Source organism: Cucumis sativus, chromosome 7, assembly GCF_000004075.3.
Source record: "Cucumis sativus cultivar 9930 chromosome 7, Cucumber_9930_V3, whole genome shotgun sequence".
Taxonomy (NCBI): domain Eukaryota; kingdom Viridiplantae; phylum Streptophyta; class Magnoliopsida; order Cucurbitales; family Cucurbitaceae; genus Cucumis; species Cucumis sativus.
The window spans coordinates 14,843,318-14,987,496 of NC_026661.2; the positions used below are offsets into that span (position 1 = coordinate 14,843,318).

Below are 144,179 nucleotides of genomic sequence, written 5' to 3' on the forward strand. Positions count from 1 at the left end.
AATTGCAAAAATCATCGTTAAAAATTATACTCTCAAACTTATTCAAATTCTAAAATTAGATTCTCAAACTTATAGAGTGATATTAAGAGTGTTTATTGCAATTTGTTCTAGTAATAGTAGTAATTGAACTTTTCACTTTCTTTTGGCTTTCTCTTCTCCCTTTTTTTTTCCTTTTTGTTGCTTTTATATATTTTTTTTGTTTGCAACTTTAATAAATCTTTAATATATTAATTTATTTTTAATAATTCAAGAGAAGAATCATTTTTTGACCATTCTATCCTTTATCAAACTCGGTTATTTCTCTCTCTTTTTTCTTCTTTTTAACACATGGATATTCAAGAGTTTTATTTTAAAAAAGAAAAAGAAAAATCTTATGACATACAATCGTTAATAGTTTTATTGTTTATTCTTAATTCTAAATATATCTCACATTTAATTTTTGCTTTGATAGTATTTTTTTTAAAAAGTAACTCGTAAAGAAATAAAATCTATAGATAACTCTATAATAATTATATGATTGTTTCAAATTTCACAACTTCTTCCTATTGAACTTGGACTTAATATTATATCAATGATTTATTACTCTTTAATTTGGTTTTAAACTCTATACTCCTAATTTCATGATAACAAAAAAAGGTTGTTTCAAATTTTTGTAACCAATTGAATTTGGAAGGTCTTTTCTCAAAAGATATATAAGAAAATAATTGTTTATATTATTTTGATATATCTTTATTTATCTTTTCAAATTCCACAAAAAAAAATATTGAAATATCCAATTTAATCTTACCTATAAATAGTGTTATGCATTTTTAATGGATTTATTAAAAAAAGTGAAAAAGAATATAAATTTCAATCTCTTAATTTTAACTTTTACCTCTATTTTTTTTCTTTTACATTTTATTTTGAGAAACTATATTTTGAATTTTTAGACTAAAAATTAAGATTTATAATTATTTGTACTATTAGAATCTTGGCAATATAGTGATACAAAATCCCAAACATATTAGAAATATGATTTTGAAATTTTTTTAAAAATGATTAAATTAAGAACTCTTTCAATTTCTTTTAATAAATGAAAAATTTGTAGTTGAAGATACAATAAATTTCATGATAAATATATTTGATAATTTAAAACCTTCATCCTTTTACAAAATATATTCATTTCAAATATCTTTTTGATAACTTTGTTGTGTTTAGATTAAAAGAATAAAACGAATTTTCTTTCTAAAAGTCAAAAGTTTAATTCTCATTCGAAGTTGTTATACTAAAAAAACTTATAATAATACGAACGTAAATATTTTCTACCTATGTAGTCCTAAATTTTTATATTAAATATAATTAAGTTTAAAATTTTTAAATATGAACTAAACAAGTCAATTCTTTTAAAGTATTTGGACCTTAAACGTGAATATAATTACATGAATTTGTTAGAAATAAAATTAAAAATTTAAGGACTTTTTAGAAATATATATTAAAAACACCATTCTTTTTAATTATATATATGAGAAGAAGTAATGAAATTGTATATATAAGTAGAAGTAACATGTATATGCTTAAATTTAAATAAAAAAAAACTAAAAAATTAAAAGTGAAATAGGTATTTAATGAACCTTTAATCTTTTAGTACAAAAACTAAAATAGAGCGTACTAAATGTCCAGTGATCTAAGTTCTTTAAACAACAAAATTTCAAATATCAATGTCGAGTCAAAACGAGCATAGTTTAATTGACATACAAAAGTATTGTTATTGATCAACAAAATTTATAGCTCAACGTTGAATCAACAATTGAAAAATTAAAAAAAAAGTTGATGACGAATAATGTTTATGAAAATAGATTCACAACAAATACTTACATTAACCAATAATCATTTTATTTGATACTTCCATTTTTAAATAAGTAGAAATTATTTGTTTCATTTTTAAAAGTTATAAAAACACTTTCATGTTTAGATTCATAATAAATATTTACATTAACAAATAATAAATAATCATATGGCAAAATTTCATATCTGATCACGTAAATTTTAAAATCCTACTATATTTTTTAAATCTTTTCAATAATTTTGTTATTTATAATAATTCAATTTAATACCGTTTTAAATGAAACATTTTCCCATATTCTATTTTTGAAACAAGTAGTAATTAAGTTTTTGTAGAAAAGCTTCAAAATATTTAAATATTTTTATAATAGTTTGAACAACTTTTGGATAAGTAATCAAAGCACTAAGAATATTAATAAATGCTCTTAATTGGATTGAAACAACTTTACAAATTAAAAAATAACTTTTTTTCATTTTCTATATAAACAAATGTCCAAATTGTTAGAAAAGAATAGTAATTTTTATGACCAAATAAATCAAATAGGACCCAATGTCCCTCTCATATCTCAATTGGCATATACAGAAAGAGAGGAAAATGTAAATTTGTTTATTAAATCATAAGCTATGGTCCAACATTAAAAGATTATTTTTCTATTTTTAATCCATACATTAATTTGACAGAAAAGAAAATTAGATGTTATGGATATTCTCCAACCAACATTATACACTTTATTGGAGAAAGAAAGAATTTTATTTTTTTAAAAAAATATTATTCAATGATCAATAGATATGATTGGGTGGAAGAAATCTTATTGTAAATTAGTATTTTATGTGTACAACAAATGTGGATTGTGGAGTATATATTGATTACTGTTCAACTATGCTAATTTCTAATTATTTTTCATAAATTTTAAAAGTTTCATTTGAAATTTATTCTAAAATTGAGATTATTGTAAAAAAAATATTGTTTTTAATATAAGGAAGGAAAACACTGATGTGACAACTTTTGTATAAACATTAAATACATGTGGATTTATTATTAACCAACTATATAGTATGCTTTAATTGTTATTGCCATTTATTGCATCTTTTTAGAATATATGGTTAAAATCATCTACACATTATTGACTTTTTGTTTCACATGTCAATTATTATATTAGTATACGTTAATAATGATGCAAAACATAATGTGATATATGTGTTTTATATTTTACATGTTAATTTACATCATATATTAACAAATAATTACAAATTCAAATTCAATCTACCTCCATTCTTAAAAAGTTAATCAATTTTGATAGACTTAAATTTTCAACCTAAAAACATATATGTTGTAAATTATTTAGGAATAACTTTAAAATTATTCATGTTCTTGAGTGATAACTGTGTTTGTGTTATTATGATCATTATCGATGTATAATTACATTATTACTTTAGTGCATCGTTAAATAATACAAGATATATGTATATATGTATGTATTAAATAACTAGTCCTATCTCCTTCTTGTTTTGTTCACTAATTGTCAAACTTGCCGATTGTGTTCTCTCTTTCACTAATTGTTTTTCTTTTTGGCTAAACCAAATTATTGGGTCTCATTGTTATGGTTTCTTTTTGTTCTTGAACCTTTCTATATACATATAAACCACTACTAAAATGTTGAAATGGATAAAGTTGAATTTCATTGGTAACTTGTTGAAAAATGCTATTTACATTTAAGGACTAAATTTCAACAAAATTACAAATTTACAACCTTAAATTTCATAAGCATCGACTACCCTTAAAACACAGTAAAGTTCTCGTCCAAATTGCAAAAACTACTTCAAACTATTTTAAATAGTTGTAATTACAACGTCAAACTTTTAATAACAACAATTGAGCCTAACTTTTAAAAATGTTAAAATTTGACCTTCAAGTCAGCTTACAAATAATTGTAAAAGTGGGATCCACGAATTCATAAAAGTTGGACTTGAAACTTATATAATTAGTACAATTTATAGACTTGTGTAAGTTTGAGGTCCAATTTTAAAATTTGAATAAGCTTGAGAATTTAGTTTTTAATTTTTAAAATTTAAGGGTATAATTGCAACTACCACCATATTTTAGGAGGTGGTGTTTGTAATTTGCCAAAAATTGTATAATCGAACCCTATTGTTTTGTGATATCTTTGGACCATCATCCATTAACCATATCTAGTGTCTTGCTTGGGATAGTTTCTTCTTGTCCTTTTTTTAAGAGATCGGTTTATTCTTTTGTTGAACTTCTTTGTTGTCAATCAATTGATCACAAAGAAGATATATATTACTAATTTAGCTTGGAGAAAAATGCTCCAAATTTAATGATTGTGTTGATCATGGCAAACGATCGTGTTGATCATGGAATTGTTGATTATGATAAGCAATTGTGTAGTCCAATGTAAATGATTGTTAAAAACTTCAAATATAGCGATCGTGTTGACCATGTTAAACGATTATGTTGACTATAGTAAGCAATCGTTTAAATCATATCAACATGATCATGTAGTTCTTTTTAAACGATGAAAAAATGCTTCAAATTTAAACGATCATGTTGATCATTGTAAACGATCTTGTTGGTCATGGTAAACAATCGTTTAGATCATGCCAAAAATGATATTTAAACGATTTTGATACTTTTTTAATATGAAGAAGATGAAGTAGTTTCAAAGAATCTTACCGAATTTTTTTTTTCTCATTTCATCGTGTTTTCTCATGTCTTTTTTCAAATCCTACCGTGATTTTTTTCTTTTTCTTTTGTTCTACTTTTTAAGAAATAGAAAATTTTAACAACTATTTACACTTCATAAAACAAACCGACTGAAAGCAAATTTCATTATACTATTTTCCTTAAATATTTTTTCAAATGTTTTCTTTTTTTCTTTTTTCTCTTTTTTTTTTTTACAATTTCCTTATAACCTTATTGGAATGATTTTTTAAAAAGATTTTTTAAAACAATTTACCAAAAATAGCAAATATATCCATTTTGTCTTTAAAACAAAAATTCTAAGCAATATTTTGTGTGAATCAGTTCAAAAGAAAATTTCGTTGTAGAAAGGAAATGTATCAATAAGAATCCAATTTAATTAATTGTATATAGTTTCCAACAACCTAACAAAATCATTCAAACATTAATTAACTGAAAATCTCTTTCTTTAGGCCATAACCTAAAATTCATATTCTCAGATATATCTAACACACAAATTTAATTTACTTCACCAAACTATTAAAAAATATTTATAAATATAACAAAGTATCACAATTTATTTGAAAAAAAACTACAATAGGTTGTAATAGATTGTGATAGACTACTATCTCTAGACACAAACAATAGTTTATCTCGGACTATCACGATTTAGCACAGATAAACAATTCAATATTACTATATTTATTAATATTATGATTGATTTTGATTATATTTGAAACAACCTTTTATTAATTATAATCGTTAAATAACATTATTTTATATAAACTTCAAGTATACAAAAGGGGCAATTGCATAAATGTCAAATTGATTTTTTGAGTAGGAATTTTAGAGATAAAATCAAGTATATAGAAACTGCACCAACGATGTAGTATAACACTGACAAACCATAATAATCTATATGCTAATAGACTTTGCTATTTGGAACTTTTTAAAAATGTTGTTTGTATGCTAATATTTTGAATTTGATTGTTGTACTTACAACTATCCCTTGTACAAATGTCAAAATTCTTAAACCCAACCCAATTCAAATATTTGGATGAACCAAAATGTCCTTCACGGTTAAAAATGTGTGATTGTATTTTATTGCAGCTCATTGATCGTTATCAAATTGTTATTTGATTATTATATAATCGTCAATAATACCAATTTTTATGTAATCATTGTATAAATTATTTCCTAATTGTTATTTGATATTGATGGTGATGTATTGTGAAAGGTATTTAAGCCAAATTCATGGGCAAATAAGGGAAATCAATCCCTTAAAAGGCGAGAAAGCTCTTAAGAAAAATGTTTTATTCAAAATGATAATCAAAAGCCGCTTATTACAAACCCTAAATTGGATCTAAAATAAATTTAAACATTAATCTAAATTAAGAACTAATATAAATATTAGCCAAAGCACAAACTAATCAATTTCTATTATTTATCCTTTGTCATATTGTTATCTAATTGTTAATGATGATGATTGATGATGATTGTTGTTTGATATTAATTATAATACGATTGTTAATAATACTAATTGCTATCTAATTCTTGTACTATATGATAATTGTAAGACCCACATGCGTAAGTTAAAAACTAAGAGGTTAAAAATTGACTAAATGCTTAAGAAAATGTGTTTTACCTGAAGGTAAGCTATAAGAAACAAGTGTTTGAAGTTCATGGTAAGATGAAGAGTTAGGCGAGGAAACCTTCGAATGTGTTGAAACTAATGGAGAAAAAATAAGGAAACTTATGAAAAATTTCCTTAGGATATTTAATGGACCCTAAGTTAAGCATGATTAAGTTAAACCTCGCTGACGAGCTAATAAGAGCTTAAGGGCGATTAAGCTTGTTTACGGATTAATATAAATAGGAGTTATCGACCAAAGAATTAAGTATTGTCATTATGGGAAATTAATTAAAGAGAAAGTTAAGTGTTGAGGTGCTATCAAAGTGACTACGAGAGAAGAAGAAGAGAAAAGGCTTTTGAAGTCTGAGTTTCTGAGTTAGTGTGTGTTTACTTCAAAGTATTTAAATGATTTCCAGTTTTCTTATAAACTCTTTGACGATTTGAAACGATGATTTCAACATGTGTGTTTCTAAAGAGATTTCTAAGTTAACTTACACTATGTTTTAAAGCATGATTTATTATGTTTCAAAATATGTTTTATATGGATCAATGTTTATGAAAGGGTGATCAAATAATTAGTCTACTTACTAAAAATTAACTTATTAATATGTGCACATAAGGAGTAAAGACAACCATGTATAAAAAATGTGCATGGTGAGATGAGTCGGGACAATGTATATAAGATATGGGCATTGCGCTTCAGCCTGAGCAACAAGGACAAATCGATATATTCTCGAATGTTGTTGTTAGAGTAGTCTAAACACGAAGTAATAAGACCTAGCGTAGATAATGATTCAGGATATTCTTGAGGAAAAGAATGATTGTTGACTAATGTGTGTTTATACAAAATGTTAAACTTATGTGATGATTAAGGCGAAATGATGTTTACAAAAAGGTACTTCGTAAAAAGATTTTTTTTGTAAAACCTCACTAAGTCTATAGGCTTACGTTTTTAAATTTCATCATCTATAAATTAGAGTTAAGACCAAGAAAGAAGAGGGTAAGAAGCTGCTAGGCGAGAGGAGCTACCAGACATTTTACTTTTAAGTTAAAAATGTTGTACTTATGTAATATATATTAAGCATTGTAAAACGCTTAGCTAAAATTTATTTTGATTGAATTTTGTGTTCAGTTGTTACTATTGCCTAAAGTTTGAAAAAATCAAGACTAAGTATAAGGTTGGACAATTACAAAGCTTAAGGACTTTAAGATTGAGTGTCTTTGGCGTTTAACGCATTAGAGATACTCAAGTCACGCTGTGCCTCGCGTACCAAGCAAGAACGTATGTGGGGTAGTGTGTGACAATAATGGTTCTCAATGATATCGATTGTTGTTAGATTAATTTCAAAATCTAGTTGTCAATGATATTAATTGATATTTGATTATTGTTTGATTACTAATTCTAATAATTGCCAATGATATTAATTGTTGTCTTGCCACTACTATTATTTGATGATGATAATTATTAAAGACACTGAATGTTGTATGATTACTATTTGATATATTGATTATTATTTAACCCTAATAATATTAATTACGATCTAATTACTATTTAATAATGATAGATATCTCTATGATACTTATTTTCCATATAATTGGGGTTTGATTGTTAGTTGATAATAATTTCTATTTGATTGCCAACGATACCAAATGTAATATAATTATTATCAATGATACCAAATGTAATGTTGTGTAACTAGCCTATGTGAGAGTTTTGATTACGTATATAGCTTGTCCTTAGTTTGGTATCATAGATGTAGCTTGTAAGTTAATTTTTAGCAAAGCTCGTTGTTTGGTATGTTAGTTATGACTAATGGATGATTTCGAGGGAGATGCCATTCATTTTCCGTCCAAACGCACTCCCAACCTTCTCGGAATAGTGTGGATTGTCTGGAAGAGGGTGTGACATAGATCGAAAAAGTTATAAAATGCTAAGATAAGAAAGAAAAAAAAAAAGTGCAAAGTACATACCAATGATATAACTTTAAACAAATATACAGCCAAATTAAAAAATGAAAGTTGAATTTTGAAATTTTATGCAAATATTGATAGAAATATCATAAAAATACAAAACAATTTTATTTTTAATTATGTGTGTGTGTGTGAAATAACCCAAATCAAATCAACCTTTGTTTTTTTATCGTAAGAAATCAAATCATATATCCTTCAACTTTTGTCTCCAAAAGATATGCCTTTTCTGTGGTAATAAAATGATTAATTACAATGTGGGAGGAGACATTAATTATTCAAACGGCTATAATAAAAAGCTTATAATTTCATCATCTATTTGAAAATGTATAATAATCACAATTTGATTTTCATCTTACTCATTAAACAAAATAGTAATATTCATCCATTATTTAAATAAAAAACCCATCATTTTTTTCAAATGTTAAACAACCAACTATAAGATTATACTTATAAACGATCATCTATAATTTGAATCTATTTTGGAGGCCCTAAATAAAAGATATCATATGATATATTTTTAACGGTAAACCACGCTTTAAACTAATATCATACAAAATAAGCAGACTACGTTTCAATTCATAATTAATTATAGACTAGACTATATGAGTAGAAGTTAATTTTTAGATTGATTAAGATATAATGAAAACCCTACCTGAACTTAGTACATTAAAAAAAGTTAGGGTTATGCTTTCCAATATATCTAAACAATATACATTTACTTTTTTTTTTAATCTCATGTAGGTAGAGATCGCATGCTTTGCTTAACCTATTCGTTATAGATTTTAAGGAATTATACTAACATTTTTTTTTCAACAGTGGTATATTAAAAAAAAAGAATAGTTGCAAATTTAGCAATTAGACTCAAAATAATTAATTATATAGCAATATTTTAAAAAATTTACAAATATAACAAAATTTGTCAAATTCTATCAATGATATAAGTATAAAATTGATAGACTATGTTGCAAATATTGATCTATCACTGATAGACCATATGAAGTCTATCAGCGATAGTTTTGCTATATTTGTAATTTTTTAAAAAATATTGTTATATCCTTAATTATATCGAAATTGTTTCTTTTAGAAGTTTTAGATTTGTAGTAGGAGTTCGGTAGTTTAATTTCTATTAGATTTTAAACCTTAAAACTTAAATATGTCAATTAATTATAATGGATGTATTTGACTATAACTTATTTGCATGAGTTGTACACTTGTTGGAATCTATATACATGCAGTTGATATGAACTAAAAACATAGTAAACATTATTAGGAAATAAAATTTTGATTAGATTCTTTCAAATATGGCAATCTTTTTATTAGGATAAGTGTGATATATGGAAGATAAACTATTATATAGAATAGGTAAGGTTTAGAAAAACTTCAAATTTTGTTAGTACATAAATAAACTTTTATTGGAATCCTAAATAATTCCAACAACAAAACTCATAAGTACTGAATCCACAGAATTGTTAATAAAGATATTACAAAAAGAAAAAAAGAAAAGGTGTATATATAAGTACATGGATTTAATAATAAAAGCAATTGTAAACGTGTACAAAATAATTTTAAGAATAAAATTTATGAATTAACCATTATTATTTTGTTGCAAAAGATTTGAAAACATTTTTCATATATATATATATTTATTTGAAGAAATTGAAAAGATTTGGAAGCTAATTATGGAGAGAATATATCAGAATATAAAGACAAAATTTGCAAAAAATTTAATAATAAAAAATAAAAGAAACCATTCTCAACGCCAAATTACCAAATACCAATACACGGTTTCCTTCGTAATCCAAATCTTTAAATAAATTACAATTTATAACAAAGTTTTTAAGTCCGACGGCGAGTCGGTGGAGAGTGACCAAACAAAAGTTTTACAACTTGTTATACCCTCCCGCACGAGTATGCCATTCTTCTTCTTCTTCTACTTCTTCTTCTTCTCTCTCACTCGCTCATAGATCCCGGTCAACTTTCCGGCCAAATTTCCGGTTACTCCTCCGGCTCCGGCTCCGACTTCACTTCTTTTTTTAACTCTTAATCATACTCTTGGTGGAATGCTTCTCTCTGTGTCAGGATGTTGGTTTGTTCTTTACTCTTCTGCTGCTGTTAATTCTTCTGCATTTTTCTGTTTCTCTTTCGATCTCTCGTTTTCCGAAACTCTTCTTCTTTTCGGCCTGTTTCGAATCTCTTCTGATGTAATTGCAGCTTTTTTTTTTCTTTTTTCTTTCCTTGCTATTTTTTTTTTTTTTAAAAAAAACTAGATTCTCTTTTTCTATCTTTACACTTGATACTTTTTAGTTTCTGGAGTAAATTGTGGTTTTGAAGTGACTTACTGCTAATTGCGAGTCAGTGTTGTTGTTTAATCTTTGGATTATTGGGTACTGATTGCTGGGTTTTGCTTCTTTCTTTCTGTTTATGTGATTTTGCTGTTTTGCTGTCTTTTTTTAGGGGGAATTCTCGATCCAGGTGCTTTTTTATGCTATGGTTTTGAACGTGAAGTTTAATTTTGGGGTTATTTGAAACCTCGACCAGTGAGCTACCTTTCTCTGAGAACTCAGCAGCGTTAAATTAAGTGTGTAATTTGAAAGTTTCTTGGGTTATCGAGCTGTGGCGTAAGAATTGATGTGATGCTTCGTGTGAACATGCTGATTTTTCTGTCTGCATTGCTCAGTCCTTTGTCCTGTGTCGATTGAATTAATGGGTTCTTCCGCTCTTTGAATATTATTCGACTTCTCCTGCTCTCTCTTCTTATCTGTTTATGTTCACATGGTCATTGGCTTCTTCCTGCTCGGGATCTTACCTTCGAAATTTTGGGCTCTCTCTCTTCTCTCTCCCTCTCTTAGGGTTGAAGCAAACAAGAAACTTGAAGGTACAAAACTACCCTGTATATACGCTGTATTCTTTTTTCAAGGAATTAGTTGACCTTATCTTGTTGATTTAGCTAGAATCCTGTTTTTACAGTGATCAAATGAAAGAGATTCAAAGAAGAAAAGTCCGTAGTAATACGGAGAAACCTTTCCCTGGATGCTTGGGAAGAATGGTAAACCTGTTTGACTTGAGTGCAGGCGTTAGTAGGAACAAGCTTCTGACGGATAAACCACATCGTGATGGTGACTACTCCCTTTATTTTCTATTTTTTTTTTTCAAAATTGATATAATTTCTTCTTCCTTTGAAGGTTTGACTGTCTGCTGCTGGTGCGTGGTGCTAATGCAAATTTATTGGTCAAAGGATGAATTTTGTTCTTAAATCTTGGTTTTCTGTGCACACGCGTGAATGTTAAACTTGATTGCCTTTTCAAAATGATGATTGCTCTTGAACTTGGTTGCCCCATTTGTTTTTGCCAACTTTGAAACTTAACTGGTGTGAAATATGCACTGTTTATGGCTTTACGCAATTAGTTGGTTGAGAACTCATGTTATGATGTTATTAAATTATGATGTTACTAAATTGGCTGCTTTAAAAAACTAGTTCGCTCTCGGTCGCTTTTACTAATGCATCATGCATTGCAGAACTATCTTGTTCAAAAGTAGAGAAGAAAAATGAAAAGTAGAGAAGAAAAAGAAAAGGAAATTTAACCATTAGATACTGAGCGCAGACTGGTTCGAAAGTTTGAAGTTGTGGAATTCTTCTTCTTCTTTGTTCTTTTCCTTCTATACCTTTGTAATATTTAAAGCTCCTCCTTATGATGCCATTGAATTAACCAGTATGTCTTTCTGTCGTGTTTGTTAATGAGCTAATAGTTGTAGACATTGACATGCATTTTTGCAGTTTCTTTACTCCCAAGAAGCCACTCAGATGCAGCTATTATATCGAGCCCCTCCCATGATAGTCAGCTCGAGGATGGACTGGTAAATTGTTAGCAGGCTTTGTTAACTGTACAGTGATGCACATTGTTTAAAGCATGAAAATTTTTGCACTACATATCTATTTTCTACCCAATGTTATGATTTTTGTTTCCCATTTTTAGTTGAAGTTTGGTTTATGATTGGATTCCAGGAACATTCAATTGGGCAGGCAAATCGAACACCAATGAAGATGCTCATAGACCATGAAATGTCGAAAGATGCTGAGTCTAAGATTGCTCCCCCAAATGTTGTTGCGAAGTTGATGGGTCTAGATACTCTACCCGAGCAGGTTGGTTCAGCTGCTAACAAAACACCTTCAAGAGCTTCCCTGTCTACAGCTAAAGAATCTAGGTTGGCACTGGAATGCACGGAACTAGTTGATAACCGTTTGGAGAAGGGATCTTTGTGCCAAATTCATCAAAGCTCTGTAGACGTCTATGGAATGTGGCAGCAATGTTTGAAAACAGATAATGACAGAGAAAAATTGCATTATGGAAGTTTTGACAAAAATTTTGATGAAAAAAAGATGGCTCTTGTTCGTCAGAAATTCACTGAAGCTAAACGTCTAGCAACAGATGAGAAACTTAGGCAATCTAAAGAATTTCAAGATGCCTTAGAAGTTCTCAGCTCCAACAAAGAATTGTTTGTCAAATTTTTGCAAGAACCTAATTCCCTATTTTCTCAGCATAGTTTTCAACTTCGTTCACTCCCTACATCTCCTGAGAAGAAGTGTATCACAATCCTTAGGCCCTCAAAGTTAGTTGGTAGTGAAAACATTTCTGAGACAGGGATTAGATGTGAGAAACAGGTGAAGAAACCAGCTCAGGTCTCCCATTCAACTGGTTGTGACAAGTCCAGTAATGCACGTGCTTTGTCAAACCAGAAATTTGATGAATATGTTCAACCCACACGAATAGTGGTGTTGAAGCCTAACATTGGTAAGAATCATGGTGTTAAAACTGCCGTACCTCAACAACCTTGCCTGTCACCTAATAAAACCAACGGAAACTTTTTTGAGGAAGTTGAGGACGCTGTAGTGCCAGAATCAAGGGAAGCGATTGAGATATCTGAACAGTTGAGTGAAGATCAAATGGGGCATCAAAGGGATGAAACTTTGATCTCCTCTCTCTTTTCCAATGGTTATACTGGTGATGAGAGTTCACTTTACAAGTCAGAGAATGAGTATGCTGTGGGGGTTCTAAGTGATCTAGAATTAATGTCACCATCTTCCAGACATTCTTGGGACTATGTTAACAAATTTGATAGTCCTTATTCTATTTCCTCCATTAGTCGTGTTTCATATTCTCCAGAATCATCAGTTTGTCGAGAAGCCAAGAAGCGCCTCTCAGAAAGATGGTCATTGATGGCATCAAATGCCAACTCTCAAGAACCTAGGCATGTAAGGAGAAGCTCTAGTACCTTGGGTGAGATGCTCTTTTTGTCAGATCCAAAAAATTCCATCGAACCTATCGATAAGATAACCAATGAGGAAGAAGAGCGGAGGGAGTTTGCATCCTGCGTAAGTACTGATTTACAGGAAGACAATAGAAACTCTCCTAGAAGTCTCCAGAGGTCAAAGTCTGCTCCCGTGTCTCCTTTGATGTCAAGTGCCAGATTAGGTTTTGATGCTTCAAATCTTGCTACGTCAGATGTTACCCCAGAGAAAGTTAGTCCGACAAAAGCTAAATCATCATTTAAAGGAAAAATTTCTAGCTTATTTTTCTCCAGGAGTAAGAAACTGACCAAAGAAAAACGTAATGCATCTCAATGCAAAGAGGGTTTGGATACTTCTGTTCCGGAAACACTTGGTGCTTCTCTACCTCCTGGCAGGATTGGTGATGCATCTTGTGTCAACAATAGTCGATTTGAAGAATGCTCATCTTCTGCTCTGTGTGAATCGTCAGGAACATCTCCGGATTTAACTAGCAAATTGGGCACTGTCTCTCTTGAGGTAATTTATCTGTGTTTGAATTAACAGATAGCAATTTATCCGATCTTTCTTCCTGATCTTTACCTACTTAGTTACCATACCAGGACTTTATTCTAGCCATCCAGAATAGTTGCTTGAAGTATGTTATATGGCTCCTGGTACAATTAAGTGGTTATAATTCAGAGCCACTAAGGAATTCCTGAATAGTTAATATCTTTATCAATTTGACTCAATTAATTTTGTATAAATATTAGCAACCAGAACAGATATGGAAGTGGTGTTCTGTTATGCTTTGTTAGGAAAAATATGGTGTCTGAACCTTTTTATTGTTACTGTTCTAATTTTTTTATTCAAAGTTTTCAAATTGAAAGTCCAATAACTGCTGGCATCTAATTGTTCCAGCCGCTGGTAAGCAGTCAGTCCTTGTTACTCTCAGTAACATTGTAGCAGCAACCAAACAGCCTAGATTTTGCGTGGTGAATAGAGAAACCTAATATTTATCTCTGGCTGTTACTTCCGGTAGTTAGAGATTGTTTGCATAATAGTATTTCCTTATTCAGTTAACTTAGAGAACTAAATTTAAATTTTGCAGGCAGGGTTGCCTTTCTCAAGACATTTAATGCCTGGAAATACCAGTGAGAACCCAGACTATTCAAGTCCATGCTCTGTTTTAGAACCTCCATTTGATGAAGATGGCATCATGCATTCTTCGTTTGGCCATATGAAATCAAACTCCAGAGGTACTCATACTACTTAGCAATTCAGTTTCAAAGTTTGATCTCAAAATGATTGATTAGTTTAAAATTTCTCCCGTACTCCAAAGTATGAGTAACTTATACTTTGATGTGGTTGAGCATTAGTGAATTTTTTTTGTAATTTGATTGATGGTGGAAGTTCCACAGAAACATAAAAGGATAGTTCAGGTGAAAGTGCCCGACACACACACACAACTTAGGGACTAAAATTATTGTTTGACTTGACCTATAACCTATTTCTTTGGTACTCTGTCTAGAGTAAGCCTCATCCTATTTATTGATTGTCTATCCAGGCATTCATGTATCTACGAAGTCCAGCTTAATTGACAAATCACCTCCCATAGAATCAATTTCTCGAACTTTGACATGGGAAGATGCCTACTCGGATAACACAGAACCGTATTTGTTTAAACCCACGTCAGCATGTGAAGATAGAGAAGAAGAGGAACAAAAATGGCTCGGCCTTGTTCGAAGTCTTTTTTCAGCAGCTGGCCTCGATGACAGCGTGCACCACAACTCATTTTTCTCCAGATGGCATTCTCTCAAATATCCATTGGATCCATCACTGAGAAACAACTTTGCCAACCTGAGTGACAAAGAGCCAGAACAGGAGGCAAAAAGAAGGCAATCAAGATCAAACTGGAAGCTCATCTTCGACAGCGTGAATGCAGTCTTGGTTGAAATCACAGGCTTTCGGTCAGAAATGAGCACAATATCGATATCATCCAACTGGGTTCATGCAGATGCTCCCTCGCAACCTTTGGTGGACATTGTGTGGGACAGATTGAAGGATTGGTTGTCAGACGAAACACAATGTGTTGGTTGTGAGATTGGGGACAGTAACAGCCTGGTGGTGGAGAGAGTAGTTGGGAAAGAGGTTGTAGGGAAGGGATGGATTCATCAATTGCAAGAAGAATTGGATAATTTAGGGAAGGAAATAGAAGGGAAATTGCTTGAAGAACTTGTGGAAGAGACGCTACTTGATTTGACAGGTTCCTGCCCATGACCAACCTACCTTTCTTTTTTTTATTATTATTGTTATTATATATATATATTATAGTTTTCTTTCATATACAGCCTCAAATAATTTGTGCCATTTTTATTTGTGTGCATTTTATTATCCCTCTCCACCTACCCCTTTTCTGTTGTACATTTTTGGACTGCACATTTTGTTTCTATCTAATAAGATTATAAAATATATATATGCCAGCAATAGAATCATTTTCATCTGAACAAAACTTGGGTGCATCATTGTTTATCATGTAGCAGATGCTTCTAAATATATTTTGAACTTTTTGAACTTTTCGGTTATGTGGTTGGGTTAAACCGTAAAAAGATTAGTGCAGTCCAATATCTACTAAAGTATTGGTCCTTCGTTTTAGTTCTCGTTTCTCTCTCTAGTTCTTGGCCTTGGCATTAAATAGTTAGCATTAATTACTAGTTCTTTTATTCTCATTCTTGTATCAACATTTGTGTTTCTGTTGTCATTGGTTTTTGTTGTCAGCCTTTAGGACTTGATAGATGGGTTAGGTTAGAGATGCAAACAGTAAAAAACAGCATTTTCGGTGATACAAAAAACAAAAAGAGATTAGTTTAAGGCTCTAAATGACAATATCATATTATTATAAAAATTCAATACAAATACAAAAATAGAAGGATTTGTTATGGCCGTGAAGTCATTTTGGAAGATGTTACCTAATTATGGGTGTAAATTAGATAGAAGCACATGATGGTAGTTTAGTTTAAATTAGGATGTGAAGTTTGATGTTGTAGCAGCCGGCAAATCCATATGCATGCACCAATGGGAGTGTGGAGATACAAAAGAAAACAAAAAGAAGAGATGAAAAAAAAAAGAGAAGCTGGAAGCTGAAATGAAAATGGTGGCAAAGCAACGTGAAAGCCAAGGTGAGACTAATTCATTAATTCATAACCTGTAACTTCACACATGTGCTGTCTCCATTGCACTTTAATGCATACTGCCTTTTCTGTCTCACCTTATTGTACAATTCTCAATATTATAATAATGTGTATGTACTCTTTTACCAACTAATCACTATTAACTATGCCTCTTTTTTAACTATTTTGGTATTCTCATACCCATTACCATTAATTCTATACCAAAACAAGGGTACCATACATCCTTAACTTCCTTGTACTAAACATCAAGAAAGGAAAAAAAAGTTTCTATAAGTGTGATCAATAATGAAACTTTATGGATTCATGACCGTTGGGATCACTTTTTTACTCATTTGTAACCTGACTTGGTATATTCAAATTGCTAGGGATAAAGAGAGGTTAAAACAGAGAATCTAAGCTTTGATAACTATTTTTATTTTTTGGTTTTCTACATATATAGACCTAAATTATGCAACTGTCATTTGCATTCAATTTATACAAAAGATAGCTTAACAAGCGACAGATTTTTCTCAATGTTGTGTTTAGTTACGATTAGGGTCTTAGTCATGATCTTTACAAAAAGAAAAAAGCCATCAGGATCCCTATTCTTTCTTTTCTTAGTTGGACCGTTTCTTCGTCTTCCCTCTTTTTCTTCTTTTTGGCGGTGCGAGTTGCCTACAGCTAGCAATGGGAAATGGACACCATATGATGATTGGGCAATCACTAAATAGATCTAGTGCAGAACAAATTTGGACACGAGACTAATTGATGATGCAGTTTTGGACGATGGCTAGGATTCATTGACTGCGGTGAACTCTACTATGGACGACAATAGGTAGAGCGACTAGAAATGTGGTTGTGGCAGAAGGCATGGCAACAATACAGAGGTAGCCATAGACGCTTCTCAAAGAAAATGAAGATGGGGAGGGTTCTTTCACGTGCAAACCAAAGAACGACAAACACGTGCAAACCAAAGAACGACAAAGAACGATTGTGTGTGTCTATAATTAGGTACATTTTCAAATATACAAAAGAAAAAAATGAAACTATTTACAAAATATAATAAAATCTATCGAATTTTCAATTTTGTAGTCCGTTTTTTGTTTTGGTTATATGTGAAAATTGTTTAGCTATTTAATAAAGTGAAAAGGGCATGACATACCTGTATTTTTTTTATTATTTTTTTCTTTTGACCATTAGAACATTGTATATAGAGTAAACTTCTCTGCATATCCTTAAAATTAGATGAGAAATTCCTTTATGGATTTGATGATGTAAATCGGATCGAGAAAGGAAAATCCCGGATAAGGTGATTCTGAAAAGCTTCAAAGATAGACAAGATTTTGCACTACCATGGCCATCAAAGAGACTCAATTCTAGAAAGGAAAGAGTGGGAGGAGGCCGATCAAATTAAGATAGACAAGAATTTATAGTACCCTGGCCCTATTGATCTTATTCAACTGTATCAACAACTTTCTCAACGCTCACATTCTGTATGAGATATTTCCTCCGCTATGGTTTTGAGTTGTTGGAGGAGAGAGACATCTTAGTGCACAATCCCCTTCAATCAGCGCATTGTGCTATACATAGAGGTTGTTGGATTTCTTGGAGTTTCTTAGAGAGGATTCACACAATTGGATTGATACTTAATTATTTGCTTTGGTGGAGCATTGGAGACTAGAGATCCACACATTCCATAATTCCTTGTGGAAAATGTGTCATCACGTTGAGATTCGACTGGGGTTAAAGGTGGACGAGGAGCTTGTTGTAGGATCATTAACATATAACTGAAAACAAGTATGTGAAGATTTATCGGGAGTTTTACCACTTAACATGAAAGGTCAAAGGTTGTTTCTTTCATGGTTGGTCAACAGTTCATAGAATTGTCATCAGATGCTGACGTTGTGAGCGTCCATAAATTTGCTTGTGTGTACATTATGCAACTCATGGAAAAAATTTTGTTTGTTGATATGTCAAATATCTTAGTACCATGTGTGTTTTTTTCGCTATTAAGCGATTTTGACCAGGCTGGTACATACACTCTTAGGATGCTGCATGCCTTGCATCAATTGATAGAGAATTGTGTTGAGCCAATAATGCATAATCCTTAGAAATAGCTAGGTCACTATTGCAAGTATGAGTATATGACAGATTTCCTATTGTACCATTACAAGTTGCATTACAGACTCAAGTTGCTCAACCACTAAGTTTCGGACATTATTTTATTTATATATCAATTTTTAGTAAAGTTTTCATTTTTATAATTTATTATTATTATTATTTATAGATTAGATGGAGTGATGTCCTACCTACATTGGAATAACATGCAAATATGTTGTTGATGTCTCGACAAATATTTAATCGACTGATGCACACTCAGGTAGTAAAGTATTGAAAGAATGTTGTCGACTTATTTTTTATGTCCACTTATGTTTGTTTTTTTTAACAGATTAATTGGATACCATATGCACTCGATATCATGACATTTCTACCTGATCAATGTCATAATGGTGAAGAGGTATGGACTTACGTAGGTCCTGTGATATGCTTCTATATCGTCGAGTGACATTTTCCAAATCGTGTGCTGCGACAATTCGATATGCTGTAAATCTAATCATGATTATACTTTACAAACTTGTCACTACACCAAATTAAATTTAAGAGGCAAACACGATCAAGATTCTACACCAAATTGAATTTAAGAGGCAAACACGATCAAGATTAGTGTAAGATTCATGAGAAGTATATCAGTAGGAATGGTTAGTAGTTATCAGTCCAATCTCAGACGTGATCACTGGACAACCGTTAAGAATATTCTAAAATGTCTTAGAAGAATGAAAGACTACATGCTCGTGTATGGTACTAAGAATTTGATCCTTATTGGATACACTGATTCTAATTTTCAAACCGATAAAAATGCTAGAAAGTCTACATCAGGATCAATATTCACTCTAAATGGAGGAGCGGTCGTGTGGAGAGAAGCGTAAAACAAACTTGTATAGTTGACTTCACAATAGAAGTTGAATACGTAGTAGCTTTCGAAGTAGTATGGCTAAGGAAAATCTTGACAGAAAAATTGCTCCAAATATGCATCTGTCAATCACTTTATACTGTGACAATATGGGTGCAGTAGTAAATTCTAGAGAACCTAAAAGCCATTAATGGAGAAAGCATATCAAATGCAAGTACCATCTTATCAGAAAAATTGTACATTGTGGTGACGTTGTAGTGACCTAGTTACATTCAAAGAAAAACATAGTTGATCCTTTTACAAAAGCACTCACGACTAAAGTGTTCAAGGGTCACCTCTAGAGTTTAGGTCTACGATGTTTGTAAACTAGGACAAATGAGAGATTTATTGGGCATTGCTCTAGTTTTTTATATACTCACATGTTTATTGTACTCATATGTGTTATTCTTTCTCATGGTTAAATTTAACGCTTTTATACCAACAAGAGTTTTGGTCCAAGTGAGAGTTTGTTGAAATTTATGTCCTAAAATTCGTAGTTTGTAATTATATTATATTCAATAAAAGTCGTTATTTATAAATTAAATATTATAATCTTAAAAATCCAATAAACCAAAGTCTCGAAACTATTTTTGAGTAAATTTGAACTTTATGTAGAGACATAAACATGGATCAAGTTCAAATATATAGCCTAAATAATTTATAGTATATGAATAAAGGTTGGACACCTTATTAAAAGAAACTACAGATGTGATCTGCTTGGTAATTAGTATAAACGAGTTGATCCTAAATCGTTCATGTAGTGACATGAAAATGAGAGCATCCTATATAAAGTGTTTATATAAGAATGAACCATGAAATAGTCACTTTTATATTATAATGTCGTTTACTATTTAAAACTAACTATCTCGTTCATTGATGACCGAGGTAACTTAATTTTAATCCTATAAACTCTTGTTCACACGAGATTATCCATAGATTTGCATAGGTGAAAACAACTCATTAGTGTTGGTCTAGTAAGTCTTCAATTTCAGGGATAAAACGAGGTGGATAGCTGAGGACATAGGGTACAAGACGGAATTCACTTCTACATGTTTTAGGGTTTAGTAGATAGGTTGTTCCCTTAAGGACCAAATCCAAGTCTTGAACAAGGGGCCCTACCCTCTCATTGGCCCGAGAGGGATTCAATTTTTAGGTTAGATCTTAAACCAATTGTTCAATAGTGGATCGGTGGGACTTAAAGAGCATAATGTAGTTTCAGGGGTAAAACAGTATTTTGACTCAGCTGAGGTTACGAATGACCTGTGAAAGATTAACTTATTGACCATGGTTATATCAAATAGACATAAATATATCTATAGTGAAAGGAGTTCAACTACGAGACTTTAGTGGAATGACCCGTTAATTAATGAATGTTGATTAGCTCGACATAAAAGAGTTTAACGAGTTAATCTCGGATCATCGGAGCCTATGATCTATAGGTCCATTAAGTTCCCCTGCTAGCTCATATGAAATAAACTTAGAATAGTACGATGGAATGAGTAGAATTGTTTGAATTAGGCCATGAGAGAGAAACCGACAATTATATGTGATATAGTCGTCAGATTTCATATTACAGATAGAGCTTTATGTTTAAATGAGATTTAAATATAAAAAATATGTATGCAGATTCGTATTTGGAAGCTCGAAATTGATGGAAATAGTGAAAGTTGTAACAAAGTCAAAATGTTGACTTTTGACTTTGAAAAGTCAAAATTGGACTGACAATATATTCAAATGTGATATGAATCTTTAGAAAATGAATGCGAGTTCATACTCAGGAAGTTGAAATTAGTCGAGATAGGCAAAATTGTAAAAAAGTTAAAATGTAGATTTTATGGTTTGAAAAGTCAAAGTTTGACTTTGACTGAATGACAATTTTGCTCTTGTACCAAAGTTAGTGGAAAAATTCTATACAAATTTTTTAATAAAACGGATTGACCATAATATTATATATAGTAATACATATTTAATTTACATAATTAAATCATTAATAATGTTATTCCTTCATGGTAGGTTTTGTTGGAAAGAAGGTTCCAAATTTTGAATTTAAAATAATATCTTCTACCTAACATTATGCATTTTATATAATAACAAATTCATATAATTAGTGTATCTTTCCTATTTTTAAGCATTATTTTAAGAATTAAATGTTAATATATTTTTAAATTAGGATGTTTTCCATAGGTTTTATTGAATATGATTTAAAATTGATTTTTAATATTGATTTAAAACTACAAAAACTCTAAAAAAATATTATTCAAATGACAATATCCCAAAAAAACCATGAGAATAAAATGATTTTTATTTGAAATTATTTAATTGTACCAATTTTCCTTTTTTTAATCTAACTTTTATTTTGGGTACAAAAGTATTCGAATGAATTTGTTTCCAGTTTTGGATTTTTTTCATTGCAACTGTCCTCTATATTGGTTGCATTTATTGTACCCCTGTTTTAGAATTCCTTGACCTTTATGGTATATCATTTCTTATAATGGCAATGCAACGTGTAAATTTTTTTTTTATGGTAGATGGATAGAATCTTCTCGATATATTGACTACCGTGTGGTTGATGTATTTGTTCCATAGTCATCTTCATTTCAAGAATTCTTACCGTGCATTCAAGATAGAATTTTTCCATCCTTACATATTTTTGTGTGTCGCATTACTCTATATTGAGTTGGATGCAACAGTTCGAACCTTATTCGAATTAGTGAAGACATGGACGTGTATTGACTTATGTTGATTTTGTCGAAATTTTCTAACAATGATTTTGTTTTGGTTGTTGATTCTACACTTGCTTCGGTTGAAAATACACTGTGTTTCAATAAGGAAGTAAATACACAGCAGCATGCACACAATGTATCGCAGATTATTGATGTTGATTCCTTTGAGTCACCAAATGATGCAGTACCTATTAAGGGCGGAGTAAAATTTAGAATCAAGTCAATACTGAAGAAAGTGATCTATATGTTGGCAGTGAACAATAGTTTTGAATTTGTTACAGTTAGGTCCAACCACACATCATTTTACATTCGATGCAAAGATCTGTCGTGTTCATGATATTTACGTGCTTCTGTGTTAAAAAAAAGCGATATTTGGATTGTTCGTAAGTTTACAGATACTCACCAGTGTGCTGTTGACATTGTTAAAATGATCACAGGTAAGCAACATCATGAATTGTTTCTAAGTGTACGAATTCATTTTTTAAAATGAATGACAAGGCTCCATGCCGCCCTTTTAATGTTATTAATTACATGAAGATTAATCGCGGGGTAAATGTAAGTTATGATAAGGCCTGCGGAGGGCATGAGATTGCATTGAATTCCATTAGGGGTACCCAGAGGAGTCGTATGCCATGATAGTGGCATTCACGGATGCATTGATTAGGAATAACCCAAGTATAATTTATACATCAAATACTGCATATTTGCTATTATATGTTTTTACTCATTTTGAAAATACATTGTAATTCTAATATTACATTTATTGCATAATTAATAGGAACATATACGGCTGAAGAATCAGACAATGGATGTCGATTTAAGTTCTATTTCATGGCCCTTGCAGCTTCAATTGATGCATGAAATTATTGTGTGCTAGTTATTTCAGTTGATGGTGCAACGCTGAAGAACAAATATCTTGGTATGCTCATTTCTGCTTGCACTATTGATGGAAATTCTCAAATTGTGCCACTAGCTTTTGCTGTGGTTGATTCAGAGAACGACTTATCATGGACATGGTTTTTCGCAATCTTAAAGCCGTTTTTGGAGAAAATAAAGGAAATGGTAATTGTGTCGGATGCTCACAAGAGTATAGAAAATGAGTTTAATGTTGTGTATGAATTAGCTGAGTATGAATTATGTGCATTTCATCTCTATAAGAACTTGAAAAAGAACCATAAGTTGCTTCATATTGAGGAATCATTTCACAGTTGTGCTAGAACTTATACCCAGTTGATGTTTGAGTATCACATGAGAGAACTTGATAATCTTTCTCCATCAATTAGACATGAGTTGGAAGCTATCGGAAGACATTGGTGGGCTAGGGCATGTTTTAGGTGAAGGAGATACTCGGTTATTACAACAAACATTTCTGAAAGCATGAATTCTACATTGAAAGAATCTCGAGAATTACCTGTAATTGGACTTTTAGAATCAATACGTAGTTTGGTTCAAAAGTGGTTCTATGAACGTTGCACCAACTGGAATTTTCAACGTACAGAACTATCACTACATGTAGAAGATATGATTCGAGAATCCTTAAGGAAAAGTCGCTCAATGAATGTAAGTTTTCTGAGGCCTTAAAAATAGTTGCAATTATTATCTTACACTTATTTGTGAATGACATTTGATTTAACTTTTGACAGATATATCCTGTAGATCAATATGAATTTGAAGTCCACCATCGTAAGGAACAATTCACTGTCAATATTTTGTCTCATACATGCTCATGTCACTAATGGGACCTTGATTTGATCCCTTGCTCACATGCTTGTATTGCCCTTTCTACAAGGAATCTTAACTTGCACGAGTACACTCATCAGTTTTATTATGTGTCAAATCTAATAAACTAAATATATGCCTACATAACAAAATTTTAGATTTTTAGTATTTAAACCAAATTAATTAACATTTATTTATTTAATTCATGTTTAATAGAGATTCTTCCTAAAAAAATTGCTAAAAGATTTGGAGTTGTTCCTCATTCATTGGATCTCTAAAATAATGACAATCACCAATCCAATATCTTCGTATGATTTATATTTCAAATTATTTTTAAAAAATTTATTAGATAATGCATGGTTATTTTAATTTATATTTCAAATTGTACACTTATTTTGATTGATTTTTATTTTTAAAAAATAATCTATTGTGCCTCTTTTGTTAAAAGAATAAAATAATGTATTTTGCAAACAACTTTCAAATTTGGTAAATCTTAACTAAATTTGCTATTTTCTATTTTGTTGCTAGATTTATAGCTAATGACAAATATATATACAAGATTTTCAAATTTATTATATTTTAAACAACTTATTAAATAATACATAAATATATACTTTTAATAAAAAAAATAAATTTAAATTTTAATATATACTTTTAATAACAAATTGAATTTAAATTTTAGAATTTAATTATACCTCAATCACATTTTTGGAATCATTTGAATATTCTTCTTTTAGATTTTATTAGAGAAAAGAAAAGAAAGAGATCATTGAGAGAGGGGTAGCCGACAAGAGACAAACACAATGTGAGAGAAATTTTTTATTGTAAACAAGAGAGAATAGCTCAAATGAATCTCGAATTACGAAGAACTCACCGATTTGAATGGATGGACTCATTGATGCTTATATAAGTTTTGAATTCTATAGTATAATTTCATAATTTCATCTTTATTATAATATCAACAACGCTCCACTTTTCAACTTAAAATTTTATGCTATTGCTTGTTCCACACGTATAGAACCAAACTCTTGAATCGAATGTCTCTTAATTTTGCAATTACCCATTTCAAACGAATTGCATCTTTTGAACCTTGAAATAAATTTTAAATTTTGCAGACATGAGATGAAGCTTCCCATTAAAGAAAACTTTTATAGTTTTTATGTTTTTGTGGAATTTTTTTTATGTAGTATATGTTGTTTGAATTATAGTGTATTTGAGGTTTATATGAATAATTGTACTTAAAAACTTGTTTCATTTATTTATTTTTTTAATTTTTATATTTGCTATTCTAACTATTTAAAATTATTTTTGGTATTTTTCCCACTAAAACTCATAATTTACTATTTTTGTCGATATTTTTTTTCTTTTCTAATTTCTAATTGAGCCCAAAATCGACAACAACGATATCGCACAGTGAGAGGAACTCCCGGTGACGTCTCCCTCCGGTCATTATATACAATCTTGCAGCTCTCACTGACCACTAAACCATTTCAATTCCCAACTTCATTGTTTCTCATTCCAGTTTTCATGGCGGAAGCTCCTTCGCTTCTCTCTCTATGCATCGCCCTAGTCAGAGACGAGATTCTTCAAAGTAATCATCTCCATACTTCTTCTATATCTTATACTCCATTCCTACTCCCGATTCGTTTCTCTGCCCTGTTTTCTTAATTCGTTGTTCTTTTTTACTTTCAGGGGATGACGTTCCACCGGCTCTCTATGACCTTCCTCCTCACTTGTTGGATACCCTGGCATTGCGGCTGCCGCCCTTGGCTTTACGCAATTTACAATCTGGAATGTACGTTTTCCCTCCCTAATTAACTTGTTATCTCTTGCTATTTAACATGGCTGGAGGTGATCTTATCCACATGGTTTCATTTCAGTCTGCATGAGTATCGCATTAAAAATTGAACTGGAAAGTGGAAACCTTTGTTTTTATTTGTTTTTCCCCCCTTAATTTCCTTTTCAAGTTCAACAATTATGAGAGTAGAGATTTAACATTCAACCTTAAGAAAGATGTGGCTTCAGCAAAATTTTTGGTTTTCATTGGGCAAATTTCTGCCATGAGAATCTGAGGGGTCCTGGATTGTATAGGTGTTAGAATGTATTTCAAATTGAGAGCGGAATTGGAATGGGATTGAGAAACGTCAAAACGGTGGGATTGGGAAAGAGGGTTTGGGTAGCAAAGTATGAGAAGGGAATAAGTTTAGTATTATAAATCTGGTCCAAAACACTCAATCCAAACATGGATTTTGGATTACATTACAAACTAATTGTTAGTTGTTTGGCGCTGATGGGATGCCTAAATTGCTTAGGTTGGATTACATTACAAACCCATTCTCTTTTGTGTTTCCTCCCTTATTGCATCTGTCCTTGAAAATTTGTTGAGTGTCGGACTTTTTGGTTCGGTTAGTGATGTATACCAAACAAGAGAATTTTATTAATGTTTAAAATATATGAATATAGGAAGACAAGTACTCTATCTATAATTGAAAAGTAAACTATTAAATCTCTAGAAAAACTCGTCCTCAAGTTTTAAAACGAAAATGAAGGCAAAAGTAGAAAAGTAAGCTAGTTGAATGGAGGGATCTTAGAACATCCAACATCAATAATATCCCAATTTTGTGATTCCTACCAATCGATCCTAGAACCAATGTGGTAAAAAGAACTTTGTTGTCAAAGAATATGCAGATTTCTCCTAAATGAATAAAAACCCATTTTGTAAGTGTGATGAAAGTTACGATTGTGGTTGGATTTTTATTTCTTCAATAGGTTTCGATATGTACCAGGTGACGGATTGTATTAATATTGGATGGATTCAAAATCGAGTTGGGTCTAGAGATGATTTTGTGTCAAAATGTGTGGGCCATGGGCTGAGAAGACCAAAATTTTGTTTGGAATATAGTGGGTCATCTGAGTTGGGTGAAGAAAAGGAAAATTTTGATCTAGAGATTGAACCTAATTTGTGAAAGAGAAAACAACGTCAACAATTGAGGAAAAATTGAGGAATAACCCATCCAAAATTTCAAACACGAAAGAAAGCTTGATTGAAACTCTAAGCGTTGAAGTGAAAATCGTTGACAACAAAAAACGGGGAGCAACTGAATTACCTACTTCAAAGAGGAAAGATGAAGTCTCAAACACGAAAGAAAGCATGATTGAAACTCTAAGCATTGAAGTGAAAATCGTTGACAACAAAAAACAGGGAGCAACCGAATTACCTACTTCAAAGAGGAAAGATGAAGTCGGCAACGTTGTAGAGGAAACCGAACCAATCAAAATCGATGTTTTTGCACATGGAAATGAAGAAACAATTCTCTAAGGGGACGAAAATGAATTTTGGCTTACACTAGTCCAGGATGGATCACAATTTACGCAAGAATCAATGAAGGAAGAAGAAGCAGCAATACAAAGTGGATGTTTTCACGATTCTTTCACCAACTTTCCTTTTTTTGAATTAACCTTAATGTCCACAACCCTCCTAATTGGATACTTTTTATGTTGGATGTTTCGAGGTGCCTCCATTCGACTAACTTACTCTTTTATTTTTACCTTCATTTTCATTTTAAAACTCGATGACTGAGTTTTTTTTTCTTTTTGGGAGAGATAGAAATGATAGCAGTAGGAATAGGGTTTTATGGTCAAACCCTTAATTTATGGATTAGCTTCTTTGGTTTATTAGGATTAAGATTGGTTTCTTTTATTTATTATTTAGGATTAGGATTGAGCTTCTTTTATTAATTAGGATCAAGATTAGTATTAGGATTAGGATTAGTTTGGTTTCGCTATAAATGAACTTGTCTTCTTGTATTCACAACTTTTGATAATCAATAAAATTATCTCATTTGATATACATAATTTTCTTATTCAATTCATCTTCAATTGAAATTTTCTTTTCTTCTACTCCTTTCATTTTCCACAATTTCACGGCCCATTTGGATGAGTTCTTGACTTCTTGAGTGACTAAACGTGATTCTTGACGGTTTCTTGAAAAAAATTGAAGATTACACACGCCTTTCTTGATTTTTTTCCCAAATGAATCCGAATTTCATTCACTATCTTTCGAAAGTTCTCTTGATAGATGTTTTTACTTGAATATTTCTGTTTTCAAGAAAATGTTTTGACCTCCAAATTTGTGTTGGAATGATTCATGGGTGTTCTTTGATGTTGGTGATAATAATTTCTTTTACACCCTAAATCATTTTTTGAATCATCCAACTCTCAATTCTTAGATGGATTTCTTGAGTAACCGATTTGATTGGATCTTTAGGCTCTTTGTTGATAATGTCGTCTTGTTATTCTGTCCCAAACTGCACTAGAGTCTTCATCGGAATCACTAGAATCACTATAATCAAATTTCAAATGTGGGTAATGATAGGTTCTTTTGAGAAAATCGAGCACGAATGAAATTATTACGTTGGAATTCTTCTTCTGAATCACTTGAATCATAATTATAATACTGGTTTTGAGAGGAAATTTGACTTTCTTGCCTTTACCGACACTTTATTTTTTCTTCGACCTCTTCCTTGATCGATAATAGTCCATTCTTTCAAAATTTTGATGAATTTTGGCTTTCTTTTTAAATTTTTTTTTTTAAGGGTTCCCCTTGTTAGATGTGTGTTGTTCGGCAACAAGCACAACTCATGAAGCTCCCTCTTGTGATCGGCACCGTGAAGAGTTTCTCGGTCTTCCCCTAGTGGCAATCAACATTCGCTTAAACAACTGCTCTGATACCAATTTAATGTACAACAAATGAGAGAACTTTATTAATCTTTAAAAGTTGTGAATACAAGAAGACAAGTACTCTATTTATAATTGAAAAGTAAACTAATCCTAATTCTAATTAATAAAAGAAACTAATTCTAATCCTAATCCTAATTAATAAAAGAAATTAATATTAATCCTAATAAACCAAAGAAACTAATCCTGATCCTAAAACAATGTTTGGATTGCTCTTTTCAATTATGAGTCTTTTGGAGCTTGTTCATTCAAGGCTCAAAAGAAGCATTCCCAAGGTCAACAATCATTCACGTTTTCGTTCACTGATGTTAATCCGGAGCTCTTGGAAGTTTGTAGCTCTCTAGTCTAAGCTTTTGGTTGCGATACCAGGTTAGTCAATCCTCAATCTAAGCTTCATTTTTTCTCTTTCTCTGAATTCAGACCAGCTACCTCAAATGTGTCCTTTATGTGAGGTACATTAAACTCACAGCAAGAGTGTGAGCAAAATACGAGCAAAATACGAGCAAGGAGCAATATGGGAATGCTAATCCAGAGGAAGCTGGTAGTCTCAATGCTTGATGTTGAATCAGTTGTAGGTATAAGTTGCGAGGAATTAGAAGAGGTTGAAGTAGGGGAAGAGGCTGAAAATTATGAGATTTTGGGGAACTTTATCAGCGATGTCCGCTAGTTGTTTGTGGAGGAAGGTATAGAAGAAGAACAATCTCCTCTTCAGAAATTTAGAGAAGAAATCCCACAGCACCTACATGGCATCATCGAAGCTTGTGTATCATTCCTTTGAGTTCTATAAACTTTATCTCCAGCATTTAAAGTAGTCTTCGATGTAGTAGTTCATAGAAAGTCCTTTTGTGGAATACAAGGGAGCTAGGAGTTAATAAAAAAGAATCGTAGTTTGGAAGCAGATAAAGAAGATAACCCCTGTTTTGGTTTTGATTTTGGTTTTGCTACAAGTAACAAAAAGTAAAGTTTTGATCCAAAATTTTCAAATCCTTGTGGAATTCAAAGGAGACGGGGCGAACCACTTTTGATGCTTATGAACTGTTTGTAAAAAGAATTCTGGATCACAAATGAAGATTTGGCTGGAACTTATTTCTTTAGTAAAGTTCATTGATGAGCCTTGATCTTTTGGAGGTGATTTTAGTATGACAAGATGGATTCTCGTCAGACCTTCAGCAGGCAGTATGACATGAGGAAGAAGAAGATGTTTAGTTTTATAGCATAAAGTAGTTTTCTGGGAACTATTGTCTTGTGAAAACTTGAAGGTTGAAGAAGTTAGTGAGTTTCAAAATCTTATGGGGCTTTAGTCACACAGGAAAGTGTTAGACCTCCTGAAGGATAAGATCGACCAAAGATAGTGGCCATTGGCTCCTGTTGGAAAATTTGAGTTAATTCACTCCTCTAAATAAAGATTTGGAAAATCACTAAGGAAATACAAAAGTACACGTCGAATCGATAATCTAATTTGGAAAATGGCTTTTGGAATTTAGAGTTGTTAAAAAGGAAGATGTATAATCACCGTTTGTCTCCCTCAATCTGCAGTCTGCACTATATGCATTGCCGCTAGTGACTCTTCACAGTATTTGTTTTTTATTGCTCATTCACAACTTGTTTGCATTGTTGTCAGAATTGTGTTTGGAAAGAATTTAGAGAATTTTCCTTCTCAGCGTAAGACCTCGTTGGTGTCAACAAAATTTTAGCCTCCTCTTGGTGTTCCCTCGCCAAGGATTTCTAGATTGATTCAGTACGAGATATAAGCCTAATTGGTCGCCTTTTCTTTAGATGGATGTTAAGTCTGTTTAGTTATTTATTTGTATTTCTTTGTACTTCTTTTGGGTTTTCTTTTGCTTTTGGACATTACACCTTTGTTTTGGTTTTTAGCTTGGTGTTGGATATGATGAGGGTGCTATGTGTCACAAGCATGTGCTTGTCCAAGGAGTTGTTTGCCCATGGCCGCATGTCCAAACATCCTCAAACCACCTTATCTTTATGTTTAGTACTTAGTTTAGTCTATTGCTTTCCTTTTATTGTCGCTGACCTAAGGTGTGACATTTTGGCATTTTCATATGCAAGCATGTCAAAGCTAAAAATGTACAACCAAGCTTTGTTGTACTCTTTACAATCAAAGCTTTCTTTGTAATTGACAATCTTTAATGCTTTCTTTAACAATGTTTTCAATATTTTTCTTGAAACGTGAAGGGAGGCTACATCGTACCACGAGTTTGTCCGCAATTTTCGGATTTCATATGGCTGACTTGTTCACTAAGTTAGAACAAGTGCCGCACAATCGTCTGTTCTGTGTTTGAAAAGTTGCGATTGTGACACTATGAGGGTGTCAACCTAGTTGAGATGTCCAGGTGCACCTCCTGGTCCATGGTTTACATGCTCATTGAATAATTCTCTTGTACTATGAGCTTTTGTTTCGTTATTAATATATTAAGAAAGAGGCCATTTCCTTTTAAAAAAAAGTAAGGATATTCTTTTTCTTTCTCCTTTGGTTTCTGTTGGTCATTGGCCAATAAGGAACAATGGAGGTGACCTCTCTTCTTTCCTTGATTTAGGATTTTGACTTTAGGGTTAGGTAGAGGCATGTTCGTGCTTGGAGCCCTCTACCCCTTAGGAGGTCTTCTCTTTTAAGTCATTCTTCTGGATTTTATTGAATCCCTCTCCTGTTGTCGAGTCAGTCTTTGAAGTTTTATGGAAGATAAGAATCCAAAAAAAGTGCACGTGGTAAGTTTTGCTTCATCATGTGAACATGATGGGTAGGCTTTTGAGAAAGATGCCTTTGTTAATAGGGCCTTTTTGTTGTATCCTCTTCTGGAAGGTGGAGGAAAACCTAAATCACCTTCTTTGGGAGTGCTCATTTGTGAGATCTGTGTGGAATGGTTTCTTTCAGGAGTTTGATTTTTCGTTTGCTCGTTAGGGAGATGATTGTTTGACAATCACAGAGTTCCTCTCCATTTGCCTTTAAAAGAGAGGTTGTTTTTCTGGGTTTGCGGGGTTGTGCTCATTGTTGTGGGATATTTGGGGAGAGAGGAACAATAGAGTGTTTTGTGGCGTGGAGAGGGATCATAGTGAGGTCTGGTCCTTGGTGAGTTTTCCTGTTTCTCTTTGGGATTCACATTCAAAGACCTTTTTGTAGACAATATCCTACATAGATTACGTTTGGAATTGCGTTGGCTACCTTAAAAAGCTATTTGGAAAAGATCTTAACTGTTTCTATATTTGGTAAAACATATTTAAAATAAATTTGAGAGGCAATTTAAAAATCACGTTAATTTTTCGTGTACTTATAAAGCAACATCCTACTAGCTTTTAGATTATCCAAAAATCATGTAGAATTTTTAATTAATATTTGATTTTCAATTTTATACTTTAAGATTTATTTTATATATTTATCTATTTTTACCTGATTAAATCCAATTTCTATTTCTCACAAGTTAAATACATTAATTTTTTTAAAATAAGTATAGAATATGATTTTTTAAAAATAAACTATTTTCCTTAATATTTAAAATTAATCTATTATTCCATAACAAACAAATTTTATCACACTAAACAATGATTTTAAATTTGAAATTACAAAAAACAAAGTTGATAAGAAGTCTATTTTAGTTATTATATCTATAAGATGTTTTTGTATTTATTTACCAAACACTATAACCTCCTTTTTCAAGTTTATGCTGAAATTTACCAAACACTATTTTACTTCTTTTCATAGCTGTTTATTTTAAAAGCACAATTGACAACAATTATTTTAAAAGCTACAACTATCCCAAATGGAGCCCTAGTTGGAAACCGTTTCTTTGATGGATTTTTTTGTGTGCCCTTGTATAATTTTTTTATTTCTTTTTTTCTGAATGAAAGCGATTCTCTCTCTCTCTCTCTCTCTCTCTCTCTCTATCTATCTATCTATATATATATATATAAAGATCTGAAGGGAAAATTTCTGAATCTTTCACGTGGTCCAAGAAATTAGCATGTCAATAGCATGAGTTTAATAATCCTGTCACATCATAGTCAAATCATCTCCAGGACTATTTTGAACTATTTTCTAAACATTGTCACTTTTAAAACTCCACATACCAAACACACAGATTCTAAACCTTAGAGACCGAAAAGTGTAATTTTCTCAAGAAATGTGTCGTTCTTAAATGGAAATCACTGTCTTCAATACATTAGAGAAGCTCTAGATGCTGGAGCTTACCTTTGTTGGAGAAAATTCTAATTTGGCCATGGAGTTGGGATATGTGTTATTGATCTCCTGATCCTTTGAAAGATTTCTCGTGGTTTCTTCTTTAACCTCTTTTGTAACCCTTGTCCGTCTACTCCCCTTTGTTTTCTTTGTTATTGAAGGTTAATTTTCTCAAGGAGTTCAAATTCCTTTCATGGAAGGTTTTGCACAGTTCACAGGGTGTGAATTAATACTATGGATTAGATTTAGAGTCATTCTTTCATTTCTTCTTCTTGGGTCTGCAGTTGTGACTTGTGTACTCTTGGTAAGAAGGCGTTTTGGTTCTTGGGATCTGCTTTGCAGTTAATGGTTTGCTTGCCCAATTTAGGTTTTTAGTTGTGTGAGGCTTTTGGTCTTTGGCTTGTAATAGAGGAGTGTTGCCTGGTGATGAGGGAGATTTTGCTTTATTCTTCTCTAGCGAAAAGGTTTTTATGGAGGGTTGGTGACTTTTTCCCTCCCTTCCTTTGCAGTCCTTTGGAGCATATGGATGGAGAGGAGACATAATTGAATCTTTAGGGTAGATATGAGAGGAGGTTTTGTTTGTAGCTAGATTTAGTGCCTTGTAAATATTCATTAGGTATTATTATCTTGGGCTGGAACCATTCATGGGCAACAAGGTCCTTCATGTTGTTTTCCATAGCTCCTTCTCTTTGTTGGTTTGTGCTTTCTGGTCCTAGTTAGCCTTCTTGTATTTTTTTCTTTTCTTTTTTTCCTGAATGAAAGCTTGATTTTTCTATTAACAAAAAAGAACAAAAACTTCATTTATTACTTTTGTATTGGCATGATCATTAAGTGCTTGTGAGTGAATTTCCTGATTGAACTTTCAATGAATGTTTCCTATCCCATTTATTTGATGTTAGGAAGTGGAATTACATGATACTCCATCAAATTTCACCCATTTTCGAACATGCCAACTATCTTCTTGTCTGAACCTTTGTTTGAACATTTGGAATGCATTCAATGAGAATCTGAAAATACCAATGACGCATCACTTCAGTGACAACCATTTTCAAGTGTTAACTGAAGTTGTTTACCACTATTTTTTCTTTGTAGTTTTTTCTCTCCTTTTTGGCATGAAATCTAGAGAAGTTTGGCTTGTTTGTACTGTTTTTTATTGATCTTTTAGTCATTTTACTCCTTTTTGTTCCTAGTATGATTCCCTTGTACTTTGGGCATTAATCTCATTTATTATCATTGATAAAGAGGTTCATTTCTGTTTTTTTTCTTAAAAAAGTGTTTTAACTGTGCACTGAATTTTAAAAGTATTCCTCAAGCAGGCCATTTGAGCTCCAGAATGAGGATGAATATGATAACAATTGCCTTATGGATGGTCGGAAGCGCAGAAGGTTTTTCAATTTCACCATATTCTAGTTTAGCATCTTGTTTTTCTTGGTTGTGGGAAAATGAGGGATTAAATAAATATTGGGGAAGGAAGATAAGCCTTAATGGTGCGTGTATAACTTTATAGGTCCTCTAATTTTAATTTAGCATGGAAGAAGAATTTCGATTTACGATGGTCAAAGCTAACTGATACTATCCAGCCAGTTGACTGGCAGCAGATATATTGGGAGACGCACTTGCAAAGGTATACTTACCTGATAAGATGATGTGTTCGTTCTCAGACTCTTGATTCATCTTGTATTTATGATCTGTCCTTTTTGCCATGTCAATCATAAAAAACAGTTGCCTAGATGAAGCAGCAGAAATAGCCTCACTACCATCTTTTTCTAAATGTATTGGAGAAATAGAGATGTCAGGTGATAATGATGGTTTTGTTTCTGTGTTTTAACTATTGTATGGTAATTCTGTGGAACTTTCTTTTAACATCGTTTTATAATAAATGAGGAACCATACTTTTATAGAGCAGATGAAAGGATATATATTGGGAGTAAATTCAAAGCTCTTACACATCTAGCTTATTGTTAAACTTTGTTGGAAATTGGGACTTAAAATTTAGTAAGGTGAAAGGTGAAATATACCTAGTAGGTCTTTATATCTGGAGACTTTCGCCACTGGGTTGACTATCCTCTCTTTTATATGTGCCTGCAACTCATTGATTTTGTCATGATCAATGCATTTTATTCTTCGCTTTTGAAGTAAATTCGATGGCACACAACAATCTTCTTAACATTAAATTCTTGTCCTTTCTTTTGCAGATTCTATATTGAAATATATTGCCAGCAAAGAGTCTGTTCATTTCTGGCGTGCAAAGTATAGATATTTAAGCTATCATTGCCAAGAATTTGGGTGCTATGCTCTGTAAGTTGCTCATTATGGTATTTAACTTGTCTCATAAGTAAGTTGGCAGTGCATTTTGTTAATTGGGCAGACAACCGGTGGGCACTATACTTTTTTGTTTTAAGCGGACACAAACTATTTTATTAATAATAACTCAATTTACAAGAGAGTTATACAATGAGTGTAATAAAGAAGCCTAGATAGCAATAGGTGAGGGTGATTGGCACCCCCTTAGCACCAAAACAACATATCTCAATTTTCTTTTGAAACAAAGACAAAATCTTCTTTATTAATATGAACTCAAGGTACAAGAGATTTATACAAAGAGACAATAAAGAAGTAGTAATCAAGGGAGTCCTAGAGGGATCAAGAGGCGCACCCAGGCATCTCAACTAGGTTGACACCCCCATAGCGCCAAACATCATATCCTGGGTACAACCAATCAAAACGATAAAGAAAACATAATAAAAGCAGCTAACTTAGTACAAAATACAACGGAGACATAATCCAGCCTAACGCATAGAGTTGAAATAGAGAAATAAAGAAAATAAAGAAAGGGAAATGAGGCAAACACAGCAGTACAAAAGCTGAGCCTATAGACAAAAGCAAAAGCTGCTACTGTGTAAACTAGACCAAAAGAAAATATACACTATGCTCCAAAGGAGGCCTGCCAGAGAGGGGAAAACGAAGCTGTCAAAATACAAAACAAAGCCACCAAAACAGAACAGGGCCTAGGGGGCTGGTTGAGAGATAAAGACTGCCCAGTTGAGACAAAGAACTTGAGTGGAGTAATGCACAAACCGATTGTTTAGAGAGCACCAAGCTTCTGCTTTGCATTCTTTTCAAAGACACTAATTACGGAACTTCCACCGAAAGAGAAATACCTAAAACTCTTCTCCTTTCTTTACATTATCTCCCTACCCTTTCTTTTGAAGGTCAAGCTGCCAACCAAGGTATTTCCAATTGCAACAAAAGCAACCTTGCCAAAATCGGACGACTAGGGTCTCTTGTTTGCAATCATGAACCCGTTTTCTCAATGTATACAACGGAGAGGCATTCTGTCATTTCGAGTAAAGGGTCTAAGTCGTATCCCACAGATCTTTTGATGTGGTTGCATACAGTAGAGGCTTGCCGATATGAGGTTCCATACTATTAATTAGTATAGACCGAATGAGTGAGGCCTCCCCTCTCCAGAGTCATTCCAAGGCGTCACCCGGTGGAGGACGAACAGTCTCTCCAATTAAGAAGCCGAATTGGTGGCGACCTTTGAGGAACATCTTTACCGATTGGGACCAAGATAAATAATTTTGCCCATTTAATTTTTCACTTGAAAAATTCCCCGTAGATGAACCCAAAGAGCCAGTTATATAATTTGACGGTAGATTAGGGAACGGAGTTACAGGATTCTTGGAATACATCGGCAACTCAGTTGGTTTGGAATGTGTCAAAAACTCGCCTGCTTCAACATCCGATCTGTTTTGGGGTTGGTCAGTCCCGTTACCATAAGAAAACAGTTACTGTAAAGGGTCAACGGACAACGGATCCTTGCTGTACAGATTTGACAGATTTACACCAGAGGGTTGCTGTCCGGAGGGCATAGGTGGCGTGTGGGCTTGCGGCTGGCCGGAAACGTATGACCATTGGAAAGCCGACAACGCGTAAAGTGGAATCGGCTGGGCGGTGAGATGAAATGGCGTCGGAGCATGGGTCCACGCGCTGGACAGGATTGGCGCGTGAAGCAGATTCTGGTCAGCGGCCGTGCATACGTCGGCGAGGCTCCTCCCATTGGGTAGATCGGCAATTTCTGAATGTTTTGGAGCAATCTTTCCATGGCGGCGGCGTCCACGGTGACAGCGATCCCGGCGGCGGCAAGGGGTTTGGATTCGATTTGGGTTTCTCCTAGGATAGTTTCTAGAGTTTCGTTATTACCTTGCTGTGATACCATGTTGAAAGCAATTTATACCAACACGAGGCTTACGTGAAAACTCGAGAACCGGGAGAAAAACCACGATATTTTAGTTTTATTATTTGTTTGAATGAATGAATACAATAGGTACAGAGGTTGAATAAATAGAATACAATAAGGAGTAAAAAAGGAAAAGATCTAGGCAATAAATAATATCTTCCAAAAAATACTCTAAGGGCCAAGCCCACTAATTCTAACAAAAAGCATAAAAAATATAGCTCCCTTAATACTAAATCAGGACAAACTTTACCAAAACAAAAAAAGAGTTAATTTCAGTGATTGAACGATTTTGTTTTTTCTTAGCTCGTCTTTCTCCTTTATATTACAATTTATATTTTGTGTTCGGCGGAAAATTTTATTCTGTCCTTTTTTGGTACAGATGTTTGAGGCTTCAGAGTGTTCTCTGTGTTTCGGAAATTTATGTAAGTTAATGATATTTTTTAGTACAACTGTTGTCGTTGAGATTTCAATGGGATCATCATTCATGTTTTGGGTTAATCTTGTGCTTATCAGTAAAAAGTGTCTTCAATGCGCGTTATAAATGTAAAGGAAGATTAATAAATTTTCGTATGGTCCTTTTTGGTTACTTTTTCATTCTTCTTATTAAATCAAGAAATAATAATGAAAAACAAAAATGATTGCATTTAGAATAAAGTTCCGCAGGTTGATGAGTGGTTGGCCCTATATTTCCACGCAATTGGTAAACCCGACCTTGATCTTTTAGAACCAAATTGTGCCCATTTTCGAGCCCATTCTTTTCCAAATAGGTCAGTTCTTCATAGCACAATCCATCCACATTTTAAATACACTATTTTTTTCTTGATTGAGAAGAAGGGTTGGTAAGTTTTCTCTCTCCTCTCCCCTCCCCCTCCCTTCCTTACTTTCTTCCCTAACCACACTCCGGCCCCCTTTTCCTCTTTCGGCATTCTCTCCTTCTTCTTCGAGGAGTCCCATAGCACCTGTTCTTCTCGTCCATCCTTGTTAAGTGGCAGTTTGGTTTTTGGAGATAATGAAAGTAGAAAGCTGCAAAGTAGTGAACGCTCTTAGTTGTATTTGGTTTGACAAAGAATACTTCCTTATTGAAGACGTGGAAGCCCAAAAGATCTTGACGTTATCAGACACTCAACTTAGATGGCTCTTAAAGGAAAATTTAGAATTCTTGTGTGGCTTTGAGAATGGTTTTCTTGTTTGAAACGGTTTTGATGAGTTTGGAAGTACAAGACTTAAAGTTTATGTCAAAAGTAGGTTGAGTTATGAGATGTGTAGCTTGAAAGAGGAACAAGGAACAATCTTTCATCCATATTTGTTAGAAATAGTAGGCTTGAGCCTTGATGAAAGCTCATGAGTAGTTAAGATTTACTTTGCCATTTTTCAAAGACAAGTTCAAGTTATGCAGACAAAGTGAAGTATTCAAAGAAAAATTGCCACTTTGTTTATACTCCAGGAAAACAAAGCATGACTTTTACCCCCACAAATCCAAACCACTCTCTTAAAAGAAATCCTACTGTGAAGTAGTCAGAGGAAAATTTTTGGGTGCGAGAAAGTAACGATATTTTAGGGGAAGATTTCAGTAACCTATGAACATTTTTTATGAGTATTAAACTTCCTTCCCATGTTCTCTCACCTCATATCTGCCCCCTTTGTGTAGATAATCTGGAGAATATCCAGCACCTATTATTTGACTGTTTCTTTGCATCTAAATGTTGGTTTGGCCTTCTCCAAACTTTTAATATTTGTTGGGCATTCCTTCCCATATTGGTTTCGCCTTCTCCAAACTTTTATTGTTGGTTTCGCTTTCTTCAAACTTTTTGTGGGCATTTTGTCAGCTTACTTTGCGTTCCTTTTGTCATTTGATTTAATTAATTACTTTGTACCTAGTTTTCATTCGTACTTCCAGTATAGAGGATTTTGTTTAGCTCGTTGTTTTTGTTGAGTTTGATTTAGCTATTGTCTGTTTCTGTTTTAGCTCTTTTGCTCTATGTATAACTCTCTTGTACTTTGAGCGTTAAGTCTCTCTTATTATTATTATTATTAATAAAGAGGCTTGTCTCCGTTTCAAAAAATATATATTTGTTGCATTTTTTATCAAGATTTTTTTTTTAAAAAAGGAAACGAGTCTCGCTATTATTAATATTGAAGAATAGAGAGACAAAAGCTGTACATGAGGATTATAGGGGGAGGGCATTAGTAGGCGCACCCGAGCATCTCAACTAGGTTGACACCCCCTTAGCACCCTCATCATATCCATAAAAGAAAAATAAAAAACCTTTATTCTAGGCTCCTATTTTCCCACTTTCTATTTTTATTTTCTTTGCTTTGTTCATGCTTAGATATGGAATATGATGTTTTGGTGCTAAAGGGGTGTCAACCTAGTTAAGATGTCTTGGTGCATCTTCTGATCCCCCTAGGACTTTTTTCTTTATGCTTCTTTATTATTCTCAATGTATATACCTCTTGTACTTTGAAATTTTATCATTAATAAAGAAGTTCGTCTCCTTTTCAAAAAAAAGGAAAGAGACCTTATTCAGAAAAGTAAATTAAATTGGATGAAATTAGGGGATGAAAACACCAAGTTCTTCCATTGGTTTCTTGCTGCCAAAAAAAGAAATCTGATTTCCAAATTAGTAAACGACCAAGGGGTTCCAACTCCCTCACATGTGGAGATTGAAGGTTTAATTTTTTACTTCTATTGGTTATTATACACAAAAGCTCCACAAGCTAGCCACTTTCCTTCACCTCTAAACTGGACAATAGTTTCCAATGACCAGAATAAAAGACTCACCTCAGAATTTTCAGTAGAAGAAATAAAATCAACACTGAAAATGTTGGGAAGAAGTAAAGCGCTGGGCCTGGATGAATCCATGGCAGAATTCTTAATCAAATTTTGGGATAAATTATAGAGCGATTTCCATTCCCTTTTTAAGGAATTCTACACTAATGGGAAGCTCAATGCTTGTGTAATGGAAAACTTTATTTGTTTAATCAAGAAAAAAGTGGATGCTTCCGAGGTGAAAGATTTCAGGCCAATAAGTCTCACTACTTTGACTTAAAAGCTGGTGGCAAAAGTATTGGCTGAAAGACTTAAGAAGATCATGCCAAGCATTGTTGATCCTCCTCAAAGTGCCTTTTTTAGAAGGAAGGAAAATCCTTGACCCCATTGTCGACTAGTTGAGATGTACGGGAGCATCCACTGATCCCTAGTTTTTTAATTGCTCATTGTATAACCATCTTGTACTTTGAGCTCTGCCTCATTTTTATAATAAAGAGATTCGTTTCCTTTCAAAAACATAAAAAATAAAAAACTTTTCTTTGTTTTTTTTTCTTGTTTTGCTTGGGTTCTAGAAGGTCTTGTTCTTTGTATGTTCTCTCTTGTCTTGGTGTATGTCATATGTGTTCTTTTAGTCCTCTTTACTCTTGGTATATGTATCTAGTGCTTTGAGCTTTAGTCTCTTTCATTTATATTAAGAAAGGGCTCGTTTCTGTTTTAAAAAAAAATTGGTAAGCTCCTTTAGAGTGGAAGGGCCCAATTATGCACTTGATTGCTAAAACTAATCGAATTCCTTTATGTATTTGTGCTATTACCCTTAACAGCATTATAAAAAATAAAAGGGGAGCAAAGATCTCCTTCACATCCATTGATTTTTCAATACGAAAATTGTCATTGTCTGTAAGACAAGTGGGACTAACCTAGTCTCTTTAGAACTTATTTGTGAAACAATTATTTTGACCTTTTGTGTATTACCTTCGTAAGAAAAGCTACTTGTATTGCTATCTTGTCTTCTTTTCATAGCTCCTATTTCTACCATGTTGCAGCATATATTAAGGAGCTGCAGATTGCAGACGTTGCTGTTAAGGTGGATCAGATTCCCAGAGCAAGTGAGCTCAGTTCTTATTTATATTTGAATTAATAGATAATTTGCATTTGCATATAAGATGAGGATAAGAAAATGCCTAGTTGGTTGCTGAGTCCTAGTTGTTGTCCTGTGTGGTTTAACTTTTAAGGATTGAGAAGAGGTTCATGATTTATTATAGTTTAAATTACAAATTTAGTTCTTGAACCTTAAAAAGAGTCTTGATCAATACTGTATAATATATATAAATAGTTTTTTTTTAAACAACAGGAGTTCATTTTTTGATAAAAAAGGAAAAAGAAAAACAACCTAGAGGGCAAGGGAACAAGATGCCCCCGTGAGAGTGGTATAGTTACAAAAAAATATGTGAAGGCTGCTCCAATTAGAGGTCGTGAACTGTACAAGATCTGAACTTCCAATTTTCCGTCCATCCTCTATAGAAATAGATATTATAAGATTAATTTTCAAAAACTAGCGGTTGGACGAGACTTTAATTTTAATAAATTTGAATATATCAAGAGCCTATAGGACACAAAAATTGAAAGTTGAGAAATCTATTAGGTCATTTTAAAATTTAGTAATCTATTAGACACTTTTAAAAATTAATGTCACACCCTGCCCCGTGTCACGGACATATTTTTCCAAAGTGTGTTTACCTTTGGTTATATGCTTCGATTACCCCCAGTTTATCCCATCTTTACTTTGCATAACTAGTTTAGGTGTTTGCTTTCCATTCTAGGTCATAAAGCTTGGGTGTGACGTTTCGGCATTTTCATATGCAAGCCTGCCAGAAGAAAATGTTCAAAATGTACTATAGGGGAGGCATACCAGTTGAATCCCCGCCCAAGCATTAGTTGTACTCTTTGCAAGCAACCCTTTTTCCTTGCAATTGACAGTCTTTAATGCTTATTATAACGTCTATTTCAATGTATTTCTTTCTTTCCCGCGTTTTATAAATAAAATTTCCCTAAAATGCAAAGGAAAGTTAGGACATACATCGACGTTACCCACAACTCTTGGATTTTGATCGGCTGACTTGTTCGTGAGTTAGAACAAGTGCCGCACAATCGTCCGTCTCGAGGTTGAAACGCTACGATTGTGACACCCCGCACACCACCTTACTAGTCATGCGAGACACGGTATGACTTTGAGCATTCTTGACGCGTTAAATGCCAAAAATACTCAACTTGAGGTCTTTAAGCTTTCCTTAATTGTCTGGCTTCTTACACTTAAAAAATATACTTGAGGCACTCTAAACATTTAACACAATAGGAGTGACAAAACTTAAACTTTTATTACTTAAATCAAATGTTTTACAACCAGCTTACAACACTAACAAGATACCAAGCAATGCTTTAAGATTAAATTAAACGCCTAACAGCCTCTTCTTGCTTAGCAAGCTTCTCACCCTTTCGTTACTTGGCCTTAACGCCTGATACCTGGAAGGTGAAAACTTAAAACATAAGTCGAAAGACTTAGTGAGTAAGTTCAAGAAAACCTTTTTGGAATACATTTCATAAAGGGAAATTGCATCAGATGACAAAAAAAAGTAGAAAAAAACAGCCCATAGTACCTCCTTTTTGCATATTGCGAATATGACAAGTAATGATATTAGACGACTATCAAAGGGTTATCCGCTTTTAACTTTGCTTCTTTTGCGATTTAGAAAATGTAGTGACATGGGCCCTATTATTATAATTTTTTTTGTTATTTTTGCCAACGCCCCCTTTCATAAGCTCATCTATGTAATTAATTCACGTAAACATAAAATTTTATATATCACACATTAATCATAAATTGTTCCTTTCACCAAGAATTTGAATCATTCTCTACGATAAGACTTATCATCTCGCGTTTAAACTATTGAGATGTCCTTTTCATTATCAACATTCGAGAATACCCTGATTAAATTCTTATTGCTCAGACCGCCTTACCATACACATCTTTTATGCATTGGCTGGTTTCATTCCACCATATAGACCTTCTCTACATGGCTGCCTTTACTCCTTATGTGCACATAGCAGTTAGCTCTAAGATAGGAAGAAGACTAATGGTTTAAACACCATTTCACAATCATTTGTATCATATAAAACATGTTTTGAAACATAGCATAAGCTTTCGTACAAATTTCTTTAGAAACATTCATATTGAAATCATTATTCAAATCAATAGGGGCGGGATTTGACTCTTCAATGGTACCAGCACGGGCCCTTTCTCGATATGGGTAATCCTTTTGAGACTCTCAAACTTAGTGGGTCTGAAGGCAAGACCAAAGGAGTTCACCCAGGTACGACCCACAATCTCGGACAGGACACGGCCTATTCTATTGGCTTAAAAGAGTCAGGAGCGGAGCCCCCCCTAGGAGAAGGAGTCCTTTTCATAGAAAGGAATCAAATAGAACTACTCCTCTATATTAGAATAGCGAATAGTCCTTCCATAAGATAATAGGGGAGTACTTGAGTCCGAGCTTTCTCTTGAATGAATGAGATCCTCAGACCTAAGACTAATGAAAACCTTTCAATCGTATGAAATACTTTTGATGAAAAACTCACCAACTTAGAAATTCAGACTCCAAATGCTCTTTTGTTCTTCTTCTTGCGTAAACACTTCAACAACACTTCCACACTTAACTTTTCTCTTCAATTTTCCAGAGTAACACTCTTGAATTATCTAACCTTCACCTCTATTTATACTAGTCATAAAATGGCTTGATCACCTTTAAACTCTTGTCAATTTACCAGCTCCTACTTTTAGGGCTTGTTTGGCCCAAGGATTAGAGTGGGATGGAGTGGGCTATTATAGCCTACTCCACGTTTGACCGGCTGGTTAAGAAAAACCAAAGATCAGGGTTATTTGATTATCTCAATCCTCCAATTTCCACGCACGTAGTATCATAATCCTCCCTTCAATTCCTCCCAATTTCCACGTGCTGACTATCTTAATCCCCCTTCAATCCTTCCCGTCGTTCATCTCTCCCTCTCTCTCCCTTCGTTTTCTCTTCTCTGAATTGCAATTTCTTTTTTGTCCGCGTTGAATGAAATCTTCAAATTCTCCTCTCTTTTTTTCTCCATCATATTCTCTACTTCTCCTTCTCTGCTGGTTCTGTTGAGATTGAGAAAGAATGAAATTGAGAATATCAATGGTGGAATCTGAGAAACTAGGGGAATAAGGATCATTGAAGGTCTGCATTAGAAGGGAAAACCAAATCGGAAGAGGAGCAACGACACAGAGGAGAAGAAGATGATGAATCGCTATGATTGAACAGAGCAGAAGACATGGAAATAAAAAACTCTTCTCTCCTCTGTGCTTTCTTTTTTCTTTTCTTTTCTTACAATGTTGTTGCCATTCTTTTTCTGATTTAGTATATTTAGGAAATGCAACCAAAACATATATGTGTTTCTTTCTGAATAAGAGTTTGTCAAACTTAGAATTTGAAGAATTGAAAGGATTTATGGATTTGGGATTTGAAGAATATAAAATTGATTCAAATTTTGGGTTCAATAATTTCTGGGTTTCACAGATATATTTGGGCCCAAAAAAAACAGAGGAAAAAAGGAATGAAAATGGGGTTTTAGGAAGGGCATATTTATCTAAAGCTTGGGAAGCTATTGAAGAAGAAAATGAAAATATGATTTTGATGAAATGGAGAGTTCCAAGTTTAGGAGCAACTGAAATGGATATCAAACATATCTCAAATTCCAAATTTTGGGTTGTGCCTTCAACCGTGGGATAACACCATTTTTCTTTTTACATTTTACGGTAACTTTACTTTTTCCTTTTTTTCTAATTTTTTGTGAATGATGTTATAAATATATGACAAAATCTATCTTCTACAAAGTTTATAATCATGCTAATTTTAGTACAATAATGGTATGGATTATTTGGATTAGTGCAGATATCGTGTATACTTTTAACTAAAAATAATTTTTTTTGTTCTTGACGATCAAGGTATAGTTAAATGATATATAACTCAATTTGATAATTGGTGTGTATTCTTTCTTTGAAATTAATCTTCAAAATCCTACTTGTCATATTATAATAAGTAATTAATAGAATTTGAGTAGATAAAATCATCCAATTATTAAGCTTGACTTAATTGGCAAATGAGATTTATGGTGTAAATCTCTTACCTCAATTGTATTAGAAAAATACATGAAAATCTTTTAATGCTTTACAAATATTTATTAAAGAATTTTCTCTTATTCCCATTTTTACATGCAATAATGAGGTTTGAATTTACACTCATAGTAGGAATTGCTTTACATAATATGGTTAGTAATCCGTATATGATGTGGATAAGTTGAGTGTTGAAAATTTTTATGGAAATCATGATTGCTATTTAAAGGAATAGATAGGAAATGAAGGAGGAAATGCTTGGTTGATTACGATTTTCTAAGCAATTGAGGTAATATTAGAGCTTTTATTTTCAAGGGCTGAGTAATTAAGGGATGGATAATTTAGAGTATTATGCAAGTAATTTGGTATAGAATTTATGAATTTAAGGTAGGGTGTGTACCCACGATTAAACTACTCTATAATAAAAGAGCTTCTAGCCAAAGGAATAAATTAAAATTGCTGTTTTAATATATTCTTCTTTTAGTTCAACTTTAACAATTGCGGTATGTTGGTGATATATAATTAAATTTGCTTTCAACCACTAGCTTAAGCTTTTGGGTGAATTGGTGATTTAATATGGTATCAAAATAGGTGGTCAAGGGAGGTCTTGTATTCAAGCCCCTACATTGTCGTTTCCTCCCCAATTAAAATCGATTTCCACTTGTTGGGCCTTTCAAATATTTCAAGCCCTCAAGTGAGGTAAAATTGATTCCACTTGTTGGGTCTCTCAAATATTTCAAACCCACAAGTGTGGGGGAGTGTTGGTGATATATAATTAAATTTTCCTTCAACCACTAGTTTAAACTTTTGGGTGAATTGGTGGTTTAATATGGTATATGAAAGAAATCGTTCAAGAAATTGCAAGAGATTATAGTTAATTTATTAAATGAACAACATAATTAACAAGATTGAATAAAATAACTTTTAAAAATTTGTGTATTGCAAAAAAGAATAAAGAATAGTGAAAAAAAATCACTTTTGATATAACCTAGATTATAATAATCTACACCCTAAACAGAGATTATAATAACTCAGACTATAATAATATGCACCCCAAACATAGATTATAATAATCCAGACTATAATAATTTGCACCCCAAACACAGATTATAATAACTTAAACTATAATAATATGCATCCTAAACAAAGATTGTAATAACCCATAGACTATTATAACCCACAGACTATAATAACCCACTCCACACCCCAAACGCCCCCTTAGTAGTGCACGTGTAACCTTAAGGTTTAACTTAAACATGCTTAACTTAATCTTCTACACATAGCCCATTAAGTATCCTTAAGAAATTTCCCACAAGTTTCCTTACTTCTTCTCACTTAGTCTTTAGCTTAACTGCATTCTAAGGTTTCCTCGCCTAATTCCTCATCTTGCCAAGAATTTTAAACGCCTGTTTCTTTATCGCCTAGCACTAGATAAAACGTCTTCTCTTTAACAGTCAAATTTTGCCTTTTCTAAGGTACGGGTCTCACAGTTAAGGAACTAAATAGACATAAACTTGAAAGTCGACGGACGAAACTTGTAATTTAACATTCATTCTTCTATTGCTTGTACCACAAGCATTCGTGGAAGGCATATTTTCAGATTTTTTAATATGCTAGTATCATTGATTTTGCTCTCAAAGCAATACCATCAATTCTCTTTGATGTCGTAGCTCTATAGAGAAACAAGAATCTTTTGAGTCAACACTGGTAAATTTATTATTTGTAGAATATGGTATGAATGAAAGATATAAGAGGGTCTTAGCAAAACTACTCCTGGGGAAGGAAGTTTTGAATTTTTAAGCTTCATTGTGCCTCTTTCCAAATCCTTTCAGAATTATGTAATCTATAAATATATTTCTGTTAGGAACATTTTGTTTTGTTTTGTTTTGTTTGTGCATGTGTAATGTTAATTATGGATTGTTTTTTTGGTATTTAAGTTATACTGCACATAATTTTAGTTTTTGGGGTTCCTTTTTGTTTTAATCTCTTTGGTAGATTGGTAGCAAGTAATTTTTCAGATAACTTGTAGTTTTTCTAATATCAATGGAAATATGTTTATCTTGACTTGGCTTTTTATATTTGATCAGGTTAATGGATTATGCAAACTTCTAAACCAAAACAGGGAAACTTTAACTTCCCTTGAACTCATTCATTGCAAGCTATCTTCAACTTCTGTAAATTCAATTTGCGATGCTCTAATCCATAATAGAAAGACACACGGTATACTGCACTTCTCAATCAATGGATCACGCTTTGATGAAACTGAGCCTGTTGCTTTGCCCTCGGGACTGGTATCATTTTTTTCATCAGGAAGGTATCTCCACCAATTTGAATTTCACCTCTTGTCATTTCATTAATACAAATGGGAAACATATTGTGTCAAGTGTTAAACATAAAAGCAACCAGAGTGCTGGTAAGACTTCAACAGTATGATACTCTTGGTTGTCCCCTATTGCTGTATGTTTTTTACCCAATCGTTTGGGAAAGTTAAAAGAGTTCCTTGCACGGGCTTCTATGTTATTTTGAATTGCTTAATGCCCATAGATTACATCTTTTTCATTTTTTCTTAAAACTTGGCTCCAACTACTTTTGCTATTTATTTCAGGTATTTATATTCTTTCAAACTCTGTGATAACGACCTGGGTAAAAATTTTGGGAAATTTGTCTTTCACACTCTTCTTGATGCTTCATCTTGTTTATCTGTCCTTGATCTTTCGGAAAATAAAGTAAGTATGCATGTTTTTTCTTTTCAAATTTTGGTTCTTATGAGTCAGCGGATGCAATAACTTTTCAAGAACTTTGTAGATGACAGGATGGCTCTCCAATTTTAATAGAAGATCTTTGACCGGCCTTCAGGCTTCTTCTATGGTTGGAAAATCCTTGCAATCACTGCGTGTTCTCAATTTAAGGTACCAAAGATACTTCGTTGTAATGTTGGTAGGATAAGGGTGAATTGGGGTAAATTCATTTTAATATTTGTTAGAACTTGGTTAACTCCTTTTCAGTTTCATTTTTGTATTTTAGTTCCTAGTTTCTTTCCAAATCTTTAAAAGTAGATTTCCCTTATGTACTCAGTAACCTTCATTCATGATAAATACTTTTGATTAATTTTTGGAGAAAAGAAAATTCCTCTTTTATCCTATTAGAGCATACCAATTTGGTATTGGAGCTGACGTTGACTACTGTTGGTGGAAGATTGAGAAACTAATGCCGTCAACGCTCGAGCTTTTTGAGCTATACTCGTTACTAAACAAGGCATGTCTAAGGGAAACCCCAGGAAGAAAATTATCAAGCATTGTTCAAGAAGGAGGATTTCAATGCTAGGAGAATATTCAAGGGCAAAACTTCTGTCTCGGCTATGGAACACAACAAGAGAAGGTGGAAATCGATCAAGAACATGATTGTTTTTGGATGAGAACACAAAGTGAGAGGAATTCCGAAAGGGATTGGATGAAGTCTGACATCCTTGAGAAATACATCTGAACAGTTCTAAGGAGGTAAGAGAAATATATCTCAACGACATATCGCAAAAGGGCTAGAATTGTGGATTTTGAAAGAAACATTCAAGATAACTCAAGAAATTTGTTAGACACCTAGATTTAGATAGAGCTAAGGGTAGTTAGTTACATAAGGCAGTTAGATGGTTATAAATAGGAAGTTGGAGAGGGAAGAAAGACATGAAAATTTTGGTGAAGTTAATGGGCTGCAACATTCCTTGAAAGAAAGGAAGGGCAGAGGGTTAGGGTTCTTTTACTTGTTTGTTCTTTAATATTGTAATTTTTTGTTTGAGATATCAATAAAATAGAAACACTATGTCAGTGTTCTATCAAAATTTCCCAAAGATGTGAAATGGTGCACACAAAAGTCTAGAAGTTACGAAATTCATGTGAAGTAGTGTCAAGCAAACAAGATGAAAAATCCAAAAATTAAGGCAAGGAAGATGTAAGGGTGAAATTGCAGAACCAGTATGATGTTGAAGAAGTGAAATTTGTGGAAGATACACATGAAGAAGACATTATCGACAATGAAGAAAAATGCCAACAAAGACTTTCTGTGAGACAGAAACCCAAATTACAGTCTTTTACAAAGTGGAAAAAACGACAAAGGAAAAGGCGAATTAATCAACACTGTGTAATCAAGTGCATAGAAGGCGACAAGGAAGATGAAGACGAGAAGAAGAGGGGAATGTAGAACCCACCTGAAGATGACCCAACCCAGAACCTGACCTTCCCAATGAATTTACTGTTTTTTGTTGCAAGGTTTGTATGATTGTGATCCAACTGGCAACAAATCTAATCTTTTTACACATTGGATTTGACCCATGCCTGAACCATATGGTTTAACGAAACCCAAACCAAGATGAATCTTCTCAAGGTAGGCAGGGATTTCGACAATCTTCCCTCATTTTTACATCTTTACATCATTCTTCAAACATGTTCTTCCCACATTTTTTGTTCAAGAATCTGTTGAACAGATTTGTGATTGAAGAGAAGTTGTTTTCGTGATTTTTGGACTATTTTGTTTGCAGTAATGTTCTGATGATGAACAACCTTTTCCAATCATAGGAAACTGAGGCCTGATTTTTTTCAGTTTTGAACTTCGAAATTCAAAGACGAGGGCTTTAGTGAGGAATAGAATATGATGTAGTAGGATTATGGTAAATCATTTTAATCTTGGTTAAAGCTTGGTTAATTTATTTTTAGTTTCCTTTTTGTATTTTTAATTCCTAGTTTGTAGCCAAGTCTTTGTTAATAGAGAATTTCTTTCATGCATTCAATAACTTTCATTGATCATAAAGACTTTTGATCTATTGTTGGACAAATTTTATGTACATAAATCATGGTTCAATTTTGTTCTAAAATTATCATTTATACTATGTTACCTTAAGTTGAAGCTCTTTCTTGGGTCCGTTGTATGGTGGGGGAGGGAAGAGGGAGGTATTTCTGGGAAGACCTATGGGTGGGGGAAAGACCTTTGGGTTATTCCCTCGGTTGTATTATTTGTCGTCTTTGAAAAATAATTTTGTGACTGATTTTTTGGTTTGGATGGGGAGCTCTTGTTCGTTTTCCTTTGGGTTCCATCGTGCTCTTTTTGATAGGGAAAGAACAGACGTGGTGGCTCTCATTTCCCTTTTTGAGAGTCACTCTTTCCTACTTGGGAGGAAAGTGTGAGGGTTTGAGCCCTTGTCCTTTGGAGGGGTTCTCGTGTAAGTTTTTCTCCTAGTGTCTAGTTAACCCTTCCCCCGTGGGTGAGGTGGTATTCTTGTTGGTTTGGAGGATTAAGGTCCTTAGAAAGGTGAGATTCTTTGCTTGACAGGTTCTTCACAATCGTGTCAGCATGTTGGATAGGCTTTCAAGGAAGTTGTCATCGTTGATTGGTTCTTTCTGCTGTATTCTATGTCGAAAGGCGGAGGAAGACTTGGACCACATTCTTTGGCATTTTGAGTTGGCAAGCTGCGTTTGAGATGCCTTTTTTCAGACTTTAGGCATTTCATATGCTTGTCACAGAACTGTTAGAAGGATGATCAAGGAATTCCTCCTCAATCCGCTGTTCAGGGAGAAAAACGGTTTTCGGTGGCGTGCTTGTGTTTGTGACATCTTATGGGTGTTGTGAGATGAGAGGAATAGGAGGATGTTTAGGGGTTGAAAGGGGGAGTAGGGAGATTTGGGTTGTTTGATTTTGTGTTTCTTATTGGGCTTCAATTTTGAGGATCTGTTGTAATTATCCTTTAGACATGATTTTGATAGTTGGATCCCTTTCTTATAGGGGGTCCTCCACCTTTTGTGGGCTTGGTTTTTTCGCGTCCGTGTTTTCTTTCATTTTTCTCAATGAAAGTTGTTGTTTCTATAAATAATAATAATAATATTAATGAGTTGGTCCTTATTTTTGTGTGTGGATCACTAAGTTGTTCTTGCACTGATTGAAAGTTGATTCTCTATATTAAAGGGAGAGAAGGAGAGAGATGTTGTACATCTCATGACCTATTAAGATGCAGTTAAAATAATCTTGATTTCACATCTTGTTTAAAATTTGCAATTTAGTAGAGTAGTTTTCTTCTGGTGCTACTTGTGCAGATTTGAATCATTTTCTTATTTTAGGGGAAATGGGCTAAAGAAAGATGATGCAGATAACCTAAGATATGCTTTGTTTCATATACCAAATTTGGAGTTCCTGGATATGAGTGATAATCCTATTGAGGATGATGGAATCAGGTCCTTCTTACCTCTTTAGTTTTTATTTATTTATGTATTTATTTGTTTTTATTATTATTGTATGTTATTTAGCTCTCTTATAGGCGAGTTTTTTCCAACCTTGTGGATTTACAGGAATTTAATCCCCTATTTTATTGAAGCTTCTGAAAGAAACTGTCCCTTTGCTGATCTGAATTTAGAGAACTGTGAGCTTTCATGTGATGGAGTCACGCAACTCTTGAATGTGCTGTCAACTTTAAGGAAACCACTGAGGTCTCTTTCTGTTGCAGATAATAGCCTTGGAAGGTTTGTATATCTGAAAATAGCCTGAAATCATCACTATCTTATATTTTCCAATCAAATATTTGAATGGTGTGTACTCTTGTTTTGAAGCTCGGTAGCAGGAGCTTTGGGCGTTTTCATGGGGAAATCAATTCAAATACTGAATGTTGAAGGCATTGGCTTGGGTCCATGTGGGTTTCAGGATTTAGTTGAAGGGGTAACTGCGGGGTCAAATATTGTGAACATCAACATAAGGTTCAAAATTAACATTTACGAACTGCTTCATTATTCTTTTTTCAAAATGGCCCTAAAATATAAATGATTTTTATTGTAGTAAAAATCGTGGTGGAATAGAGATAGCAACATTTTTGTTGAAGCTTTTGTCTGGGGCATCAGATCTTGTTTCTGTCAATGCATCTTACAATCTAATGCCCGTTGAATCCTTAGACATCATACGTTCTGCCCTGAAAATTGCTAAAGGTACATTGTCAAGTTGTATGAAATTTAAGTTACCACCTTACCATTGAATTTTTCCTGTTAGTTTGTTATAGCCATGTATCTGGTTTGAGGTTTAAAACCATTCAAGGCTTGGGTTGGGTGATCTACCCTTTGCAGTATCCTCCTTGTCCTTGTTCTTTTCTTTCTCAGGGCTGGTGTTCCTACTAGATCATCAAATGATGAGGCTGTGTTAGATACCTAGATTAGTATACATGGGTTTACCTTGTATAAGGGTAATTAGATTAATATAGGGTAGGGGTATAAGGGTAATTGGATAATTAGGAAGTTACTAGTAGTTGTTGTGCAAGTGTGGTTACTAGGGTGGTTACATCTTGTTATAAATGGAGGGAGGGTAAGTGAGAGGGGGGATTATTCTATGTAGTGATTTAGGGCTTGGGTGAGAGTACTCAAGAGGGAGGTTCCAAGTGCCTTATACTTGGGTTTATCTTGTATTTTCATACAGTTCATTATAATAAATTAAGATCTTGTTCTTGTAGCAAGTGTTCTAACAGGCTGCATCCTACATTTTTTTTCTCGCCCATCTCCTTAAAAATTGGAATAAGCTTCTGGACTACTGCAACTTCTAGGCGCTTCCTTAAAATACTTGGGAGTTTACTCATTAATTGCTTGATTTTATTTTGGATAGAAAATCAAATAATGAAAGCTCATGAATGGCTAAGGGGACATAGAGCTAAGAAACAAACATTTAAACTAAAAGCTGCAACTGTTAGTAATCACAAAACAGCACACATACACACAAAGAAGGATGTATAATTTTTGTTTCCCTGGTAGCTCCGTGTCCCAAGAGGCCGTTTTTCTGTGGTTTGCAGGGTTGTATGCAGTGTTATGAGATTTTTGAGGGAGTGGAATGTTAGAGTGTTCAAAGGAAGGGACAGGACCCTTGTGAGGTTTGGTTCTTAGTGAAGTTTCATGTGTCCCTTGGGGGTTTCAATTTCAAAACTTCTTTTGTAGCTATTCTGTTGGTAACGTTTTACTTAGTTGGAACTCCTTCCTTTAGCAGGGGTATTTTGATGGACTCGTTTTTTATATGCTCTTGTATTCTTTCATTTTATTTTTCAATGAAAATATACCTGAAAATAAATTATATCCCAAATTTTCCAGTTTAGATGTTCTACAAATGTATTGAACTCTCAGTTTTCATGAATTCTGCTTCGGCAGTTACACATATCCAAACACAAACATTAGTGCCTTGGAAGAAGATTTTTCAATATGAACTAAATGTTTGTTGCCGCCTGAGATAACTGATGTTATTTATTGATGTAAGCTACTGAGTATAATATGATCTTTCAGAATTTATGATATGCTATTTCTTTATGTTTGCGGAGCGATATCATACTCAAGGCTTTGTCTTAAAATATAGGTAAACTTGAGCTATTGGACTTGAGGGGAAATAATTGGGATGATCAAAAGGCTCAAGATTCACTGGTTGCAGAGTTTCAGAACAGTGTCAAGAAAATTTTAATATATTCATCATCACCAAATTTAGATGGACTTTATGACGCCGATCCGTAGTTGACTTGGCTGTGGTATCATGACTATTCAAGCTAAGGAAATTATTGGGACTCAATTTACAACCCACCAACATGCATTGTCAAGTTGTCTTTGACATTGTTAGTTTTTTTGCTTTATTTATAACTATTTTTGCCTTCACTTCTAGTAGTAAAAGCAGATAGTGCATCCTTGATTATGCTCAGTTATTGGTAAATGCATTTAGCTGTAAAGAAATAATGTATGTAGAAAACATATATCATTGATTATTATTTATAGAAATAGGACCTTCTGTGTCAGGCCCTTGCCACCAATTATTGTGGCTGAATGTGCTTTGAAGATGTAATTATGTGGCTCAAGAATGATTTACAATCAATGTTATATTTTATTTTATACTTTTGCGTGTGATTATGTTTTTTTTTTTCTTTTTCTCGCTGTCATTGTGCTTCAGGTTCTCTCTTGTAGATGAATGGGAAGATGAAATTTCTGCTTTGGGGAGTGCAGTTGCAACCAAGGAAACTCCTAAACCTTTGTGGCCTTCTGTGTGCTAGATTCTCTTACATTCACTGAAATCTGGACAAAGAACTGCTAAGGTAATTATATTATTTAACTTTGTTCATTGTATGTAATATGTCCTATTGTTTTATTGTAGTGTAGAAATTCTGCATTGAACAGTTAGTAACCATTGTCTATTGAGGTGCTGCTCGAGTAACTGCATGTCCTAATTAACAACCACTGATTCTTCAAGTACTTGTATGGTAGTTGAATAATTTTTCGAAATTCTAATAAGGTTATAGACTGATCACCTCCCATCTATATTTTGTAGAATCTCCCATACTCATAGTCGTATCTACTTTGTTTGACTCTGGTTTCAGTGGCATTATGGGGTATTTAGCTTGAATGGAACGTCAAATCTTCTAACTTTTAATAATAACAATTGAACCCTTAAACTTTCAAAAGTGTTAAAATTAGACCATCAAGCTTTGACCTACAAATGATAAAAAATTTAATCTTCAAACTTACATCATTAGTAAAATAATCTCAAACTAATTATGTAAGTTCGAGAGTTGAATTTTTAATTTTGGATAAATTTAAAAGATTCATATTTAATTTTACAAGTTGAAAGGTATAATTGCAACTACCATCGTAATTAAGGGTGATTTTTGCAATTTATCCAAGTTTTTATTCTTGTGTGTTTTTTTTTATTAGATGCTCACTTGCATGTCCCTTCCTACCTTCTATCTAAAATAAATTGTTTCCAATATTGAATGTTCCATTTCAAATTTAATCATAGAATAAGAAATTGTTTTAATTGTTGGTTTTAGAACCTAATTAGCCTCTCCCTAGAACTAAACATGATTAAATTCCTGTGGGGGAATTTTTTGGTATAACCAAATTGGAACCAGAAAAGCTTCTCTTATCTTTTTTGGTAGGACAAGAAACAAAGGCTGCTGTTATTTCATTTTGTTTGGATGACAGCCACCAATCATATCAATCTCTATACTAAACTTTTTTCATTTTCTTCTGATCAAATGAAAAAGGTCATAAATGTCTCCCAACCCACTAGGGACCAACATCTCCTCAACATAGTAGTGCTGCTTATACTATACACACCTAAACCCTAAACCCTCAAGTTAATTTGTATAAATCTTGAGTAATTTTAAGAGACAATGGCCAATTTGTATATCATTTAGCACTTGAGAAACTTGTAAGATTCATAAAATTTTAATCTATTTCTTCAAAATCTCATATAATCTTTTGGTGGGATCGACACAAAAACATAAGAAAGACATTATAGTCCACGTCTAAAGAAAAAGTTTTAGGGTCTCTTTTGAGCCAATGGAATTTTTTATAATTTAATAAAAAATAATAACAACATTTCCATAGGTTGGGGGAAAATAGAAGGAAGAGAAGAGATAATTTTACAGGTATTTTACTATTAGGAACCTTTTTGTTCTTACAAACTTTGAACTAAAATTCACATTAAAAAAATTCAGTAATCAAATGTATTTATTTCTCAAAATTTGAAGGTTAAAAAGGAAGTTTTTGTTATATGTATCATGTGTGTGTGTGTATATCAAAAAAGAAACTTTATGGTGACAGTTAAGTAAATAAAAACAAAGAAATTGTAGAGAGTAGGTTAGTTCCATAAACAATCAAACAATTATCTTACGGAACATTAGACATCAATAATACACCAAAACATATTAGGAAGGGATGAATGCATAATTCAATGAATTTGAATAATTAAAAAAAAGTTTCTTTTTAATATATTGATGAAGTATTAAATTAATGTAATAAGTTAATTGGGCATAAATCATAATTGTGTTATCAGATTGAGGGATGTTGATTGGGCTAATTGGTCCAATTTCAACCTTCAAAATCCCAACAATAAGATGCTATTGCCTATATATTGTCCCATTCTAACATTATTGCAACTTCTCCAATAACTTCTCTCCACCTAATTGTGTTGTAATTCTAAACAACCTTTACCTTTTTTTTTTCCTTTTGAATTATTTTGAAAACTATTCACATTACTCACTTTACCTTTACACAAAAAGTTAAAATTTTCTTAAATCCTCTCAATCAACCTAACATAACCTAAGTAAATACACCTTTTTGTTTATATTGCTTCACTCGCTAAAATCATACCTTTGAAATGATGTTATAACTATTTGAAACGATGTGTCAGTTTAAATTTTCGTTCCAAATTATTGCCACATTGTTATAAACAATTTCAACTTTTGTATCTACATTTAATGAATTTTTACTTACCTCAAGTGTTTGTTTTTGTGAAACATTTATAATAATACCTATAAATCGAACCAACATTTCCTAGTCAAAATCCAAACAAACTCGATCTAAGTGATTTCATCAATCCCTTTTGTTGATTTACACCACAAATGAAAGGTGCAAGGAAGTAAGATTTTATTGTATACTTGGGAACATTTGGAAACAGTACTCTTTAGAAGTGAGAGATAAAAGGGGAGAAAAGAAGAAAAGAAAGCAAAAGTGAAAAGTGAAGATGAGCTTTTTTTTAATGTTAATATATATTATATTTCATATAAAAATGATTGAAGAAAATGTCCAAAAGAAGTAGTTGAGTTGTGTGTATCATTGTATTGAGTCATACTTTTATATATATATATATATATATATATTATTTGTTATGTGTTTTATATGTTTAAATAGGTAACCTTTTTCTTTGTAAGAAAACAAAATAATCACTCTCTAAAACTCCCACTTCTTTGAATGACAATTCAACCAACCTTTTCATTTGGTGCACCTTATCTTCAACTTCAACTAATCTTATTTCTTTTCTTTTCTTTCATTTTATTTATTAATTTAAACTCGAATAGCTTAACCGTTCTCGTTTTTGTTCCTTTTTAATATTATTGTCAAAATGAGTTTGAATTCACTCGTATTTACATGACTTTTATCTCTAGAGGTCAACGATTCAATTTTCTATACAAAAAATAGTTGCAATAATATAATTTTCATTTTAGAGTTAAACCTTTCATAAACATTACAAAAACTACGTTGGACAAAAATTAAGATTTAAAATAGTGTAGTCGGATTACTACTATCGTTGTATCATTTCAAGTCCCAACTTTAATCTAAAATTATAATAGATTTCCATTTCAAGAATAGTTTGTAAGTATTAAAAGTGTAGTTATTAAAATTTTAAAAATACTAGAGATATTTTTAAAATCAAAACAAAGTTTTTTTTTAAAATTTTAATTTGGAATTTAGCAAAACAAATCCATTTAAAACATCCCCTAATCACCATCATGAGTTTGGTGAGATGCTAATTCCCTTTAGAACTAAATTAAATTAGGTTTATATTTTCTCCTTTCTCCATCCACATTCATTTCATTTTCAAAAATGTTCAGATAATTAAGCATCTTCTCATTAGTTAAAAAATGACTTAGCTTTTATAATGATTTTTCCTCATTTGTCTTCTTGCTTCTTAATATAATAATATCCTACAAATCCAATCTAAATTCATTTATTTTCAATCCACATAACCCTTCTCAACTCCCAAATTATAGAAATAAAGTTTAATTACTTCAAGAAGTTATCTACTTCATAAATAGAAACACACATACCATAGAATATATAAAAGCACATACCATAGAATATATAAAAGTATAGTGTATATGTTAAAGTAAATAAGGACTAAAAATGGAATTTAATGAAAATTTGTAAAAATAAAATAAAATAAATTCTTATAGATAGCGATAATATCGAAACTATTTACGAAATATTCAAAAATTAAAAATTAAATATATTTTTTTTGTTATGTTTAAAAATATTTCTTAAAATAATTATTTTTGAAAAAAAAATCACAAGGATGGATGAGTGTGGCTGATGTCATGTAGTATCCTATATTGTTGCTTATTATTTCCCTCTATAACCAAACAAAAGCAAATAATGTAATCATCATACCATACAACTTATTTCTATATCATTTAATAGCTTTTGTATTTTTATTTTCAATTTCAAAAGTTTAAAAACAATATAGTTGCAAACACTTCCAAAGCATAAAAGAATGATATGATCAATTAATCGATATCACGTATAAATGAGAAATATCTTAAAGAGAGGGCATGAAAGTATGGTTAAGAAATGTTTAAAAGAGTTGAAAGTTACTACTTATATACTAATAAGGTGCACCATTCCATTCTTTTCGGTGGCCCAAACTAAAAACAATGTTGATCGTTATTCTTTCTTTTGTAACTTGAAATTTTGCTAAAATCTTAGATTAATACACTTAATTTTTTTTTTAAAAAAAGGGTAGTTATTTAACTTGTAGAGAAGGTTAGGGAGTAATATAGTTACGTTGGATCAATGTTTGCGAAGACATAAAGTTTCAAATTTTTGAAGAAAAAACGAATGGACGGTTAACATATACCACACTTTTGTTATGTGGTAGTTGGTTTGAAACTTAAATATATATATATATATATATATTATTGAATTCACTCAAACTTGTTAAATGTAGCTAGTTTAGATGTGGAAAGAGTTCATAATTAAGTAGCACATTTTTCCAAAAATCAATAATCCTTAAATTTGATGCAAAATGTAGAGTAGAAGGAAAGAAGAAAGAAAAGAGTATTGGGTGCATAGAAGTATTAAGCAAGAGTAGTTAAAAGTTTAAGTGGGTGTAAGTGGGGGTGTCAACATCTTAATTGGACCAATCACTATGGAGGTCCCTAATAATTACATCAAACACTCAAACAACGCCATTTCTAGTACATTTAACAAAATTCCAATTCCATGAAAACTTAATTACTTTCCTTCATTTTATCATACTGTCTCCTAAATTCATTCTTACTTATACTTTAATTTCTCATCAATATATATATATATATAAATAAAGTAACATATCTTTACACAATAAATATGAATTCATTATTCATAATCAAACAAATCTCCTTTTCTCCAATCAACAATAACTCAATTGAAAGTGAAGCTATTTTTCTTATATACACTAACTTTGGATTTAAAGATTTTTTAAGCGAGGGAGGACGTTTAGTCGATTTTGAGCATTCTTCTATAGATTCTATGAGATATTGATGATTGTTTTTGGGTATTATTTACGGGATGGGCAATGCTAACTATACTAAATTCACATCTTAATCACATACATTTGTATGTTTGTCGCCTACGCTATGCATGGTTGACTCAATCTTGCTACTAAGACCAGTTAATTGATATTCTTGATCAAAGATTATAGATTTTATTTGATTGATTGAAGGTCTTGACAGACTTCCATACATCAATGTTCTTGGTGATGATTGTCGTGGGAGTTGGTTATTGATTGGAGTTACTGGATGGAGTCATAAAAAACTTTAGGAATAGGGGTGTACATATAGTCGGGTGGGAGGAAAATTAGGGACCAACCCAAAGTATCTGAGTTGGTAAAAAGAAATGAACCCTATTGAGTGCAATATGCAAGAGTCAACACGACCCAAAAATGGAGGTTGGGTTGGGTTGGTAGGTTTTTTTTCTTCCATAATTTAGACAAAATTCCGTATTGTTTTTCAATATGCAAGATGAACAAATTGTAATTCAAGGTACAAACATACATAATCGGATTAGGACAGATAAACCTGACCCCTTACTTGCACAACAGGGTAACTCAACTCAACTTTTTTTTCCTCCAATTTTCTAACCCAATCCAACTCAACCCTCACTGATTAGGTTGGATATATATGGGTTAATTGGGTTCCTGATTTTTTTGAACACCCCTAGAAAGAAGTGAAAAGAAAAAAAAAGACAGAAACGTGAACTTAAGTAGTAAACATTTTCTAAGCGGGTGAAGTTGAATTATTTAATATTAATTTTTTAAAATTGGTGAACCGAACACTCTATGTAGAAATATATATATATATATATATATAAAAGAAGATGAGATGGATTGAATATGTATATGATTGAAATTTAAATAAAAAAGAATTAAAAGGTTGGTATTATTATATAGGAAAAATGAAGAAAGGAGTTTAGAGATAAAATAAAAAAAAGATTTAAAGAGTAAATAATTGAAAAGAAAAGAATATTTTAATAGGACAATAGTCTCGTACACCTCAATGCTTAGCTGTACCACCCGACAAATATTATGTATTTATATATCAAAAGAAAGGTTAAATTAGTCCCAACAATTTATCACTCTTCACTTCCACACCTTAATCCTCTCCTCCTCCTCCTCCTCCTCCTCCTCCCTCTCATTAGACCAATATTCCCCAACTTTTTCTCTTTTCTCTTTTTCTCTTTCTCTCCTTTTCTCAATCAGAGACATCAATGTATCAAACGCCCACTCCAGAGATTTTTGTGTAGAGCAAATGTAGGAATAGAAGAGAGATTACGACTTTGTTCTCCGGATAATGATCTAAAAGTACAAATATATCATGTGTTATGGGATTTCAAATTCTTTTGGAATTAATTTCAATACTAAGAAAAAAGAAAGAAATATTTGAAAGACAAGAGAAAACAATTGATTAGGTGAGAAGCGTTACCATTAGTGTTTTTGGAAGGAGAAAAAAAGAGAAGAAGAAGAAGAAGAAGAAGAAAGAAATCAAAGGAGAAGTAGAAGAAAAGTGGGGTGGAGGTCAGTGGTTGAAATCGTAAATCAGAAGCAAAAGAATGGTAAATAAATAAACAAAGATTAAGAAAAGTTAATTTAAACAACTTATTTAGCTACAAAGTATCATAATTTTATTATCGATTAATTTTGCTATATATAAATGAAAATGAAAATGTAAATGTAAATTTCCAGTTTTTCCATTTCAATTTGTACTTCAGTCTCTTACTACTACTACTACTCCTCCGACTATACTCACTTTCTCCTCATCAAATCTCTTTAAACTCTCCTCTCTCTCTCTCTCTCTCTCTACAAAAACCTCTCTCCCTCCCTCCCTCCCTCGTTGAATCCACTGTTCTTCATCTTCTTCTTCTCCATTTCTCTCGCTTCCTCAATCCACTTCCTGAAATTCTTCTCTCCTTCTTTCTTTTTCCCGCGATTTCATCCCCCCCCATTCGCTTTCTCTTCCCTCCTCTTCGCCGGAACTCTCCCTTCCTTCACTTTCCCCGCTTCCCACTCTCTTCTTCATGCCACTCTTCCTCTACCCTCTCTTTCCCCACCCAATTCTACTCTTTCTTCTCCAGATCTGACCCTTGCCCTGCCGGATCCGTTTCCATCAACCCCAGTTATGGAGGAAGCCTTGGAACTCGCTCGTGCCAAAGACACCAAGGAGCGCATGGCTGGTGTTGAACGCCTCTATGAACTTCTTGAAGCTTCTAGAAAGAGCTTGAATTCCGCTGAGACTACTTCCTTGGTTGACTGCTGTCTCGATCTTCTTAAGGACAACAACTTTAGGGTTTCCCAGGGTGCTCTCCAGGCTTTGGCTTCTGCTGCTGTCCTCTCTGGTGACCATCTCAAGCTGCATTTCAATGCTCTTGTCCCTGCTGCTGTTGAGCGATTGGGTGATGCTAAGCAGCCTGTCAGAGAAGCTGCTAGGAGGCTCTTGCTCACTCTCATGGAGGTATTGGATGAGAATTACTCCTTCCAATGGAACTGAATCCCAATCTTTGCTTCGAATTTGGAGATGCCTCAATTTCATTCAAATATTATCACTTGGATTCGATCGCGTATCTTTCTCCTAGTTTTTTTCTACCCTATTTATAACTACCTAGATATTTTCGTGTATTAAAATGATATTTAACCGGGTCGTGATAGTGATTTAGTAGGAGCGATAATAGATATTGTCTTTGTTTGATGGGTATCGGCTTCTTATATTTTCTCGCCCTTTAACTTCTATGGCAGACCTATATTTGTTGATGGTTAGAACTAACAAATTACGTATTATGTTGGCTACAAATGCATTAACCAATATCGCTGCGATTGGTTTCGATTGGAGGCTATGCCTTATGAACTTTATGATATTATGGTTTTGGAACAAGGCTTTGAAGTTCGAATAACCTGCGTCAATCCCTTCCTTTCCTTACTGTTCAGAACTAGGTTGCAAATATGGTCAATGACCGTGGTATACTAAGTCTGACGTACCTTCCTTATATTCTTCTTTTATTCAATATATTGGATATTATTTATTTTAAAGTTTTTCGTGTTTACTCTTGTCTTCTTCATATGATCGTACTGAAAGGAAAATAATTCACATGACAAACGTAATACCTGTTGCTACCTGCAGATTTCTTCGCCTACAATCATTGTTGAAAGAGCTGGCTCTTATGCATGGTCACATAAGAGTTGGAGAATTCGAGAAGAGTTCGCAAGAACTGTTACATCATCCATTGGTTTATTTGCATCAACTGAGCTAACACTTCAGCGGGCCGTGCTACCTTCGGTATAAAATTGATTTTCCTAATTTAAAGAAAAAATTATAGACACCTTTGCATCTGGATTCACTTGTTCCCATCTTAGTAAGTGAACTACAAGTTTTTCTCTACAGATTTTGCAGATGTTGAATGATCCAAATCCTGGAGTTAGGGAAGCAGCTATAGTCTGTATTGAGGTTAGCAACATCGATCCTATTGCAACAATGGGTATTCTGTTATATATGCTAACAGCTTCACAACATTCGCTCATTATTATATTTCATCTTTATTATTTTAGTTTTTCATGCAAGATGACTAGAACCCATTGTTGAAATACTCTGGTTCAAGCTTATGACAATATCTTGGATAATCTCAGCTGCAATATGCTGTTGTTGAATTTAGCGATTTGACTTCAAATTTATTTTCTTCAGGAGATGTATACACAGGCTGGGCCACAGTTGCGTGATGAGCTTCAGCGCCACCACCTTCCTACTTATATGGTAAGCTTTTATTTATTTGTTTTTATTTTTTAGCATTATCTCTTCTTTCCATTTGTCTCCTTTTGTTATATGCTTTTAGTCATTTTTTCTTAATTTCTTTTATGATTTGGAAGTGCAGGAAGCTGAAAGTTTTATTCTATTTCAGTTAAAGTAGCAGAGTAATTTATAGAAATGTACGTCACTATAATATTTTTTTACATAATCTATCTATAGGTGAAAGATATTAATGCCCGTCTAGAAAAAATTACACCTCAAGTTCGGTCCTCGGAAGGACTTACAGGGAGTTTTGCAGTTGGGGACATGAAGCCTGTAAATATCAGCTCCAAGAAAAATAGTCCAAAGGCTAAAAGTTCAAACCGAGAGGTTTCTCTTTTTGGAGGTCAGTTTTCAGTTTATATTTGAATTGTATTTATTTTTATATTTTGAGAATTATCTCTTCTTCCCAACTAGGTAGTACTGTGTAGCCTGTCTGTGTCTCTGTGGCCAGCATTGTTTCAAATGGTTTCTATTTGTTATATAGTTCCCTTAGCACGCTCATTTGCTCCTGTGTGCTGTATTTCTTGCTGTTATTAATTATTATTATTGTTAGTAAAAACAATTATTTAATAATTGATGAATAAAAAAATATAATTGAGGGAAAGAGGTCACCAATGGGAAAAGGTTGATTACAAAAGTAACTTTCACCATGTTGAAGGAATCAAGAGATCATAATATAAAATTCAGGGTCTGCATTTATAGTTATGCCAAAATGGAGCTAAAAAGAACCAAGGGCTTTCTTCGTATCATGGTGTTGGGTGTTGCTCTTTAGTGGTTTTTGTATTTGCGAGTTAGGTCTTGGTATCTTGATTGGAGTCTTTTTTGTTTTTATTTTAAATTTTGTTTTGTTTAGCCAGTTGGTTGGCTTCTCTAGTTTGTGATATTTCTTTTCATGCCAGTTGGATTTTCTTCTTTATATTCTTTGTTTTCTCTTTAGTTTGGATCTGACGATATTGGATTTGCAACTTTGTTTTCTTAATTTTTCTTTTTGAAACGGAAAAAAGCCTCTACAATGATATAATAAATGAGCCTAATGCTCAAAGTATAAAGTAAAGAACCAAGGAAACAAAAAGATCCTCGTACCAACGAAATGGTTATTTGTATAGGCCATATTAGTAAATAACTAGTAAGTTTTTAGGGCCTTTGGTTATACATAAATAGAGGGAGTTGGTTGGGAGCAAGGTGTGAAGATTTTAGTAGAATATTTAGTGCGGGAATTTTTGGAGAGAATAGCCCTCTTGCAAGGCTATGGTATATTGTAACTTCCTTTTATTTTATTTTTTTTGAAACGGAGACAAACTTCTTTATTTATAAAGGAAAATGAGACTAATGCTCAACGTACAAGAGAAATATATTGTAACTTCCTTTGATATTGCAATATATATATTTATCTTTTAAGTGTTCTGTTTTGTTCTTGAGAGTTCTTGTTAGGTGCTAACCTAACACCAGAACTTGGATTATGTTATCTTTTAATTATCCTTTCTTAGGAGGTTACTGCCGTCATGTGCAGGAGAAAGTGATGTAACAGAAAAACAGATAGATCCTGTAAAAGTGTATTCGGAGAAGGAGCTCATTAGAGAAATTGAGAAGATAGCTTCTATCCTTGTTCCAGATAAAGATTGGTCTATTCGCATAGCAGCCATGCAGAGAGTTGAGGGACTTGTTTCTGGAGGTTTTTATACTACTCTTTCCTTGTGCTATGCAATCACATGTTGATGGATATGATATCTTGAATGAATTGAATTTGTTAAGATAACTGTGATTTCGCAAGTTACAAATCTTCTTTTCCAATGAAGTTGCAGTTTCTCTTCATTTATGAAATTACTTAAGGATGTTATATGTTGATTAACACAGTAGCCACAATTGTGTGTAATTTGATAGGTTGGAAAAATTGTTAAGGTTTGTAAATATTCTTTTGAAGGACATTTCCATTATTAACTACAATTTCTTGATTCACACTTGTCTTTGATGTTGGGGCTATATCCCAGTGTTTCATCAATGAAATTCTCAACAATCAACATCTTCAATTGATAATACAATGTTCATGTTTTAGTGAGCTCTAAACAATTCTTTGATACATTAAACATTGACTGTCAAGAGTCTTTAGAGGTTTAGAGAAGGATCCTTCTGAGATTTGGTCCTTGGTGAGATTCCATTTTTTTCTTTGGGCTTTAGTATCAAAGTTTTTTTTTTTTTTTTTTAATAATTATTCCCTTGGCAATATATTGCTAAGTTGAAAGCCTTTCTTGTAATTGACTTATTTTTTATGGTGGACTTTTGTTTACCTTTTTTCATTTCATTATCAATGAAAATTGCTTTTTTCATAAGAAAAAAACGTTGACACTGGCAAGAAATCTCTCTAACATCAGATTAAAGACCAAATATCATAAAATAAGATCAATAATTGATTCTTCTCTTTTTTGAACCACTCTTCCAGCATAATTGGGGAAGTTTGTTAATAAAATTAAGAGAATATGATAATGCAATATAGGATTTCTATTTCATCTGCAATTTCAAAATCTCTCTGAATTTTCATCAATATCAATATCATCTTTTTTTTTTCTCTTGTCTAATTTGAGTAAAATTTTCTTATCAAGATATGCATTACGACTTATTTTTTCATCCTTGGGATTGTCATATTGAGCGATTGGTTATTGGTTGATAGTTTTTATTAAAAAAGTTTATTGGTCAATAGAAAATTTTAAATTTAAATAAATGGCGCAAAAATAAAAAAAACATTGATATTGATAAAAACATTGTGACAAGTTTTTTCTTTTTCTAGAAGAAAAGGAAAATTTAGTTCGAGTTGATTTTCTTTTAGTCTAATTCTAAGAAAGAGCCCTAGTTAGAATTAGTAATGATAATTTTATGTCAGTATAGTTATTGCAAAAACCTTTCAGCATACTATTGGAAAACGAATGAAAATTTTGTAGTGGTATTCCTCCTGAGTCTAATTGGGGGCTTTGAAGTTTACCTAGTGATTAGTGGAGACCTTGAGGTTCGATACATTAATAATATTGTCACAATCTTTCTACTGTTGCTGTTATGTGAGCTTATTTGTGGGCTGACTATCACTGCATTGGTGTTGTGAAATGATCTTTATTTTATGTTTTCTAATTTCTTTCGATAGGTGCTGCTGACTATCCAAGTTTTAAAGGGTTGTTGAAACAACTGGTTGGACCTCTCAGTGGACAATTATCTGATAGAAGGTCTAGCATAGTGAAACAGGTGTGATTGCACTTACTTTTTTGTTCTGAACTATTGATTTTAACACATTACTTTTTTGTTCTGAACTATTGATTTTTAACACACTTTTGTTTTTTATTGGTTTTGTTCTATTGTGAACCGGATTTCAATTTGTGTGCCAATGCCTCTAGATATTTCTTGTGTAAGATTTGTGTTATCCTCCATTGTCATTTAAGGTTACACTAACGTTTAGTGTATCCAAAGTTATAATACTTTCTCTTTCTTGTATGCTTTGATAGTCATATGGAAACTATTTATTTTATTTTAATATATATATCTTGTTTAGCCTGTTGAATAGGAAATACTATTTGGTTTCTTCCCTCTTGTACTTTTGTATATAGTGATATGCTTGTTTCCTTTAAAAAAGGTTGGCCTTTTCTTCTCTCAGTTCTACTTTGTATTTCAGGCTTGCCATTTGTTATGCTTTTTGTCCAAGGAACTTTTAGGAGATTTTGAAGCCTGCGCCGAAATGTTTATTCCTGTAAGTGAAAGATGCTGTAAAAATGTTGTTATCATGCTGGGAATCCTAATTTGTTCTTGTTGTCTGGTTTGTTTCTGTTCAGGTTCTTTTCAAGCTGGTGGTCATCACTGTACTTGTAATTGCAGAGTCTGCAGATAATTGCATAAAAACGGTATTTTTATTGCTTTATAAATTAGTTCTCTTATACCCTTTATACCCCTTTTATTCCTTTGTCTTGTTAGGAATTTAGTTGCTTTGGCTCTTTTCTCTGGGCTGTGGTTTTTCTAATTGTTTTTTATTTTTTCATTTATTTTTCTCAATGAACTGGTTCCTTACAAGAAAATAAAGAATTATTCTGTCTCTAAAGACAAAATTTCACTTGATTAGCAATTCCCCTCCCAATGGACTTGGAGGGTTGGTAATAAAATCGTTGAGGTGCTACTATTTCATGTGGACTTGTGTGCACGTAATACTGGGAGAGAAGGAAAACAGAAAAATAAAGTTGTTTATAGATCAGCTGTACACAATAATGTACTTTCCAAGTAACCCAATTTCACTGAAAAGAGAAGGTTGGGTTCCTAAAGATAGCATCCATTATGATTCTTGTATATCATCACTGGTATGACCCAAAGGTGGACTACGCTGGTTGGGATATTGACTCGTTCCCATCTTATCTTGGTCTTTCTCTTGAGCATGCTTGTGTATGAGGAGTTTCTTCTCATAAAGTGGTAGGTTAACGCTCATTCAATTGATGTTAATCCTTCTATCTTGAGAGATTCTTGGTTTTCCTGATGTGGAGGATGAAAATTCCCAAGGTCATCTTTGGCTGGTAGGTTCTCCATTGTAGGGTGAATACCTTGAGAGGTGTCGAGGAGTCCATGGTAGGGATTTTTTCCCTCTCTTGTGAAGTTTGCTTTGTTTAAAACAAAGATGATTGAGGAGTTCTTTACCACCCATTCTCTTTTTAGGGAGAAAGGAAAGCTTCCTTGGCTAGTGGGGTGTGTGCGATTTATGGGTATTTTGAGTGAAAGGAAAAATAGAATTTTTAGAGGGAAGTAGGTTTTAACTTTTTGATGTTTGGTTTCTTGCTAGATTCCATGTTTCCTTGTGTGCTTCGGTTACAAAGTCTTTTTTGTAATTATTCTTTTAGTTCTATTTTGGTTGATTGGAGATCTTTCTTATAGTTTGTCTCCATTCTTTCATGTAGGCTTTCTTTTTTGTATGCCTTTGTATTTTTTTATCTTTTTCTTTTCTCAATAAGGATTTAGTTTTGATAAGAAAAAAAATATTGAAAGAGGCTCTTATCTTAGAGGAAGAGTTTTTTCTCATATAGGAGTGGACTTACTATTATCTAGTCAGTCTTGAGTGGTGTCTTGACTTAGTTCCTGTCCATGTTTAAAATCCCCTGTACGGTTGCCAAGATCAATCAGAAGTTGATGATGGGTCTTCTCTGGCAGTTGATGAGTAGAATTTTCACCAATCGTTATCCAAGAGTTAATATGCGAAAGTTTCCTTCAAGAAGAATCACTAACTTTACTGCTAACAGACACAAAGTACAAGCTCCCACCCTTTCCAGAGGGTGGTTCTCTTCCAACAGTCCGGTAATACAATACCAAAAGTAAGTATAATCACAAAATACATTTAATCACTTAGATAGGCTACTAACCCTAAGTAGGTGAATTTTCACTTTTGCCTCTCCTAACATAAGTGTGCATGAGTGGAGGCCTAATGGAACACTATGAATTAATTCTAAGTTGAAGGATTTCCAATTCTCTACGCTCTTACTCATTTATACTACATTGTGAGATATTGTGAGTAGGATATGTCATTTGGTTGTCACCAATTGAATTGCAGTTCTCATTCCTTTTTTGAGAAGTGATGTGTTCGATACTAGTATGATGCCATTATCAGGAAAAAAACAACCAGTATGATCTAATGATCTACAGGTTGTATAATTGAGGAAGAATTAGTAAATTATCACGGGCCACTCTTTACATGGGTATGTTCCTGTCTTTCTTGGAACCCTAAGGCTAAAATAGTTTTATTTTCTTTTTCATTTAGATGCTGCGTAACTGTAAAGTTTCACGTGTGCTTCCTCGCATAGCTGATAGTGCAAAAAGTGATCGAAATGCTGTACTACGTGCACGGTGAGGATTTCTTTACTTTCCAGAAACTCATACGGTGGCTTTGTTTTTCTGATTACTATTATGACTTTCTTGTACAATAGATGTTGTGAATACTCACTTCTCATTCTTGAGCATTGGGCTGATGCACCTGAGATACAGCGATCTGCTGATTTGTATGAGGATCTAATCAGGTGTTGTGTTGCTGATGCAATGAGTGAGGTACTAATTAAAAATAATTTAAGTTTAATTACCTCGTATGAAGGGTTTCTTTTTGCCTTATAAATTTATTTCAGTTGAAATGATGGTAAATTTTTGTTTAGTTTTCCCTTTTTCCTAAAAAAGATTACAATAGCTTCTGATTGTCTGAATATCTTAATTACGTGAATTGGTATGGCATTCTTATCCTTAGAGATCCATCTTTGCTATTTTCCTTCAATTTTTTTGTTTTATTTATAATTTTATAGCTTTAGAAACTTTAACTGCCGTAACATGATTACATATCTGAAGTTATGTGTAATATGACATTCCATTTCATCTCTCTTATCACTACCTCACATGTATATTTACTTGAAAGGTTCGAGCCACTGCACGAGTATTATATAGGATGTTCGCGAAAACTTGGCCAGAGCGTTCCAAACGTTTATTTTCCTCCTTTGACCTTGTGATTCAAAGAGTACGGCTTACCTTCATTTGAAAAAGGTTTCAATATCAATTCCATTATCAAATGCTCTATTGTCTAAATTCCGAACTTTCTTCCAGTTAATTAATGAAGAGGATGGGGGTATACATAGGCGACATGCATCTCCATCTGTTCGTGATAGAGGTACAATGATGTCAGTCAACTCTCAAACATCTACTGGTTCAAGCTTACCTGGATATGGAACTTCTGCTATTGTTGCAATGGATAGAAGTTCGAGTTTATCATCTGGGACATCACTCTCTACTGGACTTCTGTCTCAGTCAAAGACTTCTGTTGATGGTTCTGAACGTAGTTTGGAGAGCGTATTGCACTCAAGCAAACAGAAGGTCAATGCAATTGAAAGCATGCTCAGAGGCTTGGATTTATCTGAGAAACATAACGGAAATCTTCGATCATCTAGTTTGGATCTAGGTACCCAATGACATTTACTGTTAATTAGCTTTTCTTAACCACGCTTGAGCTCTTGGGTTTATTCCTGCTGTTATCTGTTTTGAAATAAGTAGCTAAGTTTGATGTGTGTGAGCGGCTAAATTTTCCTCTTACTTCCCCTAGTGCAGGAGTTGACCCTCCATCATCTCGTGATCCACCCTTTCCTCAAGCTTTACCCGCATCTAATCATTTCAGTAACTCTTCTACAGCTGATCTAACTGCATCAAATACGAATAAAGTAAGGAGCCGCCAAGGTGGATTGGGTTTATCTGATATCATCACTCAAATTCAAGCTTCCAAAGGTTCTGGTAAATTGTCACATCGCAGCAATGTAGTTAATGAACCTTTATCTACTTTTTCGTCTTACCCAGCAAAGCGGGTTGTTGACCGACACCAGGAAAGGGGTTTTGTCGAAGAGAATAGTGATATTAGAGAAGTTAAGCGGTATATTACCCCACAAACTGAGAAGCATTACTTGGATGTATCTTACAGGGATGGGAATTACAAGGATTCTCATAATAGTTACATTCCCAATTTCCAGAGACCACTATTGAGAAAGAATGCAGCTGGGCGAATGTCTGCAACTAGGCGTAGGAGTTTTGATGATAGCCAGCTACCACTTGGGGAAATGTCAAGTTACGTTGACAGTCCAGCTTCTCTTAGTGATGCTCTTAGCGAGGGTCTTAATCCATCTTCTGACTGGTGCACTAGGGTTGGCACCTTTAATTATCTTCAGTCTCTGCTGCAGCAGGGTCCAAAAGGAATACAAGAAGTGCTTCAAAATTTTGAGAAGGTAATGAAGTTGTTTTTCCAGCACTTGGACGATCCACACCATAAAGTAGCACAGGCAGCACTTTCAACACTGGCTGATATAATTCCAACCTGCCGAAAGCCATTTGAGAGCTATATGGAGAGGATCTTGCCCCATGTTTTCTCTCGGTTGATTGATCCAAAGGAGTTAGTAAGGCAACCCTGTTCGACGACTTTGGAAATTGTTAGTAAAACTTATAGTACGGATTCTCTCTTACCTGCTCTACTCCGTTCTTTGGATGAACAGCGATCCCCAAAGGCAAAGCTGGCTGTTATTGAGTTTGCTATCAATTCTTTTAATAAGCATGTAGTGAATTCTGATGGCTTTAGTAATAATGGCATCCTGAAGTTATGGCTTGCAAAATTGACACCGTTGGTTTATGATAAAAACACCAAGTTGAAGGAAGCAGCTATTACATGCATTATATCTGTTTATTCACACTTTGAACCAGCAGCTGTTTTGAATTATATTCTTAGCCTATCAGTTGAAGAACAAAATTCCTTGAGACGAGCACTTAAACAATATACACCTCGCATTGAGGTGGACTTGATGAACTTCTTACAGAACAAGAAAGAACGTCAACGACCGAAGTCCTTGTATGACCCATCTGATGTAGTTGGAACATCTTCTGAGGAAGGTTATGTTAGCATGTCCAAAAAGAGTCAATTCTTTGGTAGATATTCAGCTGGTTCTCTTGATGACGAGAGTGGTAGGAAGTGGAATATGAACCAGGAATCAACCCTAGTGACAAGGAGCATTGGTCAAGCTACTTCTGATGAACTTCGCGAGAATTTGTACCACAATTTTGATTCTGGTTCCAGCAATGATGTTATTAATATGAAAACCAAAGATGTGCATTATTTGGAAAATTCCACACAACAGAACCTGGGCTCACGGACAAGTCTGGTGGATAATGTTGATAATAGTGTTAATATTGATGATTTGTCTTCCCTGCATTTGGTTAACGGTGAGAATGATGATGACCACTTAGGAATTACTGAAAACATTGCATACAACGACGAGGCTGCGCTAGAACTCGAATCTCATCAACACAAAACTGTAACTGTCAACACCATGGTAGACACAGGCCCTAGCATTCCTCAAATTCTTCACCTGGTGAGTACTCTACGAATGGATTGTTCCTTCAAATTATTTTTGTATCTATTACTTCTTTTATTCCATTTTAGCTTTAAGAATTTTATATCTTTGTATTAGATGGTACGTAAGATGATTGGAGTGATGCTAAATGATATATGTTGTCTTCTTTCTGCAGATCAGTACTGGCAATAGTGAAAGCCCTTCTGCAAGCAAATGCAGTGCGCTTCAACAGTTGATTGAAACTTCCATAAGTAGTGATCCATCCATTTGGACCAAGGTATGATCCAACTATAGATCTATTGATAGTTCATATTTTCACTTCAAGAACTTAACAATTGGTGCCCTTTAATTTATTTATTATTATCATTTTTGGGATGGGGAATTGGAATCAGCTTTTAGATGGGGAATGTACCTTAGCTTCATGATCATCGAGGGTTCCCTCTGAACTGTGTTGTAGAATTCAGTGTTTAGGCCCAACTAGGGGGCCTCACTTAAGAAGTGAGGTGCGAAGACCCTGTGAAGTCCTTACAGTCAACATTCTTTTTCATGCTCTGTATTGGTGTAAGCATGCTTTATCCTTTCATTGAGTGTAGCTTAAGCAGTCTTTTAAGTATTATCCAATTGGAGAAGTTTTTTATAACTTCATTTGGATGAGAATCTTCATTTGAAGTAATTTTTAAAATGGAAGCGATCAATAACAGATTCTAAAAACCAACTATTTCTTCTTCCTTTAGAAAACGTCCAAGGAAAAGCTCCATGATGATGTTGAATCCCAAAATGATGAAACCAATCTCTCTTGATTTGAAGGAAGTGCAAATAACCTAGGGACACATACTTGGGGCATTGTTTATCCGAACTCTGAAGGATGAGCCAGATTTATTTATTTTTTAATTATTTTTTAAGAAACAAATTTCATTGATGTATGAAATTTACAAAAGGGCACCAAATCAAAGGAGTTACAAAAGACTTATCCAAGTAGTTGAAAGAGATGAAAGATCGTAAGAACTATATGAAGATTTACATTTGACCAAGACATAGTTAGGATTTAGCTAAAAATAAATCCTGACCATGCCCCCAAGTAAAAAACACCAATGCTTTCAACATCTATCTTGCTCACCTGTGGACTTCTAAGACTTAATTATGCCAGTTAATACTTTTCTCCAGAAGGGAGTTTTGGTTCCTGAATGAACACCCCCAACCCCTTTGAAAAATGGTTGCCAAGTTTCTATGCTTCCAAGTTCCAATTCCGAGTTCCCCTTTATTTTTAACCATGTGGTTTATGCTGATTCCTTCCCTTCCCAGATAGAAGCCCTCAATAGACATTCCGATTCCTGACTAACCATGTACATTTTGCAAGACACCTCAACCACCAGTATATTTTTTTGGACCTTGAAAGAATAGACTTGATTGTGTTTCTTTCCACATTGTCCAACTTGTACTCTTGAAGAATAACCACAAAAGGTTGCTAGAAAATGACTTATATGTAGACTTGAAATAGACCTGATGTAACTGATGCCAAGGCCTTCTTCCAAGTGATACCATTCTGTTAGCTTCTCTGTTCTGTTTCTCAAGAAATGCACGTGTTTGATTATCAAGTTTTGTTTGCTTAACATTTTATTATCTAGTTGATCATGCCATTTTCAAGTTTTAGTTGTTTTGCCTAGGTCCATTTTTATTTCGTAGTTTGTTTTCCCATTTGCAGTACTTCAATCAAATTTTGACAGTGACACTGGAAGTGTTGGATAATTCTGATTTCTCTGTACGTGAGCTAGCTCTTTCATTGATAACTGAAATGATTAAGAACCAGGTAAGTTAAATACCACTCTTCTGATGCTTTATGGGATACTGCACTTGTGCTATTGAACATAATTATTCAACATTTTCGTATTACATTATTGATGAATTATTCTTTATTTAGTGTATTCTCACTTTTATTCTTCATTCTTGTAATTCCAGAGGGATTCTATGGAAGATTCTGTTGAAATCGTGATTGAGAAACTGCTTCATGTTACCAACGACATTATTCCCAAAGTAACTTTTCTGAGGATTCTGGAACTTCTTTTGCTTGTTTTTACCGTCTAAAATTGTTTCTTGCACCGTTTATTCAGGTATCAAACGATGCAGAACATTGCCTGACTATTGTGTTATCTCAGTATGATCCATTCAGATGCTTGAGCGTATGTATCTTTGCATTCAATTCTTTTTCTTTATAGCTTGTTGATAGCTCTTCGTTTCAATACTTTATTTCATGTATTAGGAAAGAAAAAAACAGCCTTGGAGATGTGGCTTTTTTAAATAGTAATTTCTTTTAACTCTTTCACTAAGCTCTAAATGTTTTGTTTAACATGGGTCGTATACTTAATTTTTCAGGTAATTGCTCCTTTGTTGGTTACGGAGGATGAGAAAACTCTTGTTACCTGCATCAATTGCTTGACAAAGGTTTATTCTTTTAATTATAATAACCCTCCAAACTAAGATAAATGCTTTAATCCTGCTTTTATTTCCTCCAAATTTTCACCCAAGAAACTGTTGTCACTTGTACTTTAGGGCACTGCAGCTCCTAAAAAATGAAGCCAGAACAGCATTTACTGTTTTTATTTATTGAATTTTGATTCTTAGCTATTGCTCTATTTGGTTGTTCAGCTTGTAGGTCGGCTCTCGCAAGAAGAGTTGATGTCACAGTTACCCACATTTTTGCCTGCTCTCTTTGAAGCATTTGGACATCAGAGTGCTGATGTAAGGAAGGTAATGGCCCACTGTTCTTTCTTTTATTCACTGGCAGGAATGGTATTGTTCATGTGATATTAAATTTACCTTTTTATCGCTTTTGGGTTAATTAGTAATTTAAGATGGTATTAGAGTAGTTTGGTTTAGGAAATCTTGTATTCAAACCTTGATATGTTATTCTCTTATTCTCTCCCGTTAATATTGATTTCTACTCGTTGGATCTTCATATTTTGTGGTAAATACAATATTTTAAATTTATCTTCTTTTGGTCAATTGGTGATTTAAGAGATAGTCGTCTAGTCCTGTCTATAAAACAGAACGTGTCCATTTTCAATCTCACAAAACCACCATACTTCAAGCATGGTTTTTGCAATTTGCCCAATAAACAAAAGCATTCATATCTCACACAGCCTATTCACTGATAATTTGATGCAGACTGTTGTCTTCTGTCTTGTTGACATCTACATTATGCTTGGGAAACAATTTTTGCCACATTTGGAAGGACTCAACAGCACTCAACTACGTTTGGTCACAATTTACGCCAATCGAATTTCGCAAGCTAGGACGGGAACAACCATCGATGGCAATCACGATTAGGGAGTTTACTTGCTTGTAATGTAATTTCTGATGTGAAGAAAGTGTTCGTATATTCCATTCCTTGGTGTAATTCTGTATATTGTGTGCATACATTATGGAGGCTCTATCCACTGGCCTATAATTTTTTTTTTCTTTTCCACCCATTATATATTCTTTTCTATGTCATTTAGCCAGTTTGATTTGAAGTCAAAGAGTGTTTGAAACCCATTATGAAATTCAAATGATTGTGCCCAATTTTGTATTTTACCATTCCAGAATATTATTTATATGGTTATTGGATGAGGGAGGGGTTTGAATTATATTTTTTTCCCCTTTTTCTCTTAAAATCATTTGGGAATATTAATGTGGATTCGTTTCATTTATATTTTCAACTTTGAAATCTTCTTTGATGAAGACACTTGGTTTATTTTGCTTTTGAGGACATTTTTATTCAACGATATACCATGGTTGAGAAGCAACTTTATTTGTATCGCTAATATTAATATTATATATATGGATAATTGTCATAGATGAGAGTGGCGTAATAATTATTTAACTTGTGATTCCACTTCTAGGTTTCTTAGGATGATTATTTGAATTTTATGTCATATTGAGTTTAAGTTTATAGTCTATAGTTTATAGTATAAGAATAAGATTGGACATCTTATTATAAAAATACCGTGGATATCATCTATATCGTATTTGATAAAAATGGTAATAAATAGAGGCATCTTATCCAACAAAATTGTAAATCTCAATTTTTTAGAGATTTTTTTTAATTAATTATTATAAATTATCTAGGTGTATTTTGAGAATTGAAGTTAAAATTTAATTATTGAGTTAAAGACAATTCATATTAGAATTAAATTTTAAAATCACTCATTTGGTTGATGAATTTATAAAATTTTAAAATAATTAATTTGGTTGAGTAAAAGAATTGAGGATTTGAGTTGATCGGACAGAAATGAAAAGTTGATTTCTATTAAATAGGAATATATACATAATTAAAAGTTTGATATTAATTATTTAGTTTTGTCTAAATAATTAATATGGAAAAATAAAGTTAATTAAGTAATGAAATATAATTATAATTATTGAAAAATAAGATGGGTTACGGAGGAGAGATGATTGAGGTTGATTGTTTGGGTAAGAGATAAGAAATTGATTGAGAAAAGAGAATGAGAATAAAAAAAATATATGTATTTGTATTATATGTATAAGGCCATTTGCCAATGCAAAGTCTAAAATGAAAATTGAGCTCATTACCTAACCTTTTAAATTTTAAAGGAATGAAAAATTATGAAGCTCACCCAATTGAAATTTTTGGAGGACAACAATGCCATTCATAGTTAAAAAATATGTAAATACATTTGATTATCCTATAATTATTATCTTATCGTTATCTTATTACCACTAATTATCAATGATACTAATTGTTATTTGATGTACATTGTTATTTAATTTTTATTTGATGTACGTTGTTATCTAATTGTTAATGATATTTATTTATCATCTCATTGTTATTTAATTTAATATGATACTATTTAATATCTATCGACCTTTTTTTTCACGATTACCGAGTAGTTTATCGATAACAATCTCATTATCTTCCATCTTTTCTCAATTATTAGATAGTTTCTTATTACCATCACATTATCATATGATTGTCATCTGATTACCTTCTATTTTTTGTCAATTGCTAAGGATTTTTTTTATTACATTATGATTGTCATCTGATTACCTTACATTTTTTTTTCTTTTGTTAATTTTTACATAGTTTCTGATTATTCTTCATTTTTATAATCGATAAGGTTAATTAGATATTTATTTTATCAATAAAACTAATTGTTCCAAACTATATGCTGTAAATTTCAACAAATGGTATTTTCGATTTCACTTGAAAGTGATTGAGAAATAATAGTCCAAACCTTTATTTATAAATTATAAAACTAATTGTCAATTACATATATGCCCTTCTTTTCATAGCAATTGCGATCTCATAATTTGATAATAAGATGAATGAATAATGCAAGGTTTGTGGTGTTTAAACTATAGGTTTAAGGGAGTATTGATTAGCATTGAACACTATTTCTCAATGGACTTGGAGCAGACCACGGAATAAAGCCTTTAGGCTTGCAGTTTTTGAACCCTCCAACGATTGGTGGACTTGGAACCGTTTCACCATCTAAGTGTTTCGAAATGTCGTAGACGCTTGTTCCTGTTGTAGGATTTTGAATGATTTGAAGCATGTTTCTTGAAGTTGCGATGGTTGGGGAAAAGTAGGAGATGACCAACGAAGAGATGAGGAAGAAAACTAGAGAGCATCGTAGCATAGCCATTATATTAAGAATGAAGCAAATTGAATAAATAAAGATAAATGGTGTAGTTGTTGAGTTTTGGAGATATTTTTCTTTTCTTTGTTAGAATGAGGGATGAACTTTTTCTCAATTATGTTGAAGAGTGGCTCTTAAATATTATGTGGGAAGAGAGAGCGCGCAATCAAGGAAGATAAATTAAGAAAATGTATTCAAAATAGGCTGTCCTTAATCTTTAAGTGCATTTCACAACTGCAATTTTCTATGTTTTTGTCAACGAGTTCGTTGAAATTTTGGTGATTTTTAAAACAAAATTGGTCTAACGTTATTTGAGTACAACTATTTTCTGATAAGAACTATATATGAAGTTTTAATAAACCACATCACTTTAAACCGTAGTTAGGCTAAGGTCATAAGGTTATAAATTAAGATAATTAATGCAATCTCCAACAACATTTTATTTGAGAAACTTAGAAATAATACTTCAAGTGGATGAGGTTCAAAATAAGTAAATAGATAAATAAATTGATGAATAACAAATAATAAAATTCTAATTCGATTGCTTACCATAGTCAATACGATCGCTTAGCGTGATCAACACGGTCGTTTAGATTTGAAGCATTTTTTTCGTTGTTAAAAAGAACTACACGATCATGTTGATAATACCTATATGATCATGCATAATTTCCTACATTATTGCATATAGAGTTGCAAGGTATATTCAATTAGATAATACACACATTCATGTTTGGAAGGATTTAGCTGATGCATTTCTAAAGCAATACAAACATAATATTGATATGGCTCCAGATCGTTTAGAGTTGCAACGTATGGAGAAGAAGAGGTCAAAAAACTTTAAAGAATATGCTCAACGATGGAGAGGTATGACCGCAGAGGTTCAACCACCATTAACAGACAAAGAAATGACGTCTATGTTTATGAATATTTTGCGGGCTCAATTCTATGATCAAATGATTGGTAATACTACAACCAATTTTTGTGAAATTATTGTTATTGGTGAAAGAATTGAATATGTGATAAAGCACGGGAGGTTAGCAGAGGCTTCAGCTGAGTATGAGGGATTAAAGAAAGGAACAACATCTAAGAAGAAAGAAGGTGAGGTTCATGGAATTGGTTTCCTAATTCAGGGAACCACAAATCGTTTTTTAGCCAAAGAAAACATGACCAAAATTTTTCTTCATATATAAGCAATGTTTCTCATGTTCCTCATAACAACTATGTATCAACTCACTCTTTCTCTAGAGCCCAAAAACCTGTTAATTCAAACTCTTCTTAACCATTTGTACAAGGTCAAGGTAGCGAGACCAACTCAGATACATGACGATTTGATCCAATTCCCATGACATATACAGAACTTTTACTTCAGCTAATTCAAAATCGATAGTTAGCTCATATCCAATGAATCCTATACAATCTTCTTATCCAAAATGGTATGATTCAAATGCTCGATGTGATTATCATGTCGGAGGAGCGAGACACGCAACTGAAAATTGTTTGGCTTTAAAAAGGAAGGTACAATATTTAATTAATGATGGATGGTTAAGATTCAAAAAGTTGGTGAGAAGCCGGATGTCAACAACAATCCACTGCCTAATCATGAAAACCCAGAAGTGAATGTTGTAGATTGCTTTGTTGAAAAGTGTAAAAATGAAGGAGAAACAGTTTATGCATGTCCACCTGATTTCGAGCTTAACACTTGGGATGTTGTAGATATACCTACATTTTCAAAAGAATTTCAAGAGTAATGATTAAACTTTTATTTGTCAAATTCCTTTTACTTTATATTGGCTCTACACAAGGCCACAATGTTTTGTTTACTTCACAATATGAATGTACTATTTTATTTGTTATTTAATGAAATCTTCGCATTTTCCTTTTATTCTTTCTAACTTCTTCTCTCTGCTTTCTTTCTTACATTTTTCAAATTAAATACAAAATTTCAAACCTTTTCATAGACAACATTCATAAGAACGAAGATGTTAGTAATTCCAGTTCTACCCTTGATACTTTAATATACACTACGAAATTTGACAAAGAAAGTGACGATGAAGATGCCAGAGGAATATCCTCAAAACTATTAAGATTAGTAGAAGAAGAAGATAAGGTCCTAGGTCCTCACCAAGAGCTAGTTGAAGTAATCAATTTGGTTTCTCAAGAGAAATGAAAAGAGGTAAAAATTGGCACATCAATGACCAGTGAAACTCGAAAAAAAATGATTAATTTGTTACGTGAGTACTCAATATTTTTACTTGGAGTTATCAAGATATGCCGGGGTTAAATACATATATTGTAGTACATCATATTCTTTTGAAGTCAGAATGCAATCCACTAAGACAAAAGCTACGTAAAATGTAGTACGCAGTCTCCAAATATTGTTTAAAATAAAAGAGGAAGTACAGAGAAACAATTTGAAGCAGTGTTTCTCATAGTCTCCATATATCCTGAATGGGTGGCAATTATTGTTGTTCCAGTACAAAAAAAAAAAAAAAAAAGACGGAAAAGTGAGAATGTATATGGACCATAGAGATTTAAATCGAGCCAGTCCAAAAGACAACTTTCCTTTACCTCATATCAACATGTTGGTGGATAACATTGCAGAATACTTAACTTTATGTTTCATGGATGATTTTTCAGGATATAATCAAATCAAAATGGCTGAAGAAGATAAAAAAAAAATAGACATTCATTACTCTTTGGAGAACATTCTGCTACAAAGTAATGCCTTTTGGTTTGAAAAATGTTGGGGCAACATATCAGTAAGCAATGGTTACACTTTTTCATGATATGATGTATAAGGAAATAGAGGTGTATGTTGATGATATGATAGCAAAATCCAAGGCAAATGAAGGTCATACAACTATACTCCAAAAATTATTTATTTGGTTGAGAAAGTATCAATTGAAATTAAATCCATCCAAATGTACATTTGGGGAAACCTCGAGGAAGCTGTTGGGATTCATTGTCAGTGAAGAAAGGATCAAAGTAGACCCAAATAAAATGAAGGCTATCAGGGAAATGTCATTCCCTAAAACAGAAAAAGAAGTTTGAGGTTTTCTTGGAAGATTGAACTACATATCCATATTTATCTCGCAGTTGACACCAACATGCCAGCCAATCTTCAAGCTTTTACGTAAAAACAATCCAGCAAAAATAGAATGAGGATTGTGAAGAAGCTTTCAACAAAACTAAGCAGTACTTCCAGAGGCCACCTGTATTGATAATAAGTCATGGTATTTTGACATCAAGCATTACATAAAGTGTAGAGAATATCCATATGGACCTTCATAGAATGACAAGTATAACAAATAATTATTTTATTAATAATACTAATTGTTCCAAACTATATGTCGTAAATTCCAACTAATTGTATTTTCGATTTCACTTGAAAGTGATTGAGAAATAATAGTCCAAACCTTTATTTATAAATTATAAAATTAATTGTCAATTACATATATGCCCTTCTTTTCATAGCAATTGCGATCTCTTAATTTAATAATAAGATGAATGAATAATGCAAGGTTTGTGGTGTTTAAACTATAGGTTTAAGGGAGTATTGGTTAGCATTGAACACTATTTCTCAATGGACTTGGAGCAGACCATGGAATAAAGCCTTTAGGCTTGCAGTTTTTGAACCCTCCAACGATTGGTGGACTTGGAACCGTTTGACCATCTAAGTGTTTCGAAATGTCGTAGACGCTTGTTCCTGCTGTAGGATTTTGAATGATTTGAAGCATGTTTCTCGAAGTTGCGATGGTTGGGGAAAAGTAGGAGATGACCAGCGAAGAGATGAGGAAGAAAACTAGAGAGCATCGTAGCATAGCCATTATATTAAGAAGGAAGCAAATTGAATAAATAAAGATAAATGACGTAGTTGTTGAGTTTTGGAGATATTTTTCTTTTCTTTGTTAGAATGAGGGATAGATTTTTTCTCAATTATGTTGGAGAGTGGCTCTTAAATATTACGTGGGAAGAGAGAGAGAGCAAGTAAAGGAAGATAAATTAAGAAAATGTATTCAAAATAGGCTGTCCTTAATTTTAAGTACATTTCATAACTGCAATTTTCTATGTTTTTGTCAACGAATTCATTTAAATTTTGGTGATTTTTAAAACAAAATTGGTCAAAAGTTATTTGTACAACTATTTTATGAAAAGAACTATATATGAAGTTTTAACAAACCACATCACTTTAAACCGTAGTTAGGCTAAGGTCATAAGGTTATAAATCAAGATAATTAATGCAATCTCTAACAACATTTTATTTGAGAAACATAGAAATAACACTTCAGATGGATGGGGTTTAAAATAAGTAAATAGATAAATAAATTGATGAATAACAAATAATAAAATTCTAATTTGATTGCTTACCATAGTCAATATGATCGTTTAGGGTGATCAACACGGTCGTTTAGATTTGAAGCATTTTTTTCCGTTGTTAAAATGACCTACACGATCATGTTGATAATACCTACATGATCATGTATAATTTCCTACACAATTGCGTATCATAATCGTTTAGAAGAAGAATTGCACTTGTGCATATGACCGATTAATCATGTGTTGACCGGAGCATTTTTTGTATTTTCTATTGTGTACATGTGAACTTTTTATGTTTTCAAAATTGTTCTAACTTCATTTATGAACATAATCGAATAATAACGTTGGCTATCCAAGTTATTAGTAGTCCTTGCTAGTTGCTAAATCATTTCCTTAGGCTGTAATGGAGTGTTTAGCGACCATTAAAATAAAAAAAACAATAATGTGAGTGTTTGACGCTTACTAGTATCAACACAACACGTGTGTACATGTGAAAAGTTATAGATTAATTTAATTATAATAATTAAGTCCATAGCACACAAATTTATTATTTGCAAAAATGAAAAAAATAAAGCCTAACACCTATATAAACCAAATTTCTCTCGGGCCAATGAGAGGATGGGGCCCCTTGTTCAAGACTTGTATTCATTTATTAAGAGAACAACTTATTTACTAACCATAAAGTAGGTAGGGGTGAATTTCGTTTTGCACCCTATATTCCTAGCCATCTATCCGGTCTTATTCCTGAAATGGAAGGCTTATTAGGCTAGGGCTGTTGAGCTGCCCTCACCTATGTAAATCTAAGGATTAATTCCCTGTGAATAGAAGTTCATAGTTAACTTAGAATTAAAATTAAGTTACCTAGGTCATTGCAATGCTAGTGAGATCAATGTTTGTTGAGAGTCGATCTTGCACAACCTAGCCTATTTTTCTTGGTTGTAGGTTGTTTATGTTTGTATGTTTATATGTTTGGTTTGTGGGTTTGTAAGAGTCAATCCCATTCAACCATGCCTATAACTTGACCTAGTTAGTCAACTTCAGGAGCCTAGTGAGGGCTCTAATTCTACACACAAAGGCTTAACAATATGAGTAATAGTGTTGTTGCTTATGTGGGTGTGTTGTATGCATACTTAATTACCCATGATGTGTCATTGATTTAGAATCACTGCATGTAAAATTCTTCTCATGAATCTCTTCATCATGTGACTGGATATGATCATTGCATGCAAAATGCTACCATTGTCCTTCACATACTTCTAAGTCCTTCTTGTAGAATTTTTCCTATTGCTTGTCCAAGTGTAAGCGAAACAATAGGTTTTTCTGGATTATCTAGGGTCGAACAGAGAAAATTAATATCAAATCAAGTTCTAGCTAGAGTCTACTCATCAATCAAGTTGTAGAAAGGAATAACTATACAATATAATAAAATAAATAACACTAAATCTACTTATGTACACTCAGAAAATCTGTAAAGGGAAATTGAGATGGTTGTGAGATCAAAAGATGAACTAACTTATTTGTGAGAAGAAGTGAAGGAATGTCTAATGCTATCAGGAAATTAAGCTCTATAGAAACCTTGATGGGATATAACTTGTTTGGTTAGTTTATGATTAAGACGTGCTCCTCTCGAAATCATTAAACACCACATTTGGTGTAACGCCTAAACATTTGAGGTATTTCTCCAAGCATAAGTATCTTATATATTTGGTTTTTTTAAAAAAATTTGGTGTTATTTTTGTTGGAGTTTGGTGAGAAAAGATAATTTTTTTTTTTACTAAGGAAAAAGGAAAGGAAAATAATGAGGTTAATAATAATATAATATTTATTATTTAGGAAGCTCAAATCGTGTGCCCTCATCTTCTTGAATGCTCTTCCTCTTTCCTGTGTCCTACCACCATTGTTTTTCCTTGACTCTCCATCAATCGAGCAGCAGTTGAAGCCTCCGACCGTTGAAGTCGAGCGCTAGCTAAGTTGCACGTCGTATAACAAATAATTATTTTATTAATAATACTAATTGTTCCAAACTATATGTCGTAAATTCCAACAAATTGTATTTTAGATTTCACTAGAAAGTGATTTAGAAATAATAGTACAAACCTTTATTTATAAATTATAAAATTAATTGTCAATTACATATATGCCCTTCTTTTCCTAGCAACTGCGATCTCATAATTTGATAATAAGATGAATGAATAATGCAAGGTTTGTGGTGTTTAAACTATAGGTTTAAGGGAGTATTGGTTAGCATTGAACACTATTTCTCAATGGACTTGGAGCAGACCATGGAATAAAGCCTTTAGGCTTGCAGTTTTTGAACCCTCCAACGATTGGTGGACTTGGAACCATTTTACCATCTAAGTGTTTCGAAATGTCGTAGACGCTTGTTCCTGTTGTAGGATTTTGAATGATTTGAAGCATGTTTCTTGAAGTTGCGATGGTTGGGGAAAAGTAGGAGATGAACATCGAAGAGATGAGGAAGAAAACTAGAGAGCATCGTAGCATAGCCATTATATTAAGAATGAAGCAAATTGAATAAATAAAGATAAATAGTGTAGTTGTTGAGTTTTGGAGATATTTTTCTTTTCTTTGTTAGAATGAGGGATGAATTTTTTCTCAATTACGTTGGAGAGTGGCTCTTAAATATTATGTGGGAAGAGAGAGAGAGCGCGCAAGTCAAGGAAGATAAATTAAGAAAATGTATTCAAAATAGGCTGTCCTTAATCTTTAAGTGCATTTCATAACTACAATTTTCTATGTTTTTATCAACGAATTCATTGAAATTTTGGTGATTTTTAAAACAAAACTGGTCTAAAGTTATTTGAGTACAACTATTTTATGAGAAGAACTATATATGAAGTTTTAACAAACTACATCACTTTAAACCACTTTGAACCGTAGTTAAGCTAAGGTCATAAGGTTATAAATTAAGTTAATTAATGCAATCTCTCACCACATTTTATTTGAGAAACGTAGAAATAAGAAAGTGTTGAACACTAAAGGCAAGTATAAACATTTAAAGTCATTATATTTTATAGACAACTAGCAATTAGGATTACTTTGTTATTCAAATTTGTTGATTTTATATAGTGTCCTCTTCAAGTCGGGAGTACTGAGTGTGGATACTACGTCATGAGGTATATGAGAGAAATTGTGACTAGGGGAAGCATTGTCATATCCGATGCGTTATGTTATATATCAAACTATTTGTTTTGTGAGTTAATTCGTTTATTTGTATAGTGAGTTAATTCATTTAGTTTATTTTGCATGTTTATAGATTAATACACGAAGATCATACTCACAGGTAGAACTAAACGAAGTGTGAGTTGAGTTTGCTGACTTTCGGCGTTAGTACATATGATTGTGACCAATATTTTGTGATTATGAAGTAGGAAATTTTTTGTTGTGGCTCTTCTTATGATCTGAAACTTTATATATAGAAACTTTAGGTGATAATTCTTTTGAATTGTTCATATGGAGGAAGGGGGGAGGGGGTTCATTGGTATACTTTTGATTAGATTTGTTATAGCTAGCATGTTTTGTGACTTTCTAAGTTGAGTTGGATTTATGACAATCTAATGGAATATTCATATCTATATGTAAAGTCTTGGAATTGATTATATATATATATATGGTGAATGGTTTTATTTATATATGCTTGAGATTTGAAACTATATTGGCTGAATATCATTGATCATATATATTTATCAAACTATTGTTGGACAACTATACAGGACTATTAGATCAGCACAATACATGAACAGAAATTTAATTCAATTACAATTTCTTTTTTTTTAAAAAATTGAAACATGCTTGACAGTTTTAGTCTATTGTTCTATCTATTTGTTAACTAACAATGATTCAGTACAACTTATTGTATTTGCAAACCAAGTAAAATCTATAATTTTCTCTTGTTAAGACTTAAGGAAATGTACGTGTTTACAAGTCCAGACAAATTTATCTATAATTGTGAGTTGCTGCAATTGGAAGTCTACATCATAAAGGATTCATGTTTTGTGAAGTCCAAGATTAAAACAACATTATGTCTTTACAATATAGTAAAGTCTTTCGCAGTTTGGATTCATTTGTTTGATACGAAGAGTGACGAGTTTGACAGTTAAAATGTTTTTGTGATACATGTCTTATTCTATCCTATGACGACCATGCTGATAAATTGTTAATGGTATTGGTAAAATGGAGTAGTGAGCTATTTATTTCTTTGAAAAGCACAATATTTTCGAGTTAAATTTCAACTCGGTTTTAAAAGAAGGATGAGCACTTTATCAAACCTAGTCCTAAAGCTAAGGTTGATGTTTTTTTTTTCAAATTTGGTTAAATCGAGCTCAGATCTGAAGCTGAGGCCGAAGCCTATCTATCAGGTCTTTTCCCTTATTTATCAAACGTAGTTCTAGAGCTAAGGTTGATGTTTTTTTTCCAAATTTGGTTAAATCGAGCTCAGATCTAAAGCTGAGGTCGAAGCCTGTCTATTAGGTCATTTCTCTTATGTATCAAACCTAGTTTTAGAGCTAAGGTTGATGTTTTTTTTTTCTCTCAAAAAATAAAAAGAATGGCTCAAATATCTTATCTATTTCCTTTGTCCACCTTTAAATATTTTCAGGATGGACAAAGGAGCACACTGTAGATACCGTATTTTGTCCTGTATTTTTTATTTTTTTCATTTATTTTTTATTTTCTTAAAATAATTTGAATTTGAATTTGAATTTAAATTTAAATTTAAATTTTAAATTTTAAATTTTAAATCTTAAATCTTAAATCTTAATTCTTAATTCTTAATTCTTAAATTTTAAAGTGATGTTTTAAAACTAAAAGTATTAAATTTTAAACATAATTATGTATATAAACAAAGCTTATATAAGTGCTTAAGTTTTAAACTCATTTTAAGGAAGTTGCTTCAAACAAGTATACTTTTAAAAAACACTTTTTTTCCTAGATAATCTAAGCTTACTCTAAATAATTGAGTTGTCTTATTGTCGTATAACAAATAATTATTTTATTAATAATACTAATTGTTCCAAATTATATGTCGTAAATTCCAACAATTTCTATTTTTTATTTCACTAGAAAGTGATTGAGAAATAATAGTCCAAATCTTTATTTATAAATTGTAAAATTAATTGTCAATTGTATATATGCCCTTCTTTTCATAGCAATTGCGATCTCATAACTTGATGATAAGATGAATGAATAATGCAACGTTTGTGGTGTTTAAACTATAGGTTTAAGGGAGTATTGGTTAGCATTGAACACTATTTCTCAATGGACTTGGAGCAGACCATGGAATAAAGCCTTTAGGCTTGCAGTTTTTGAACCCTCCAACGATTGGTGGACTTGGAACCATTTTACCATCTAAGTGTTTCGAAATGTTGTAGACGCTTGTTCCTGTTGTAGGATTTTGAATGATTTGAAGCATATTTCTCGATGTTGCGATGGTTGGGGAAAAGTATGAGATGACCATCGAAGAGATGAGGAGGAAAACTAGAGAGCATCGTAGCATAGCCATTATATTAAGAAGGAAGCAAATTGAATAAATAAAGATAAATGGTGCAGTTGTTGAGTTTTGGAGATATTTTTCTTTTCTTTGTTAGAATGAGGGATAGATTTTTTCTCAATTATGTTGGAGAGTGGCTCTTAAATATTACGTGGGAAGAGAGAGAGAGCACAAGTCAAGGAAGATAAATTAAGAAAATGTATTCAAAATAGGTTGTCCTTAATCTTTAAGTACATTTCATAACTGTAATTTTCTATGTTTTTGTCAACTTATTCATTGAAATTTTGGTAATTTTTAAAACAAAATTGGTCTAAATTTATTTGAGTACAACTATGAAAAGAACTATATATGAAGTTTTAACAAACCACATCACTTTAAATCGTAGTTAGGCTAAGGTCATAAGGTTATAAATCAAGATAATTATTGCAATCTCTAACAACATTTTATTTGAGAAACATAGAAATAACACTTCAGGTGGATGGGGTTCAAAATAAGTAAATAGATAAATAAAGTGATGAATAACAAATAATAAAATTCTAATTTGATTGCTTACCATAGTCAATACGGTTGTTTAGGGTGATCAACACAGTCGTTTAGATTTGAAACATTTTTTTCGTTCTTAAAAAGAACTACACGATCATGTTGCTAATACCTATATGATTGTGTATAATTTCCTATATGATTGCATATCATAATCGTTTAGAAGAAGAATTGCACTCGTGCGTATGACCGATTAATTACGAGTGCTCTCAACGTGAGAAAAGTTCAGCTGTGAATTTTTAGTGGAGTGTACACATAATTAATGAATATTGATTAATGTGGTTAATGAGTTTAGCCAATTAATCTCAGATCGTTGTAGCTTTTGATCTGTAGGTGTATTAGGTCCCTTTCTTAGCTCGTAAAGGATAATGAGATTTATTTATATTGGTTGTAATTTGAAATGTTCAAATTTACTTTAAAAATTAGTTTAATGTATGGTGATACACTATAATATAAAGTTTATCGAACATTATTATATAAATTTAATTTTTAATATGATTCAAAATTAATTTATGAGAGATAAAATATTTGAATGAGTTCAAATATTAGTTTAACGTGAATTGAATTCATATTAAAATTATTGGTTGATAAACTTATATTTGAATATAATTCAAATTTAATTTAAGTTAAATATAAGATATTTAATTTACCTTCAAATTAATTAAAAAATTAATTAATAGTTTAGTTTTATTTAATTAAATTTGATTTAATTAAATCTATAACTTATGTGTGGGATGCTCATTTAAATTTAAATTTAAATATTAATTAAGTAAGTAAAATTTAAATGAAATAAAATAGAATTGAGAGGAAGAAAGAGAGGGATTGAGAATAATTAAGAAGGAATAAGGTGGGATTAAACCATGTATATATGTATGTGTATAGAATATTTATATTTATATGGATGTGTGTATATATATATTCTTTCAGATCAGGGCGAGGTCGAGGTCGGGGATGAAAATATATTTCCTGTCCTCGGCCTCAAAATGTCAATAATAATCTCACTCCATCCCTCATTCCACATGTTTTATTTAATGTGTCTAATTGATTATTTTATATAGGTATCGAGCTATCTACAAATATGCTACAAGAAATTGACAATTTTCCAACGACGGCTGAAGTTGCCAAAAAATGTCCCTAAACGAGTCAGCAAAAGGAACTCCCAATGCCATTTTGTTCATCGGGATCGTGATTGGTAAAACTACGTCATGGATGGAACTCTCGATGGGATAGTATTGCGTATCAGAAATACCCACCAACTCCCAATGGTCTTGATACACCATTGGGATCTAGTAACGTCTGACGACATTTAAATACCGTTGAGAGTGGTCATCAACTCCCGACGAGCTCTAAAATTTGTCGGGAGTGGATACGTCAATCTCCTAACGATCGTCACTGTTGAAAATGCCTAAACTCTCAACGTCGTTGTCGGGAGTAGTTTCCTCATCAATTTTTTTACAATTATACATAGAATCGAACTCGTGAGGAAGCAAATTGGTCGAATGGAGGTGAAAAAGGCTAAAAACGCCCTAGTTAAGGTGCTGTGTGTTAATCATATAGAAGACATCAAATTGGAGAAAGCGTGATGTCAGTGAGGTTTTAGAGTTTCTTTGATCTTTTTTGTATGATGAAATAATGGTGGTGGGTTTTGGGGATATTGCCCCAACGGATTGCTAAAGTTCGTTTTTGGAGCTTATAAGTAGGAAAACCCCAAAGTTTAGATTGTAGGGGATCACCTTCTTTATAATTTGGTCTATTATTTTAACTTCCATGCTTACAGTCTATGAATGTTTTGTCGAATCTTCGGGTTTTCTTTGTTGAGTTACAGATTGATGCATTATTTAATTACGTGTTAATCTCAAAGGTTAAAAGCATATTTGTGTGTGTGAATTGATTGGATGTGTTTATGATCTTTTTACAACATTGCATGATTAACTCAATTAAAGATCATAATCCACGATTGCAATTATCATAACATTAATAGAATCATACATCCCCTTAATCAATATTTAAGTGCAATACTAGCTTCAAGCATCCTTGAATAGTGTTATTTTGATCTCTTGTATGTACCTTGAATAGTTATTTTGATCTCTTATGGATGGTAACATAACACAGTACTGCATCAAAATATATCTCCAAACAATGTCGAAATCGCTGAATTTGCGGAAGTCACAAAAACTTATTTTTGTATTAATCCACAAGCAACCAAAATTCAACCATGTGAATTTAGAATAATAATCTAAACTATGAGAGATTTCGATGGGATATAATAACAACTAGCTAAATAGTCTCGACCATCGAATCTAAAATATAAAGTAATAAATAAATATAATAAAGAAAATGAGACTGATCATGGTTATAAATTTTAGTCAAATCATTAGAACCATTATTATTTGATGACAAACATAGATTTTCCAGTTATGGAATGCACTAGCTTATTTTTAGAACAACTTACCTCCAATATTTTCTAAACTTATCTTCCTTCACATGCATCTCTCTCTCTTCTCAACTATATTTAAAGCACTCTCCCCCATGAAAGTAAAATCACCTTCATTCCAATAGAGAGAGAGAAAAAAAAAAAAAAAGTCTCGCCGTTAATCTCTCATCTATTTGTTGCATTATCTTAAAATGGCTTCAGTCCGATGCACTCTAGTTTTCTTCCTCATCTCCTTGTTGGCCCTCTCCTATTTTTCCACCACTACAATGGCAACTTCAAGAAGCATGCTTCGGATATCTCAAAAACATACAACAGAAGAAAGCGTTTTCGACGTTCCCTTCAATGATAACATGGGTGCAAGTCCATCAATTCCGGTTGGAGGACTCATAGACTGCAAGCCTAAAGGCTTTATTCGATGGTCTGCTCCTAGCCCATTGAGAAACACAGTTCTATGCCAAACGGAACAACCTTAAACCTATAATTTAAATACCACAAGCCTCGCATCATTCATTCATAATGTGATTAAATTATGAGACATTTACGAGTATATGTAATTGGCAATGAAGGGTTTTTACAACATTGTCATTCCTCAATCATTTTTTAGGGAAATTCAAAAATATGATTTATGGTTTGGAATAATCTATGTTTGACTAATAAAATAGTTATTTTGTTATGTTTATTTCTTCAATACTTTTATTCATGATTTTATTAAGTTATTTGTTGTGGGAAGGGATGAAAATGAAGATGTGGTACCAGAAAGAGGAAATTAGAGGAACTCAGGTGAATATGGAGGTTGGAGAAAAAGGAAATAAAAGATTAAGAAAGAATAAAAAAGAAAAAACCTTTGACACTAAGGAATAACACCATCAGTCCTTGTCTGAGATAACATCCATCATTTGTATCCTGAAAGGAGAACAAGTGTGGGCGTTAGGCATGGAGAGAATGTTGCCCTTAAACGAGAAGCTCTTTGAGTTTTATAAGTAAACACTTCTAGATATATATAACCCGAAACTGATTATTTAGGCTTAGTCATTAGGATCCCGAAAGGAGACTAAGTGTAACGACCCAACTTTTCAAACTAAGTTAGAGATCATTACTTCGACCTAAAGACTCTCTAATAAATCACCCAAAATAAATCATCAATAACATAAAAGATTTGCAAATTGTTTAAAGAACAATAGTCAAATAGAATTCAACTTGAGCCCTATTCAAACAAAATAAAAATAAAATCACTAACAACTAAGTAGTTGTTCTAAACGTAAAACTTTCAACCATCAGAACTTAGCAAAAAATAATAATAATAATAATAAGCGGAAGCAAATTGTGAAAATTGAGTTCTCATATGGCGATCACGAGTCCTTCTTGTCCCTCGTTGGTCTACCTCTCGTATTATCTTTGCCTGAAAGAGTTAAACAAAAAAGGGTTAGTATAAAATATACCTAATAAGAGATCCACTATTGGTCCCGTTAAGGGTAAAAACAATTAACTTCTTATTCATAGGAAACTTGCATCATAACCATCTCGTATTTTTGTAGGAAGCACATAGTCAGTCTAATGCTTCTGAAGAATGCATGTATTATTCTTGTGCACTTGAAGGATGCACATATCGATCTAGTGCTCCCGAAGGATGCACAACAAGTGGTGATCCTAGAGGACACCAACAAGGTACGCTACCCCATAGATAAAGCTAGATAAAGCTAACAATTTTCCCTCCATCCATTCTAGCAATTCAAACAGTCAACTCAAAATACAATCCAAACTTCAGTTCAACACACAAACAGTCAAAATAACCATACTAGTGCATAATAATCAAACCTTCTCAATTCAGTCTACATATAAACCATCAATACATTCTAATGCATAGCAATCAAACATTCTAATTCAGTCAGTTCAACATTCTCAATTCAGTCAATACATTGCAACTTTGATATATAGATGAATAGTAGTAAATCTCTTATCTTGCAACTTTGATATAGAGATCAATAGCAGTAAATCTCTTATCTTAACTTTACCTAAGCTCCTTGATAAAATTAAAATTCAACCAACCAACCTAAACATAAAGATAAGAAATTCAACATTTTCTCAATGGATGATATCCATTTAATTCACTCAAACATGAATTTTTCAACTTACCCAAGTAATTGGAGGATCAAACACAAATCAAACTTATTGAAAATTCAAGGATCTGATCGCTATCCTCAAACAGTACCTTCAAGAATCAAATAGCATTCCAACCAATTAATACAACGCCAAAACTTAAACAATGGCAATGAAAACAACCACAATTCCACAAATTACACGCTTACCACAACGACGACAGTTTACAACAAGACAGAGGCAACAACTCAGATCTGAGCGTGGCTCGAAGACTACTGGAATCACGATTGAACTTAGCATAGACAAAGATGAAGCTGCAATGAACGTGGCAGCACAAAACAGGGAACAGACGTCGGTGTTTCAGTTCAAGTCAAAGAGATGATGGATCACGACACATCAGAGGTGACTCGAAGGATGCAGCAGCGACATTTCACGAAATAGAGAAGGAGCATAAATGCACACTCGACTTAAACCCGAAAAGCATAATGTTTCAGCTTTGACTTCGACCGGACAGGAGCGACTCGGGCTAATGGAGACGCGACGTACACGACGTGCAACTTAGCTAGCGCTCGACTTCAACGATCGGAGGCTTCAACGGCTGCTCGATTGATGGAGAGTCAAGGATAAGCAACGGTGGTAGGACACAAGAAAGAGGAAGAGTGTTCAAGGAGATGAGGGCACGTGATTTGAGCTTTCTAAATAATAAATATTATATTATTATTAACCTCGTTATTTTCCTTTCCTTTTTCCTTAGTAAAAGTAATATTCTCTTTTCTCACCAAACTCTAACAAAAATAACACCAAAATTTTTTTAACCAAATATATAAGATACTTATGCTTGGAGAAATACCTCAAAAGTAATATTCTCTTTGCAAATGTTTAGGCGAGACCAAATGTGGTGTTTAATGATTTCGAGAGGAGCACGTCTTAATCATAAACTTACCAAACAAGTTATATTCCATCAAGGTTTCTATAGAGCTTAATTTCCTGACAGCATTAGACATTCCTTCACTTCTTCTCGCAAATAAGTTAGTTCATCTTTCGATCTCACAACCATCTCAATTTTCCTTTATAGATTTTTTGAGTGTACATAAGTAGATTTAGTGTTATTTATTTTATTATATTGTATAGTTATTTCTTTCTACAGCCTGATTGATGAGTAGACTCTAGAACTTGATTTGATATTAATTTCCTCTGTTCGACCCTAGATCATCCAGAAAAACCTATTGTTTTGCTTACACTTGGACAAGCAATAAGAAAAATTCTACAACAAGGACTTAGAAGTATGTGACAGACTATGGTAGCATTTTGCATGCAATGATCATATCCACTCACATGATGAAGAGATTCATGAGAAGAATTTTACATGCAGTGATTCTAAATCAATGACACATCATGGATAATTAAGTATGCATACAACACACCAACATACGCAACAACACTATTACGCATATTGTTAAGCCTTTGTGTGTAGAATTAGAGTCCTCACTAGGCTCCTGGAGTTGACTAACTAGGTCAAGTTGTAGGCATGGTTGTATGGGATTGACTCTTACAAACCCACAAACCAAACACATAAACATACAGACATAAACAACCTACAACTAAGAAAAATAGGCTAGGTTGTGCATGATTGACTCTCAACAAACATTGATCTCACTAGCATTGCAATGACCTAGGTAACTTAATTTTAATTCTAAGCTAACTACGAACAAATTCACAGGGAATTATCCTTAGATTTACATAGGTGAGGGCAGCTCAACAACCCTAGCCCAATAAGCATTCCATTTAAAAAATAAGACTGGGTAGATGGCTAGAAACAAGGGTGCAAAACGAAATTCACCCCTACCTACTTTCCGGTTAGTAAATAAGTTGTTCTCTTAATAAATGAATCCAAGTCTTGAACAAAGGGCCCCACCCTCTCATTGGCCCGAGAGAAATTCGGTTTATATAGGTGTTGGATTTTGTTTTTGCCATTTTGCAAACAATAAATTTATGCGCTATGGACTTAATTATTATAATTAAATTAATCTATAAATTTTCACATGTACATACGTGTTGTGTTGATACTAGCAAGTGTCAAACACTCACATTATTGTTTTTTTTTTTATTTTAATGGTCTCCAAACACCCCATTATAGCCTAAAGAATTGATTTAGCAACTAGCAATGACTATTAATAACTTGGTTAGCCAACGTTATTATTCGATTATGTTCGTAAATGAAGTTAGAACAATTTTGAAAACATAAAAAGTTCACATGTACACAATAGAAAATATCAAAAATGCTTCGGTCAACACATGATTAATCGGCAATACACACAAGTGCAATTCTTCTTCTAAACGATTATGATACGCAAGCATGTAGGAAATTATACACGATCACGTTGGTATTATCAACATGATCGTGTAGTTCTTTTTAACAACGGAAAAAATGCTTCAAATCTAAACGACCGTGTTGATCACGCTAAACGATCGTATTGACTATGGTAAGCAATCGAATTAGAATTTTATTATTTGTTATTCATCAATTTATTTATCTATTTACTTATTTTGAACCTCATCCACCTGAAGTCTTATTTTTAAGTTTCTCAAACAAAATGTTGTTAGAGATTGCATTAATTATCTTAATTTATAACCTTATGACCTTAGCCTAACTACAATTTAAAGTGATTGTGGTTTGTTAAAACTTCATATATAGTTCTTATCATAAAATAGTTGTACTCAAATAACTTTAGACCAATTTTGTTTTAAAAATCACCAAAATTTCAATGAACTCGTTGACAAAAACATAGAAAATTGCAGTTATGAAATGCACTTAAAGATTAAGGACAACCTATTTTGAATACATTTTCTTAATTTATCTTCCATGACTTGCGCTCTCTCTCTCTTCCCACATAATATTTAAGAGCCACTCTCCAACATAATTGAGAAAAAATTCATCCCTCATTCTAACAAAGAAAAGAAAAATATCTCCAAAACTCAACAACTACACCATTTATCTTTATTTATTCAATTTGCTTCCTTCTTAATATAATGGCTATGGTACGATGCTCTCTAGTTTTCTTCCTCATCTCTTCGTTGGTCATCTCCTACTTTTCCCCAAGCATCGCAACTTCAAGAAACATGCTTCAAATCATTCAAAATCCTACAACAGGAACAAGCGTCTACGACATTTCGAAACTTCACTTAAATGGTGAAACGGTTCCAAGTCCACCCAATCGCTTGACGGGTTCTTCAAAAATTGCAAGCCTAAAGGCTTTATTCCATGGTCTGCTCCAAGTCCATTGAGAAATAGTGTTCAATGCTAACCAATACTCCCTTAAACCTATAGTTTAAACACCACAAACCTTGCATTAATCATAAAGAAGGGCATATATATATATATATATATATATATGTAATTGACAATTAATTTTATAATTTATAAATAAAGGTTTGGACTATTATTTCATAATCAGTTGCTAGTGAAATAAAAAATACAATTTGTTGGAATTTACGACATATAGTTTGGAACAATTAGTTTTATTAATCAAATAATTATTTGTTATACGACAATAAGACAACTCAATTATTTAGAGTACGCTTGGATTATCTTGAAAAAAAATGTTTTTCAAAAGTATATTTCTTTGAAGCAATTTCTTTAAAATGAGTTTAAAATTTAAGCACTTATATAAGCTTTGTTTATATACAATATTATGTTTAAAATGTAATACTTTTTGTTTTTATTTTTGTTTTAAAACATCAATTTAGAATTTAAGAATTAAGAATTAAGATTTAAAATTTAAAATTGAAATTGAAATTGAAATTTAAATTCTTTTAAAAGAATAATAAATAAATGCAGGACAAAATACGATATCTAAAGTTTGCTCCCCTTTGTCCATCCTGAAAAATATTTAAAGGTGGACAAAGGAAATAGATAAGATATTTGGGCCAATTTTTTTCTTTTTTTAGAGAAAAAAAAATATCAACTTTAGCTCTAAGACTAGGTTTGATAAATAAGATAAATGACCTAATAGAAAAGTTCGACCCCAGCTTTAGATCTGGGCTCGATTTAACCAAATTTGAAAAACAAAACATCAACCTTAGCTTTAGGACTAGGTTTGATAAATAAGGGAAAAGACCTGATAGACAGGCTTCGACCTCAGCTTTAGATCTGGGCTCGATTTAACAAAATTTGAAGAAAACAAAAAGCATCAACCTTAGCTTTAGGACTAGGTTTGATAAATAAGAGAAAGAACCTGATAGATAGGCTTCAGCCTCAGCTTTAGATCTGAGCTCGATTTAATCAAATTTAAAAAAAAAACATAAACCTTAGCTTTAGGACTAGGTTTGATAAAGTGTTCATCCTTCTTTTAAAACCGAGTTGAAATTTAATTTGAAAATATTGTGCTTTTCAAAGAAATAAATAGCTCACTACTCCATTTTACCAATATCATTAACAATTTATCAGCATGGTCGTCATAGGATAGAATAAGACATGTATCACAAGAACTTTTTAAGTTGTCAAACTCGCCACTCTTCATATCAAACAAATGAATCCAAATTGCAAAAGATTGTACTATGTTGTAAAGATATAATGTTGTTTTAGTCTTGGACTTCACAAAACATGAATCCTTTAGGATGTAGACTTTCAATTGCAGCAACTCACAATCATAGATAAATTTGTCTGGACTTGTAAACACCTACTTTTTCTTAAGTCTTAACAAGAGAAAATTATAGCTTTTCCTTGGTTTGCAAATACAATAAGTTGTACTGAATCATTGTTAATTAACAAATAGATAGAACAATAGACTAATGAATAATTGATGTTTACTATAATTTGATGATATTTTAAAAAGGATGAAAGAAAGGATTGACAAATAAAGAAGTGTTTGATAAATATGATAAGAAATGAAAGGATAGCTATGATTCTTGGAATAGGAGTACAAAGAGAGGAGGTAAGAGAAACTTTATACCTATGAAAATAACATTCTAAGAACTAAATGTAAGTTTCCTAGAAATACCCCTGACTTCTTTCAATACTACGAAATTTTCTATGAAAAGGCCTCACGCATAATATATTCGAACATAATATGAATTCACAGGATTTTTTAACTCAACGCCATCCATATTGATTCAAAGCAAAGCTCCTTCTGAAAAAGTCTTTTTCACCACAAACGGACCTTCACAATTTGAGTCCATTTTTCTCGATGATCCTTTTGAAATGAAAATATCATTTTTAACACCAAATCTCCTTCTCGAAAACTTCGAGGGTGCAATTTTTTATTGTATGCTCGCATTAGTCTTCTTTGGTAAAGTTGTCCATGACTTAATGCTGCCAAACGTTTTTCTTCAATGCTATTCAACTGCTCATAATGACATTCAACTTCATCTAACTTAGCTTCCATGAGAACTCTCAATGAAGGTATCTCAAGTTCTAAAGGTAGGACAACTTTCATACTATAAACCAAATAAAATGGTGTTGCCCCTGTTGAAGTACGAACTAATGTATGATATCCATGCAGTGTAAGCGGTAAAATTTTATGCCAATCTTTGTATGTTGTTGTCATATTGTCAATGATTCTTTTAATACTTTTGTTGGCTGCCTCAACTGGCCCATTCATCTTAGTGTGATATGGAGTCAAATTTATGTGATTTATCTTGAATTTCTCACAAAGTTTGTCCATCATTTTCTTATTAAGGTTCTTGGTATTATCTGTAATAATACCCTCCAGGAGACCATAACGACAGATCAACTCTTTCTTGATGAACTTGAGCACCACTAATTAAAATGGCCACAAAGAAACGGCTAGAGTACTGACAAGACATGGAATGAAGACACTGCTTCGTGCAAAATGTTAAATTTATATGGATCTTATCCATATAAATTTGACACTTTTTTACATTTTCTTGCATATTTGATGCAATTTGATTTTATCGTTGTCTAATAATAACAAGATCTAAGTATTTGTCTAGCCATCATATGTTCATTAGCATGTGTTCCACATATTCCTTCATGAATTTCTGTCATAATTTGTTTTGCTTCTTCCACATCAACACATCGAAGGAGCACCATAGAATGGTTTCTTTTATAAAGAACTTTACCACTAAAGAAAAAAAGTTCATGACTAACCTTCTTATTGTATGCTTGTCATTCTATGAAGCTCCATATGGATATTCTCTACACTTTATGTAATGCTTGATGTCAAAATACCATGGCTTACAATACAGGTGGCCTCTGGAAGTACTGCTTAATTTTGTTGAAAGCTTCTTCACAATCCTCATTCTATTTTCCTGGATTGTTTTTACGTAAAAGCTTGAAGATTGGTTGGCATGTTGGTGTCAACTGCGAGATAAATCTGGATATGTAGTTCAATCTTCCAAGAAAACCACAAACTTCTTTTTTTATTTTAGGGAATGACATTTCCCTGATAGCCTTCATTTTATTTGGGTCTACTTTGATCCCTTCTTCACTGACAATGAATCCCAACAGCTTCCTCGAGGTTGCCCCAAATGTACATTTGGATGGATTTAATTTCACTTGATACTTTCTCAACCAAATAAATAATTTTTGGAGTATAGTTGTATGACCTTCATTTGCCTTGGATTTTGCTATCATATCATATTAAACTTCGTGATAGCAATAAAAGAATATCATCGATAATAGCTATAAAAAATATCAATTAGTAGCCTAATTAAACTTCGTCAATTCAAAACTGATATCTTTACAAAGGAGATATCACTTATAAAAAATATCTTTATAATGATATCACATATAATTGCTATTAGTGATATCCTCCTAATGCAATCATTGATAGATAATGTTAGTGATCTCATTTTGCATTGATAGCAATATAGAAAAGTTACATGTAGTAGTTATATGAGGAATATCAATTGATTGCAACATTGCTGATAGAAGATAGTCGTGATGGCAACTGATACCACATTTCTCAAATTGAAAGTTTTCATGATAACAACTATTAGCGAGAACAACTAACTATAACAACTGATAGCCGTTATCACCGGTGATAACTGCTAACTATAGCAACTGATACCATATTTCTCAAATTGAAAGTTACTCACAGTAGCTATTATACCTTTAGGTATACCCTTCAGTAGCTATTATAGATAACATTCACTACTAGAAGACTAGCAATACTTGAAGCTTGCAGTTTTGAAATACTTGACAATTCTAGTAAAAACTGTCAAGTAACATGAAAAAACGTCAAGAATAACAAAAAGTGAAAAATGCATTATTTTTTATTTTTTATTTTAAATAATTGAAAGATTAAATGCATCAAGGTTAGTTTTAATTACTTGACAATGTCAAGTAATATATGTTTTTTTGCATTTTCTAAAAAAACTTTTCCCTCTTAGTTGCTTCTCGGTAATAGGGCTATTACTACCTTTCGATCTCAAAAAAATATTCACACAAGTCGAAATCAACTGTTGTGGAAAACAGTGAAGGTAAGTGTAAACATATTTATTTATTAATTAAAAGTATAGTGTATATGAGCTATTTGCACCATTAAGTATTTTGGTAATTTATGTATTTATAGTGTTCTTTGCAAGTTGGAGTAGCTGAATGCGGGTACTATGTGATGAGATACAGAGATATAACCACTAATAGGAGCATAGTAGTCATAAATCCAATATGTTATGCTTAAATGATTGTTAAGTAATCAAAGTATTAACTTCAATATTTTGTGGGTTTCATATCAAATTGATACAAGGAGCTCATATAGTCAATTCAAGTTGGATCAAGTGTGAATGAAGTTTGCTGATTTCTTGGGTGGCCACGTATAATTATGGTGATTATATTTTGAGTTAGATAGACAGATTTTATTGATATTTTGCTGATATTGGGTATAGGTGAAGGACAAGTTTTGATATGGTACACCTTTAGGCTACACATAGATGGAAAGTTTAGGCTATTGTTAGAAGATTGAGCTAACTATATGTATGATTCATTGATATATATATATATATATATATATATATATATATATGCAATTTATTAAAATATAATTAGTTCTTTGATGGAAAGTTTGAGTTTATTCAATTGTTCAATAAATGTGTAGTTTAGCATATTTGTGTACTATTTTGATTTACTTATGTTCGTCATTGTTGAACTGACAAGTGCAAAATAAATTATGTAGATTTTTTAAAATATATAATTTTTCATTTGACAATGTAGCAAATGTAAAAAAAATAATTATATACTTGACGTTTATAAACTGTCAAATATAGTTTTACTTGATGTGTAAAAATTGTCAAGAAAAAGACTCCTTATTCCTGATACTGGATTACTTGACGCATAAAAAATGTCAAATAATTTCATATACTTGATGTTTATTACCTGTCAAGTATAATTGTACTTGACGCATAAAAACGGCAAGTAAACCTCAATTATTCTTGACACTGGATTATTTGATGTATGAAAAAATGTCAAGCATATAAATACATGACAGGTAAAAAAACGTCAAGTAAACCCTTTTTTGTAGTAGTGATTTATCAATTATATATATCAACTCATAACATATTGTAATGGTGCAAGTTATGAATGATATAATATCTATTAGTGCTATTAATGATAACAATCGATAACAGTTATAAGTGATATTCACTAATTGCAGCAATTAATGATAGCTCCCAACATGAAAAAAATCGAGAAGAAGTGTGTGAAATAATCATTTCTCAAGTTGAATGTTATCATTGATAGCAGTTATCAAGATGCTATCAATGATAGTTGTTATCATCGTTAATTTTTAATTTGAGAAATTTAGAAAGAATAGCCCAAAATGGTGGTCGAATAATGTGGGTATTTTGGTATAGCTTTTACTATTTTTGTGCTATATACGCTATTATTTTAGGGTTTTTTTTTTTTTTTTGCCATTTATGCAACTAATCCTAATCTTTAATACTTCGAAGACTAATTTGATTGTCTTCTGGACGCTTTTGGATTTGTTTTAAAGATCGGTGAATTGTCGAAAATAACACATAAGTTTTTGTCTTAATTAAAAAAACTAGCAACCTTCTTAGAAACTCACTACAATAGTTGTTTTTGGTAAATGTTGTTCGACATCAACCACCGAACGATTTACTAAGAATTTTATCTTTTCTAACTTTTCCATTTTATTAATTTTTTTTTTAAAGATTCTACCCATTTTTTTAAAAAATGTATATAATCTTTCTAAAATTTATACCAAAATCTTACCTAATTTAAAGTCAAATTTTGCAAAAAAGGAAAAAAAATTTAAGGAAAATTGTTATCCATGGTCTTTTAAGAATATGACAAAATTCTCATCTTTTAATAAAACGCTCTCTATATTATTATTTCTAAAATCTAAAACTACCCTTCTCAAAACTACTACCCTTCTCAAAACTACTATTCTCCAACTTATTTCTTCTCTCCTTTTTAATGCACTAATCAACTCAAAACTATCCTTCTCGAAACTACGATTCTCTAACGATTGATCGATTGATCAAATGCAATATGAAATTGATCAGAGTAATTTATTTTGTTGTGATTTTTAAATTGATCAGAGTAATTTATTTTGTTATGATTTTTAAATTGATCAGAGTAATTTATTTTGTTGTGATTTTTCTCTATCTGATGCGTGAGTTAAATCTTATTTAGGATTTGGAGTTTAAAGAATTTTAAATTAGGATAAATATTTTAAAAAATTATAAAAAAATTAAATTAGTTAAGAGTTGCTATATGTTTGAAATAGTTATAATTTTTTTTATAAAAAATATGTAATTCCTGGATATTTAAACAAGAAAGTCAAACCAATAGTTGAAAAGTTAAATTTTCGAGCAAATCACTCAATGGTCAATCTTGAATGAGATATACGGAGAACACCACATTGTAACGAGTTTTTGAAAGGATGCTAGTTTTTTAAGAGTAACTATGTTCTTTTTCGACAATTTCTCGTGAAGATTTCCATCAACTCAAAACACTCTCTAGCTCAAAACTTTCTAAAAATTAATCACAGCTTAGATCCCACCATCTTGTTCAAAGTCTAGAGAATAGTAGAGAGAATTTTTGTGGTAGTCTACTCCTCATTCGTGGTCAGATTCCTTAACAAATCTAGGAGAATTCTAGCTTAAAGGGTAAGAGTTCTAAAACTCTTTTTTTTTTTTTTTTTTTTTTTTGAACTTTTCCTTCAAATGTTAATCTTGAAAATTGATGCACATAGGATATTATTAGATTCAATAGCTTTCGTTGCACGTTTCTTACTCTTTCTTTCATATAACAATTTTAATCAATTAACGTAATATGCTGACAATAAAATGAATAACAAATTAAGCATCTTAATTAACTACCACAAATTGGAAATGAAGGTTAAATGTTATTTGTATAACTACTTTATGTTATTGATAATGTATTCAAGTAATGGATATAATATAATAGTAAATAAATCCATGATACAAGAAAGACAATTGTGAATGTAAAGTCCATAACAAACCTAAAAGAAAATGGACAAGCAAAGAAATTAAATCACATAGTATAAATGAAGTATAAAATAATTATCATTCCTATATGTTATGTGTTTTATATTCTTTTGATATGACATACTAGTGGATATGCTTCATTGATATGTGTCGTTATTGCTAGTAATTTGAGAGCATCTCAGACACAGTTATAAGATATAAAGTTGGTGTTATTCCTTAAATCTTTTATTTCCTTTTTCTCCAACCTCCATATTCACCTGAGTTCCTCTAATTTCCTCTTTCTGGTACCACATCTTCATTTTCATCCCTTCCCACAACAAATAACTTAATAAAATCATGAATAAAAGTATTGAAGAAATAAACATAACAAAATAACTATTTTATTAGTCAAACATAGATTATTCCAAACCATAAATCATATTTTTGAATTTCCCTAAAAAATGATTGAGGAATGACAATGTTGTAAAAACCCTTCATTGCCAATTACATATACTCGTAAATGTCTCATAATTTAATCACATTATGAATGAATGATGCGAGGCTTGTGGTATTTAAATTATAGGTTTAAGGTTGTTCCGTTTGGCATAGAACTGTGTTTCTCAATGGGCTAGGAGCAGACCATCGAATAAAGCCTTTAGGCTTGCAGTCTATGAGTCCTCCAACCGGAATTGATGGACTTGCACCCATGTTATCATTGAAGGGAACGTCGAAAACGCTTTCTTCTGTTGTATGTTTTTGAGATATCCGAAGCATGCTTCTTGAAGTTGCCATTGTAGTGGTGGAAAAATAGGAGAGGGCCAACAAGGAGATGAGGAAGAAAACTAGAGTGCATCGGACTGAAGCCATTTTAAGATAATGCAACAAATAGATGAGAGATTAACGGCGAGACTTTTTTTTTTTTTTCTCTCTCTCTATTGGAATGAAGGTGATTTTACTTTCATGGGGGAGAGTGCTTTAAATATAGTTGAGAAGAGAGAGAGATGCATGTGAAGGAAGATAAGTTTAGAAAATATTGGAGGTAAGTTGTTCTAAAAATAAGCTAGTGCATTCCATAACTGGAAAATCTATGTTTGTCATCAAATAATAATGGTTCTAATGATTTGACTAAAATTTATAACCATGATCAGTCTCATTTTCTTTATTATATTTATTTATTACTTTATATTTTAGATTCGATGGTCGAGACTATTTAGCTAGTTGTTATTATATCCCATCGAAATCTCTCATAGTTTAGATTATTATTCTAAATTCACATGGTTGAATTTTGGTTGCTTGTGGATTAATACAAAAATAAGTTTTTGTGACTTCCGCAAATTCAGCGATTTCGACATTGTTTGGAGATATATTTTGATGCAGTACTGTGTTATGTTACCATCCATAAGAGATCAAAATAACTATTCAAGGTACATACAAGAGATCAAAATAACACTATTCAAGGATGCTTGAAGCTAGTATTGCACTTAAATATTGATTAAGGGGATGTATGATTCTATTAATGTTATGATAATTGCAATCGTGGATTATGATCTTTAATTGAGTTAATCATGCAATGTTGTAAAAAGATCATAAACACATCCAATCAATTCACACACACAAATATGCTTTTAACCTTTGAGATTAACACGTAATTAAATAATGCATCAATCTGTAACTCAACAAAGAAAACCCGAAGATTCGACAAAACATTCATAGACTGTAAGCATGGAAGTTAAAATAATAGACCAAATTATAAAGAAGGTGATCCCCTACAATCTAAACTTTGGGGTTTTCCTACTTATAAGCTCCAAAAACGAACTTTAGCAATCCGTTGGGGCAATATCCCCAAAACCCACCACCATTATTTCATCATACAAAAAAGATCAAAGAAACTCTAAAACCTCACTGACATCACGCTTTCTCCAATTTGATGTCTTCTATATGATTAACACACAGCACCTTAACTAGGGCGTTTTTAGCCTTTTTCACCTCCATTCGACCAATTTGCTTCCTCACGAGTTCGATTCTATGTATAATTGTAAAAAAATTGATGAGGAAACTACTCCCGACAACGACGTTGAGAGTTTAGGCATTTTCAACAGTGACGATCGTTAGGAGATTGACGTATCCACTCCCGACAAATTTTAGAGCTCGTCGGGAGTTGATGACCACTCTCAACGGTATTTAAATGTCGTCAGACGTTACTAGATCCCAATGGTGTATCAAGACCATTGGGAGTTGGTGGGTATTTCTGATACGCAATACTATCCCATCGAGAGTTCCATCCATGACGTAGTTTTACCAATCACGATCCCGATGAACAAAATGGCATTGGGAGTTCCTTTTGCTGACTCGTTTAGGGACATTTTTTGGCAACTTCAGCCGTCGTTGGAAAATTGTCAATTTCTTGTAGCATATTTGTAGATAGCTCGATACCTATATAAAATAATCAATTAGACACATTAAATAAAACATGTGGAATGAGGGATGGAGTGAGATTATTATTGACATTTTGAGGCCGAGGACAGGAAATATATTTTCATCCCCGACCTCGACCTCGCCCTGATCTGAAAGAATATATATATACACACATCCATATAAATATAAATATTCTATACACATACATATATACATGGTTTAATCCCACCTTATTCCTTCTTAATTATTCTCAATCCCTCTCTTTCTTCCTCTCAATTCTATTTTATTTCATTTAAATTTTACTTACTTAATTAATATTTAAATTTAAATTTAAATGAGCATCCCACACATAAGTTATAGATTTAATTAAATCAAATTTAATTAAATAAAACTAAACTATTAATTAATTTTTTAATTAATTTGAAGGTAAATTAAATATCTTATATTTAACTTAAATTAAATTTGAATTATATTCAAATATAAGTTTATCATATAAAGCAATAATTTTAATATGAATTCAATTCACATTCAACTAATATTTGAACTCATTTAAATATTTTATCTCTTATAAATTCATTTTGAATCATATTAAAAATTAAATTTATATAATAATGTTCGATAAACTTTATATTATAATGTATCATCATACATTAAACTAATTTTTAAAGTAAATTTGAACATTTTAAATTACAACCAATATAAATAAATCTCATTACCCTTTACGAGCTAAGAAGGGGACCTAATAGACCTACAGATCAAAAGCTACAACGATTTGAGATTAATTGGCTAAATTCATTAACCACACTAATCAATATTCATTAATTATGTGTACACTCCACTAAAAACTCACAGATGAACTTTTCTCACGTTGAGAGCACTCATAATTAATCGGTCATACGCACGAGTGCAATTCTTCTTCTAAACGATTATGATATGCAATCGTATAGGAAATTATACACGATCATGTAGGTATTAGCAACATGATCGTGTAGTTTTTTTTAAGAACGAAAAAATGTTTCAAATCTAAACGACTGTGTTGATTACCCTAAACAATCGTATTAACTATGGTAAGCAATCAAATTAGAATTTTATTATTTGTTATTCATCAATTTATTTATCTATTTACTTATTTTGAACCCCATCCAGCTGAAGTGTTATTTCTATGTTTCTCAAATAAAATGTTGTTAGAGATTGCATTAATTATCTTGATTTATAACCTTATGACCTTAGCCTAACTACGGTTTAAAGTGATGTAGTTTGTTAAAACTTCATATATAGTTCAATGAATTCGTTGATAAAAACATAGAAAATTGTAGTTATGAAATGCACTTAAAGATTAAGGACAGCCTATTTTAAATACATTTTCTTAATTTATCTTCCTTGACTTGCGCGCTCTCTCTCTCTTCCCACATAATATTTAAGAGCCACTCTCCAACGTAATTGAGAAAAAAACCATCCCTCATTCTAACAAAGAAAAGAAAAATATCTCCAAAACTCAACAACTACACTATTTATCTTTATTTATTCAATTTGCTTCATTCTTAATATAATGGCTATGCTACGATGCTCTCTAGTTTTCTTCCTCATCTCTTCGATGTTCATCTCCTACTTTTCCCCAACCATCGCAACTTCAAGAAACATGCTTCAAATCATTCAAAATCCTACAACAGGAACAAGCGTCTACGACATTTCGAAACACTTAGATGGTAAAACGGTTCCAAGTCCACCAATCGTTGGAGGGTTCAAAAACTGCAAGCCTAAAGGCTTTATTCCATGGTCTGCTCCAAGTCCATTGAGAAATAGTGTTCAATGCTAACCAATACTCCCTTAAATTTAAACACCACAAACCTTGCATTTATTCATTCATCTTATTATCAAATTATGAGATCGTAGTTGCTAGGAAAAGAAGGGCATATATGTAATTGACAATTAATTTTATAATTTATAAATAAAGGTTTGTACTATTATTTCTAAATCACTTTCTAGTGAAATCAAAAATACAATTTGTTGGAATTTACGACATATAGTTCGGAACAATTAGTATTATTAATAAAATAATTATTTGTTATACGACGTGCAACTTAGCTAGCGCTCGACTTCAACGGTCGGAGGCTTCAACGGCTGCTCGATTGATGGAGAGTCAAGGAAAAGCAACGGTGGTAGGACACAGGAAAGAGGAAGAGTGTTCAAGAAGATGAGGGCTCACGATTTGAGCTTCCTAAGTAATAAATATTATATTATTATTAACCTCATTATTTTCCTTTCCTTTTTCCTTAGTAAAAATAAAATTATCTTTTCTCACCAAACTCAACAAAAATAACACCAAATATTTTTTAAAAAACCAAATATATAAGATACTTATGCTTGGAGAAATACCTCAAATGTTTAGGCGTTACACCAAATGTGGTGTTTAATGATTTCGAGAGGAGCACGTCTTAATCATAAACTAACCAAACAAGTTATATCCCATCAAGGTTTCTATAGAGCTTAATTTCCTAATAGCATTAGACATTCCTTCACTTCTTCTCGCAAATAAGTTAGTTCATCTTTTGATCTCACAACCATCTCAATTTCCCTTTACAGATTTTCTGAGTGTACATAAGTAGATTTAGTGTTATTTATTTTATTATATTGTATAGTTATTCCTTTCTACAACTTGATTGATGAGTAGACTCTAGAACTTGATTTGATATTAATTTTCTCTGTTCGACCCTAGATCATCCAGAAAAACCTATTGTTTCGCTTACACTTGGACAAGCAATAGGAAAAATTCTACAACAAGGACTTAGAAGTATGTGAAGGACAATGGTAACATTTTGCATGCAATGATCATATCCAGTCACATGATGAAGAGATTCATGAGAAGAATTTTACATGCAGTGATTCTAAATCAATGACACATCATGGGTAATTAAGTATGCATACAACATACCAACATAAGCAACAACACTATTACTCATCTTGTTAAGCCTTTGTGTGTAGAATTAGAGCCCTCACTGGGCTCCTGGAGTTGACTAACTAGGTCAAGTTATAGGCATGGTTGAATGGGATTGACTCTTACAAACCCACAAACCAAACATATAAACATACAAACATAAACAACCTACAACCAAGAAAAATAGGCTAGGTTGTGCAAGATCGACTCTCAACAAACATTGATCTCACTAGCATTGCAATGACCTAGGTAACTTAATTTTAATTCTAAGTTAACTATGAACTTCTATTCACAGGGAATTAATCCTTAGATTTACATAGGTGAGGGCAGCTCAACAGCCCTAGCCTAATAAGTCTTCCATTTCAGGAATAAGACCGGGTAGATGGCTAGGAATATAGGGTGCAAAACGAAATTCACCCCTACCTACTTTATGGTTAGTAAATAAGTTGTTCTCTTAATAAATGAATACAAGTCTTGAACAAGGGGCCCCATCCTCTCATTGGCCCGAGAGAAATTCGGTTTATATAGGTGTTGGGCTTTATTTTTTTTCATTTTTGCAAATAATAAATTTGTGCGCTATGGACTTAATTATTATAATTAAATTAATCTATAACTTTTCACATGTACACACGTGTTGTGTTGATACTAGTAAGCGTCAAACACTCACATTATTGTTTTTTTATTTTAATGGTCGCTAAACACTCCATTATAGCCTAAGGAATTGATTTAGCAACTAGCAAGGACTACTACTAACTTGGATAGCCAACGTTATTATTCGATTATGTTCATAAATGAAGTTAGAACAATTTTGAAAACATAAAAAGTTCACATGTACACAATAGAAAATACAAAAAATGCTCCGGTCAACACATGATTAATCGGCCATATGCACAACTGCAATTCTTCTTCTAAACGATTATGATACGCAATCGTGTAGGAAATTACACATGATCATGTAGGTATTATCAACTTGATCGTGTTGGTCATTTTAACAACGGAAAAAAATGCTTCAAATCTAAACGACCGTGTTGATCACCCTAAACGATCGTATTGATTATGGTAAGCAATCAAATTAGAATTTTATTATTTGTTATTCATCAATTTATTTATCTATTTACTTATTTTAAACCCCATCCACCTGAAGTATTATTTCTATGTTTCTCAAATAAAATGTTGTTAGAGATTGCATTAATTATCTTGATTTATAACCTTATGACCTTAGCCTAACTACGGTTTAAAGTGATGTGGTTTGTTAAAACTTCATATATAGTTCTTTTCATAAAATAGTTGTACTCAAATAACTTTAGACCAATTTTGTTTTAAAAATCACCAAAATTTCAATGAACTCGTTGACAAAAACATAGAAAATTGCAGTTGTGAAATGCACTTAAAGATTAAGGACAGCCTATTTTGAATACATTTTCTTAATTTATCTTCCTTGACTTGCGCTCTCTCTCTCTCTTCCCACATAATATTTAAGAGCCACTCTCGAACGTAATTGAGAAAAAACTCATCCCTCATTCTAACAAAGAAAAGAAAAATATCTCCAAAACTCAACAACTACACCATTTATCTTTATTTATTCAATTTGCTTCCTTCTTAATATAATGGCTATGCTACGATGCTCTCTAGTTTTCTTCCTCATCTCTTCGTTGGTCATCTCCTACTTTTCCCCAACCATCGCAACTTCAAGAAACATGCTTCAAATCATTCAAAATCCTACAACAGGAACAAGCGTCTACGACATTTCGAAACACTTAGATGGTAAAACGGTTCCAAGTCCACCAATCGTTGGAGGGTTCAAAAACTGCAAGCCTAAAGGCTTTATTCCATGGTCTGCTCCAAGTCCATTGAGAAATGGTGTTCAATGCTAATCAATACTCCCTTAAACCTATAGTTTAAACACCACAAACCTTGCATTATTCATTCATCTTATTATCAAATTATGAGATCGAAATTGCCATGAAAAGAAGGGCATATATGTAATTGACAATTAATTTTATAATTTATAAATAAAGGTTTGGACTATTATTTCTCAATCACTTTCAAGTGAAATCGAAAATACCATTTGTTGGAATTTACATCATATAGTTTGGAACAATTAGTTTTATTAATAAAATAATATCACATTTCCTAAACTGAAAGCTATCATTAGTAACAATTATTAGCGATAGCAGCTAACTATAGCAATTGGTACCATATTCTAACTATAACAACTGGTACCATATTTCTCAAATTGAAAGTTACTCCACCATTCAGTGGCTATTATTGATAAAAGTTATCGTTGATAGTCGTTATCAATTATATCAACTCATAACAAATTTCTCAAATTAAAAATTATTAGTGATAACATCTGTCGGTGATAACAATGTATAACAGATATCAATTGCTATGAATGATAGTACTCAATTTAAGAAAAATAAAAGAAATTGTAATGATGACAAGTTATCACTGATAGTAGCTATCAATCGATAACAACTATCATTGATATTCACTAATTGTTATTAGTGATAGTTTTCCACGTGAAAAAATCGAAAAAAACATGTGTGAAATAATCATTTCTCAAATTGAAAGTTAAGTGATAGCATGTATCAGTTTTTAAATTGAAAAAACCAGCAAAAAAAAAAAAAAAGGTGGTTAGAGGGGGTATTTTAGGTTTTTGCTACTTTGGTGCTATACATGCAATTACATTGATGCAACTAAGCCTATTTTAAAGGTATGAGATATGACAATTTATCATATATTTGACAATTGATAATTTGTGTAAACTAAATTCCGAATTGGGTATTAAAATGACTAATCATCTACTTCAGTGTTTTTAATATTACAAATTTACAATTAACATTGGGCATTTAGAGAGTTTATTTTCCCAAATCCCACTCTAAAACCCTATGCTCTGTTCCAGTTGGTGGCAGCCATTCAAATACTTCTTTCTTCTCTATTCCCCCCTTCTCCTCTTCTTCTTTTCCATCTAAACGACTCTTCAACTTCATCTCCACCATGCACCGCTTCGCCTCTGGCCTTGCTTCCAAAGCCAGGTACTACTTTTCATCATTTCACTTCATTCTTCCTCATTCCTTTCTTTCTCACCCCCCTCTTTTCTTTTTCCAGGTTGGCTAACAACTCTGCTCGCCAGGTATTTCCCCCCTTTCTCTTCTTATTCATTTTCTATACTCTCATCTTGCTTTAAACGTCTTAACATCTTTTCTTTTGTTCACTCCCGAATCTGTGATTTCAGATCAATTCTAGATTCAACTCCAGTAGGAATTATGCAGCGAAACACATTAAATTTGGGGTTGAAGCACGCACCTTGATGCTTAGGGGTGTCGAAGAGCTTGCTGATGCTGTCAAAGTTACAATGGGTCCGAAAGTGAGTTCATGTTTTGTAACTGCAGGACCTTCTATATCTAATTTGTTGCATACTTTAGTGTTTAATTACTGATGATCCTTCTTAGTTAATCATTGTATAGAATAAGTCAGTTGGAGTTCATGATAGGAATGCACGTGATCAGGGGTTCCTTTAGCTTGTTTACTCACTGAAGTCTTCTTTCCTACTTGTTCTTTCAAGGGACGTAACGTAGTCTTAGAGCAAAGTTTTGGTGCTCCAAAAGTGACAAAAGACGGTGTTACTGTTGCAAAGAGTATTGAGTTCGAAGATAAAGTGAAAAATGTTGGGGCCAGTTTGGTGAAGCAGGTTGCAAATGCTACCAATGATGTGGCAGGAGATGGTGAGTCTTTAAAATATATTTATATAGAAAACTCTGTTCTTTCCTTCAAGCATTACATATTCTTGATTGGCTTGAAAATGCTCAGTTATTTAGGAGAGAGTTTTTCACATGGTCTGAATTATTGGAACAGATGCAGTTACTTATATGAAGCTCTTTTTTTTTTCTTATTTCAGGCACAACGTGTGCAACGGTTCTTACTCGTGCAATATTTACTGAAGGATGCAAATCTGTGGCTTCTGGAGTGAATGCTATGGACTTAAGACGTGGGATTACTATGGCAGTTGATTCTGTTATTACAACTCTGAAGAGCAGAGCGCGAATGATCAGCACATCTGAAGAAATAGCACAGGTTTGCACAAATGATGATAACAGTCTTCTATTTATTTGTCAAAAAGCCAGGTTTCTAACTTTCTAATAATTTTAAGGTTGGAACTATATCAGCAAATGGAGAACGAGAGATTGGTGAGCTAATAGCTAAGGCCTTGGAAAAAGTAGGCAAGGAAGGAGTTATTACCATTTCAGTAAGTTAATTTAAAATGCTCTTTTGCCTTCCACTATTTGTTTGCAAATACCCTGATGTCTTGAATAGGTTGTGGTCTTTTTTGGTGTTTAGCCAAAACCAGAATCACATTCCTTTTTTGTTTAGTTCACCAGCTTTTATTGTTTTCTTATTGATTTGACTTATTAGATGTCTGAGTTGATTGACTTATTTCTTCCTATAAAATAGTTTAATATTTCATATCTTAGAGTTGGAATAATTGAGACCATATATTTTCTTATTTTTCCTTCTTTATCATTTTCAAAACATTTTGTCACATGAACACTGTCTTTCATATCTGAGAAGTATAGTCTGAAGCTATGCATGAATGGCAACATCTAACGTTCATAGTCTTGATTCAGTTTTTCATTCTTTAAATTCCTCCCTTGAGCATAAAATTCATACGATCTCTCCCTTCATTTCTTTGCAGGATGGTAACACACTTGATAATGAATTGGAAATTGTTGAGGGGATGAAGCTGGATAGGGGTTATATATCTCCTTATTTTATTACCAACCAGAAAAACCAAAAATGTGTAAGGATTTGGTTTGTGACCTCAGATTTTGACATCTTGTTCGTTCAACATTATAAATTGTGATGGATTTCTGGGTGGTTCTTTTTCCAGGAATTGGAAGATCCACTAATTTTAATTCACGAGAAGAAAATCTCAAATTTAAATGCTGTGGTAAAAGTCTTGGAGTTGGCACTGAAGGTAACCTGTCCTATTTAGGGGATGTTGACTCTTGAGTGTAGTCTGAACATCACTGCATCACAATATGTTTTCTATTTTGGTCATAGAGACAAAGACCTTTACTTATTGTTGCTGAGGATGTGGAAAGTGAAGCATTAGCTACTCTTATTTTAAATAAGTTACGCGCTGGTATAAAGGTAATATTAATGTTCTTAGTTACATACCTACATGTGGATATATTGTGTCAAAGTTTAGTGGTACCAATGGATATACTGACTAAAAGGTTTTGATCACTTAAACGAATTGAAGGTTTGTGCAATCAAAGCCCCCGGGTTTGGAGATAATAGGAAGGCTGGCATGCAGGATTTGGCAATTCTCACAGGAGCTCAAGTAGACTTTCATATTCCGACTATTTTCTGCTCTTTTAGTTTTACTATGGTTTTAAATATCTCATGTTTCTTTTGAGAAATAAAAGATCTTATTTCATTTCTATTTATTTTCCTTTTTGTTTCTTTTACCTTGAATATCAGGTCATAACCGAGGAACTTAGTCTAAACCTTGAAAAAGTTGGTTTTGAATCACTTGGCTCCTGCAAAAAGGTGACATATAGCATTAACATCTGTACCTAGCATTGATCTTAACCTGTTCTATCATGTCAAGGATAGGGTTTTAGAGTTTGCATAGCAAATCCTAAAACTTCTACTGTTTTCTTTTTCTATTGATTTAGTTAAAAACCCACCATTTACCTTGTTTTCCACGTCAATATTTTACTTCTAATGTTATCAATAATTCAATGTTGTGCATTTGACATAGGTTACAGTGTCAAAAGATGATACTGTAATTCTTGATGGGGCTGGTGACAAGAAGGCAATTGAAGAACAGTCTGACCAGGTTTCTTTTTCTTCCTTGTTTTCGGAATTTCATGTGATCTTAGACTTCTTTAGGTTCCATAGTGCGTGAATGTATAAATAATTTTGTGACTGAACGATGGCAGTTGAGATCCTTGATTGAGTTGAGCACTTCAGACTATGACAAGGAAAAGCTGCAAGAACGGCTTGCAAAGTTATCTGGTGGAGTTGCTGTTCTTAAGGTAGGTCTTTATGTTATCTATACATTGTTGGCTGGTAGCGTTCTCAAACGTGATTTATCTTGGTCCACCGTTGATCAACTGGTCACTAATGTTCTTTTTATCTTATTCAGAGTCTTGTCATGGACGTATTTGAAATCTTTTCCTTTTTATCTTCATTTTTCTAATGGAAACCATGCTTTGATGGGGAAAAGAAATGAAAGAATACAAAAGGACCAACAACAAGAAAAGCCCTAACCACAAAAGTATTCAAATGAAAACTTGAAATAAAAAGAGAAAAAAAAACTCGAATTGACTAAAATAAGGTGGTAACAGACACCCACAAGAAAGTGTTGAAGATACCTAAATCCTAACCTCTCCCAATGTTGATTCTACCTTTCATCTAAGGTGGTAACGATGGCACTCCACACACAACTTAAACCTTGGATTTGTCTTGGAACGCTCAATGGAGTTGTATAATAAAATAGTTTCGAAGATTTGTACGTCTCAATAACATCTTCCCAATATTTCTCTTCTTATTCGTATTGTTTGGGACACAATATGTGAAATTTTGTGCAAATGTTTTTGGACTGACAAAACATTATATAAATGGTACCGAACTCTCAACTCTCAATCTTTTTATAGATTGGTGGGGCTAGTGAGGCTGAGGTTGGGGAAAAGAAGGACAGAGTTACTGATGCAGTTAATGCTACCAGAGCTGCCGTGGAGGAGGGAATTGTAGCTGGTAATGCTACCTTCTGATACTTCCTGTGCAATAAGTAATATGTTACAACCCAATTATTTGAGCTATTCAAGTCCTCAGACTTCATTGTCCACATCATGTTGATGTGGAAGTTGAAACTCTCAACATTATTGTTATGTTCAATATGCAAAAGTGAATAACTCAAGAGTTTGCATGGCAGGTGGTGGTGTTGCTCTGCTCTATGCATCAAAGGAGTTGGAGAAGTTGCAGACGGCAAATTTTGATCAGAAAATTGGTGTTCAAATCATTCAAAATGCTCTAAAGGTTTCTAACTTGTTGACTTTTCACTGCTAGTTCAATTAGGGGTAACGAATGATTCAAATGGACTGCCATATTTCAGTGTGTAGTTAATGGATTATAATGTTCATGAATAACATGTGCTGAAATTTAATAATACTTTTTAGATGTGTTACTATTTTTGCTGGAGTGAGTTTAGTTCAACAGCAATTGGTAAAGGTGGGAGGTTCAATCCTCCATTCCTACAATTGTTGTACAATAAAAACAGTGTGACCATCATATTTTACAGGTAGTTAATTTATCTCTAATTTATCTGCAGATGCCTATTTATACAATTGCTTCCAATGCTGGAGTTGAAGGAGCAATAGTGATTGGCAAGCTACTACAACAGGACAACCACGAACTCGGATATGATGCAGCTAAAGGTGTGTGTTTACTTGCCACGATATTCAGAATGATTAGGAAGGTTTCGTTTTGTTTGGTTTACAGCAAAAGTTTTTGCAGCGACTGCTTATTCAGTTTCCTACATATCTATGTTCAGGTGAATATGTAGACATGATCAAGGCTGGCATTATTGATCCCTTGAAAGTTATCAGGACCGCCCTAGTAGATGCTGCAAGGTAGTTTCGTTAGCATTGCATTAGGTTCACTTTCTCTTCGAGTTTCAATATTGAAGCTTTTCCCTTACAAGGTTTCTTAATGTGCAGCGTATCTTCGCTAATGACAACAACAGAAGCCGTGGTGGTCGAACAACCTAACGATGAGAAGGAAGCCACACCATCTATGGGAGGCATGGGTTATTGAAACTGAACCAGCTGACTCTGATTCGCTAACAATTGATCATTTATTTGCAAATTGATTACGTTCTTGAGAAAATTTTGACAAGAACAGCATGTTAACACATTTTTTTTCTCGAGGCATAAAATCATTGATTTTAATATGGAAAATTCTTGGTACATTTCTCCTTGTATCTTTGTCATTTTCTTTTTCTATAGTATCATAATGCACCCAAGGGAAAGGTCTGGATTTGTACTTGCAATGATAATTGAGCTATGTTTTAAAACCACATACAAATATGACACAACTTTAACAATCGGTAGATATTACTAAGACACCTATAAGGTCTATCATTGACGAACCTATTTAACATTGACGAACCTATTTAACAGACCTCCTACTAACTAAAGCTGATAGAACTAAATGTTATGAGGTCTATAAGTAACATGTATCTATTATTAATCGCTTGCATGTTTCGTGCTTATCCTGTTATGTTTATTACTCATGCATGGCATACCAATGAAATATAGATATGGTAGAAGTCAAATTTATTTTACTACACAAAAGGAATAAACCCAATTTGTCTCACCCTTGTAATTAAGGACTTCTACTTCTGATTGATCTCTCTTGCATACTTGTGTTGTTTTGCTATTCATTAGCTCCCAATTTATGATATTTAGTTAGTCTCTTAATCTTTCGAATCACAAATTGTTAATGTGCATAGGTAATATGTTATGATTTTGCTTTTAGTTTCATCCAAAATGTCTCTCATATCACGGGCGATAACTATCTCCTTTAAAAGTCTATAATCATTCTCTTATATAACAACGAAGAACTTACATCACATTTGTCAAGCCCAAGTGATCATTTAATAAATTAGGTTAATTATCATAGTTTATCTTTGTAATTGTTGTTCAAATAAATACAATTTTGTAATTCATTTGACTCTGTATAAGTAAAATTAATTTTTATGAGACACCACACTCTAAACGTAGATGATATTGCATCGACCTTAGATACAAAATCTTATATAATGTTTTTTAGTATTTTGATTGTTGTAATATAGTGTATCAGATAAGTACCCTTTCTTTCAAAACTTGTTTGTACAAGTTGAACATATTTGTGTTCTATCATCCCTAAAATCCTTAAACTCAAAATTGAAGTTAAAAAATCATGAATACATTCAAATTATTGGAGGCAATAGAAATGGGGTTAGAATGATGTGAAGCAATTATGGATGAGGTTGAATATGATATAAAAAGAAAAAAAAAAAAAAAAGAGATTGTTGAGGATGAAAATAATAATAATAATTAATTGTCACAAGAAATGGTATATAAGGAAAGAGGGAGAAAGCAATATGTAGAGAAAGGGGAAGAATGTGACAATAACCAAATACCTCGACCCACCGTTTCTCCACTTCTTTCGACAATCATTCGACAGCAATATCTTTCTCATATTACCTCTCACCAACCTCTTCATTTCCTCTCTCTCTCTCTCTCTCTCTTTTTTTTTCATTTATTACCCTATATCTATCTATCATTCATATGTATACATACATACACATATACATATTACCCTACATTATATGGTAGTTTCCATCAAATTATAACAACTTTGTTTCTACCACATCTAATATTTGATTTCTAGGTCACCCATACAAGTTTATTTCAAACTTCCAAATCTATGCTCTATAGGTTTTTTAACTTTTAGGATGTTTGATTTGAGTCTTTTTTTTTTAATTGAGTTGGTAATTATTAGAGGAGTGAGTAATTGAGAATTTGACTCGAATAACAAAGTAAAGAAATATGAGTTAATGACAATAACAAAATAATAAAGGTAAGTGAGTTATTTTATCCACTCAATTCAACTCAACTTAAGTGTGAAACGCTTCTTAATATGTTTTATTAAGAGTTTTAACTCATTCTTCATGTATAAAATTAAACTAAACAATATTGAATGGGCTCTACTAAAATATTTATGTAGCTATTATTACAAAAATTGACAATTATTTAAGAATTTATTGGGCAATATCAATTGGGGTAGTAGCAAAAAGGAAAAAGAAAGTATATAAATTAGGTCCATACCCCCACATGTTTGTTGTTTGCTATAACAATGAAAACAAACCTCAACCCACTTATAAAAAATATTGAATACCCCTAATATGCTTATATACTCAACGTATACTTTGCAATTTATGCGCTTGCGCTCACTTTATGTTGTTGATAAAACTTGATACACTTAACTAATATACTTGATAATTCAATTTATGCGCTCACTTTATGTTACTGATAAAACTTGATACACTTAACTAATATACTTGATAATGATGTACTTAATTGATGTGTTATGAATAAACTTGATAAGGACGGCCTCTTTTATAGTGTTGCTACACTTGGCTAATGCACTATTGCACACTTAGATATATATCGTTGTTAAACTTGATAATGTGCACTTGTTGAGTGTGATATACTTTATAATGATACAAATTTTTTTAAAAAAAATTAAAAGCTAAGGGCCCGTTTGGTAATGTTTTCGTTTCCTGTTTTCTGTTTTCTGTTTCATGTTTCCTATTTTCTGCTTCTTTTTTTAGAACAAAAAAACATCAATGTGTTTGATAACTGTTTTTGCTTATTGTTTCTTGAAAACAAAAAGAAGCAGAAACAGAAAATGTGTCTGATAATTGTTTCATGTTGTCTAATTTTATTCGAGATTTATTTTTTATTTTATTCACGTTTAATTCAATTAAACATTACACCACTCATTTCATCAAACCTAGATAGGAAGGTCTTCTAGTAATCTTATGGAGATGAAGATGAAGATTGAGATCTGAAGGACAAAGCCGATGAGAAAGAAGACGAAAACCCACGATGAAGATGAGGATCGAAATTCACGACAAAGACGAAGACAAAGATCCACGAAGAAAACACAAATCTGGTGAAAACCCATAACAAAAACCCAAATCCATGTGAAGAGAAAAGGAAAACTCAAATTCGATGAAGAGGAAGACGATGAGAGGCAAGGAGGAAGACAACGAGAGGAAGAGGAAGACAATGGTTATTTGGGAAAGAAGATAGAGATAAGAAGAAGAAAAAGAAGACGACGTGGAAAGTGGTTACTTGGGGAGAAACTACTTTTTTTTTTTGTTCCCAATAATTCCTTATAAGATGGAAAACTTTTATACTTTATTTTAGAATAAAAAACATGAAACGTTACCAAACACCTCCGATTCCTAAAAAGTGAAAACAGAAACAGAAAACAAGAAACGAGAACGTTACAAAACGAGCCATAAACTTCTTTATAACAACAACCTCCCCCAACCAACATGCCAACTGGTGGATGACAGAGTAATTTACCCTTTTTTTAATTATTAGATTTTAAATTTAACACCCATTTTTACACTAACTATAATATTAAAAAAAATGAATTGAGGAAGGTGTTAATTATTGATGGTTCAATCTTGTCTCTTTCTTAAAGAGTTAAATTATTACAAATACAATAAATTATCTTCATTTCAAAAGAAAAAGAAAAAAAGAAAAATCAAGGACCATATCAATGTAGACCACTAACATACATAATTTACCCAAATAATTTGAAGTAATAGAAAACATGAAAACAAATATATAAACTAAACACCCCCACAACCCCTTTGTAGAGTACTCATTGATTATTGTAATAAGTGCAATATCATATTTGAAAGTGATACCCTATGACCTTATCTATTTTATCTACATATCTCCTAATTTTGTGGCCACCAATTACCTTTCATTTATATATACATTTAATATCTACTTTAATTAAAATTAAAAAAACTTTATATAATTTGGTCCACTCAAATTAATGGCTTCAATACTTCTCTTTCCCAACATAATTTCATTGGCGCCTCGTAGATACGCCCCTTAAGATGACGTGGTACAAAGGGGATTGCCTTTTTTACCCATTTTCTCTTCCTCCCTTTTCATTTTTATGACGTCCCCTCCCCTATTTATTGCTTCTTAACTATACCTTTTTAGCGACGGTTTACCGTTAATTGCCTCTTTTTCTATTTAAACCCATCACCTGCCTTTCTCATTCTATCATTTTTAATTAACTCTTTCTAATCATCATCACATTTGTGGATTTAATTCTTTTTTATTTTATTTTTTATATCTTGTACTTCAACACTTTTGGAAACTTTGCAATACTTTATGGTTTTATATCAAAAAAATTGTCTCTTTCCAATCACCCCTTTTTGACAAGAGAATGATTCCATAAATGCACCCAATCTAACCTAATATGTATTCTACAACTTTTAACTATATTCTTTTAACTTTCTGATTTTATTAAAATAATAATAAATAAAAAAACCTATAGAATTGAGAATAATAATCTAAAAACAAAAGAAATTTAGGAAATATATACCCAAAGTGCCCCTAGTACTTTAGTCTAAGAAACAAATAGAAGATAATATGATTTGATGGAAATATGAAAGTCAAAAGTTAGAATGATAATTGTGATTGATATACCCATTATAGAAGTCTATATGTAGAGTAAGATGCAAAAGAAATAAGCACCACATTTTTTTGTTGTCCTTTTGAATCTTTTTCTTTCTCCTATTAAATAAATGTCAACTTCAAATTTATGTACTTCACAATAACTTTTCTTTTTCCTTCTTCTATTCTCTTATTAGGATGTGTTTTTTTTTCTTTCTTTTTTTTCTTGGATTTTCAAATACAGAAAATTTATGGGATCTGATTCTTTATAATAATTACTATTTCTATACTTTATATATATATATATATATATAACCCCATTTGGTTCCACCTTCCAATTCAAATCATCAAATCAGAACAAAACGTTTCTTCTTCCTCTTTTAACACTCCAAGATGCCTTTAAAAAGATAAGTGGCTGCCTACAAATCAATCAACTATGTGTGTGTGTGTATATATATATATATAGGGTTTATCTTCATTTTTATTCACTCCCTATCCTGCCTCGTCCTTGACATAAAGTACATTCTTTTCAAGATTGTATCATTTTCAATTTTTATTTTTTGTGTGCACTAGAAATTTAGGTGTCAAATCAATATGGATTTGTAGGGGTAAATTCTATCTAAGATTATAATAACCACGTTTTGTTACGATAAAAATTGTTTAATTTTTTTTAATTAGCTAGAATAAATACTATTTCAATTCTTTCTATTAATTGGTACAATATTTACTATTTTATATTCATCATTTGTTTAATTCTTTGCTATAGGGTTTATTATTTACTTTTTAAACTAAAATCGTTTACACCTAAAAAAACATACTAGTATAACTCAAATTAAAATAACTTTCTCCTAAACACAAACTATTATAACATAACTATAATAATCCAAGATTATAATAACTCACTCATTATTACTATTATAACATAACTATAATAATCCAAGATTATAATAACTCACTCATTATTACAGTTGTGACTAAATTAATTAAAGAAGTGTTTTAACTAGGTGAGAAAATCACTATTTAAGGGTTACTTGCCTAAATAACAAAAAAAAAAAAAAGCATATATAGCACAAGGATAAAATAATTGCATATATAGCACAAAAAATAGTAAAAGACTAAAATGTCCACGTTCCACCATTTTGGGTATTTCTTTTACTAAATTTCTCAATTTAAAAACTATCACTGATAGCATTTTGTCACTAGTAATTGCTATCGTTGCTATAAGTGATATATGCTATCATTGATAGCTTTCAATTTGAGAAATGATTATTTCACATACGTCTTCTAAAAAACTTCCACGTTGAAAGCTTTCATTAATACCTACAATTAGTTAATATCAATCTCACTTATATTTGTTATCGGTTGTTATCACTAATAGCTACTATCAGTGATAACTTGTTATCATTACAAATAGTTTTATTTTTCTATTTCCTTAAATTGAAAGCAATTATTAATAGAAACTAATAGTTGTTATACGTTGCTATAACAGATAAATGTTATCACTAATAGCTTTTAATTGTAGAGAAATATGTTATCATTGATATGATTGATAGCAAATATAAGCAATAGCTTTTATTAATGATATGCCACTTAAGGGTAGAGTAACGTTCAATTTGAAAAAAATAATGTATCAACTGCTATAGTTAGTTGTTGTCGCTGATAACTGCTATCGGCGATAACTTTCAATTTAAGAAATGTGATATCAGTTTCTATCACTAATATCTTATATCGACGATGTTGCTATCAACTGATATTCTTAATAACTATTATAAGTATTTTTTTTTTTTTTTTTTTTTTTTGCATTACTATCAACGTAAAATGATATCACTAGCATTATCTATCAATGATTGCATTAGAAGGATATCACTAATAGCAACTATAAGTGATATCATTAAAATGATATTTTTTTTATAAGTGATATCACTAGAAGGATATTTTTTTTATAAGTGATATCACTAGAAGGATATTTTTTTTATAAGTGATATCTCCTTGGTAAACATATCAATTTTAAATCGATAAAGTTTAATTAGGCTATCAATTGATATTTTGGATAGCTACTATCAATATTCTTCTGTTGCTATCACTGATAACACTTATAATATCTATGTTGTCATCACTAATAACACTTATAAAATCTATAAGTGATAACAACAGAAGGATATCACTGACAACATCTATGAGTAATATCCATTTTTGTTTTTAACATAAATGGATAAAGAAAAGAGATGGTTTAGCATGCTATCAGTAATAGCATTGAATCACTAATAACATATTATCTATATGATAGCTTCTATCGCTGATAGTATAAATGAAATTGCAACTTTTGTTAAAATAAATCTTTGATTTTAGGTTGTGTTATCAACATTTATAACATTTGGAAATTTAAATGATATAAATTCCTAGATAAATTCATGAAAAAATATATTGACATATTAGACATGATGTCATTGATGGAAGTCATCACTAATAACATAAGAGGAAGAAAATTAAAGGGCAAAATTGGCATTTTAAAAACATTTACCATATGATTGGTAAAAGATTGTCATTTTTGCAAATATTGTTTGCCTCTGCTAGAGATTATATTTATTTTCTAATTTGGGCTATATGGTGCAATTTTTCAAAATTTAATAAACAAAATAAATATTTAAGACTTCATTTGATAACAATTTTTTTAAAAAAAATTAAGAATTTGATTTTGTTAAGTACAAGAGTTACTTCTAAGTTAAATTTCAATAAAAAGCATTAGTTTTTCAAAGGAAAATTGCATCAAATGACAAAAATATTTAGAAAACACAGCTCATGACACCTATTTTTTTATATTACGAATTTAACAAAATTAGTGATATTAAAAGGATATTGGACGGTAATCATAGGGCTATCTGACGGTAATCATAGGATTATCGATTTTTAAAATTGCTATTTTTGCAATTTAGCAAATGTAGTGACATGAGTCTTATTATCATAAATTTTTTTGTTATTTTTGCAGCAGTCCCCTTTTAAAACTAATTTTTTAATGCATTGTTTGGCAACCTTTTTTTTTAATAAAAAAATAAGCCTATAAACACTATACTTTCACCCATTGTTATCTATATTCTACCAATTGTTTAAAAAATCAATCTAAATTTTGAACATTAAAAAAATAGTATTCAAAAAGTTTTTTTAAGGAACAAATTGGTAAGAATTCAACCCTTATATATTTTCTAAAAAAGTAAAATACAAATCATTGTAATTCAACCCTTATATATTTTTTTAAAAAATAAAATACAATAATCGTAAGACGTGAAGAGAAAATAAACTTTCTTCTAAAAAAAATAGTTAGCAAAGTCTAAGTTTTCAAATTTTGGCTTGGGTATGGATTGTGTTAAAATTAGATAACAAAACAATGAAAGGTGGAAATTTTATTTATGGACTTCATTTTCTAAAATTAAATAATTACCCAGTGTTTTTATTTTCAAATTAAGCAGAATATTTGTTTTGGTCTACATTGCTAAGTGTTTTTAAGAAGAAAAAAAAAGTGTTTTTATACACTTTTTGTTTCAAATACTCATATTTTTAATTAGAAAAAAAATGTTATATATTAAGAATTTACGAGAAATGAAAAGAGTTTAGATTCACTACTGCCAATATAGCTTAGGATAAGAGGTTTGAAGTTCAAATCTCTTCACCGTCAACCTCAATATGTACTAGAAAGTTTAAATTGTAAATTCAATTTTTCATGTAAAATTATGTGTGAGAAACAACCCTAAAGATATCAAATGGTTATAAAACGGACCCTAAACTATTGTAACAAAAAATTTGAACTCCTTTGATTAGAGAGAATGGCATTCCCTAATTACATTTATTTTGCAATCTATCGACATAATTAAAAATGACAAAAACAAAGTTCAGCCCACATATTAAAAGCTAAAATGTTATAAATGTTCTCGTTACAAATATACATTTGATGCACCTTATACATGTCAAATACACCTAATATCACTTGATACATCTGATACTTCTTGATACACCTGATATATTTGATAAATACACTTGATGCACCTGATACTCTTTGATTCACTTGATATCTTTTGATACGTACACACCTAAAACATCTTGATACATATAATACTCCTTGTTACACTTGATATGATCCCTTAGGCCTTGATACACTTGATTAGTTTGGTACACTTAAAGGATTCACTTATAAGTTTGATACATTTGATACACCACTAATAAACTTGTTATGCTTTATTGGTACACTAAACAAATTTGATATGTTTGATGTACATGATATGTTTGATACATTTGATGCATTACAGATACACTTAGTATTTTTCACTTATATATTTGATTGATTAAATACACTTGATATATTTGAAGTCTTACTTATACATTTAATATACACACTTGTAAACTTGATTCATATACTTGATAATGATTTGCTTTACTGATATGCTTTAACAATATATTATTGATATATTTGATAATGATATACTGAGTTATATCATTCATATACTTAATAATACTATAATGAACTACATAAAATTTGAAAAAAATGAAAATCACATAGTAAATATATCAACCAACTAATACATATAATATAAGTATATCACAACACTGATATACAAAACTGAGACAAAGTAAAACCAAAACAAAATCAATGTAAAATAATAAAACAAAATCATTTGAAATCAGATTCAACTCAAAATACACATCGAAGAAAGTAAAAAAAATCACAAATGAAGTTAAATTACTCCGATCAACAACCATTCTATTTCATATTGCAATTACTGTACTATTGATATTTTAAAAACAAGATTATTAAGACAGAAAGAACAAATAATTTTTCTCGCATAAGAATAAATAAATATTTAGGGCCTTAACAAGTGGAAGAATAAATAAATAATGAGTAGGACATTAAAAAGAGGAAATAAAATAAGTTATTGAATGGTAGTTTAGGAATAATAATAAATTTAAAATGGAGAGTATTTTTATAAGTGAAAATTTTGCCATATTTGAAAATTTCTAAACAATGTGCTACATTTGTTATATCATATTCTTAAAATGCTACCATTTGCAATTATCCTTTCTTTTTCCTACCCTAAAATTAAAAGTGTTTTCTTAATAACAAATCTATATAAGTTTAGGTGACCTCTTGATAATTTTTCTAAAATGCATATGAGTAAAAACAAAGCGTATTAAATTGACTCGTGTGTTCGTTCATACAAGAATCACCCGTTACTTTATAGTGGTTTAAGACTAATAATTAAAATAAAAAATTACACTATATGACAAAAACATTTAGAAAAAAATAGACCATGACTCCTCTCTTTTGCATATTATGAATATGACAAATATGACAAGTAATTAGTAATATCAGACGATTATCATAGGGTTATCGGTTTTTAAATTTGCTAACTTTGTAATTTAGTAAATTTAAAAAGTGTAGTGACATGAACCCTAAACTTGGACAGGTCATAAAAAATGGATGAATTTTTTTTGAAAAGGTTGAGAAGAATACTTGAGGAAAAGAAATAAGTAATGGATGCATAAAGGGAAATTTAATATCATCCCATAATGTTTTTGTTGTGGAAATTGGCTTAATTTATCATTCAAATCTCTTGCTTTCATATAGGTTTTTCCACCTTTCCTTTTTCTTAATAATATGGTTGAAAAAGATCTCTTGCATCCATTTTCTTTAGTTTTCTTTTCACTATAAGTTATGGTCAAAGGCCATGTTTACACTATAAATTTAGTTCCACCAAGTTTTAATACTTTATTTACTTAATTTGAACTTTGAACTACCTTTCTATTTATTTTATATTATTAACACCATTAATATGATTATGACATTGCCCTACACATATCATTTAATATTAAATAGATGTAAACATTTTGAGAATGATGTTAAATGATAGTGACTAATTAACTAGAAACACAACATTTAATGGTTTGGAAAAAAAAATTATACTACTTTTAGAGTTAAATCTTAGGAGTTGTTAATAATACCCACATTTAGAGCTTGTCTTATATCTTATTTTTACTACAAACTTATTATGTTGTGCTATACTAGATTTTTTTCACGTGCAATATTTTTAATAATAACTATTATATATATATATATACATATATATTGTTTGTTGTTGTTGACATTATGTCGTCGTCGTTGTTATTGTTGTTGACATCAATGATAAATTTGTAATGGAGAGAGAAATTAGATGCTTAAGTCAGTATCTCAGTTAAGATGTAGAAGAGAAATTAGAAATTCTAAAGTTATCTTTTCATATGCTCAGATCATCCCTTTTATAGATTTTCCTACTCTCAATCCTTTTCGGAATAGGAAACATAACGTTATTCTCTATTCGATCTCGCAATTTCTAAAATCTCTAGGCTTATGCTCGGCTCGACTTAGATTTAGTCGAGTCACTATGTGCTTGTTCTTTTTGAGTCTGGCCTCCTTTGGGTTGAACCTTTCTTGAAGGCTCATGCTCTACAAATTTAAATACTTTTAGAATTATGTCTATTATCATTATTACTATTATTATGAATTTGGTTAATTTCTACCCATTTAAATATTTTAAAATTTACACCTTTTGAATGATGTGTTTATCTTTTTACTTTGTTTATAGATCAAAACATTAAAGAGACGTTAAATAACATTCAATTAAAGATAACACAATTTTATAATTTCCTTATGCTTTACTTAGTACATGGTTATGTGATAAATATGTGACAAGACCAGCATAAAAGCAGACTAAAAGGAAATAGTTGTATAATAGGGAGAAGAAAACTCATCAACCTCTCAACCTCTTGTGCTTAGTGGTTATAGTCACATGTCAACCTTTTGATAATTCAACACTTATGTCATGTGTCTATAAGATGCTCAATTTTAGTGGCTATGTAGCTCACCTCATGTTTATTAAATTGCCTCTAATTAATGACATTTGGTGGGTTTGTAAGTAAGAACAATATTGGTGAGAATTCCATAAAACAGAGAAAAAGTGAAGGAGAAATAATTTTTCTTAATTTCTTTATATTGTATGTTATATTTTATTAAAAGTTGTGTTGAAAGGTTGCTAATTTTAAAAAGTATTAGTAAAATCTACACAGACGACAAATATGTAAAATTGTTGAGGTATGTTTAACGTCGATCTACAACTCACGTCGCATGTAGGATCACAGTAGCAAAAGAACAACAAAATTACAACAATAATAAACAGTAGCAGTAGTAAACAGTAACAACAACAGTAAACAACGACAAGAATAACAGTAAACAACAACAATAGTAAACGACAACAACAATAAATTCTGGAACAGAAACTGCAATACAAAAATGATATGAACATACGGCTGAGTCGCGAAACACGCTCTCTTTAAGACATTTTGTGGCTCTGCTCGAGAATGTGCTAACAAATAGATGTCCCATCGATAAAACACCATCTCGTAAAATAAAATCACTCAAGTAATGTTGCCTATCTCCTTCATCTTTCCAAAACTTAGTTGCCCAGATGGCTCAAACCCATTAATCAATTAACGAGTATAAAAAAGAACATCCACAATCAAAATTATTCAATGTGGGAATGCTTTTGAGAATAAAATAATATTATATTTCCTTTTATAAAACTTTCATCCAATAATCCCCCATTTGAATTTTTTTACTATCAATTCCTCACTTGAAAGTTTTTGAAAACATTTTCATCGACCAGTGTCTGTTTCTATGATACTATGCGTAAGTAAAGGTAGTGACTTGAACCTTTACGTTGTGACAATAGTTTTGAGTATTGTAAAGTAACTTGTAGTTTTTAACTTTACTTCTAATGTTGTTACACACACAGTATTATTTGAGTGGAGTTCTAAACTAGCCCGTGCTTTATGGTCTTGCACATATATCCGAGTTTAGTGAATGCTCTAGGAATTTGTCCAGAATTCAATAGGAAGTGGTCCTCACTTTCACATTCACAAAGGTGAATCTATCAAGAGTACTCCTATAGCTAGGTACCCTACTTGATATCAAGTATAGATTTTATTAAGAATAAAGTTCAGCCTCCTCATATGCTTCAGGATATCATGCTAATCACTGAATCATAAGAATGGAACTCCTAATTTAGCATGATTATCGTTATATTACTTGTGATCAGTTATTACCCATTGAACTTGTTTCTTGGGATCTTCAGTCTTACAAGTTGGGTTTACCTCACAGTAATTATTTTTTCAATAGGCTTTAGTCCCATTCTTTCTGAGGTTTTAAAAATCTTCTCTCTTGCTAGCCCTTTTGTCAAAGTATCAGTCAAGTTGTCATCAGACCGTACATTATTCGCTTTCACTACACCAGTAGTGAAAAATTCTCTAATGGTACTATGCTTACGACGTAAGTGTCGTCTCTTACCGTTATAATAACGATTCTAAACTTTTTCAATAGCTGCAGTACTATCACAATGAATTAGTATGACTGGTAACGGTCTTTTCCACGTGGAATTCTCTGATAGCAAGCTTCGAAGTCAGCTTGCTTCTTTACTAACAGTAGTTAGTGCTATCATCTCTGACTCCATCGTTGAGTTGGCTAAAATTATCTGTTTCTTGGATTTCCAAGCAATAGCTTCTCCTGCTATTTTTAAAATATAACAACTTGTAGCCTTTGAGTCATCTGAGAGAGAGTTCCAATCATCATCGTTGTAACCTTCAAGTACAACGAAAAACTTTTTATAATGTAGCCCTACATTCTGTGTCTTCTTAACATATCTCATTACTCGTTCTATACCATTCCAGTGTTCTAGATTCGGTTTGCTGGTAAACTTACATAGTTATGTTTAACATCGATCTACAACTCATGTCGGATGTAGGATCACAGTAGCGGAAAAACAACAAAATTATAGCAGTAATAAACAACAACAATAGTAAACAGTAACAACAACAATAATAAACAGCAAAAGGAACAACAATAAACAACAACAAAGGTAGACAACAACAAATTTTGGAACTACAACTACAAACACAAACGATATGAATATACGGTTGAATTGTGGAACACACTCTCTTTAAGAAATTTTGCGGCTCTACTTGAGAATGTGTTAATAGATAAATGTCTCGTCGTCTCCAGGATAAAACAACCACTCGTGTACAGCTGACTTTGCAGGAAAATCAGCTCTCAAAATAAAATCACTCAATGACAGACATAATTTTGCTTGTAATGTTATGATGTATTTTTTAGGAATGAGGGGAAGACGATATATATAATGATTTTTAGGGTAGCCAACGGTCACAAAATAAATAGGGAAAATCGTGGGTAGTAAATGGGTTGAAAAACATTCAAATACAAAATAAATAGGGAAAATCGTGGGTAGTAAATGGGTTGAAAAACATTCAAATGGTCACAATATTTAATTTGATAAAAACGGTAAGAACATTTTTAGATTGACAGCGACAATACGTGTGGAGATACAAGCATACCTACTTTTGCCTATCTCCATCCAAACCTATTGATCAATCAAAGAGTATAAGAAAAGACATTCGCAATCAAAATTATTCATTGTGGGAATGCTCATCTCCGCTAGAAAGCAAGGGAGGTAGAACTAGAAGAGGACTTCTTTGTCTTTCATTCATGCAATTTTAGAATTTAAAAAAGGGTGGCGTATAGAACTAACTTAATTATGTAGAACCAAAGATTTTAATCATTTAGCAGTTTTCATTTTTCATTTTTTTGGTCTCTTTTAAACTGAGTTTATTTTCTTTCCATCTTTTACGATTATTAGCATTTTTCTAAAATACAATCGTTGAATTTTTAACAAAATTTTAGAAAAATAAATAAATTTAGAAATCAAAGTAATTTATGTAAACTTAGTTTTAAAAAACAAAATGGTTACACGTAAGTTTTAAACATTAAGGTTTTTGAAAATTAAGCTTATACAAGCACTACTTGCACCACAAGTTTCTATTCATCAATGTTTTAAAAAAACTAAATCTAAATTTAAATTAGGTCTCATTTGGTAACCATTTCGTTTTTTAAAATAAGCTTATTTTCTTTCCATTTTTTTACCATGTTTGTCGAAAACAAATTTTTAAATAGTACTTTTTTAGTTTTTAAAATTACTTCCCTTTTGAAAACAAGGGTAAAAACTAAAAAGTAGGTATCAAAACACACTTGATCAAAAAAAGAATTGTGATTAAGGAACCTTGCCTACAAAATTAATTTTTAACAAAAATTCACATCTTTTTGTTTATAATTTAGACTAAAACTTTAAAACCTAAACTTTAAATCACAAAACTAAAAAGAAATCAAATCATCCACAAAAACTATACACAACAACAACCATGATCAGATGCATATGCATGCATTGAATTCAACTTTCTAAGTCTGAATTGAATTTTTAAATTGTTATCTTATGGATAGTTCTTTTTACAAACATTCTAGACTTTTAATGATGCAAGCATCTCTAAATGATCTAGTTTGTCAAAGTGAAGAGTTTTGAATGCCCTTCTAAAATATGGGTTTTCAAATTTTTAACATACTCTTTTACATTTTTATATCTTTTTATTATTTTTTTATCGATCTCACACATAAACACAAAAATCTTTATTTCTATTTGATTATTCTGCCGAAAAAATAACATATAAATTTTATTACTTTAAAAGAAAATTCAAATCGATAAAAACAAATATGTTATATCAAAGTTCAAACTATATAAAATTAACTCATAGTAAACTAATAAATAGTCACCATGACATCCGAAAATATTTGTAAATTTAAGACATTTTCGAATAAAAATCTTACTAAACAAACACAATAATCAAAATATTCCTAGAGTACAAAAATATTTCTACAAAACAAGCTTGATAATCTAAAGATACAAAAAATCTATCGATAATAGATATTAATAAACATTTTATAAGTGTTTATCACTATCATACATAGACGTCGAAAGATTTTAAAATTTAGTTCCAACTTTAAAAACCATCTTTATATATTTATAAACACCCACCGTGATAATAAAGAGCTTGAATTTACAATTAATATAAGGGATGGTTAGGTTGATGAAGTCAACCAAATAAAAAAATAATCTAAGTTTAAAATATTTCATTTGAAGATAAGTGATAAAAGAAGTAAAAATTAGATTCTCTAAGATTAAGATTGTGATGTTAGTTGATATTCTATTATATAAAGTAATGTATGATGATTAGCTCAATTTTATATGAACCTAGTACCATTTGATTTTGACAAGTATCTTATTGTTATTTTAATTTATTCAACATCAGTCTAATCAAAACTCACATCATCACACCATAAGTTGATTACCAATTTAATTAACCAAAATTAGTAAGGAGCAAAAGCACAATCAACAAGTTGTATGTTGCTTCATTATTTTATTTTCGTAAGAAGTTAATTATTTAATAGCCTAAATTCAACTTCCAATGGTTTTTAATAATATTTTTTCTTTTTTAATTTTCTATCTACCATATTAGTCATTTTCATCGATTTATATTTGGTAGAAATTATATAAAGCCCTTGATAATGATGGACATACACGATTTCATTTATTCCAAAGACAATATGATAATAAGAAACAAACGTACGGTAGAAGCAAAACTCTTTTAAATAGATTCATCGTCCAATTTCATTAAATGCTTCCTCTAATAATATAGTACCAAAAGAAAGTAGTCATCATATAATCTCACTTAGATTATGTTGAAAAATAAATGGTAGTTGAGTGTAACAAGAGAGCATATGGTGGTATGGAGTCAATTCCTTTCATTGCTACAAATTATTCCAATACCAAAGATGGTGAGTTAAATGGTATTATTGATCTAATCATATGTTAGTGTAATAGTAAACAGTTTGACTTAATATATATGTACATATTCCTTATAATTACAAATCTAATTTTTCTTTTTACATCAAATAGAGGTTATGTTGTTCATTTTTATACTCAAAAGTAAAATATCTTAGATATTTAAGAAAATTGAATTAAGAAATGAAATAAAATAATAAATTTAAAAAGACACCTAAAAGCTAGTTGTGATGAAATATTTTTTAAAAAAAGGTAGAGAAATGGGTGCCAAAGAGAAAGATTCATGATGTGACGAAGCAACTACTATATATGTCAAGAAAACAAATAAATGAAATTTGTTTTTAATCTTTTGCTATCAATGTGTTATGTTTTGTCCAAGAATTTATATGTGCCGATGTCTCCAACTTTATGTTAATTATAAACATAAAAATACTTCATCAAATTATAACAAATAAATATTTCATTCTCATTACTGCCCTTTTTTCTTCTTCTTCTTTCTAATTAGTATTAATATATTTTGATCATAGTGTGATATTATTCTATCTTGAAAATGTTGATTCATTTTGTATCAATTATATAGGGTTTCGAGTGATTGTTACTATTAGAAAAAGTTATTGATTGATTAATTAATAATATAACAAATATTTTTAGTTGATTAACTAGATCAATAAATTAAACCAATAAAAGAATATATTTTTTTCTTGTTTTCCCATCGTCTCTTTCTCATATAGCTTTGTTCTTTCAGTTCAACAAGAGTGTGAAGACACAATTCAAAGATTTTATGGTCTAGCTGACGCTTCTCTGTCCGGGATGGTATTTACATCCCCGAGATGGTATTGGAGGGGAGGATCGGTGACCAGGAGGAGCCTGTCCAGAGATGGCACTTCCGGGTTGGGAGGCTTCCTCCCCGACTCGAGCGGACTTTTTCTGTTTGGATCGTTCTGCCTACTTTGAGTTACTTAATCCTCCTCAAGCGGACTCTTTCTTGACATTTTTTATATAAAGGTGCTTTTAAAAAATATAACAAATTGGGAAAGTATTTATATAGAATAATTTTGAAAACAGAAAAAATCTACAAGCTCACACCATCAATATCAAATACCAAAAATATCCCGGTTAACACGAGACTAATTGTTTTCATGCGTGTGAGTAGTCTTATTCTAAACTATCACGATATATGATTAGTGTACCAATAACTAAATTATCTTAATACATGATTTTGTACCAAAATTAAATGATCTTGGTATACAATCTTGGATGCAAGATCATTTAGATATTAGTACACAATTTTGTACCAAATCTAAATGATATTGGGTACAAGATCGTTCGGATCATATCAACATTATCGTTCTTTTGAAAAACAATGGAAAAATGACTTTAAATTTAAACGATCGTGTTGGCTATGATAAATGATTGAGCTAACAATGGTAAATGATCATCTAGATCATGTCAAAATGAAATCTAAACGATTTTGATATTCTGAAATATGAGAAAGATGAAGTAGCTTTAAAGAATATTGTCGAAAATTGTGAAGATGAAATAGGAGAATTAAACAGAAGAATAAATTATTTAAAAATATAAGAAATAAAATTTGAAAGAGAGGGTGAAGAAATCAGAAAAGTGAAGATGAATTAAATCGCAAAGAATAAGAAGAAAGAGACGTGATGAATTGTCCAAAATATCAAAGGAAAATATAGAAATTATGAAAATATTTTACCGACTTTATAGGCCTTTATTTTTTTGTTACACGGGTCATAAATATTTTTAGGGTTTATTGCATTTATGAAAATTAACCTTAAATGAATGTTATTGTTTTAAATGACAAAACTAGTGAAAATATTTTTATATATAACAAAATGTTACTATTTATGAGTGACAGAGAATAATAAACACACATCAATAAACCATTATCATCTACTCCAACATTTCAAATATAAAGTTGGTGGGATTGGGTCCTCGCATCATATTTTTTTCTAAAATGAAATTTTGGTACATATGTGATTGAAAAACTAGGTTCTTCATATATGGGCAACGACACTTCTTCGACTATAATAAGAGGCCGCTGAAATGTGTAATTGTCGTTGGAAAACGGAAAGTCTGAATTAAGAGATATCAACTCAAATGGTCCCTTGTGAAGTCAATATTACTCTTATTCTTCGTGCACCTTGTGAGCATGTCTGAACCCACGAAGGCAATCACTCAGATGTGTTCTTTTAACCCAATCCAAGAGACTGGAGGAAATCGTAACATGAGAAATGTCCGCGTCTCATCGCAAGGCTCATTTTTTAGTTATAGATCATGAGAGGTTTGTCTAACTAAGGGTTAGGGCACAAGGGTTCTAGTACAATACGTAGTACTATCCAAGTGTGAAGAACCATGGGGTGACTACTCATTCCCCTTAGGAAGTGAAGCAACATCATGTAAAGCGCTCGTAAAATTAGACGGGTCAATTCCATGCAGATGCACTAAAAGATAGAGAGTGGTTACCTCTACAAAGCTTTACGTGAATGTGTCTCTGCACGCTGTACTAAACTAGCGATAACTTTATTGAACAATCTGAAGTCCTTCAAAACTATTAAATAAATAAATAGAATTTAATTCTGAATTAATCAAGAAAAAAATTTAAAAAAAGAAAAAGAAAAAGAAAAAGAAATTATTTACCATCTCTGAAAAAAAAAATAACTACTAAAAGGTAAGTTTAATTACTATCTAAGTGTAAACAATTTTATTTTCTATTTTTGACAATTTCCACTAATGCAATGGTAAGTGTTTAATTAGTTATAACTGAGAAGGAGTTTCAAGAAAAGCAAAAACACATCTAATTAAATTTGCAAATATATAAGGAAAATATGATTTTAATTTAATTTAATTTAATTATTTCTCTTTTGACCTCTCATTGGTATATGAACATGCATATCAACACTATATCCTATACTCTTTAGTCTTTATATTCAGTGCATCATTCCATTGATAGACGTTTAATGTACTCAAAATAGTTAATGGCATGTTATATTGATGGTGTAAAATATGATATATATACTTTATACATAATACATATCAATTTGTTTTTTAGAGTATAGTAGAGGTTAGGAAATTCGAACTTCTTACCTCTAGAATTGAAGAACATGTCAATTACCAAAGCAATAAGCTTGATTTAGCCTAAAATATACCTACTTGACTAACATATAAGAATACTATAATTTTTCATCACAAGTTTTCTACAAAATATCTTGCTACTCAACGTTTCTTACAAATAGATATTTAGTATTATCATATGGATGTAATATTCAATTTAAATAAAAGATCAAATAAAACTTAAGTTATGTCGTGAGAGGATAGCTCAACTAACATATAAGAATACTATTAGTCATGAGATCTAAGAATAATATGGTTTCACGTTTGAGATACAAATGAAAAAATTGATAAACATACGTAACATCATTTAAATGTAAATTGTTAGAATATAAAAGTTAACGAGATGATTTGTTCAAAATGGTTTTCTTATTATCATACATCAACTCAAAAGATATGCCTCGACGTTATTTACAACGTCATTTATAAATTAACTATTAATCATCAAACAATTTTAAAATTTCAACAACTATGATGAGCTTAAAAGTAGTGTTTTAGGTTCTTAAATCTTTACTTTGAAAGTTGAAGCAAGAATTGATATTTATTTAGATTTTGATTTTTGTCGACATTTTTTTTTGTTGGTAGAAGAAGAGTATTGTGAGTGGAGATTGTTAGGTAGTTATGCTTACACACAGTCATGAAAGTTGAACTTGAACACATTGTTGTATGAGTCTCACAACTTGAGAGGTCTTGGAGTGGTTCGTGACTCTTTTGAGCCTTCTCTTTAGCTATATGGCATTCGAAAGATTTTCTATTATTTCGAAGTACAAAAGTCCTTAAGAATAGAGTTAGGAAGACCTTCGTTTCTATTCCATATTGGATGGTGGATTTGTCTCAAATTGTTATTAGTGAATATAACTATTTTGAAATGATTAAGTTTGTTAATAGATAAGTTTTAGATGTTAGAATAATTAACAAGGGAATGGATGACGTATTGATTTTGTTGAGAAATTTGAATTCAATTGTTTTGTTTTCCTTTTCAATTTAGGATTCATGCGTGCATAATATGAGGAGTGTTGATTTAGGGAGAGTATTGATTCAAGTGGATGTTTGTGTTGGATAGACAATGAAGTCTTTTGGTTAGATGTTTATCATCTCATCTTTAATAATATTATTTTTTGGATTGGTTTTTATTAATTGGTGGTTGATTAAGTAAAAAGAAAAAAACATAAAAAAGTATAACCCACATATTAAAGTGAATAATTTGAGGACATAAAAGTACAAAAATACATGAACTTAAAAGAAAAGGTTAAAAATCAAAATTAAGAACACAACCCAATGACCTAAAAGAGTAAAGTATAGATGTGTTGATCAAATGGCAAGAGATGTTGTTCTAATGTCCACACCATAATATTGAACTGAAAAAAGAAAAAAAGAAAAAAAGAAAAAAAGAAAAAAAAAAAAAAAAAAAAAAGGAAAACATCGGGAAAGAGGGATGGCATTGGATAGAGAAACATGGCGTCAAAATCCCATTTCGTCTTCTTCTTCTTCTTCACTCCCTCCCCCCCCTTTTTTTTCCCATTTTTTACAAAGCAAACTCCTTCCTTATCTCTGTCTTTCCAGTTCCGCCACTGCTGCTCCTTAAGGACGACCAGCCGCCTTCCCCTTTCCCCTCTTCTTTCTCAATCTCAACCAATCATTATCCATCTCCCCAAAAACTACTTATCTTAAGATTCCATTTCTACACCCCACAATTGTTTTTCCTGTTTTTCACAGACGCCATTGTTCTGCTCCCTTTGAACCATACTTCTGCCAACCACTTTGCTTTCCCATATCATCCAATCTCTTAATTTTATGGTGCCCCTCCATGGCGGATTCATGTTTTATCTGTCAGTGCTTCTTTCTTCTACTTTTGTTCTTGATTCGCTTTCTTCTCAGTCGATTGAAGTTTCAAACTTCTGTGTTTTTAGTTTTCACCAGGTAATTAATGATCGGAAGATTGAGGATGAACCACTGTGTTCCTGATTTTGAAATGGCCGACGATTTCTCTCTCCCAACATTCTCTAGTTTAACCAGGCCGAGAAAATCGTCTTTGTAAGCTTTGTTTGAACTTCAAGCCTTTTCTTGTGGAAATCTCATCTGTTTTTTTTTTTTTTTTTTTTTTTTTTTTTAAATTTGTTGTGTGGACTGAGAGCTTCAAATTCGTAGGCCGGATGACGACGTCATGGAGCTGCTATGGCAGAACGGCCAAGTGGTGACGCATAGCCAGAACCAGAGGTCGTTTCGTAAATCTCCGCCGTCTAAATTCGACGTTTCGATTCCGCAAGAACAGGCGGCGACGAGAGAGATCCGGCCGTCCACTCAATTGGAGGAGCATCATGAACTTTTTATGCAAGAAGATGAAATGGCCTCTTGGCTCAATTATCCTCTCGTTGAGGATCATAACTTCTGCTCCGACCTTCTTTTCCCTGCCATCACTGCTCCTCTTTGCGCCAATCCTCAACCAGACATTCGACCTTCAGCGACGGCGACGCTCACTCTCACGCCGCGGCCGCCGATTCCGCCCTGTCGGAGGCCTGAAGTGCAGACTTCTGTGCAGTTCTCTAGGAACAAGGCAACGGTTGAATCTGAGCCATCTAATTCAAAGGTCATGGTCAGGGAATCGACGGTGGTTGATTCTTGCGACACGCCGTCTGTGGGGCCGGAATCTAGGGCTTCGGAGATGGCAAGGAGGAAGCTGGTAGAGGTGGTTAATGGCGGCGGTGTGCGGTATGAGATTGCTCGCGGCAGCGATGGAGTCAGAGGTGCATCGGTAGGTGGCGACGGCATAGGAGAGAAAGAAATGATGACTTGTGAAATGACTGTCACTTCTTCCCCCGGTGGCTCTAGTGCCAGCGCCGAACCTGCTTGCCCGAAGCTAGCTGTGGATGACCGGAAGCGGAAAGGAAGAGCTCTCGACGATACCGAGTGTCAAAGCGAGGTAATGAACTTTAACATGCAACAATTTAGTTGATTTTGTTTTAAAATTTCCTAAACTTATGGATCAAATGTATATTTTAACCAAAATTGACTGTCGCATGTGACGTTGAAGGAATAAAAACTGTTTCAAATCAAACTGTTTGAAATGAGCTGTTGAACAGTGGTCACTGGAAGATTTGCGTATGATTGCTGACTATATTGTTTTGAGAAAGCACAGATTTGTTTTCCTTTTCCTCTTCTTTCAATTCTTGGGTCGTTTACTTATGTTCTTTTCCATTAGGATGTTGAATACGAATCTGCTGATCCAAAGAAACAATTGCGGGGGTCGACATCAACTAAGCGATCTCGTGCTGCTGAGGTTCACAACCTCTCGGAGAGGGTGTGTGATTGAATTTATTAATACCTTATTATGTGCTTGTAACCAAGCCCGTATTTCTTTTTCTGGTGGTGTTATTTGCCTCTTGAATGTGAAGTGAAATTGCAAATGTACTTGTAGAGACGTCGTGATCGGATAAACGAGAAAATGAAGGCTTTACAGGAACTCATCCCTCGATGTAACAAGGTACATTTTTTGGCTTTCATGTGACTTTGAGTTGAATGTCTGTCTCTTTCTTAGTTGAGTTCCTTCACTGATTCACAGACTGACAAGGCTTCGATGTTGGATGAAGCGATCGAGTACTTGAAGACACTTCAGTTGCAAGTGCAGGTAGAATTTCAATTAAGTTAATGATTGTCTAAACTGAATTGTGGTAGAAGGAAATGTATGAATAAAAAACTTCTTCTATTTGAAACATTTGAAATGGTTTAAAATGTATTTTCTTCGATTCTGTCTGCTGCATATGATCCCGTGACAAAAAACATCTCGGATTGGTAGATATTCGTTTTGAATTCTCTGCATATACGTATGTAAAGAACAGGGCACATTTGTAGAAGTATTGTTGTCAATGTTTAGCACATGAGCATGATAAGCTGATACATCTTGACAACTCTTGCACTGACTTCTTATAACCCAGATGATGTCGATGGGATGTGGAATGATGCCGATGATGTTTCCGGGTGTTCAGCAATACTTGCCACCTCCAATGGGGATGGGAATGGGCATGGGAATGGAAATGGGCATGAACAGACCAATGATGCAATTTCATAATCTCCTGGCTGGTTCAAACTTGCCAATGCAAGCTGGAGCCACAGCAGCAGCTCATTTAGGCCCGAGATTCCCTCTCCCCCCCTTTGCAATGCCTCCTGTTCCTGGTAACGATCCATCCCGAGCTCAAGCAATGAATAATCAACCAGATCCGATGGCTAACTCAGTTGGAACACAAAATACAACCCCACCTTCAGTCTTGGGGTTTCCTGATTCTTATCAACAGTTTCTTAGCTCGACCCAGATGCAGTTTCATATGACACAAGCTCTACAGGTATATATATTTTTTCAGTATGTTTCTGAAGTTATTTGGAACTGACAAGATCGTTATTAACCTTTTACAGAATCAGCACCCGGTTCAACTGAATACGAGCAGACCATGTACTAGCAGGGGCCCCGAAAACCGTGACAATCATCAATCAGGTAAACTTCTTCCTACATCTTTTTGGAACTTCAAGATATTCATTGGTTGTATGATACTTCGTTCATAGATTAGCTGTTTCACTGTTGTTATATGAATCCTGACCGAATTGTCATTTACACGGCTTTCCCATATTGTAGGTTAATATTTGAATGAATGGACTCAAGAAACACACTTGGAGGGGAAGTTTTGGTGCATATTAGAGCGTCGAAAGCTTCAAACATGCACGCCTGCTGCTTGCTAATACAATATATATCACAAATAACATGTAACGACCACGTCCCTGTAAATATAAATCTACACCCCTTTTATGTTTTTGATCTTACTATATATCTTTCATGCCATCATCGTCCTTTTCCTGACTTGTGGTTCTGTTAGATTGTGATAGAAAGTAGAGTTACAGATGGTCACGGGGAAACCGTTGCTTTTACACAAAACTATTGTGTTGCATTTCATCGGGGTCAGGTCCGGGCTGATGATGCTGCTAGATTCAACTTGATGTGGTCAATTATGGTTGTCGTGATCCTCATCGTCATTGGGAGGCATCAAAGTATTCCAAACTCCAACTTCAGAGCCATTTCCATGTTTTTTTCCTGGACCATGGTTTCTACTGCATGATATATTATATATTCTTCACTTCACAAAGTTGCTCAAGATTCTTTTTCCTTCATCATAATAAAACTTGTTTCATACCCATCTCAACTTGCACTTGGAATATAAATTCTCAATCATCCATGGAGAGATCTCCATAGATATTTTGTTTTGATTTTACTTCTGTGCTTTTTCCACTGAACTTTCAAGGTTATATGAAAGTGGAAGATCAGCAAATTCACTGTAAAGATGAGAAAAAATTCATTTTTCCTTGGTAGATGAGAATGTGAACTAGGGGCATTTTTGGTATAGTAATTTTTTTTTTTTTTCATTTTCTTTTTCTTTTTAGGGTGGTGGGGGGAATAGTTTTTGGTATGGAACCATTGAAGGTGACATTCCTCTTATTCAATATAAAATGCATAACTTTTCTATTATTCCAATGATATTGTTTGTATACTTTTTAAAATTACAAGTTCACACATGTATTGTCTCAACTTTTTCAATAATTTCCCACGGTTGAAGAAATTGGTATTTTTCTTCTTCTTCTTCACCACCTATCTAGTGATTTAGGTGAAAGATTATAGAACAATTTGAATGGTTAGAATGTAATTAAGTTTCCTCAAAATCTGATTAAGGTAGAGTTTGCTATTCATAATATGGATTGCTAGGAATTTGAGTATACTGTTTGTAGTGCAGAGTTGGATTTGTTGTGTTTTTTATTATTGTGATTGACTTTTAGGGTTGAGTTGGACTGTTTTTAGGTTTTTTAATTATTATTATTTTATTGTTTTTATATCCATTTTTTACGAGTTTGTAATATTATATAGTTAATTGAAAAGATACTTAAAATTTATTATCATAATAATTATTCACGTTCAAGTATGGAATTCATATTAAATTCAAATCATTTTCAATAAGAAAATATTTCAAATAATATTATGAATAAAATATCTAATTAATAATCGTAATATCTAATTAATAATTATTGAAATGTTAGAATTGTCCATAAAATATTATTTTTCCTATTTAAGAAAATAATTTTTACATTAGGACATTTGTGAAATTTCTTATTCAATTGATGCCTTTTGTCTAAATCTTTCTTTTTTCATGAGATATGTTTGAGTCATGTAACCATGAAGATTTCTTTTAGAATTTAACAATAGAGAATCTTCAACATTATTCTAAAATAATACATTATTTTTTCGTGTTTTTTTTCATTTAGTTAATTTCTTTTATTAGAGTTATTTTATTAATAAAATGGTGAACTGTGACTAATACACTTTTATTGTTATTGTGTTTGAACTATGTAACATTTATTGGAATCTAATTGTTAATTAGAGTTGGTAATACAATGTGTAAAGGTAGAAATATGAAAGTAGTTTTTCCGTTTTTTTCCTAAGAAATTTATTAAAAATAATAAAAAATTTAAATTCAAATTATTTGAGATTTAAAAGTTTTAGAAGTTGGGTAGTTTTACCAAGTATTTAGTAAAAGGTCATATAACAAATTTTTGATTTTACAATAAATTATAATAAATTTTAGAATTTGAAAAGTTTGAAAATTTCAATAATTTAACGAGACTACTCAATTCTTAAAATTAAATAAACATCACATTTTTGTCCTTCGAATAGATGTTTTCACGTTTTCTTTAATGAGTACAATCTTCTTCCTAATAAGAAATGATATAAACTTTTAAAAAAATGTTATATTTTAAAAATGAGAGTAACACGTTTTGCAACAAAAAAAATAAAATAAAACAAAGTTTTATTATAATTCTGGATTGAAAAATGGTCTTTTAATGCATTATATCTTATAGAATACTAATACATTAAAACATTAACATAAAATCACTTTTAATTCTCTCAATTTTTCACTCTCATGTTCGATGACCTTTTAATAAACTTTTTTTCTTCAATAAATTCATTATCAAATAACTTTAATGATAACATTAAATAGTAATGTGTATCTTTATACTTTTTTTTTTTAAATGATGCATCTTTTGTATTTTTAAAAATTAAATTTGTTGAATTTTGTTACATGTGATTTTTTCATCGACTTCATATTTTCTTACATTCATTTAAGAAAGTAATAGAGTCACGTGCATGCATGTGTTTAAAGATTAGTTTCTAGAAATTATTAAAATTTAATATGGGATACAATCTAATTCAATAGATTCTATAGTTTAATAAAATTTTCCTAGTAAACACTAACCCAATGTAAAAGACTATTTAACATAGATCATTAAATTTTAACTGTACATAGATAGACTAAAAACGAAGGCAAAATTTGCAGTTAACCATAAAAAAGTTTTAAAATCGAAGAAAAAAGAAATTTTTTTTGGATGGTTACAACAAATAACAAATAAACACCAATTTAATATACGGAAAAAGAAAACATTAGTGATTTAAACATTTATTCAACCTTCCCATGTATAAGAAAGTTGATCAATCTCCTTAGCAAAGTTTCTGATATAAATGCCATCATCTTTAGCCATCCAAATGCAGTTTTTCCAACCACACTTATCAAACAGTCGCACATCGTGCCAAAACACCTTAAATGCTGCCCTAACGCTGCCGTGTCCACCGCCACCACCTTTTTGAAGGCGGCACCAAAAAAGTGTGGAGTGGAAGAAATTGGCCTCAAAACTCCACGTGATATTAGCTGTTGGTGGGAGGGTTTGGAGGCCGAGATCATCGTCTTGTGACCGACAATGAACCAACATTCCTTTGGAGGCGTTTAAGCGATTAATGACGGTCACATGCCATCTGATGAAGGCAGGGAAGACATTGTCTTTGGTCTCTAAACACAGCGATGGAAGAGTTAAGGTCTGTGAAAGGACAAGAAGAAGTGAATAAATAATTTTGTATTTGGAAGAGTGATGGATATTGGACATTTTTCCTTCTCTTTTGGTTCTTTTGGTGTATTTGATTGTTCCACGTTTTCTTCAACTTTGTTGTGTTTTTATAGTGATGAATTGGTGATAATATGAGAAACATATTTGTGATTCGTCATTGAATGTTAAGCATGTGCATGGTATAATAATTAAGATGAATGCACTAATGCTTTTATTTCATGAACATATCTATAAAGTTGATTCTATACCATTTATTATATTATTATTAAATTTATATTACAAGACATGGGAATAAGACCTTTGTTCTGATTTGGGTACGAGTCTCTTTACTTCACAATTCAAATTATTGTCTTATATGTATAAAGATTTATTTAATTTGCATTATATATGTTTCTGAAAACATTTTTTGTTATATCATCCAAACCTACAATGTGAATTCTAAGAAGTAATGTATATCTAGATTTTGAAATTTAAAATTTAAAATTATATTAAGTAAATAGTAGAATGTTTAAAAAGAAAACATTGTAATATGTTATCGGAAATATGTATCATAAATTATATAATCTTATAAAAGTTTGTAACATACAAAAGTTCATAAAACTATGAATAATTACTTCATAATCAACCCTAATAATATGTGGGGTAGCAATTAGTTTTATGGTTTATATATAAATATAATATCAAACAGTTTCAAAAAAAAAAAAAAAAAAAGGAATAGAAATAAAAACATGGAATGGCTCAAGACACTTGAATTAACTTTAAACAGATTGCCATTAGTTTGTCACGTAGCTTGTCCAAAACGCCTAGCCTTGTCAAGATGCCCCAACTAATTTCTATAGCCTTTCCCGTGTGTCCTTAAACGCTTAACCTCATCAACGGCCTTGCCTAGTAACCTCTATAACCACATGCCTTCTCGCAATCAAGCTTTG

The 144,179-nt window shown here is 32.1% G+C and overlaps 6 protein-coding genes and 1 long non-coding RNA gene across 17 annotated transcripts; 5 read left to right on the plus strand and 2 right to left on the minus strand.

The window, feature by feature from the left end:
* Nucleotides 1–9,982: 9,982 nt before the first annotated feature.
* On the plus strand, nt 9,983–15,898 carry LOC101207165. Of its 2 annotated transcripts, XM_004139681.3 has the most exons (7): nt 9,983–10,209; nt 10,578–10,998; nt 11,091–11,239; nt 11,899–11,978; nt 12,127–13,926; nt 14,498–14,645; nt 14,954–15,898. In XM_004139681.3, exons 3-7 carry the CDS (start codon nt 11,098–11,100, stop codon nt 15,664–15,666), a joined length of 2,883 nt encoding a protein of 960 aa, XP_004139729.1. In that variant the 5' UTR covers nt 9,983–10,209; nt 10,578–10,998; nt 11,091–11,097; the 3' UTR covers nt 15,667–15,898. The 2 variants fall into 2 exon arrangements, with proteins under 2 accessions (XP_004139729.1, XP_031744538.1); XM_031888678.1 differs by lacking the exons at nt 9,983–10,209; nt 10,578–10,998 and having other exon boundaries at nt 11,102–11,239; nt 11,877–11,978.
* A 9,492-nt stretch (nt 15,899–25,390) lies between these two features.
* LOC101206924 (NACHT, LRR and PYD domains-containing protein 5) lies at nt 25,391–54,440 on the plus strand. 4 transcript variants are annotated; one of them, XR_004218338.1, is made up of 17 exons: nt 25,391–25,599; nt 25,701–25,803; nt 34,251–34,319; nt 34,442–34,558; nt 34,657–34,730; nt 35,130–35,232; nt 37,557–37,599; nt 40,991–41,053; nt 47,232–47,458; nt 47,750–47,870; nt 47,950–48,053; nt 51,219–51,356; nt 51,471–51,641; nt 51,729–51,872; nt 51,952–52,097; nt 53,497–53,746; nt 54,076–54,440. XR_004218338.1 is itself a non-coding variant. In XM_031889046.1 (16 exons), the coding sequence occupies exons 1-16, from the start codon at nt 25,536–25,538 to the stop codon at nt 53,646–53,648; spliced, it is 1,839 nt and encodes a 612-aa protein (XP_031744906.1). In that variant the 5' UTR covers nt 25,391–25,535; the 3' UTR covers nt 53,649–54,019. The 4 variants fall into 4 exon arrangements, 2 of the variants coding, with proteins under 2 accessions (XP_031744906.1, XP_004139728.1); XR_004218339.1 differs by having other exon boundaries at nt 54,090–54,440; XM_031889046.1 differs by lacking the exon at nt 54,076–54,440 and having other exon boundaries at nt 53,497–54,019.
* A 6,511-nt stretch (nt 54,441–60,951) lies between these two features.
* On the plus strand, nt 60,952–75,488 carry LOC101204605 (CLIP-associated protein). Of its 3 annotated transcripts, none has more exons than XM_004139590.3 (21): nt 60,962–61,669; nt 62,333–62,488; nt 62,594–62,656; nt 62,891–62,959; nt 63,173–63,338; nt 64,506–64,667; nt 66,126–66,223; nt 66,648–66,722; nt 66,805–66,873; nt 68,763–68,848; nt 68,929–69,046; nt 69,402–69,500; nt 69,587–69,938; nt 70,085–71,883; nt 72,041–72,142; nt 73,568–73,672; nt 73,822–73,896; nt 73,974–74,042; nt 74,236–74,304; nt 74,509–74,610; nt 75,028–75,488. In XM_004139590.3, the coding sequence occupies exons 1-21, from the start codon at nt 61,337–61,339 to the stop codon at nt 75,187–75,189; spliced, it is 4,329 nt and encodes a 1,442-aa protein (XP_004139638.1). In that variant the 5' UTR covers nt 60,962–61,336; the 3' UTR covers nt 75,190–75,488. The 3 variants fall into 3 exon arrangements, with proteins under 3 accessions (XP_011659163.1, XP_004139638.1, XP_011659162.1); XM_011660860.2 differs by having other exon boundaries at nt 70,166–71,883; XM_011660861.2 differs by lacking the exons at nt 73,568–73,672; nt 73,822–73,896; nt 73,974–74,042; ... (1 more) ...; nt 74,509–74,610; nt 75,028–75,488 and adding an exon at nt 72,600–73,456 and having other exon boundaries at nt 60,952–61,669.
* Nucleotides 75,489–90,214: 14,726 nt separating this feature from the next.
* LOC105436299 lies at nt 90,215–93,066 on the minus strand. The gene is made up of 4 exons (XR_004218012.1): nt 92,605–93,066; nt 92,432–92,507; nt 91,141–91,697; nt 90,215–90,773 (listed from the first exon to the last, which is right to left on the minus strand). It is a non-coding gene; the product is annotated as an uncharacterized LOC105436299 (long non-coding RNA).
* Nucleotides 93,067–111,038: 17,972 nt separating this feature from the next.
* LOC101205572 (chaperonin CPN60-2, mitochondrial) lies at nt 111,039–116,220 on the plus strand. Its single transcript, XM_004139594.3, has 18 exons — nt 111,039–111,196; nt 111,270–111,294; nt 111,397–111,528; nt 111,727–111,886; nt 112,060–112,235; nt 112,312–112,407; nt 112,855–112,959; nt 113,050–113,136; nt 113,223–113,312; nt 113,425–113,505; nt 113,646–113,714; nt 113,929–114,006; nt 114,110–114,205; nt 114,827–114,926; nt 115,105–115,208; nt 115,501–115,606; nt 115,723–115,801; nt 115,889–116,220. Exons 1-18 carry the CDS (start codon nt 111,159–111,161, stop codon nt 115,983–115,985), a joined length of 1,719 nt encoding a protein of 572 aa, XP_004139642.1. The 5' UTR covers nt 111,039–111,158; the 3' UTR covers nt 115,986–116,220.
* A 20,523-nt stretch (nt 116,221–136,743) lies between these two features.
* LOC101206441 (transcription factor PIF1) lies at nt 136,744–140,839 on the plus strand. 5 transcript variants are annotated; one of them, XR_004218336.1, is made up of 10 exons: nt 136,744–137,150; nt 137,232–137,355; nt 137,470–138,241; nt 138,521–138,619; nt 138,737–138,802; nt 138,881–138,946; nt 139,254–139,658; nt 139,729–139,807; nt 139,946–140,090; nt 140,184–140,839. XR_004218336.1 is itself a non-coding variant. In XM_011660862.2 (9 exons), the coding sequence occupies exons 2-9, from the start codon at nt 137,249–137,251 to the stop codon at nt 139,948–139,950; spliced, it is 1,599 nt and encodes a 532-aa protein (XP_011659164.1). In that variant the 5' UTR covers nt 136,744–137,150; nt 137,232–137,248; the 3' UTR covers nt 139,951–140,164. The 5 variants fall into 5 exon arrangements, 1 of the variants encoding a protein (XP_011659164.1); XR_970067.2 differs by having other exon boundaries at nt 139,946–140,073; XR_970068.2 differs by having other exon boundaries at nt 139,946–140,073; nt 140,194–140,839.
* Nucleotides 140,840–142,736: 1,897 nt separating this feature from the next.
* LOC116404948 (S-protein homolog 1-like) lies at nt 142,737–143,289 on the minus strand. Its single transcript, XM_031888334.1, has one exon. The coding sequence runs from the start codon at nt 143,287–143,289 to the stop codon at nt 142,813–142,815; it is 477 nt and encodes a 158-aa protein (XP_031744194.1). The 3' UTR covers nt 142,737–142,812.
* Between the last annotated feature and the right edge of the window lie 890 nt (nt 143,290–144,179).

Bases quoted from the DNA above. Each gene is read 5' to 3' on its own strand.
- LOC101206441 (XM_011660862.2), top strand. From the start codon at position 137,249: ATGATCGGAAGATTGAGGATGAACCACTGTGTTCCTGATTTTGAAATG. The intron at 138,803-138,880 runs GTACATTTTTTG...ACTGATTCACAG, and splicing joins TCATCCCTCGATGTAACAAG to ACTGACAAGGCTTCGATGTT. The intron at 139,659-139,728 runs GTATATATATTT...AACCTTTTACAG, and splicing joins ATATGACACAAGCTCTACAG to AATCAGCACCCGGTTCAACT.
- LOC101205572 (XM_004139594.3), top strand. From the start codon at position 111,159: ATGCACCGCTTCGCCTCTGGCCTTGCTTCCAAAGCCAG. The intron at 111,295-111,396 runs GTATTTCCCCCC...CTGTGATTTCAG, and splicing joins CTAACAACTCTGCTCGCCAG to ATCAATTCTAGATTCAACTC. The intron at 113,715-113,928 runs GTGACATATAGC...CATTTGACATAG, and splicing joins CACTTGGCTCCTGCAAAAAG to GTTACAGTGTCAAAAGATGA.
- LOC116404948 (XM_031888334.1), bottom strand. From the start codon at position 143,289: ATGTCCAATATCCATCACTCTTCCAAATACAAAATTATTTATTCACTT.
- LOC101204605 (XM_004139590.3), top strand. From the start codon at position 61,337: ATGGAGGAAGCCTTGGAACTCGCTCGTGCCAAAGACACCAAGGAGCGC. The intron at 69,047-69,401 runs GTACTAATTAAA...TTTACTTGAAAG, and splicing joins TTGCTGATGCAATGAGTGAG to GTTCGAGCCACTGCACGAGT. The intron at 74,305-74,508 runs GTTTATTCTTTT...TTGGTTGTTCAG, and splicing joins GCATCAATTGCTTGACAAAG to CTTGTAGGTCGGCTCTCGCA.
- LOC101206924 (XM_031889046.1), top strand. From the start codon at position 25,536: ATGGCGGAAGCTCCTTCGCTTCTCTCTCTATGCATCGCCCTAGTCAGA. The intron at 34,731-35,129 runs GTGATAATGATG...TTTCTTTTGCAG, and splicing joins TGGAGAAATAGAGATGTCAG to ATTCTATATTGAAATATATT. The intron at 41,054-47,231 runs GTGAGCTCAGTT...ATATTTGATCAG, and splicing joins GGATCAGATTCCCAGAGCAA to GTTAATGGATTATGCAAACT.
- LOC101207165 (XM_004139681.3), top strand. From the start codon at position 11,098: ATGAAAGAGATTCAAAGAAGAAAAGTCCGTAGTAATACGGAGAAACCT. The intron at 13,927-14,497 runs GTAATTTATCTG...TAAATTTTGCAG, and splicing joins TGGGCACTGTCTCTCTTGAG to GCAGGGTTGCCTTTCTCAAG. The intron at 14,646-14,953 runs GTACTCATACTA...TTGTCTATCCAG, and splicing joins TATGAAATCAAACTCCAGAG to GCATTCATGTATCTACGAAG.